Source organism: Indicator indicator, chromosome 17 (genome assembly GCF_027791375.1).
Source record: "Indicator indicator isolate 239-I01 chromosome 17, UM_Iind_1.1, whole genome shotgun sequence".
NCBI lineage: Eukaryota > Metazoa > Chordata > Aves > Piciformes > Indicatoridae > Indicator > Indicator indicator.
Window position 1 is genome coordinate 13,188,107 of NC_072026.1, and position 144,179 is coordinate 13,332,285.

The 144,179-nt window shown below is 40.9% G+C and overlaps 2 protein-coding genes across 2 annotated transcripts; one reads left to right on the forward strand and one right to left on the reverse strand.

Moving 5' to 3' along the window:
- The first annotated feature begins 2,061 nt into the window (after window positions 1-2,061).
- On the forward strand, window positions 2,062-82,058 carry COL4A5 (collagen type IV alpha 5 chain). Its single transcript, XM_054388600.1, has 52 exons — window positions 2,062-2,151; window positions 23,636-23,695; window positions 33,357-33,446; window positions 36,826-36,870; window positions 37,593-37,637; window positions 37,742-37,804; window positions 38,572-38,625; window positions 39,352-39,378; window positions 40,617-40,697; window positions 41,719-41,781; window positions 42,180-42,215; window positions 42,310-42,351; window positions 42,459-42,551; window positions 44,733-44,786; window positions 44,893-44,949; window positions 46,966-47,010; window positions 47,112-47,165; window positions 47,342-47,383; window positions 47,844-47,976; window positions 48,725-48,898; window positions 50,082-50,165; window positions 51,350-51,442; window positions 51,679-51,749; window positions 51,944-52,135; window positions 52,582-52,750; window positions 53,298-53,390; window positions 53,484-53,588; window positions 54,184-54,281; window positions 54,510-54,660; window positions 55,279-55,392; window positions 59,507-59,674; window positions 60,507-60,596; window positions 61,357-61,506; window positions 62,798-62,896; window positions 63,857-63,946; window positions 64,661-64,800; window positions 65,742-65,868; window positions 67,063-67,143; window positions 67,736-67,834; window positions 68,397-68,447; window positions 69,224-69,420; window positions 70,422-70,428; window positions 75,750-75,883; window positions 76,280-76,352; window positions 76,522-76,593; window positions 76,920-77,048; window positions 77,288-77,386; window positions 78,633-78,845; window positions 79,190-79,367; window positions 79,903-80,017; window positions 80,345-80,517; window positions 81,962-82,058. The coding sequence occupies exons 1-52, from the start codon at window positions 2,062-2,064 to the stop codon at window positions 82,041-82,043; spliced, it is 5,085 nt and encodes a 1,694-aa protein (XP_054244575.1). The 3' UTR covers window positions 82,044-82,058.
- Window positions 82,059-87,014: 4,956 nt separating this feature from the next.
- On the reverse strand, window positions 87,015-109,402 carry IRS4 (insulin receptor substrate 4). The gene is made up of 2 exons (XM_054388405.1): window positions 105,901-109,402; window positions 87,015-89,443 (listed from the first exon to the last, which is right to left on the reverse strand). Exons 1-2 carry the CDS (start codon window positions 109,400-109,402, stop codon window positions 89,439-89,441), a joined length of 3,507 nt encoding a protein of 1,168 aa, XP_054244380.1. The 3' UTR covers window positions 87,015-89,438.
- Between the last annotated feature and the right edge of the window lie 34,777 nt (window positions 109,403-144,179).

Here is a 144,179-nt window from a genome sequence, read left to right on the forward strand (position 1 = left end):
CCTTCCCACTTGCACAGGAAGGGTCTAAATCCTTAAGATTTTAATCAAAAGAGTAGAAAATTAGTAGAAAAACACTGTCTGACAAACCAAAAACCCATGTTGTAACTGACTTTGTTAGGAGTCTGTTCGAAGTTGAATTAAAATAAACATGCTTAAAACATGTAATACTAACTACTCCCATTAATTCATTGTTGCTTATGTGCTATATAAAATCCAGATCAGAAAGATTATTGTACTGTCTCAATTTACATCACAATGCAGCAAAGAGGGTTTTTTTGACTGCCGACTGTACACCAGTTTAGGCTACAGATTTTGCAAAGGGCTCTTTTACTCACTGTAGTCGAATGGGCTAACAAGTTTGGCACCCTAGTTGCAGAAAATCTATTACTACACTCAAAAAAAAAAAAGAAAATTTAGGAACATTTTTAAAGCCTGTGATCCCCTACTAATCTGTTTAAACATTAATTAGGAACAGCAAGAGGAAAAAAATGTGTCTATGTCATAAAATCGTCAGATTGACAGATCATAAAATCATGGCTCTGTATGCCAACTTGGAATAGAAAACACATTAATTCATAGTCATGAAGCTTGATATGGCACTTAACAGCTTAATCCTTTAATTTCTCACATCACTTTTACTTAGTTATGAGGTATTCTGGGTTGGATCTAGCTAGAATCTAATGGGTCAGCTTGTGACAGAAGCATTTGAGAGGAGGCTACAAAGAAGGGAAGGCTGCAAGGAGAGAGATGCTGCTCATCCCTTCAGACACAGAACGCTGTTCCACTGAATACTTTTACCCCAGCGAACTCTGCAAAAACTAACCAAATCCGAACAGACAAAAGGCACAGAACTCTGCAAGCAGAGGTGTAGGGCAACTAAAGAAAACCCCTCTATCTTCCCGAGGGGCATGGGAGGTCTTTGTTTCCTGGCCGAATGAAGCCCAAACTCCGACACGTTTGTCTGGGCACCTCCGGGGAGTCACAGGCGCGGCCGGGACCTGCACACTTACCCCACTCGCCAGCTCCGCGCTCAGGCAGAGGAGCAGCAGCAGTAGCACCCTGCGGGCAGAGAAAACGGAGAGTCACCGCCAGCGGGCCGGGGCTGGGGACTACCACGGGGAGGGGGCCGCCGCGCCCCAGCACTCACCCTGCGTATCCCGCGGCCAGCGGGGCAGGGGCTCGGGTACGGCCCATGCTTCAAGCAGCTGCAGGGACTCCGCGCCGCCAGAGGAAAAGGAGGGCCCGGCGCCGTCCCTCGGAGCGGGTGGGCAGGCCCCCTGCGCGGCCACCGCTCAGCTCCGTGGTTCCTTCCCCTGCTACGACGGAGGACCGAGGGTACCTCACCCAGGCTGGCCTCGGGGATGGTTACCGCTCGCTTCCTGAGGCTGCCCTACGGCGCGCCAGCCCCCTCCAGGCGCCCGTCGCTTTCCACTCCCCGCGCCGGTGCGCGCCGTGCCAGAGCGTGCCCGGGCAGAAAGTTTGCGCGGTTCTTCGCAGCGGCGTCGCACCTGATCAGAACGGGGCGGGGCGGCACTGAGCCGGGCGAGCCACGGCGGGCGCCCCTCGCAACCCCGCGCCCCGCCGCCCGCCCCTCCTGAGGTGCGACCCGACCTGATAGGGGGCTCCCCCGCTATGTTCTCACACACCAAAGTGCTTCCGCTGCAGAAAATAGTCCGGGGTCTAGCGGCTCCCACCCAGCGGGGATGCGGGGCGGGGAGAAGCAGGCGCCCGCCCTTCGAGCTGACAAAACCCCGGTGCCCAAGGGGAAGGGAGGCAGCGAAGAATCATAGCCCCCCTTAAAGCGGGGTGGCAACGCACTCTTGCCCCACACACGCTACTCGCGCACCCTCCGCCGTCTGCCACCCGCCCGCCCATGGTGCGGATGAATACTGTGGGCAAGTAGTCCCGGGAGGACTTGAGCCGGGTGAAGCGGGCAAGTGCGGCAGAGGGGTGGGTAGAGGCATCGGGGCGGCCGGCGGGAGCCGCCTGGAGGGAGCCGCGCTGCCCCGGTGGGCTATGCCCGCGTCGCAGGGTTAGCCCCGGAGCTCCTGAGCCGGCGGGATGGAGCCGCGGTGGCGGAGGCGCAGCCTAGCTGCCGGCTGCCTGATGCTGCTGTTGGGGTGCTGGGGGCCGGAGGAGGCAGTGGCGGCGGTGAGTGCTGAGCGCCCTCCTTGTTCTCTTCAGTCGCTGCCCACTGCTGCTGTCCCTGCCGGGCGCGGCGGCAGCGCAAAGCCTCGGGACCAGCTTTCGATCCGCTTCAAAACCGGGTTTCCTTGAGGGCGGGCTCCTGGGGGGCCGCGCTGGGGCTGAAGGGGCCGCAGCGGGCCGCGGCCCGTGACAGGAGCCGGGCGGGCGGGGGCCGGCCGTGCGAGGGAGCGGCTCTGGCCGCGCTGCCCTCAGGTGCCGGCGGCTCTCGAGTGGTCTCGCTCCGGGCAGAGCCCGCCCAGTACCCGGGCTCCTCGGGGCTAACGGCGTCGGGCCGGCTTTTCGCCGTACCCCTGTGCCGCTGGCACGTCTAGTTTCGCTGGCGGCTGCGGGGAGGCAGGAGGGAGCGTGAGTGCGAGCGGGGGAAACCCGGACGAGCTTTGTGTGTGCTCTGAATCCACTGTTCCACCAGGACAAAGGAGGGGAAATCTCCCCCTGCCTTCCCTCCCAAAGGACCTGCGTGAGGAGGTGTCTGAGCTCTTGCCAGGGAGCCCTCACCTGCATCTGTAAGTCGCACCTGGACGTGGCAGGGAGCCGAGGTTTGCGGGCATGGTTTGCCGGAGCACGGTGTCTCAGACTGTGGTTTGGGTTTCCTGAGGGTTGTCGCTCTGCTCGTTTAAACCCGAGCTGAGATGCTGACGGAGGTGGCAGGAGTGTGCAGTGCTGCAGAGGGTGCACAGTAGGTGGCCTGGGAAAGAGTTTTGTTTTCTCCCTTTGGGAAAGGGATGCGATCTCAGCTTCCATGGAGTGGCTGGGCGTGGGAACTGAGAGGAGAGAGGGGCTTCTTCTTTCAAGGTGCTCGCCTAAGACCTTCAGCTGTGAACAAGTGGTGAAATTGACTAAAAGGCTATACTTTAACATGGGTTAACTTCAGATTTTGACAATTCCTTTCTCTGTTAACTTTCTGAATTTGCTTGGAAATAAAAATGAATCTGAAGTTCTGTTGTTTAGGATTACTCTCTGGCTGAAAAATCATAAGATGCTACAGTAATAGGTGTAGAAAACCTTTCTGCTACCTCCCCTCCTGTAGTTAGAGCTGACAAAATCTGCTTGTCTTGAACTCTCCTTTGAAGTACATTCCTTCACAATGAAACTTTATAAGACCTTTCATCTGCCTTTCCAAAAAGCAAAGACCAGCTGTAGCATACTCTCTTCCTCTTCTACCCCTCCTTCTTACCATGCCCAGGTGTGTACTCAAGTGTAAGTGATGGTAGTGTGCCACCAGTGCTTACTGATGTGGAGAGCTATTTGTCTTCATCATATAATCCTAGTTTTACTGCACTGTGGAGTGCCACCTTGCCCCAAGCTACTGCCATAACCCCTCACCCCCAAAGAAGAATCTAGTCAGTTCCATCTACAGGACTTCACTGTTTCAGTAGATGGGGGTTGAAGATGGGTAGGTTTGTGTGCATAAATGTGGCCCCTTCAGGAAAGCACTGGAGCAGAGTTCCTTGTGTGCAGTTGGTGGGTGCCCAGGAAAAAAGGGACTGTGCTGGGCTGTCCATGTAGGCAGCCCTCTGCCTTAGGAGACTTGAAAAAAGGAGGAAAGACAATAGTGGCATTCCAGGTTCTTAACACACTTTGTGCTACAGCCTCTCTTAGAACGCGTGCCCCTGAGGATTTACTACCCACAGTGAGATAAGAGTAACTGAAGGCCCAAAGGCTGGTGGGGGTTGGGGAAAGAGAGAGACACTTCTGTTCCAGCCTATCCAAGTCCCACTGACACTGTTGTAAGGGTCTAACAGTTTCTCACTAGTTTGGTGTTTGGATGTCCTTGAATCTCATGAAATGGTAATACTAAATGGTGCTAATTTTTTTTTCCCCTCATTTTCAGAAGGGATTAAATTAACACTATAGCATTTTCTGTTCTGTGAATTTTGTTCTGGGACCTTTTGTTAGAATCCTTCCCCCTTTCCCCAGGAGGATTAATCTGGACGGATGAGTTCCAGTCATTCTGGTAAATGATAAATTTGTTTGTCAGCCTTGTAATACACATTTCAAATGCAAAAGTCATACCTTTGCTCCACATTTTTCAAGACGTATGTAGGCTATATGAGCAGTTACAAGGTGACAGAACATAAATGAGAGTCATCTGCCAACACGGGCATCATAAAGAAATCCCAGTAACTCATTAAAAAAAAGTAAATGTAAAAACTTTATGCTCAAGGGTGAATTTAATTGTTCAGGTTTTATTACTGGGTTTCCATAGCCTTTCATCTGAATTTGGTGAGTAGTATATGGCTCATGCTATGCACTCCTGTGCAGGCTTGATATAGAATGAAATGTGTGACTACTGCTGAACACTGCAAAGGTAGCTGGGAGTCTGAAAATGATCTTGTTTCAGAGTGGGAGAATAAATGAAATGAGAGATGGTGTAGTCATGGTGTGAAGCGATTTGAAGTTCTGTTGTAAAAAATGGTACTTATTTGTTGTATGCCTTCATCAGAGGGTATGAGGACTTTGTGTGTTAGGGGACAGTATTCTTGCTCGAGTGCCCTGGTGGTTTTTACATGAATCTGCATACATGTATTAGCCAATGAGCTCTTCTTAGAAGCAGAATTTTTTTTCCTCTCCTGGCAGGTTTGCACTTGCACCATGTTAGAGAAAAGCCATTGCAGATATTGAGTGTGAAACCTAATTAATGAACATAGATGGACTAGATTCTTGAATTGTGCTGGTCTATGAAACTCACTTCAAGTTAGTGACTGTCTGTTGGTTTATACTGAAAAAAGTTTCCCTTGTAGCTGAAGCCTAAGTTTTTAGAGTGAAAATAGACTGTCATACCAAACGTTATTAAAAATGGAGTACTCTGCCTTGTGTTTCTTTGCCTTCTATTAGAACTCCAGTTTGACTGAAAGTGTAGGGATGTGAACAGTTGTTCAAATATGGTGAGGCAGGCTGGCAAGATAGGTATTGTTTTGTGCTTAATGTGTCATTCATGGAAGTTCTCTAAGTTCCACTGAGATTCTTTTTTTTCTTCTTCTTCTTTCAGATGTTACGATGTATGTGAATACATGCTACCATATCATTAATTACAATTTGATTAATATGGTTAATTTGTAACTTAAGTCATCTGCTTCTCTTGTCCTAAACATTTTGTGACATTAGTGGTGGCTGTTACCATTATTTCCCATTTCATAACTGGCTGTGACTCTTTCTAGTTATGAAAGCCAGATCTGTAGAAGCAGAAAGAAATGGATGCTGTCTTTAAGGATTCAAAAAGTATTTCATCCTGAAATTCCGTGGATGTGTCTTGATTAGTCATGCACAAGACTCTTGCAGCTTCATAACATCAAGGATCAAGCCCTCTTGCTTGTAACTTGTCATTTGTCATGTGCTTTACTTCTGGCCTTTCATGGCTCTTAGCTGAAGTAGTGTAGTAAAAGTTGTATTTCAGGGTTAGATTTGGCACATACTAAAATGCAAATCAAGGGAATCCTGAGTGAAACCCAGTGTCAGGGCCGTTTGGACCATAACAGGTTTTTTTTTAACTATGCATACAAAATCATTATGTATCTTAGTTTTTCTACCTGGTGGAAATAGCCTGATAGTTAAATGAAAATGCTTAGGGTTTAATTTTTCTGGTCATGAATTAATTCATCTGTTCATCAAAAGGAATTAACTGAGTCATTTAGCCTTATTTAAAGTAGAAAGGGAAACACTAAGACCAAGTCTTAATTTATTTAACAGCAAATGTAAATTTACACAATTACCTTTTTCTGCTATAAATAAGCAATAAAACTTACTGTAATGTAGTCAGTTGCTCTTGGTTTTAATAAAACATGCAGAAACTCTTTCTATGTTACGAAACAACTGAAATCAGTAAGAACATCACAATGAATCTAATGTACATATTTTTTTCTCTGGGGCAAAGTGAACTGAGACAGCTCTTCCTCACATAGAGTGAAAATGCATTGTGCCTCTCTACCTTTCATTCCCTTAGATTTAAATACTTCTTCCTTCTCTAATTGCATTGGTTGTGTAAACTCTCTGCTGATATGACCACGTAAGATACCTAGATAACTCAAATGTTGTAGGAATAGTATTGTGTGAGTGGAGAGCAGCCTCTGCGTGATGGTGGTAGCCAACAAGTTGCTTTGAATGAAGACCATGTTTGCTTATCTGTTTTATAAGGCTGTATGGACTCAGTATAAAAAAACACTTTTAAGTTCTTGCTATGTGCAGTGTTTGACTATCTGATGCTGACTCTCTGCTCTTTGTCATCTCTTCTCAGGAGTACCTAAACTAAAACTTGATCAAAAGATCAAGTGCTAGTATAATTTTAAAGATCCTTAATGCATCATCTTTTACCCTTCTGTAAAAGGTGAGCAATGTAATTAAACCTGATGAAATGTCACTGGTACAGTGGAACTTAAGAAAAAAAGGAATGTGCTGAGCATCCTTGTTATGAAATTGTGAAGAGTGTGGTATGTGGAGGAAAAGCTTCAGTGTAACGTGAAATTATCAACAGAATAAACATAGCTGAGCTGGAGAGGAAAGAGCCCTAATATAAAAAAGAATTCTAATGGTATTTTTAAGAATTGCTTCACAGTTGTTTCAAGTCTTTCTTGCAGAGCTTAACTCCTACTTGGAGAATTTGTGAGGAGGAGCAAGAAGCAAAAACTAGAGGATGTGATCTAATTTTAGGAGAGGTGGATATTGTACAATTAGATAATTGTAAAGCTGTATCTCACAAATGATCATTTTATTTTTGACTTGTTAATGATTTAGTCTCTCTCCCTCTAAAAGAACCTAACCTGTAATTTATCAAAACCTGTAATATCAAAAGGCTTTGATATTGTGCAACTCTCACAAAACTCTGCATCTCTATTGCCATGATCTCAGTTAGAAGCTGAACTAAAACACCTCCCAAGGTCTCCTCCAGTCTGAATTATCCTGTAAGTTTAAAATTATGAGTACAGTTGTGCTCTCGGGTGTACCTTAAGTCAACTTAAATATCCTGTAGTCAAAAAATGATCATAATTGTGTAGTTCAGTTGTGAGTTAGGTTCATATTTACTTGAATGCTTTTTTTAGTTCTACTAGCCGAGAACTCATCTCTTAAGCTGTCAGCACAGCAGCATTCAGAAATTCAGGTTTGGAGGTTGTCTCATGCAGTGTGTTTGTATGTGTATTATTCTGCTATGATATAACAAAAGAACAGTAAATTGTAGTGGCAATATTGTCAATGAGGTAGTTCTCCTGAAGTATGTGTTAGGAGTTGAGGAAGGGGTGATTGATTCTAAAGCTATGGATTTCATCTGACTTGGAGGCGGTAGCCTTCAAGATGTAGTTATTGCATCTCTGTCTTTGTCTCCTCCAGTTTGGGGGGGGGAAGGAAAATAGTTTAGTCTCATCTGTATTCTGTTTATTTTATCTAATCTCTGTAGAGAATTAAAATGTCAGAGTTGAATTTCAGTCTCTGGCTCTAGAAGAGACTAGAACTAGAACCACAAGTAAAGTAATTGTTTCCTATAAAATTATGGTCTTTATTGAGGCATATAGCTAGGCCTGCAAAATTCTTCTGCAGTCTAATATGACCCCACTGTATGCTAGATAAGCTCTGCTACTGCAGCTCTGCTGAAACCGCTGCTTTCCCTCCTGAGATAAGCAGAGCTCCATTCACTTCCCTGGCTGAAAACAGACTAGTCAGTATTTTTACTAGTGTCTATCTGTTGGGACTTTCTGCTGCAACATATTAAGCATGTTGGAAAGTGTCTAATTTTAGGACTGACCTTCGTTGTTATCAAGGGGGGGTCTTAGTTGTAAACCACACCATTAATTTGGTGAAAGGTGTTTGTGCTGTATGGCTTCCTAGGGAATTGGGATGCTTTTAGAAACCAGACTTACAACCCTTAGTTGCAACTGAGGTATGTGGTAGACACCCCTTCTTTAGAAGGAAATGTGAGCATTGAGGAAATCCTTGGTTTCTGTCAAGGTGCCTCACTGGTATTAAACCTGAGATTTTTCACCTCTCTCCATCTCTTTCTCTACTGTAATAATTGTCTCTAACATTTTTGTTGTTTTTGGAGATGTGTTATGGTAGATCATCGTACTGGCTCTGGTAGAAGAACTTAAAGGCTCTCTGGTCTGTTTGGGCATCTTGCATGAGGTAAAGTGAGACTCTGCTGATAGCTCCGCTTGCTACTTGCCATGCCTCTCAAGTGAGTCTGAAGCGATGTTGGAATGGCTTCATTTAAAAGCCTGAGACTGTAAAGCAGTTTGTAAGAAGGGTAAAGCTTGATAGAGGCCTTTCATCTCGGTGTTTTAGAAACTACTACTGTAAGCAATGTTAGTTATAATAGGTTTTAGTACTTCTACATAGAAAATTAAGCAGTTTTCCTAGCTTAGTTTTCAGTTTGACTAACTGCCTTTACCTTTTAACTGGGCTAGTTCATGTGCTAAACATAAAAGTTGGCTTTGTTTGGCAACCAGAGTGCTAAAGTGAAGCAAGTTCTCAATGTTTGTACTGAGAAAGGCAAAGCTTACCACCTATTAACAGTGTTGTTGTGTGGGGTTTTTTGACAGAATCCTATTTCGTAGACTTTCAGGAACTTCAAGTACTGTTGCAGGTTGTCAGCATTGAGTGGAAGGGCAGAAGCTTGTAGATGGTGTCAGAGATGGTGCCTTTCATATTTTATAACCAGTTATTTGTATGACATCTATAACTGGTGGTTATGTGGCTGGAAAGTCAAAGCCTTCTGTTCATCTTGTAGCACCTTCTTGAATACAAATTAGGTGTCTTATAAACAGATGTGCACTAGTAACATGCATCAGTATGTTGTATTTAATATGTAAAATGTAATGTGTGTCTTTCTGTGAACAGGACAGGATAACATAACTGAGGTTTTTCTTGCAACACAAAACTTAGGAAAAAATTCCTAAATGTGTTAACAGTGATAGGTTTTGATGTTTCATGTCACTGATAAAGTATTTAGAACAATCAGTTGTCTGGATTTCATTACTACTTTCTGACCTGGGAACATGTCATCCCTTTCTACCCTGTTACTTGTTCTACTTGAGAGCCTCTGAAAATATGTGAGCCTGGGATGCTATAGGCTGGCAGCCTTTTTTCCCTTGTTTATGGACTCCTTCGTGCTGTTCTTATAGTAGGAGTTTTCTGCTTTGCTGTCTTAATCTAGAAAGATGTCACTTATGTTTCCTACTTTGTTATACTAGTTGAAACAGTGTAATGTAAACATGGTGACCTGGAATACAGATCTACTTAAGACCAATGCCCAGATGCACTTTTTTTTTTATTCAACTATGGACTTAAGTCCCATTGTTCTAATAACTACCTGTTGCTGAACAAGTTAACTTTAGACATTTTGCTGGCAGTGTTTCTCATCTCTGTGTTGAAAACTTCTGAGTCTATATATTCACCTTTACTCCAAGCACTGTTTTGTTTTGTTTTCTAGTAGTCATACTCTTGTTCTTTTCCAGTTGTTTTAGCCAAACTAGGAAAATGAAGAGTAATAACTTGATATATCCTGACCTTCTTGCTATTTCTTCAGTACTTTAAAATATTTCAACTGTTAATTCAAACCTTGCATTTGATCTTTATTTTTCTTTTTGTCTCTACCTTGTTAGCAATGAAGGCTAATGTTCTTTCATTAAGGAAGAAATATATTGATAACTGATAAAGAGACTCTTTATAGCATCACTCTTTGCCTACAACAACAGTGTTGATTCTTCAGAAACAAACCTTGCTTTTCTTGCAAGTTTCTGCTAAGAGAGCAAGAAAATGACCACCCTGGGCAATTAACTGCAATTTTTACACCTCGAGTTAAACTAGCAGTTATTAAAAACAACAGTTAAATGGCTTTACTTAAAGCAATGAAAGCTAATGTGACCTGCAGGCAAGGCTAGACAAGCCTTCAGGTCCCAGGAAATTTGATTTCCTGACAAGAAACGCTGTTGCAAAACAATGTTTGGGTGAAGGAGATTATGAACTCAGTTTAAAACCCATTTGAAAATAATCCTTTTTATGGGGCACTGATTTTTTTTTTTCTGGAGTCAACTTTCTCTGAACCAGTCTTTTTACAGAATGACAGCAGAAGCCACTGTTTCTGAAAGGCAAAGTAACTTCTAGCTGTGATTCAGATTATGAATTGACTTACACAGAGAAAATACTCTGAATTAGTTTGAGAACACTTCTTTCATATATTGAACTTTAAAAGGGCAAAGGTATTCAGAAAGGAAAGGAAGCTTCCTCACCGTGCTGAGAAGTGAAAACTTACATTGGACTTCTTGTGTCTCTTTTTTTCCTCCAGTCGCTGATATGAGGAATAACTTTGAGGTTTCTGCAAAACTTACTTTTTAAGTCATTAAATATATAAATCAATAAGGAGAAAATCTAGAGAAGAAAAGTTACTGTTTTGATAGCCAGCTTAACTTCCTGTATTAATTTCCCCTTTTCTTAAAGGGGAAAGTAATGTCCTAAAAAATCTCTAGAAGCCTGTGCCCAGAGTCTGCCCAGATGCACAGGGAAAACATCACTACAGAAGTTGGTATTTGGGTAGGTGGGTGTTTTATGCTTTTTGATTGAAGGGAAAATGTCTATGCAGTGTCCCTTAGTTTCTGATCCAAAATGTCTATGGAAACTTCTTGGCAATAGAATTGGTGGCACTCCTACATACATGCTGCACAGGCACAAAAGTCTTTCATGTTCTGCAAGCTTTTAGTCTCTTAAAGCAATAGCAGTAACAAAGTGTTAAAACATCTACAACTAAAGTATGAATTTTTGTATCCTAAGTGAACCTAAAAAATCCCTTAACTTCAGGCTCGAATGAGAATGCTTGTTGACAGGTCTAGTCATGCTCAGAAAATGTATTTTTAGAATATCAACATAATGTACCTGAGGGAGAACAATTCAACAGGTCTCTTTAAAGAACCTTAAACTGCTGATACGCTACAGTAGTAGTTGTGGAGTAACAGCACAGCCAGTGGTGGCAGCAATGGGGTTTTTTTTCTTCTTTTAAACGAACAGACTAAGCCAAAGTATTTAGCATCAGTAAGAGGATGGATCACTGTGAATGTATTGTCCTGGACTTCATTTTAAGCTTTTCAGTGATTTTTTTTTTTTTTTTTTTTTTTTTTGTCTTGACAGCAGAAGTGTGTTGATTTTGCTAAAAGCTCCATAGTAAGTGCTTGTAATTAGCTTACTGATTGCTGCAGGACGCAGAGCATATATCCCAAACTTGCAACAGGTTATTTTCTTGGCATATGTTCAACTCCAAATAACACTTGTGGGAGATGGTATACTCCCTAAAACAGGGTGCCTCAGGGAATACTTTCCCTTAGAGAAAGTGACTTTCTGGTTTGGAATGTGTACAAATGCCAGGGGCTGTTTCTTACTCCTGTCAAGCTTCAGACTGAACTGCACTTGGAGTTTTAGTAATATTTGAGGGCTATTTCCTTTGAGTGGATCTCCTCGCTCTGTTGTGCTGGGGCATTGGAACCATGTGTGTGCTCTCCTTGCCTACTCCTAAACCAAGTGTTCTAGTGCAATTCTGCAAGGAAGACATCTTGCTGACATCTTCAGACCAGGTCAGAGAATCACCTTAACAAGATACTTTAGGTTAGCTATTATTTACTTGCTACTCTAGAGAGCAAGTGAATAAATCAGTCATTGGAGAAAGCAATAATTCAATTTGCATGTGTCAAAGCAAGGAGAGGATCAGTGGTACTGCTGAAGACTTTCTCTCTTCCCAAAGCAAATAGTACTCATACAACATCCACTGAAAATCAGCAAAGTGTGACAAATTCTAAGTGGATGGTGTCTCTAACGTGAAAAATGAGTATTTGGGTTACACGTTTCAATTTCTTTACTAAAGCACATACTTTACATGGTACATATTTTATATGCGCATCATTCTGCTGAAATATTTTTATTACTGAATCTCTCAGGAGGAATACTCCATTATAACTGTTTCTTAGTAAAATATCTTTTGATGGTCTGGGGGTAATAGAGACAAAATACAGAGCAGATTAGTATAAATGCTTAGACATCAGCTTCTGTTTACATTTGTTTCAAAGTGCCTTTCCCTCTGCTCTTTTCTCTAGCACTTGTCAGACTTACTTTGCTTTTCCTGCTACTGATACAGTGTTAGCACTTAAAAAAAAAATCCTTTTTATTTAGTCCTTTGTCTTGGGTTCTGACGTCTCTAACAACTGACTGAATTCCCAGGTCATGCTTTCTATGTAGTGGTGATCAATGCAAACCCAATGTAATGATTATCAGGATAATGCAATGTATAGCCTCTAGATATTTCTCCAGTGTAAGGAAATTAAGTGTTTCTTCTAGTCAAGTTTAAGTCTCTAATTCCAAGATGAATGTCACTAGATACAGTTCTCTATTGGCACTATCTTTGGAGATCTTTCAGCATATTAAAGGCAATAAAGTACATTTGGGGCTCCTTTTGCTTTGCCCATGTGAAACAGTCTATGGGAATTTACTATTGTGACCCTTCATATTGCTATAGCATAAAGTTTTTGATAGCAAGGTGCGCCTTGAAATGAAGCACCTGAGCCATTGCTAGCACGTAGCCAGTGCGTTAGTAGATGAGCTCAAGGGGCTAACACTGAGGGCTGCTCTTGATCTGCTGAAGTTAAGTGTGTGAGTTCCTGAAAAAGCAGCTGGGAGCTCCCATTAAGTATCTGACTGTTACCAGCTTTAGGAATTTCTGATCCTGTGGATAACAGGGCCTCCCAACTCATCAGGTCCTCATGCTCTATTTTGGAAGTGTCTGATTTGCAGGGTTAGGGCAATGGCTTTGTCTTTGTTGTTTCCTTGTTTAACATGGCCCTCTTCAGTGTCACTTTTTCAGCTTAGATTACCTGAGGATGGGAGTAGTGCTTTATTAGTATTGAGCAATACAGAGCATGCTGCCTGTAGCAGTGTCTGCAGGTAGTGAAATGTGCACACACAGCGTGCTGATGCTACAGACAAATGCAAACATTAAACCAGCTTTAACTAAAAGAACCTTGAAGCTATGATATTTGGGCCAAGAACTGAAGGAGAACGGAGCTGATAATCACCTCCACCACAAAATCCCCCAGACACCCACTGAGCCCTAAGTGAGTTAGGTCTTGTTCTGACAGCTAGGAGGGTGTGTACTTCAGATAACATCAAGGCAATATCACTGTTCACAGCTTCTATTCTCTTTAGAATGTAGCCTTGCTTAATCTTTGGTATTAATTTGGTGCTTTCAGTAGCTTCAAAATGTACCACAGCAGGGTTGAATTAATCTGAAATGCTATTCTATTTTGCCTCTCCTTTTTCAAAGGAAGAGGTGGATTTCTCCTCCTGTGTGGTCTGCTTCATGCACTTGACACATGAAGGTGAAGTTGTCAGTGACAAATGACTGACATCCTTTAACAGGAGTCAGGAATCGAAGCTTCCTCTGTCGCATGTTCTATTGATGTTCTATGAGGAACAGGGCATTTTCTGGAGAATTAGTCTGCAGTCTGTATTTTTATTCCATTTCCTTAACCAGGAAAGGATTAAAAATAGACTGCCAGACTAAGTGGTGTTATGACTGTATAATACTTGGCTTGCAAGACTATCTAAGGCTTACAAGCCTAGCTGACAGTTAGGTCTAGGTTTGTGTTACATTTGGACACAGTTATAGAGTGTGGCAACATCCAGCACCTGTCACTTGGGAAAGGCCCTAAATGACTAGTAAATCTTAACCTGTAATGCATACCATATGGCTCTTCGTATTTGCAGCTGGAAGAAATCAGGAAGCCTCAAGAGGCTAGTGATTAGAGACTTGTGTGTAAAATTCAAGTAAAACAGACTTCCTGAGAAACAAAGTGGCTTACTCTATACTGCTGCTGATTGAACGTCAGGTATTAATGCTTATGTCTCAGTGCTGGTGGTAGCTGCAGAAATGTGTAAGTAGGTGGGCAAAAATGGAGATGTGCTTCAAAGCATTCCCCTAATTTACTATGTAGCTTTTAAAGGAGTTTGCCTGTAGCCTGTATAAAAATGAGAGAATGGCTTGCATTGAGTTCAGTATTTAAAACTGAAATGAGCAGTAGCAATGTGCAGACTGCCTACAGAGGTGATAGAAAACTTGTTCTTCCTCAAAGCCTTCCATTCCAAAATGGAAAATCCAACCAGAGTTGGGTTTCTCTACTAATGCTATTTGGAGCACTGCCTGCTTAAAAAAGAAATGTGCCATTTGGCATCTGCCAGTTCATGAGCCTGGAGATGAAGTAGGCTAGAAGACTGCCTGGTAACGTATATTCCGTCTTTAGTGCTTTTGCACTGTTTACCAGGAGGTGTACCACCCAAAGCTAAACGTGGGTCTTATAAGATGCTGCCTCTGGATGGCACTGTCAAAGTAGCACTTGACCTAAGCTGCTATTAAAGGAAATTTTTGCAAATTCATACAGCGTGATATGGAGCTGTTTGGAAGTTTGTCTTCATTAGGATAGAGTTAAAAGTGCTTGGCTTCTCATGTCTCTTCAATTTTAGCTTAGAAATGCTAGTGAAAATCATAAAGGAGCTTGATATTTTTTTTGCTTTCTGTGCCCAACTTAGTAAAATATACTACCCTGAAGCCCATTCTTTGTCTTGTAAGACTTGCAGACCAGAGAAATACAACAATTTTCAGAAGTGGTGAGAACTGTCCATGTCCTTTTCCTTGCCTACAGTTGGCTAAAAGTCTGGCAGCACTCTTTAAAGCAGTGTGGCAACAATCATTTTTGAAGATGAAGAGGAAAGGAGAGAAAATCTCTGTTTTGCTTTCAGATATGGAAGGCAACATCCTTATGGGCAAATAGTTGCAGTTTGCGGATGAATAAAAGTTAAACAGGCTTTTGGGCATTAATTCTATGAAGAGTCCAAAAGTCTATGTTTAGACTGTCAGCTGGTCTAAGGAAAGATCTATTGCTGCAGATGTTGCCTGTATTTTAACTAGATACTGCTGTGAAGGATAACGTTTAGAGAACTGTGTTTGAAAGCTGTAAGTTCAAAAGCAGTAAAATTCTGTATCATTTAGTACAAAGTACAGACAGAAAAATGCAGTCCTCTTTAGAAAAGAGCCCACCTCCATTTCTTCTAGCACCATATTTTAACAGACATACTTAGTTTTGCATATTCTGAAGGTGCTGTGCCAAGGTTCTCTTGGTTATATTTTTGATTTTTCAAAAGTAGCCCTTTATTTCAAACCAATTCCAAGTATCTCTCTTCTAAGGGAAAATGTATTGATTCATAACCTTTCTGTATAATTAGAACATTTATTTGGGGTGTGGTAACTGGATTTAGTGAGTCTCATACAGTTGCGTTTCAGGTAATTACAATCATACAAGCTATTCGGGTGTCTAAATAGCAAACATCCTAGTGCTGTCTCTTAAGAGAATCTTTTTTTTTAACCTACCTCTGTGTTCTCATTCACAGTGGCCAGAACCATGGCTATGACAGCTAAGAGCTTCCTCTGCAAGTCTCAACACAGCTTGTATTGTGCAGGCTTCAAGGAAAGATAGTGCCTCAGGGTGTAACAGGTTAAATTACCTGTCAGAAGTTCCCTTTAAAAAAAAGAGTTGGTCAAGAACTTCTGCAAAGATCCTTTGACTCTTGCATTTTAGACCATGAAATTTATTCCAAGTATCTGTAGGTAAATTGAAGGAAATGTTTACTTAAATGAATACGTAATAATCTTGTAACTTAGATTCTGCTTTAGAAATGTTACTGCCTGAATACAACACTTTAGTAGAGAAGAATGGCCACTTGGATTGTAGAGCTGTGATGGCTTTGCTGATGTAATCGACTTTGCAAAGATATTTCAGTAATAAACTTATCTGCAGACTTGTACTCTTGTTAAGCCTAAAGAGCATGTATGTGAAATGATAATTGGAAATCACAATAGCAGCTTTAACTCCCCTTGTCAAATCTCCACAAAACCTTTTGCTTCTTAGTTTTATTCATGTCCAGGCAAGTGAAAGGCAACTCAAATTACTGACGATAAATGGTGAAATCTTTGACCTGGGTGAGCAGTAAATCCTTATCTAGATAACTGTGCAGGTGTTGTGTTACACAGACCTTGGCAAGCTAATAAATGTATGTTCCTTCAAGACCACCACCAAAATAAAGCTGCTTCTTTGCTTGGACCTGAAAGGCTAGATTTCTTTTCTGTTACAAATAAAGATATGAATAATTGAATTTGAGAGTTTTTCATGGTTATGCCCAAGGCAAAGGCATTTGTAATGCATGCTTTTGAGTATGCTGGATTTGATTTTAATTGGAGTGAATGTCTAACGGCAGTTTCAGTATTTATATTGATGGAAATTATATGAAATTTATGCTCCCTATTTCTCTAATGTTCAAACATTTTTGTTTCTGACTGGTAAGCTGTCCCACCTGAATGCAGGGGGTGATGTTTGTAGCATTAGCCAACTCCTGCAGCAGCTTGAATAACAGCTAGGTTATCTTGAGGTGCAGGAATTGTCCTCTTTATTCTAGGCACAAGTCTTCCACAGCCACCCAACAAATAATTGCAGTATCTACTTATACCAATCTTAAATCATGAACTGGAGTGAATAAGACATTGTGATTCACTTTGGGAATCTACAGTTCACATAGTTTTGTAAGCTGGAAATCACCGTTAAACTGCTCCCCAGCAGTAAAGCTGCATGTATTTGAACTAGTCTAGATATTGTAGGAGTTCCAGGAAATAAGTTTATTTTACCCAATATGTGGTCTAGAGACAGACTTGAACTGTGAGGTCCTATTTCATTGTTTTCTGATCTAGAAGACTTTAAACCCACAGATTTTTAGCTTAATTAACTCTTCCATTATTTCTAACCACTCTCTTCCTTCTTCTTTGGCAATAGCCTGATGAGTGATGCACACTGTTCAGGAGCTTGAGAGGTTTGATGCACCTGTAGTTCTTCTGATGCTGAGCTTTGTGGTTTGAGATGCCTGTCTATCAGAATGAAGACTCGCTGTTTCATTCAGCTTTTTTTCTTTGCTTTACTCCCAAGAAAGTCAAGCTGTGTAATTTTGTTACTTGATTAGCTTGCTAACAAGAGTAGCTGCTTATGTGATCCTGGTAAATACTGAAGAAAGAGACCTGAGGTGCTTGGTAATGAATCTTAAACTTACCATTAGGAACAAGTATGCTCTGTATTAGTTTTTAATAACGCTCAGAAGGAAAAGAAATAATAAAGCCTGAAGTATTATTCTATTATGTGTCTGCCCTGGAATTGCCATTATACCTTGGGTAACAACAATTCCTTGCCTAAGTAGCTGTCCACTTAAACCTGCTGCAGGTGGTAGTGACTCATAAGTAGGTCAGTCTTGCAGAGGCACTTCTTTCTTTTATCTGCAAAACAGTGTAAGGGGTTGAATTGCAAGCTTCAGGTTCAAGAGCTGTTAAGGGAGACAAACCATGTGCTTTGTGCTTTGGAAGCTCTCAAAGAAGAATAGCTTTTGATTGGGTTTTATGAATGAGAGTCTTAGTATAACTGAATTATCAAAAGACTTGATTATGTGTGTTCAAATAAATCTTAGTGAAGGCATTAAAGAAGTATGGGAACATGCAAATGCGGGACACAACTGTGGAGTGTGACTTGAGTGCAAATGAACAATTTTTCTAGCTTTTGCTGCTTACGTTCTGCTCTTCCCTCACAAACCGGAGTGTTGTTCCACAGTTCAGTTGTGCTCGTGTGTTCAGAATGTTGCAGAATTCTAAAAGTGTCTTAAAATTTTGGCCAGTGCCAACAACTCAGAACTGATTTCAGTGATTTCTGTGCATCTTTTCCCTGCCAGAGCAAACTTTTCTCACCTAACAGTTTACATTGTTGTGGTGTCAAATAACTGTCTGGTTCTCTTCTCTCTTTTTGGAACTGCCATGTGCATGTTAATCCCAACAGATGTTGCTTGGTGGTCATTTAAATCTGTAAAAGAGTTTTAATACATTATAGGCCATGGCAGCATTTAAAATCAGTGGCATTACACAATCACTTTTTGAATTTTTTTTTTTTTTTGCATGACCTCTTGCTGAGCTGTCAAAAATAGCAGACAGTCTGTCAGTACGAGTAATGTTGCCATGATATTGTATAAGTGACAGGGGTTAGCAAGCAGGAAATTCTGGCTTTACAATAAAGTAGTACCTAAGGAGGATGTTGAAGTAAAACTGCTCGCTGTGAATGTTCGAACTGTTTCTTCCTCCTTTCTCTTGTCCAACTCTTTGTCTGGATTGAGGATTGTCCTCGCTGATTTCTGTCAACCAGCTGTTAGTAATCAGTAGAAGACTCTCTTCTCCCTTCACAATTTAAATAAAGTCCCAAGCTGCTGTTCTCTAGTGTTTTTTGGAAGTGTTTTGCCCAGTACTTCTGTGAATGGCAGCTGAGTGGTGGGGAGGGAGTGGAGGATGCTGAAATTGCCTGGTAACTGACATCACCAGGCCTGATGAGGAGAGGAATGAGTCCAATACAGAAGGCAGGCTTCTAGCCAAAACAAATTGCAAGGGTAGCAGGCTTATTCATTTCACTGAGCTGACTGTGACAAACCTGTGGCCAAGAGTAAGAAATGACTTCGGTTTCCAATGTGTACTTTTTTCTTCAAAACGAAAAACAAACAAAAATCCCCATTCTGTTGGTGGTGTAAAGTAGTTTTATGCAGTCTATGTAAGATACAAAAGACTGAGCTTGTTCTGGAAGAATTATCCTTTGAGCAGTAAACCAATACCATCCCTCCTTTTATATACAAATGAAAAGAACTTGCTCTCCACACACAGATTCAATGGAGTAGAAGCTGTCAGGAAAATCCAATGAAAGGATTAGCTAAACTCAAATAGATTAATTACAGCCCTTGATTGTGTTTTACTATGCAAAAGCCACAGTAAAGGAAATAGCAACGCTAGTGAGTTCATCTTCACACATACATGGTGGGGAGTGGCAGGAGGCAACAGGAGTGCAGTAGGTAAAAAGCAAAGCTGAGCAGTTTCAGTCTCATTTGTAAAAGCTACTTCTTTATCTTCATGTAGTAGAAAACTGAAATATCTTGGTGGGCGTGGAGATTGTGATCAGCTACTTATGATCAAGCCACACCTCACTATTACATCCAAGATATTTTTCTTTATCGTTTTCCGTATCACATAAGACAATGTGTCCTACTGACCAGAGCTGGGAATGGAGCTACTACTGAGGGCTGCCAGGTACCCACTGGAACTTGGAGTCCTGACAAGGTTTGGAGTCATTTGATTTTCCTTGTCTGAAAACCCAGTAAGTCACCTTATTTTCAGAACTAGTGAGGGTTAAGATGTTACTAATGCTAAACTGACTGTAACCATCTAAATCTTGCTCTTCATGTGGATTTGAAGCATTAATAATAATTCTTAAAATGTTGTAGTTGTATCTGCAACTCAAAGAAAGCAAGCAGATATCTCATCACTCACAGGAGAAATTTCAAGTGTTCCTATGCATTGTATGGAGCCTGGATTTTCTTTGCATTGATACATGATACAGGATTAAATCTGTGACATCAGAAATCTCTAGCCTGTGGTTGCTTGAGTGACTTTCTAACTTGTATTAACTTGTTATGCAGTATGCATTCTCCTGCAGCACAGTTTTTGCGTCTCTCTCTTCAAGTTAAAAAGGCCTTGAGATTATTGAAAAGTCTAAACAAGAAGAAAGTTTTTGGTTAGTATAGGTCATTGTTGTTAAGTACGTGTTTTTTTTGTTTTGTTTTTTTTTTGCTGTTCCAGTTTGGTTTAATTTGTTGTTTATAGGACTAATATTCAGGTTTTTTTTCTCTTCAAACTATTTAGTTAAACCTTAATTTGGTGGGGATATAAGATGATGCAAATAAGAAGCTGTCTGCCACACATGGCTTTTGTACAGGAAGATAAGTGACTCTGCTGGGGGAATACTTCTTGATAAGCTTGTGGGTGAATTTATCTTCCCAGGATTTAAGGCAAGAATTTCTACCATTTGATTACCCTGGGTATTTGAAAAGTTTCATGATTAGACTACTTTTAGCTTTTTTTCACTGCTGTCTGGGAAAGACTGTGTTCATTTCCTTCAAATACTGCATCTGAACTGGATATCCAAAACCATTTGTCAAAAAGTGTGCAGTGAGTCACCTGACTCTTCATGGCAGGCTAATTGTGTGTGTGTATATATATATATGTATATTGCATATGTGTATAAATGTATATATGTTAAGAGTCTACTCAAAGTGTAAGTAAGATTCTGAATCTCATCTATAAATTACTTTGGAAGACAATCACAGATTTAAAAAAAAACCCTTCTATTAATCAAAACAATTTTTTTTCCCTGTAAGCTACAAATAAAATAAGGGAGAAAAGCACTTCAAAAACTTTAGAGAGGAAGATTTAGGCTTGTCTTTATTTTAATGCCACAGAGCTGGGAAGGACAGACTTTATCATGCAACATCATGTACACCATTATTTATTGCCAGCATATGCATGAAAGGTGCTCCTTTGTCAGCTCTTTCACAGTCAGCAAAAATAAATCTCTGATTCCAAATACGCTGACTTAAAATAACTTCTCTTTGTTTAGAGATATGCATAGTGGAGAGGCTGGGTGTGTTGGATGCATGGGGGAATGCTGGGATTTGAGAGAAAAAGGCTTCAGGGGAGAGGGTGAATACTACAGCTGTCTTGCTGCTTAGGAGGGTGCAGCAAAAGTAGAGCCAGGCTCCTGTCATCCTGCATAGAGCAAGAGACAATGGATGTGAGATGCAACATAGGAAGTTGTGGTGAGGTGGGTTTTTAGGGGGGGGAAATACTTCGCAATGGAAGCAGTGAGAGATGATATCCAGGATCTAGACAGGCTGTGGATCTCTACCACTATCATTACTCAACATGTAACGTGCCCTAAGCTGCCCTGCTTTGAGTGATTATTTCCGTACCAAATTATTCCACAATTCCATTTTCTTTATTGATTTGATCTGGTTTTTGCCATCTTGAGGCTGACAGGACGGGATCACTGCTAAAGATGTGTGAGTACTAACAATTTAGTTTTCTGCAGTTGTGCTGGAGTGCCACAGTAGCCAAGGGCAGAGACTGAGCTTCGCTGTCTGAACTTGCCTTCACGAAATTATAGGATCACAGGATGTTAGGGGTTGCAAGGGACTTATGGAGATCTTTGGGTCCAACCTCTGTGCCAGAGCAGGACCATATAATCTAGTGCAGGTCACACAGGAATGCATGCAGATAGGGCTTGAGAGTCTCCAGAGAAGATGACCCCACAACCTCTCTGGGGAACCTGTTCCAGTGCTCTGTGACTGTTACAGTAAAGAAGTTCATCCTCATGTTGAGGTGGAACTTCTGTACTGTAGTTTACATCCATTGTTCCTCGTCCTATCTATCACAGGGTGCAAGTGGGAAGAGGCTATCCCTTCCTTCCTGACCCCCAGCCGTCATATATTTGTATACATTTATTAGATCCCGTCTCAGTCATCTTCTCTTCAGAATAAAAAGCCCCAGGTTTCTTTTCCTTTATGAAGGGACAATATAATTGCTTTCCCCTTCTAGCTCTAAATGAGTCTCTTGCGTTACGTGACCTAAATAAATCCTCCTTATGCCATGTAGGATCTTGATCATGCTTTCCATCTGTTTATTATTTTAACCTACCTGTGTTTTGCCATTGCACAGCTTTTTAGTGAGTACTGATTTACTTTGGTTTTCCTTCCCCTGCCTCTTGGAGGCAGCAAAGATTTTCAGGTAGCTGTCACTGCTGTCCTTGTAATAAAGCAGTACTGCTGCACAGGGAGCTAGGTAACTCACTCTTGGTGATAGGCCTGCACTGTGAGGCAAGGGAATATTGCATGTAACTAAGGTTAATCCCTTTTAAGTGAAGCTTTGTTAATGAGATTTACCCTAAAACTGGTTCACAAGGAGCTTGCTTTTTTAAAAGTGAAAGGGATCTGATGCCAAATTCACAGGATACCTTGATTTAAGTGGGACATCAGAAGGGCACCTAGCCAAGCAGTGTTCTAAACAAGGTCAGCCATGAGGTTGGGCCAGGTTACATAGGGCTTGGTCCAGTTTGAAAATCTGAACGAGCTAGTACTTGCACTTTAGAAAGTGGCTCAATAAACTCCTTTTAACTCAGAATTCTGAGTTTTCATATGCATCAAATCAAACTGATTATGAAAGCCAAGCAGAAGATTTAGAGATGCCCCAGTCATGTCATGTGGCATGACTGCTCTGCTTAACACTCAAAGCTCTACCTTTTGCTAGAAGATGCTTCAGCTGATTCTCAGTTTCTATAGCTCCAAGGTGAACTAAGCTACTTCTGTGTTTCTCAGTCTGATGCTCAGTGGTGTGTTTAGGCCAAGAGCCAGCACATTCTTAATGCCAGGTAGGTAATGGGTCACATCTCTAGATGCTTCTGGGATAATGGAGACTAGAATTCAAGTGTGGGTGTACTTTAGATCTGACACGGCAACTGTTATCCTGCTTGAATGAAATGTGTACATAATCTCTGTAGATCACTGGGGGGAGGACTCTGAAAGCTCAGCTTTTCAAACTGTGCTTTTTTTTTTTTTTTTTTAAACAATGCTGCACCTGTTTTCAGAACAAGCTAAACCCTCAAGTATTTCAGCTACACTGTCTTCTAATATGGATCATGGTTTTTAACTGGTTTGAAAATGGATGGCTGTATGTATTACGTAGAGACAGTCTGCAAAAATACAATTTTCTGTTTTTTTTTCTAAACATGTCTGCTTGTTTCTGAATTCAACATGGCCCTCTAATGAGTATCCTGTGTTGGGATGAGGGTGAGGGAATATAAACCAAACAAATGTGGTATGGTAAAGTTACCTGACTTGTGAATGGAGCTTTCATATGTCCTGCCTTTCACCCCTTAATATCTGAATGTCACTCCCCTTATGCTGGAGATCGTTGTAGCTGACTTGCCATGCTTTGGAATGGACCATGACTGCAGCTAGGTGAAATCTGGGGTGTTAAAAATTCACAGTAACTGATCTGTGGAGGGAAGAATTATCTGTGTATTAAGTATTTTCCCAGTAACTATCAGAAATACTACTCCTAAGTGCCAGACTCTCTTAAACTCTTGTGCAAAATGTGACATCTACTGGTGGGAACCAAAATTGGATTCTTTTCAGTGTGAGGCATACACTGAAAAGTCTCTTTCCTTGAAGTTCTGACTCCGTGGGCTGTAACTGTGGTATTGTACATTGCCCTAGAGTAAAGGATGATTAAGCACAAATTAAAGTCTAAAATTTCTGAGGAAACTAACATATTTGCATACAAGCATAATTGTTAATAAAGGTGATTTCAGTTAACTGTCAATTTGGAACACAGGTGCAACAGCTAGATGACAAACTTTGTAGGCTTACATTGTAGACTGACTTTCATAACACTGTTGAAGATTTCATATAGTCTTAGGCTGATTAAAAATATTAATTTTTTTTTCTTGTGTCTTTGAAGGCTTGCCATGGATGTACATCGTTGTCCAAATGTGACTGCAGTGGAGTGAAAGGTGAAAAGGTAAATATCTTTTTCCTCTTTTTTTTTTTTTTTTTTTTTTTTTTTTTTTTTTTTTTTTTTTTTACTGGCAGATCAACAAAATGACTGAGCTGTATGTCACCTTCAAATAACTGGAGCTTATGGCTGACAGCTTTTGTTTCTTGCTCATGTATTTGAACATGCACCAAAGAGCATAACTGGTATTGAGCCAAACTGACTGGTCCATCTGACGGTGAACAGGATTTCATATCATTTTCTCAGAAATGGTGAATGATGGCACAAATTTCTCCATCTATGTGGGAATGCAAAACACAAGATACAAATTTAGAAAAAATGCAATCTTCCTATTTATTGCCAAGGCCTACCTTCACTGGCTAGGCAGTGTGGACAAGCTAAGGTGTGTATTGCACAGTAATGCCTCTGCTGGTAATGTTTCAGTGGGAATTTAAAACCAGAGTGAGTGTGGGTTGCTTTCCCACTTCTCTTACATCGCCTGCTCATAAGCAGGTGACACTCATCAATGTGCTCTGAGGTTGCACTGTTTCTTACCTCGTAACTTGTATAGCTGTATACCAAGATGATAGCTGATATTCAAGTAAGCAACTAGTTAATAGCCAAGCAGGCTTTCTCAGATCAAGCAGAGTAAAAATCACCCCTAATCCAGAAAAGAACCTTGGGTGCTTCATTCAGTGCAGCAGGCTGTTTTGGGCTGTTCAGTGTTCTAAGGCCAAGAGGTGTATATCAACATCTTAGCTTTGCTGCTGCTATGTAGCTTTGACTTACAGCCTCACTGCCTGAACTCAGTGTATTTGTGCAGTACTTCATGTTTCTATCACCATTATTTCTTACTGTTTTACAATTATTTTTTTCCTTTGAGGAAACAGGAGGTACCCAACATTTGAGTTACAATGTGATATAGATAGATGGCTCAGTACCTGCCTCCACTGAGCCTTTTCTCAGGTGTGGGAGCCTACTTGTAAGTAAACCATGGCTAAATAGTTCCCATGTGACTGCTCTTGTCACAGGGAATAAATGTGATGTGATCTCTGCAAGGGGGAGAGGCTGCCTGAGATGTTTCCACTCTTAGTCTTGTAAACAGTTTGCCTGAGATGCAGTGAACTGATAACAAAGTTTGATAAGCTTGTCTTATCAAGCCACTTTATCTTTGCAAGGTTCTAGAAGGGCTTTCAGTGCTCTAGATTAATTTGTGGCACTTTTCAAAGGTGTTCTTTTTTGACATTGCATAAGCAAGCATAACCTTAAATGAACAAAAGTAATACAAAGTGGTCAGTCACTGCATTGGCACACTAATGTGCTGACAGAGAATTTTACAATTGGCTGAGGTTAAGTGAGGCGGAAGTCCAAAATTCAGAGTAGGTCTTGGTGCCACACCTGCTATCCAGATAGCTCCAGACAGATGAGGTCATTCGTTGGCATTTGTTTGCTTTTAGTTCAAGTATATTCCCAATGTACATATGTAGTGAAAAACCGTATCCCCTTGACAGCAAGCTTTGAGTTAAGTTTGGTTAGCCAAAACATGAACCTGGTTGATGTGCTCTTACAGGATTTTCAAATGCTGATGGTCAAACCATGTGTCACTAGTCACAGGTCTATTTAGGTTCAGTTTGAATACAATCATAGTAGGTGCAATTTTGGAGAACCTTTCTGTAATTCTAAGTTGTTGGTTGTTTTTTTTTTCCTGGAGTAGTCACAGCTATCATCAATTCAGTGACCAAATGAGTAGTATTTGGGTAGTGGGGGAAGAGGAAGACCTAAAAGTAGATCTTGTGGCTTTCTAAGTGAAATTGATTGTTTTCTCCCAGTGATTCAGCTTTCTCTTTACACTGCTGTTATGCAACTATTGCCCACTCAATACATTCCAGTCCTTAAGCGTTATTTAATGAAACTGAGATTCTGTACCAGAGAAAGGAGGCTGACTATCATTGAACTGTTTGGAGTCAGAGGGAGGGAGGTTTTTGTCCAAGTCAACAAGTGGAGTGTATGACCCTTGTTAAAGATCAAGCTCTCCAGTGTCATTATGTATTTTGTGGTTTGTTTCTACTCTTCCAGACTGTTCAAGCAAATTGTTAAGAACAACTGCACAGGAGAACCTCTTCCATGTGTTTCCTACCTCTGCTAGCCCTTTTCTGGAGGGAGTTGTAGCAAGTCCTGAGCAGAAGACCATGAACCTTTGTAACCTCTTATAAAAAGGAAATGAAGAAGGGAAAAAAGCCTCCAGTAAAACAATCAGAACATCAGACAAAATATTTATTTTGTTGTGCTTCTTCCTGGATAATTCTTAGGGGGCTGCAAATTGATCACAGTGTAATCTTTTAATAAAATTTAAAAAATAAACACCTGCACAGAAAGGCAAACAGAGCTTCATCTATGGTATGACTGCTTTGTCTGTCTTCTATTTGTAATGTGCCTCAGTCCTCCTAGGGAAGGGAGTGAGTCTGAGAATCCCACTCATTAAGCTGATGTAAGTTAAGTTTCTGTCCTTGGAATGGGTGATTCACTTTGAAATCTGGAAACTATGATTAATTTTTCCACCTAAATCAAGGTAAACACATTGTAGTCCTAAGCAGCCCTTCTGAAGCTTGCAGGCCATCATGTACGTTACGTAAAGGAATGATGAAAAGCAAAGCCCTTATTTCTTAAGCATGATGTGTTGCTAGTGGAACGGGTTTGATAATACATGTGCACACCCCAGTACATTAGTTGCCCTATAATTACTAAGCTCTCAGTATTTGATGCATTGTTGGATTTAGCAGTTCAGCTCTGGAGAACCACTGACGTTCATAATGCTTTCTTGTAAAATTTTTGGGGTTTTTACAGCCTTAAGCTTTTTCTAGAGTCTTGTACTCAAGATCTGTCTGAAGATGATTAGTTTGATCCATCACACTGTACCACTTGCACATTTGATGATTTGATTTCCAAACCTGATGCTATCTTCAGTTCAGCTTTCTTGCAAATATTTTTTTATTACAGTAGTGTTTAAATTGCTGATACAGGAAGCGTTGGGCTTTGTATTTGACACTTGGCATTTAGTGTTTCTGCTTACTTCTCCAGTGACCTCTGAACCAGGAGTCAAGTTCTATAGCCTAATTGGTGTAAGATAAGCATTAGGTAAGGAGTTGCTGTTTAAATAGTCTCCTCTCTTTGATTCTCCCATTGAGACTGACAATGTACTTTTAGAGCTGCTGGAAGTCAGGTGTACAGAACCTGGTTCTGTACTAGGAGGACAGGAAAAGCCTTGTCAAATGCACTGAACTGAGCCTTGTTCTTCTGTTAACTGTGTTTCACTTCTGGCCTGAAACCACTTCTGCACCCAAGTTGCTGTCCACTTGCATTAAGTCAACTAAGAAGTGCTGCTTTGTTCAGCTTAGAGCCTAATGCATTCCTTTTGAGATTCAAAGTAGCCTTCTTCCTGAGCATCCTAGCATTCCCCTCAGGATATCCAAACTTTAACAGATCAGGTAAAGCAATACAAATTTAACTGTGACAGATAAGGAAGCTGTTTTCTTGTCTTGTCTTGGGGAGCCACAGCTCTTAGTTAATTGCTTTGCTTCCAGTAATTTTTTATTAACTCTGACTCTGCCATGAGCTCTGAGAGCACCACTAGCATGTCAGTTGGAGATCAAAGCACAATGAGCTGCCTTTTTGGAAGTACAACAGTTGATAAAAATTAGTGCACTAAAGTTTTCTTCCTCTGCTTAGGCTCATGTTATTAAACTTAATGTAAAATGGATAGTGTTAAAATGCGAACACATGCAAAATGATATAATGAAGAAATGAGAGGAATTTACTGGAGAAGTCAGTAAAAATTGGTCACAGCTGGGAGCCAATGCTCTGTTGCTCACAGTAAGCTGCTCTAGAGAACTGGATCTGGTAAGAGTAGTAAACTAAGCTACTACATACAGGTGCTTTAGGAATGACTCTCACTTCTCAACTGGAATGGAAGTGTATAACTGCTTTTCACTTAAGGAACTGGATGGTGATTGTTTTTTAAATAAGTACTGCTCAGCAGTTTTCAGATTAACCTACTTTAATGCTTAAAAGCTAGTTGATGAGTTAAAGCTAGCTAAAGAAATCAACCCAGTAGACACTGTACATGGAGCGATTCTGAGACAAACCAGTAAGACTTGTACGTTATTGGCCTGGTTTTACCTCTGCTGAAAACAAGATCCAAAGATGCTGATAAGATCAGCTCTACACGGGAGGAGGAGTGAGGTGATACTGTATTCCAGCTGCTCTAGTTGATGAAGATGGAGCCAAGGGCTACAGCGAGCAGGCTGTGTGCATCTTAGTCACTAAGAGGGCACGTACCTCAAGACCTACTGTGGGTTTGCTTTGAAGTGGTAGTACATGCTGCTGCTGAAATCTGCTTTCATACTTTCCCTTAGCTATGTATTCCTGTTTCTCCTCTGAGGCTTGTGTGGCCACATTCAAAACTGTTGGTGAACAGATCTCACTGCAAAAAGTTTCCTTGTAAACTAGGTTAGTTTTCAGCCTGATCAGTTCTTTCGTGCAAGTTGTGTTGCAGCAGGATTATTTGTATAGCTCATAGAAACACGTGGCTTAAGGTGGGAGGGACCATGTTTTTCACAGTACCTAAAACACAGTTCCCCGAATAAGTGACCACTTACCTTCAAACCTCAGCTGCTTCATCTCACAAAAGAAGTCACAGATGATACTCTGAAGAAATTTGTATTTTAGAACAATAAAGATCCTGTCAGAGGGGATTTCCTTGTTCCATTAAGCTATCTTTAACAAAACTCCTGTTTGTGACTGGTTATTTTGTTTCGGATGAGGTTCTGATTAGATATTAGAGCAGCTGTTATTTTCACTATAATGTTTAAAAAAGGGGGGAATAATATGGCTGCCTGTTATACAGCACAGAAGTAGTGATGTATCGTAGTGTTACTACAGACCTTTGTACATGTGCCTAGTTTTAAGTAGTGTCACCCATAGTTTACTGTCTCTGATGCTCACTGTTTTCATAGCAAGGTCAGGAAGCAAGTATGTGCCTATTGCCTGGCATTACAGCCAGGCTCTTACATGTATTTAGGCATCAAATGGGCTTTCTGCTTTTTTTTTTTTTTGTTTGTTTCATTTTTTTTTCCCCACACATACACTAGATCTAAGTGAATAAATACCCATTTTCTCTTCTTGATGTCTCTAATTCTTTCCTAAAACCTAAGTATTTAGAGAGGAATGGAAATCACTTTTACATGCTTTAAAACTGCATCTATCCTACATTTCTTAAATTTTCCTGACTTATATTGGAGTACATTGAACTATGCCAGGTTTTTCTGTAGCTGTGTTTAATTAGATGTATTTTACTGCAGCTAGAAACGTAATTTTAGGGTGTTTCCCAACTTCTTTTTTTTTCCCCTATCCCGCAAGCAACAGTCGTGTTCAAGCTTATACGCTGGCAGTTTTGCCACTGCTTTGTAGCTGATTGAGAACAATTCCTCTGCCAGCTACTCTGGATTTATCACTAAATGAGATCAGAATCTGACTCCTCACCCATTCCCCAAGGAAATTATGGTTTGTAGCTGATACATCTTTATTCTGCTATGGAAACAATCCATTACTTTTAGGACTGGAAGATGAGACAGGGCTTGACCTAAACCTTTCTTATTTGTGTTTCAAAGTAGGAGCTACTGAAGAGAAATAAAAATTATCCAGACTTCTTCAGTTCTTTCTGTGCACATGAAACTTAATGGTCAGTTTTTCCATCTATAAGAAAATACATTGCATGCTACCCCTGGGCTTCAATTTCATTATATCCCCAATGACAGAATATCCTTTTTTGACATTGACACTTGAGGAAAGACTTTCAAAATTACTTCAGTTTCAGTTCTTTAATAAAACAGTAGGACATATGCAAGATCTGCAATGGGAAAAGTCTTGGTGCAGAAGCAATGACTGAAAACTGTTCTCACTTACAGAATCCTATACAAAAGTAGAAGACAAAAAAAAATCCCCTTACTATCATCTGTATTTTAGAGAGCAGATTGTTTTATTTTTCCTTCTACTAAACGTGCCCACATTTCTTTCCTCCATGAATTTTTGATCAAAAAGTGAGTCTAGTACATCTATGTCCTCTGTCATTAGTTTGAACCTGTTCCCTTGGGAAGTGTCTGGTGTAACCCCCCAGCTGTCCCCAAGCATAGTCCTTCAAATCATCTGTCCACTGTTGGGGGTTCACTCTTGGAGTTGTCCTGGCAACAGTTTCCTCATGCAAAGCTCTCATTGTTGCTGCTCGCTTTGAAAGTGGGCTTGGAAAATAATCATTTTGTAGTTTGAATAGTGCAGTTTGCTAGAATCATCTGTTGTTGCCTCTGTTTTTCTTGCTTAACTGTTTGGTTTCACTTTAAAGGCAGTAGCTTTCCCAGTTCTGTGCCAGCTTAGAGCAGTGACCTCAGAGCAGTTGTATTTTTAGATAACAGCTCTTCAGCCTTAGATGACACACAAGGCCAAACCTCTGCTACAGTCTTGTCCTAGTAACCTTTTGCAGATATTACTTTCTCTAACAAAACTCTGAAGAAGCATGACCAAGTTGAGATCAATAGGCATTGTGCTGCCTGACACAGCTGATGTGCCTTTTGTACAGAGGTGTGTTTCCCTGGTGTGCAAACACTGTTCTTGCCAGAGCTTGCTCCAGAGTCTGGTTCTGTCTAATGTTTTCCTTACCTGGCACTCCCAAATTCCTCATTCTTTCTCCTTTGGGGACAACCTAACCCTTTCATATCCTGTCCTGACATAGTAACACTCCTCCACAGTCTTGCTTTTCAGATGTGCTAGCACACCAGCTGCGTAGCTCCATGTGACAGTACAGCCTGTCACTTTGTGTGCAAAAAGACTGGACCGTGCCTGTCAAACTTCAGCTAGCCTCAGTTTATGATGCAATTTCAGCTTTTCCACAGTGGAAAAGAAAGGAAACACGTCAACTGGGGGCAGGTGACATGGAGAAGGCTGAGGTTCTCAATGATTCTTTGCCTCAGTCTTCACTGGCCGGGGCTCCAGCCACCCTCCCAGAATAATGGAAGATAGTGGCAGGGGCTGGGAGAAGGAAATGCCTGTTGTAAGTGAAGATGAGGTACGTGACTATATGAAGAACCTGAAAGTGTTGAAGTCCATGGGACCCAATGAGATACACCCACAGGTACTGAGGGTACTGGCAGATGAGGTTGCTAAACCGCTCTCTATTAGATTCCAAAAGTTGTGTCAGTCTGGGGACGTCCCCACTGACTGGAAAAGGGGAAGCATAACCCCCATTTTCAGAAGGGAAAGAAGGATGACTCAAGGGCCTGTAGGCCCAGTAAGATCATAGAGCATATCCTCCTGAAGGCACTGCTGAGACAGAATAGCAAAGAGGTTATTTGGTACCATCAACACAGCTTCACCAAGGGCAAATCTTGGCTGACAAACCTGGTGGCCTTCTATGACGAGGTCACAGTAGTAATAGATGAAGGCCGAGCAGCTGCTGTCATTTACCTGGACCTGAGCAAAACCTTTGACACTGACCCACGTGACATCCTGGTCCCCAAGCTGGTAAAGTCTGGGTTTGATTGGTGGACCAGTCAGTGGATAAAAAACTGTCTTGATGGCTGCACCTAGAGAGTGGTTGTCATTGGATCCATGTCCAAGGGGAGGCCAGTGACAAGTGGAGTCCCTCGGGGAGCAGTCCTGGGACCAGTCTTGTTCAACATCTTTGTCAGTGACATGGACAGTGGCATTGAGTGCACCCTCAGCAAGTTTGCTGATGACACCAAGCTGTGTGGTGCAGCAGACACGCTGCAGGGAAGGGATCCATCCAGAGAGACCTGGACAGGCTGGAGAGGTGGGCACAAGCCAAGCTCATGAGGTTCAACAAGACCAAGTGCAGGGTCCTGCATCTGGGTCAAGGTAATCCCAAGCACTGACACAGTAACTGGCTTGAGAGCAGCCCTGAAGAAAAGGACTTAGGCGTGCTGGAGGATGAGAAGCTCAACATGAGCCACCAGTGTGCACTTGCAACCCAGACAGTCAATCATATCCTGGGCTGCATCAAAAGAAACATAGCCAGCAGGTCGAGGAAGGTGATTCCCCCCCTCTACTCCATTCTGGTGAGACTGCATCTGGAGTACTGCATCCAGTTCTGGAGCCCCTATTATAGGAGGGATATGGACTTGCTGGAATGTGTCTGGAGAAGGGCCATGAGACTGATCAGAAAGCTGGAGCACCTCTCCTAGGAAGACAGACTTGAGACAGTTGGGGCTATTCAGTCTGGAGAAGAGAAGGCTCCAAGGTGACCTTGTTGTGGCCTTCCAGTGTCAGAAGGGGCCCTACAAGGAAGCTGGTGAGGGCCTTTTTAGGGTGTCAGGTAATGATAGGACTAGGGGGAAATGGAGCAGAAGTAGAAATGGGAAGATTCGGATTGGATATTAGGAGAAAATTCTTCCCCATGAGGGTGGTGAGACAGTGGAACAGGTTGCCCAGGGAGGTGGTGGAAGCCCCATCCTTGGAGGTTTTTAAAGCCAGGCTGGATATGGCTCTGGGCAACCTGATCTAGTGTGAGGTGTCCCTGCCCATGGCAGGGAGGTTGGAACTACATGGTCCTTGAGGTCCCTTCCAACCCTGACAATTCTATGAATACAGAGCACCTATCTAAGTAGTACAGTGAGAAAACTGGGATTTGAGAATGAGACTTAGCACTGCTGTCAAACTCAGCATACAGCTGCTTATAGAAAATAAAGGGAAGATGAGAAAAGCATATTGAGGTCAAGGCTGCAGTTAGATACTTCTGTTTGCTTGCAATCCCCAGTCTTCAGTTCTCTGCTGCTGTCTTCTTGAAGATGTGACATTGCTGGTTTGTTTTTTTCCACAGGACTGAGGAGAGCTAGGCAGGACCTCCCAAGCCCCTAGAGAGTGCTATAGCTGGTAGACTGGTAGATAACAGATTTGGGAGCTGCTACTGCCATTCTTGCTGAAGTGGTGCAAGAAAACAAAAATTCAGGATAAATTGGTTTAAAGAGAATGTACAAAAGCCTGCACAAATCTAGCCTAGTGATTTTAGCAGGAGTTGATAGATAAAAGGAATAAGAAACTTTATTTCTTTACTGTCTTGGATCTGTCTCACTTGATCTAGATTGTAAGCACTTTGGACTGGAACTCATTTATGTTCTGTACTTCTACAGTGCATGACCAAGATCTTAATTGCTTTTATATTAAAAATTACAGTCTTCCACCTATGAAACAATAAACAACAGTCAGGAATATAGCAGCAATCTACACCCTTCTAGGAGCTTTTTATAGGTGTTGCAGCAGAGGTAAGTTTCCAGGAGAGGCTTAGTAACTAATAAAGCTGTGTTTTTGTAGGAAGGGGGAGAGCTGTAGGTATTTAAGTAGCATGGAAGAAACAGATGGTTGAATTGTTTTGATAAGTAGGTGGCTTAAACACTGGATAAACATCCAAAGTGGTGCAATTAGAGGCAATGTATGTGTATGTTCCGGAATTTCTGTAGCTAAGCAGGCGAGATCTCTAATCACAACATTAGTTTGTTGGTGTGATGACTTCCTACAGAAAACCAGAAAGATCATGTTTTCTGAATTTTTCTGTCATAACTTTTCTTTTGTTGTTTTGCCCACCATCACCTTTTTTTTTTTTTCTTTTCTTTTTTTTCTTTTGTAGGGTGAAAGAGGGTTCCCAGGCTTGGAAGGACAGCCAGGTTTGCCTGGATTTCCAGGACCAGAAGGACCACCTGGTCCAAGAGGCTCAAAGGTAGGTCCCAATTTACTTGAATAGCATGGAGATACTAGGTAGTGTTAGTTTGTTTGTAGTGCTTCCTGTTTTTACGCCAGCTTCTCTATACCACCATAGACACTTACACCAAAAACTCTTCTTTTATTCAACTTATCGTCAAACCATTCTCTGCTTTCCTCTTCGTTGCTTTCATTCATTGAAGAAAACAACAAGAAGTTTAAAAAGACCCATCCCTACACGTTATTACTCATTTAGATATTTCACTTAGGCTGAATTTCCATCACTAAAGGAGAGGGGAAATAATTTTAAAATCTCTCAATTTATACTGCATTGAAAAGAGACAAAAAAAAATGACCCCCAGAAAACCCTCTTGTAGGAAAAAAAATAGGCAAAAGCCCATTTAGAACTTAGACTGTCCACTGCCATAAAGGAGAATAAAAAATATTTCTATAAATATATTAATGGCAAAAGAAGAGGCAAGGACAACCTCTACTCCTTATTGGATGCAGAGGGGAATATCATAACAAAAGATGAGGATAAGGCAGAGGTACTTAACACCTTCTTTGCCTCAGTCTTCAATAGTGGGACAGGCTGTCTTCAGGACAAGTGGCCTCCTGAACTGGCAGATGGAGTCAGGGACCAGTATAGTCCCCCTGTAATCCAGGAGGAAGCAGTTAGGGACCTGCTGAGCCACTTGGATCCTCACAAGTGCATGGAACCAGATGGGATCCATCCTAGGGTGCTGAAAGAGCTGACAGATGAGCTGGCCAAGCCGCTCTCCATCATTTATCAGCAGTCCTGGCTCACAGGTGAGGTCCCTGATGACTGGAAGCTGACCAATGTGATGCCCATCCACAAGAAGGGCCTGAAAGAGGAACCAGGGAATTGCAGACCTGTCAGCCTGACCTCAGTGCCATGCAAGGTTATGGAACAGGTCATCTTGAGTGCAATCGCAGAGAACCTACAGGATGGTCAAGGGATCAGGCCCAGCCAGCATGGATTCAGGAGGGGCAGGTCTTGCCTGACCAACCTGATCTGTTTTTACCATCAGGTTACCTGCCTGGTGAATGCGGGGCAGGCTGTGGATGTAGTCTGCCTGGACTTCAGCAAAGCCTTTGACACTGTCTGCCACAAGAAGCTCCTAGCAAAGCTGGCAGCTCGTGGTTTGGATAGATTCACTCTGAAATGGCTCAAGAACTGGCTGGAGGGCCAGGCCCAGAGAGTGGTGGTGAATGGTGCCACATTCAGTTGGCAGCCTGTCACTAGTGGTATCCCCCAGGGATGAGTGCTGGGCCCCATCCTGTTCAATATCTTTATTGATGATCTGGATGAGGGAATTGAGTCCATCACCAGTAAGTTTGCAGATGACACCACTTTAGGAGCAGGTGTTGATCTGTTGGAGGGTAGGAGAGCCCTGCAGAGGGACCTGGACAGGCTGGATGGGTGAGCAGAGGCCAATGGGATGAAGTTTAACAAAGCTAAGTGCAGGGTTCTACACTTTGGCCACAACAACCCCATGCAGCACTACAGGCTGGGGACAGGGTGGCTGGAGAGCAGCCAGACAGAGAGGGACCTGGGGGTACTGGTCGCTAGTAGGCTGAACATGAGCCAGCAATGTGCCCAGGTGGCCAGGAGAGCCAATGGCATCCTGGCCTGTATCAGGAATAGTGTGGCCAGCAGGAGCAGGGAGGTTATTCTTCCCCTGTACTCAGCACTGGTCAGGCCACACCTTGAGTACTGTGTCTAGTTCTGGGCTCCTCAGTTCAAGAGAGATGTTGAGGTACTGGAATGTGTCCAGAGAAAAGCAACGAAGCTGTTGAGGGGCCTGGAACACAAACCATATGAGGAGAGGCTGAGGGAGCTGGGGTTGTTTAGCCTGGTGAAGAGGAGGCTCAGGGGTGACCTCATTGCTGTCTACAACTACCTGAAGGGAGGTTGTAGCCAGTTGGGGGTCAGTCTCTTCTCCCAGGCAACCAGCAGCAGAATGAGGGGACACAGTCTCAAGTTGTGCCAGGGGAGGTCTAGGCTGGATATTAGGAGGAAGTTCTTCACAGAGAGAGTGATTGCCCATTGGAATGTGCTGCCCAGGGAGGTGGTGGAGTCACCATCCCTGGAGACGTTCAAGAGAAGAGTGAATGAGGCACTTAGTGCCATGGTCTAGTTGATTGGGTAGGGCTGGGTGATAGGTTGGACTGGATGATCTTGAAGGTCTCTTCCAACCTGGTTGATTCTATGATTCTATGCTGATCATGCATCATTCCAGAATTCCTCATTGTCATTGGTTTAATAGTAAAAATCTTCAGCTGTTAAGGTATGAGATAGCTTTTTCATTTGGATGGTTTGAATAGTCAACCAGAGGAAAAAGATTGGTCCAAGTTTCCTGTGCTTTGCCTACCCATGTGCTTGCAAAACCCATGTGGGCACTTGCATCCTTTCACTAGATACTGCAGATGAAAGCCAAAGAACAGGTTTAGCAAGGTGCTGTGATGTGGTTTTATTGCTTGAAATCAAGTACTCTCTGGCTTAGTTAACTGATAAGAGTGGTGCTTGGCTGTCAGTGGGCTCCCACCACATTGAGAAACTCTTGTTTGCACCTGGTGGCATTCCTGGGCTGGGTTTGGGTGGGGCAATGCAGATGAAGGCCTCACTGAACCCAGGCACACAACTGAGGAATGCTTCTTGTTTGCCCGGGAGGGTTTCAGTTTATTTTTATTTGCTGCTGAATTACATCATTACGCTTGGATGGTGTAATACAGCATCAAAATGTCGAAAAGCCTTCCTCTGAATGCCTGTGTTTAACAGATCACAAGATTATCCAGCACCTGCCATTCCTCTTGCAGATGCTCACAACATAGCTAGCAGAATCACACCAAGGAGCAGCAAAGAGAAAATAAGTAGGTGATTTAAAAAAAAAAAATCTACATTCAAAGTAAAGCTTGACAGAAGACGAGTGAAAGAACAAAAAGGTCTTGAATTAGCAATTTTGATTATATTTTTGTTCTGCAGATGCCTTTTCTTCTGTGTTACCATAATAAAAAATAATGGTACAGTAACATTCCCGTTTAATCTTGCTTATCTCCTTTTGCCCACAAGAGGTCACTGGAGAGTATTTGCTGGAGGCACGTGGCCCGTATCTGCCTATAAGTAACTTGTGATTTTTTTTTCTCGAAAACATTTCCTGTAACTCATGGTTTATCTGCTGTAACAAATACTTCTCAATTCAAGGTCCAGCGTCCAAAATAAAATAATTTTGAACCCTTTTACTCAGGAAATGATAACTAATACCACTTGTAGTCCACTTACTATAAACACATGGAAGAAATGTTATAATGCTTGCAATTTAATTTGACTGCAAACTTCAGTGTGCTTTGTCTGTTTGTTTGTTGGGGTCTCTTAGGGTGATGATGGACTTCCAGGGCCTATTGGACCCAAAGGAATCAGAGTAAGTACTGATGCTTTTTTAAGGTGATGGATTTATGGATCAAAATGGCCAGTGGGTCCGCACAGAAGTGGTGATTTATAGGGAGAAAACATTACTTTAAATCTGAAGAGTACTTTATTAACCAGCTAGAAGAGATTATATTACTTTTTATAACTAATACAAGATTTTATAAGTATTACAGTCTTATATATTGCTTGTATTACTTCATAAACTCATTAGGGAGAGTAACCCCAAGACTTATTTGATCTGTTTTGCTATACAGGACCTAAACAACTGCCAGTAACTTCCAATTTATTCTGAAATAGACACGATTTATTTAAGATCAGTATGGGACTGGTTGATTTAGCTGGAAATCCCTTAGGTTTTGTGCCTTTACTTTTCTTTTTTGTCAGACCTCTCAGCTGGTGCATCTCTCACTTCATTGGTACACGTCCATTTTCCACACCATGAGCATTCAGTTATATGCTCTGTATATCTGTGTACTCTTACTTTAGTTGTTCTGCGTTGTCTTCTCAGTTTTTGTGGATATTTCCCTGAAAGGATAAGAACCTTGATGGCTGACCAGCATGGCTTTTTTTTTAATTACAGGTGATTCAGGTGTTGATGCCTGTCTTTACTGATATCTGCACAAACAGATTACATTTAGTAAAATCTTGCTAAATCCTTTTGCACATCCGTACGTACCATACTGTTAAATACATATGTGACTCATTTCCTTCTAGGGACCACCGGGGCTTCCAGGATTTCCAGGAACACCAGGACTTCCAGTGAGTAGGAATGAGCTGTATAGATGTATGAGATCTGTTCCCTTTTATCTTTCAGGCCGAGAATAGCATTGTACAATCTAACTCTTCTTTTTTCCTCTTTAAAGGGATTACCAGGACAAGATGGGCCACCAGGACCTCAGGGTATCCCAGGATGCAATGGAACAAAGGTGGAACCACTTTAAAATTCTTAACAATGCAACAGTAATACGATAAAGAGCTCTCATTCTGCTGACTGTAGCCAATAGGTTTAGTTTAAGAGTGTGCAACAGTACTGCTGTTACTGAGTTGTGCAGGTAATTCCAAGATCATTCAGACTTAACACACACCTCTGAGAGAAGGGGTCATGATCTGGTATTCAAAACACAAGTTTTGCTAAAAATTTCCAGCACCATGACACAACATTTATACCCTGCAGCCAGTATAGTTAAATTCTTTGTTCTAATTCTTAATTTTATAGCTAACAACTGAAGGGAATCTGATCATATGCTAGATGTCATCTTTGTAGTAGATTCTTACTATCAAGAAAAGCTTGTTACCTAATAGTGAGGCTTTTTAATTATTGGGTTTTAGTAATGCATGGAAAATACTGATTTGGTATCCTTGTTGGAAGGGGTCACTTTCATTTTAATGTGTTACATAGTTTCATGTTATCTTTCCATAAAAGAAGTTGATCTTTCATAGCACTATGTGTGTTTTCCATCTCTAGTACAGTACTTTGCCTGGAAGTATATGGAAGTAGCTGAACATGGAAAGTTCTCCTTGAATCACTTGTCTGATTTGACAAACTGTTTATCCTTACAGCTTGTTGCACTACAATTTGGTACTCTGGAGTCACAAGCTAACACTGATACTGGATTTTGCAGTCAAAATTTGTTTAGCTGTTTTTGTTATGTTTTGGGTTGGTTTTGGCTAATTGTTTCCTTCGTTCCCTAAGGGAGAGCGTGGATTCCCAGGCAGCCCAGGTTTTCCTGGTTTACAAGGGCCTCCCGTAAGTAAATATTTCCAGATCAGCTACCTGTAACTCCCTGAAAGACTTCTACTAAGATCTGTGAAATATCAGATAAATATCAGCCTCTTTTTGCAGTTGTGTGGTGGTTTTTTTAATAATAAGAATATATTCATTTTTTTCATGATTAATCTGAATATTTTATGTGTCAAATAAAACTGAGGTCTTCTGCTGCATGCTGTGGTAAAGTCGATAAAAGCCCATTTGAATTATCACATGCTGAGATACTTTGCCACCTGCAGAAAAACACAAACACACGAACATCTGTCAGAGCAGTAAGATCTTGATAATGAGTCTTACGGGCGATTAATGGGGCAAAAAAAAAAAAAGAGACAGCATAAGGTGTTTTCACTGTAGAACACAAAGATGTACAGCAAAGTGGCCGTGAGAACCCAAGTACAGAACAAAAAAAATGTAGTAGGCAGGATGGATAATAGGAAACAATAAAGAAAGGAGTTGCTAGAAAATGGAGATGTACTTCCTTAATGCTCAACATTCACTGTGAAAGTACTCCTCTAATTTTTCCATTTGATTCTGGAGATCATAAAAAATAATTGTTTTCTCCTGTTTGATTTTTTTTTTTTTTTAAGATTTCTGGTTTTAGTATTAATGTTTGTCTCATGGTGTAGATCTGACTAGTGGTTTGCAAGTAACATACCAATGATTTATTTCTAATGATCTTTTTTGTTGTTGTTTCTTTTAAACAAGGGACCCCCTGGTCTGCCAGGTATGAAGGTGAGTGTTCTGTACTTGCACATCAAAGTACTAACCATCATTTGGCACAGGGAACCTTCTGGCTGTTATGTGAGACCATGTGCACCCACTGAAAGTGTGGTGTTTCTAGGCCACTCCAGTGCAGCTAACTGGAAATACTGCAGCTGATTTTCTCAGTTTGGGTCAGAAATTCGAGAAGCAGCAAACTGTTTTCTGAAACTGGTTTCCTTGGGAGTGTGAGGGACAGTGTCTGTTTCTGTTATGAGGCACCATGTTAGCAAAATGCTCACAAACACCCCAAATGCACCAGTGGTCTACCTGTGCATGCTTAAGAACACTGCTAGAGACTAAGGAATACTAACTTAAAATATCCAGCGAGGAGAATACATTCCTTTTGAAAAAGTACTTTCTACTCTATAGATTACTACATAGATGGCTTTTTCTCCTAGTGTTAGTAGTCCCATAATCTGATTTTGGACCTTAAGGATTATTTTTTACAAGTTTTTGTAGGGTTTTTTGTTTGTTTGTTTGTTTGGGGTTTTTTTTGTGGTATCCTTGACCTATTTGAACCAAATCACTAGCTATGGTTCAAATCTGTTTCACAGGAAATTGGCCCACAGAATTATTCCAATAAGCTGTGAGGTCAGCGTAACACTGGTGCTGGGAAACTGTGACTTTAAGGTGAATTGTTTTTCTCAGCTACTTTTCTTTTCAGTTATTTTCAAGATATTAAAAGGCAAGCTGATTAGAACACAACACTTTTAAACCAAAGATCTTCCCTAAAATCAGAAAGAAACTATACTTCAATACAGAAGATGACACATGACTATTACAACAGCATAGCCAGCATTAATCTCATGAGGTGTGGGACACTGGAAAAAGCTGAATGAGCCTTTTTTTCTGTTGTGCCCCATCCATTGCTTTCACATGGAGCTAGAATGTCTCTTTCTTTGGTGAAGCATTTGTGTTTCAATCTGTAAATCTTTTGGAATTTAAGTCAGTGCTGATACATTTGTACATATTAAAAGAGAGCTTTTAATAGTTGGTGGATTAGCTACTTAAAGAATCCTCCAAATATGCAAGGATCTCTTCTAAAAAAAGCTGTTCTTGGAGAATCTTACATTAAAGAGTACTGGTAGGGTGTGGCATAACTGAATCTCTCAGAATGTTAAGAGCCACTGTGTCCCTCCCTTCAGTTCAGAATGGTAATAAAGAATAGTGAAATGTGATAATAATTAAATAATCTCTTTTTCTTCTAGGGTGAAGCAGGTGAAATAATTACATCCTTGCTACCAGGACAGAAGGGTGACCAAGGATTTCCAGGTCTTCCAGGGATACCTGTAAGTTGTATAAAGTACTACTAGGTTGTGCCAAAAAGATAACATGACAGGTATTTGCATTACAGGAAGATTGGAACATTCAGTGCTAGGGACTCCATATGTTTGCGTGGAGATGCAGGGCTCACATTTAATGTACCTCCAGTTTATGGCTTGAGGGGAAGTAAGTTCTTCCTTATTGCTTTTAATAGGATGGCACACAGAAGCCAGACAGGTCCCTTGGTCAGAAAAGTATCCAGTACAGAGCAGTACCTGGTTGCTGACTTGCCTTTCTGTTTCCCCTGCCTATTCCCTCTTGCTATTCCCTGTATTGGTTCTGGAGTTCCCTTCCCTTTTTCACCCTGAGGTAAAGCAACTAATGTCTGCCTTTCTGGGCTGTAGCCACTATTTTGGATGATGGGAAAAGAGAATGTGTCAGCTGTTCTCCTCATGGTGCACCTCCTGTACAGTATTTCTGTTCTCCCAGCAGTCTTCTGTGAAAACAGTTAGTGACTCCAGGCCCTGCACTTCCCCACTGAGCCATTCATTGGTTTAGTGGAAGAACAAGGGGAGCAGAAAATGAGTCTATCAGCCTGGACTGGACAGAGGCCAGAGACTCCCATTTCCTGGTACAGAGAGGCGAGCTCCAGGCTCTTCAGACCAGACTGTGCGTGTTAGCGTTTCTGCTCCTTTGATCTGTGCTTCTCTATTGTTTGTTTCTGGCTGGGAAGAATCACAAAAACAAAGTGTTTTGTTGTTCTCTCTCAGTGCATGAAGAAAAAGAAAGTGCAAAAGTAGTTCAAAACAAACAGAAAAGCATTCCCTTATCCAACCAGAGAGGTATTGATTTTGAGATCAGAACACTTCTAACCTGATGTAATCTCCTTTAGGCTTTTGCATGAGGACAGATTGGTAGGTTGGTGGTCAGCTATTTTGATTTGATGTGTATGGGCTACCAGCTCTTGGGTTGTTTTACCTTGAAGGTATCACTTTTTTTTCCATAAAAAAGGAGCTTCTCCCATAGCCTCCTCCACTTTCTCAACAGGGTCCGCCTGGCTCCATGGGAATACCAGGTCCAATTGGTCCTCCAGGGCCCCCAGGTTTGACAGTAAGTTTCTTTAACCTGTTACTCATAGAGCACGAAATGGGGCAGTTACTTCTTTGTTTTATGTTCAGAGGCAAATCACTAAAATGCAGAGATCTTAGTAGTTAAAAGTTGATGTGAAGACAATGGCAGCCATGCATTCAGTTCACCCTGGAACTGCTAGTGTGCACATCTAAACGCGATACATTTGGGTCTCTTACAACCCAAACCTTTCTGTTATTCTGTGGCCAAGATGTAACTTACTTAGACCAGGATGATTCTTTCCATAATATTTAATACCTGGCTGTTTGATTTTATTTATAAAGCATAGAAGACAAAGTAGCAACATTGTTGGGCATTTTTTTCCACAAGAGACTATGTAAAGTGCTTGGAAGTGACGTTTTTGTTTCTTTCTTTAACAGGGACCTCCTGGCCCACCAGGGCTGCCAGGACCTAAGGTATTTTCTTTCCTTCATTGATGATGGTAGTGATCTATTTTGGTTTTCTGTTCGTTTGTGACTTCCAAGGGCTGATGAGTTATACTCTTTGCAGGGTAACATGGGTTTGAATTTCCAAGGACCCAAAGGTGAAAAAGTGAGTAGGTGATCATGATGATGTTTTTGCTTAATACTTTCAAAAGATTTAGACATGCTGTTTTGGATGTATTGCCAGTAACATACTGCAATCTTCTTGCATATTAGGGTGAACAAGGTCTTCAGGGACCTCCAGGGCCACCAGGACAAATTGGAGAACAGAAGAGACCAAATGACATTGAATTTCAGAAAGGAGATCAGGTGAGTGGAGAACTGTCCAGCTGCAGTGAACTCGTGATCAAGCTGTAGCATCTGTTGGTTTGGCTCATATATATTCACATCTTGCTTACTGCAGAATTCTGTCACTTTTCTCCAAGTGCTGACTATTTGAAGCCTCAGAACTTTTATCTTAATAGACAACATGCCAGTCACGCTAGCTTGGTTACTTTCCCTTAATAAAGTAACTATTCTTAAGAAACTCTTTTAAAGGAAGTTCAGAGTAATGGTAAAAGCTGTTAAAATATTCTCATTCTTTGGAACACCCAGCCTGTGATTTTCAAAGCTGTCTAGGGATTCAGATTCCTATTAGTTAGCCAACAATGCCATCCATTATGAAGAAGTCTTTCCAAAAAATTAACCCTTTTTTCCTTCTCTCTCTCTTTTTTTTTTTTTTTTTTTTTGTCTTCTTTCTGTCATTAGCATTGCCCCAATATCTTTCATCTTGTGATCTGAATAAAGTGCTTTTGCTATTTCTGGCCTCTCAAAAGTAAAGCTCAAAGCAAACTCAGAGTGTTGGGTTTGATTTGTGTGGATCCTTCCCCACCCATAAATTCCAAATAGTCAATGGCAGAGGTGTCATTTTAAAAGTTACTACATTTGTATACTTTCTTCTTTGCTGGGGAACAGTTTTCTGTACCATTTGATTCTGAGTGACAGTCATAGACAGTCTGAGAAGCAACAGTGGGATCATCAGTGCCTGGATTTCATGTTTGCTCTGGAGTTTCTGTGGTATTCTCAAATACCATCTTGAGTAATGGAGGAGCTGAGGTAGATATTTTGAGGCAGGAGTGGTGAGTGCTCACCTTTACGTTCTGGTTATTTTGCAAATGTCAGTGTGGTCACTGAGCTTTAAACTTACTAAGTTTCCTCCATCTGCATTTGGATCAATTTCTTCCTTTCATCTTTGGAGTTGTGTCAGATTAGAAAGTTTTAGTATACAGCAATAATTCGTTTTGGGAAAGTATAGGACAATTCTGCCCCTTCATCTTGATCAAAACTGTTACCCTTCCTTTCAGAAGGACCACCACTAGACACCACTAAGGTAATATTTACAGCTAGCCACTGATGCACATCTACAGTGCACATCTTCCTAGAAAGGTCTGTGTCTGGTTTTGTCTCTTTTACTGGATGGTAGGACATTCAGAAGGTAATGAGCAGCATTGTGTTTCTGTAGTCTAGTAAAACACAAGGTGACGTTTTGATAACACTGTAGTTGAAGCAGAGATTTGTCTGACTTTTAGGATCAAAGTAATTTGCCTCTGTCATCAGGGTTCTTTCAAGGACTAATTGTACTGGCACTAAATTATATAAATACACAAAATAAAAGCATTCTAACTACCTTTCATTTAAACCACTAAGATTTAGAAACACAAATTGAGTGCATTGCCTTTGACCAACAATAACAACGATTTCAAAGTTTACAAATTTGTTTTTATGTCAACAAAGGTTGTGTTTGGTAGCACAAAATCAATAAAAATTTCTACATTATACTTATTTTGTTGTGAAATACAAAGTTCTGGGTTCTGATGCGTACTTCCACATCTTGACTGAAAAATCAAGTGTATAGATGGGCTTGTAAAAGTCTGTGGGGCCTCCAAGAAAATAACAGAAACCTTTTGTGGATTCAGTAGCTGGTAACTTTCCTTTAGGTTAATGGTGAAGGAATTTAGGAATTTCTCCAAAGATGTAACGAGACAAAAATAGAAACCCTAACTTTTTAACACAGTGATCCTGTGACACTTTTCTGACCAACACACTATCAATCCTGATAGCCTCACAACTTCAGCAATAACCTAATGACTGTTACTCCTGTAATTTCAGCAGGATCTGTAATTTATTCTTTCTTTTTTTTTTTTTCCCCCTTTCTCCTTTTTATAATTGTATAGCAGCTGCAGGCCACCAAACTAGCTGCTGCAGTGCACACAGGAAGCAGTTGTGTCTTGGTGGAGTGAATCATCTAAATAAACAGGATAAGCAGTTAATAAAATTTATAGAGGCACTTGAAGTTGCATACAAAGAAAGAGTAAATATGATAATTTACTGTACATGGTTCCTGGAAATCTAAATGACAGCATAAGTATGTGTTTTCTTTTTTAAAAAAATCAACTGAGCTTCTAGGAAGTGATGGAGGCTTTAATCTTTTCCTTTGCCCATGCTTGACAGGGTATCCCAGGTGATCCAGGTCCACCAGGACTTCCTGGGCCACAAGGCCCTCCTGTGAGTAGTCCTCTTTTGGTTCTTTTTTGATGCATCTCTATCAGAACTGTAAATTTATTCTACCCTGGCTTGTGAGCTAAGTTTAAGATGGCATTTGTGTGTTCAGGGTCTTCCCGGTGGCGTAAAAGGTGAAAAAGGTGAGCAAGGAGAACCAGGAAAAAGAGTAAGTAATCTGTTTAACCAAACATTTATCTTTCCAATCAATGCTATCTTTGAGAATTAAGCAAATGTTGAATTCAGGTGGGGCCATCAGCCTTTGGGTAAGAGACTTTTTATATTTTTATCCATAACGTGGAAAACTAGTAGATAACACATGTGGCTCATGAAAGTGCTTCTGGCTATGGATCTCTCTCTCAGTGCTTTCTGATAGTCACCTACATGTAGATCTTAGATTTGACAGCTGGAGAAAGCAATTTGAATCATGCTATCTAGTCACATGTGGAAACCTTCTTCAAAGTTGTTGGACTACTTGACTGAAGCAGCAGTTTTGTGTTTCCTTTTAGAGAGGGTCTTCATTCAGTTTGTTATATATTGGGTTGCCAAACAGCATGAGATTGGTGTGTACCTACATAAGCTGGTCTATGTAATCTCACTCTCAGTGGGTTTACTTGTGAGGTGACTCACAAAACCAAGTCTCTGAACACTGCAATAAGACCAAGAGTACTTTTTGTCACTACCCAAGAAACTACTTTAGTTTGTGCTATGGGGGGAGAGGATAAGCCAGGATGGCTCCATCTAGGGATAGCATGAGTCCCTTTGTTCCTTCCTAGACTCAAATCCATCTCAGAATTTAAATTTACTAGGATATCACAGTTCAGAAAAGCTAAGGAAGATTATAGAGGTGGTAAGAAATGGGACAGAAATAACATGGGCTGGAACAGCAAAGAAAAAATAAGCTGCTGCCAGCTCTGAATGTTCTGTGTTTTTACTCTCGCAACTACTGAACCCATAGTTTCATCAACAACATGGACCTCTTTAAAAACTAAGACAAAAATCTTGCTCAGGTTAATTGGACAATGTATAAATACTGTTTAGAAACATGTTGGTAGTAGGTTTCCCAGTTTCCATAGGAAATAAATACAATGGAAGCGAATGTTTGGTATTCTAGATAAAATCCTTCTTAGATGCTGAGATTTGTAGGAGAGCTTTTATTTCTGTTCTTTAAGGAATATAAGAAATGAGACATAATCACAAAACCAGGATTCTCAATATATATATTTCTAGTAGGTTTTGAATTTTCCAAGTTGCTTCTCTGTGCAAAAGTAAATGAGAACCACATAAATTTACAGAGATTGGAAAGCATGAAAGTCCTGAGGGAATATGGGACGTGCCTTTTCCTAAAAACTTGTTTATCAACATTTCTGTTTGGTTTTTTACTCTGAATTTGGGCATGTTGCATACTTAAAGTGCAGGTTTGCTATTCAGTGCCTCTTAGGGTTCCACATGATTGTGCGTGGCACAAACCTATTTCAGACACACTCACAAAAATGTCATTATATGTAACCAAACAGGTAGTTCAGCAGATTAACAGGAAATCTTCAAACCCTGTTCTTGAGAATCAAAGTTCATCACTAATAATAAAGGTTTCACAAATCACATTATAATCTAAAACACTGTATCTGTCAGGTCTTATTGTCAACTTTTCAATGACTGAGAGTTGATTTTGGCACTCTGGAGAAGCTTAATCACCTATTCTAGTCGTGTTCCGTCAGGTGTCCCCCATACATACTGGTTCTGTAATGCTAACAATAGCCCAGTGAATGGTCCAGAATAAAGTGGAGCTTCTACTACTTTTATTGCAGCAATAACAAATCTGTTCAGCAGCAGTATGTATTCTCTGAGCAAAATTGCACTTTCTGGTTTTGTTGATACTATTATTCAGAAAATTGCATTTGGTTTAAAGAAGAGTTAAAATTCAAACACAAAAATGCTTGTATTTAATTTCACTGGTCACATTACACTGGTTTCCTAATTAAGTATAATTTTCTAGTGTTCAGGGTGTTAGGATCTGTTTTGCAAGAGAGGATTCTCTTGAAGTCTTTGACGTATTTATCACAAAGACTGCATTCAAAAGCAAGTTTGGTTTGTTGAAAAATGGGAAGTAAGTAACATAATTTCCATAAGAATTCTTCACCAGTGAAGTATTTTATTTCAATGAATGTTTATGTTGTCTTTGAAGGGAAAGCCTGGCAAAGATGGAGAACCTGGTCAGCCTGGTAGGGATGTGAGTAACTCATGCATTTATAATCTAAGCAGTCTCCCTATAAGCTTTTTCTTCTGATATGGAAAAGATCAGAGTGTGATTATTTTTTTCTGTTCTTGAAGGGTTTACCTGGTGGTCCTGGAATAAATGGTGCTCCAGGAAGAGACGGTGAAAAGGTATACTAGGTTTTTTGTCATTACTGCTACAGTATCTTGAAAATCTGCCATCACTGAGGTCAGTTCTGGCTGAGTAGTAACTGCATTGCCTGTGCTACGACAGTGTTGAATATTTGCAAAAACTTTCTTGTGTACTAACATGCAGTATAAAAAAATGCTCTCAATTTCATTGGTAGGGTGAAAAAGGTGACACTGGTCCCCCTGGTCCTCCTGGAATTGTAAGTTGCTGATGCTTTCTTTTCTTTATGCGTTTGATTGACACTGTTGTTTCATCATAGCTCTTGGGATACCATGAGTCCCATTTCTGTGTAGAAAATAACAGAACCAGTAAAGATTTCATATATTCACTAACAGAAACAATTGTCATCTTCTTTTGAGGTACATTCTATACTCAAGGATTTGCTAGTTTACAAACAAAGCTAGATTATAACCTGAGACCAGAAACCGAGTCAGCTTTACTTAAGCCTGTTCTAACCATGATGGCTTAGCAGTAAAAGTGCTTCCTAGTGGGCATGCTCTTTATTGGTGTTCGTACATGGTAATTCTTTGGAGCATGAAAAACACCCTGTGATTGGTATATGGTTTGAAGTACGCTGAACTTTTCCTCCCTCCCATCACTTTACTGTTCCTGTGACTCTTCTTGGCAAGTTGTTTCACGTAAATGTAAAACATTTACAGATCATTTCCAGACCAGGCATTGATGCATCAGTGGGACCAAAAGGTAGCAAAGGATTGCCAGGACTTCCAGGAGCCAAAGGGGAGCGTGGATTCTCTGGTAGGCCGGGCCCACCTGGCTTGCCAGGTTCACCAGGTAAGAGGACCAGAATTAAAGTAAGTTGTATGCACAAATGTCTGAACAGATATTTGGCTTCAGTCTTTTGACACTCCTTTTGACAGATGGACTGAGCAGAAACTGAAGGCAGAACTATGTAGAGCTACCTTTGAGCTTGAAGGGTGGTCCTTAGCATATGGGGATAATACAAGGAATTCTGAACATTCGTTGCCACTGCTGTGGTGAGCAGAGGATGCTAATCATGCAGGCTGTTAAACCAATAGTAGCTTAATGGAGTAACTTACTTTATATCACTATGCTATAGTATACCTCATTAACTGCATTACACAGTGAAAGTATTGTGTGCCATCAAGCCCAGTCTCTTCTGTACATTGACACCTGTATTTGCCTTACGTATGCACAGAGAAGAACTTTGATTCTGGTGTTACAGCTTGTAAACATTCTTTTTTCAGCTAGTACTTTCTTTCATTAGTTCTCCTGGGGTTTGGATTGGGTTGGTTTGTTCTTATTTTTGTCCTTCATAAACTTAATTGTTGAGTCTTGGTCAACTTTTGAACAAAATTTTCTGAAAATGCAAGATGAGCATGCGTGAAACACTGCACATCAACATGGAGCTTGATTCCATAAAAGAAATATGATAGAGTACTTAAGTGGAAAGACACAAGTTTTATCTGTAGCATGTTATTCATTGTGTATTGTTAACATCCTTGTAAGAAAGTTATTTAAACTTTTGAGGTATCAAAGAACTAAGTTATTCCCATCTTAGGGATCACTACTGTTGGACCTCCTGGCCCACCTGGCTTACCTGGTGAGAGAGGACAGAAAGGAGATCCAGGTTTACCTGGTGTTTCCATTCCTGGCGAACCAGGACTTGATGGACCACGAGGACCTCCAGGACCACCAGGACCACCGGGGCCACCAGCACCATCTCTTCCTCCTGGTAAGCCATGACCACAGTCAGCAAATACAGGAGACTGAGCAGCTTTGACATTCTTTTTTCTTTTTTTTTCTGTATTTTGTTGTGTGTGTTTGTTTGATTCTGATTTTTTTTTTTTTGTTTAATTCTACCTCCAAAGATGAAGTTTGTCAGCAGCTGGGATTCCAAGCTATGCTTATACATTCTCCAAATAGCTCCCATTGCAAATCAAGGCATTTGTAGAACTCTAGCCTTAAGGACAATTATAGAATTTGAGAATGCAGTGGTGTGAGTTGCAGTCTGACTTTACCATACCTCTTTCCACCTTAAGTGACCCCTGCTGTGACTTCTGTGAGAGTCAGCTAGACTGAAGGGGAAGAAATCTTGTCAAACGTGAGGGAACCTTGTGCTAACTCACACAATAATGATAGTCCTCCAGGGCCAAGCAGATTTAGCCCAAATGTACAAGCTTAAGTATTTTTCCAATATATACTACATTTTACTTAATCCAACTAACAAAGGTTGTATTAAAATTTGTGTGTAAAGCTGGAGGTAACCACTGTGATACCTCTTGGAGTAAATTTAGCTTTCATGATAAGATCAGATAAGTGCTTGGAGATACTATTCCCTACTAGGAGTACAGGAGTATAGGAGTAATTTTTCAGAATTCCAGTTTCATTCCATAAATATTCTAATGTGTAGACCACACAAAATTGACTCGAGATTGGATGAATACTTTTATCTCCTTTTTTGTGTAAGGGAATAGGGAATGAGAGATGGAATATGAGAACTGGAAAGCTGTAGTGGAGAGGGGCTAACATGGTTCAGAGAGGATTTTAGTGTCGAGAAGGCACTGGCATCTCAAATCTCTGATATTATTTCATACCCATACTTTGATATGAGGGTGAATAGCAGAACATAATGTAGAGATGGAAGTGTGTAGGCTGTGGAAAGTAGTGGGAGATAGTTGAGGTTGTGAAGGAGAGCTGATGATTGTTGTCTAATATCACTGATTGTTTCCCTTGAGTTTGGTAGGTTTTCATTAGCTGTCCTCTGAATTGCCAACATGTTTAATCTGTGATTGTGTAGGTAGATTAAAACATCCACACAAATACGGAGTAGAACACTTCTGTATTGAATGCATGTCTTTGGTGCAGCTGTCAGTCTAAGGCAAATTGATCATTAATCCTCTCCTGGTTCTCCTTAGGTGAAGGGTTATGTGAGCAAGGGCCACCAGGTCCCCCAGGAATTCCAGGACAACAAGGCTTTACTGGGGAGCGAGGCCAAAAAGGTGCAGTGTCACAGCTATTTTGTTTTCTCTCATTTTGTTAAAGCTTGTTAAACAGTGTAAAGCTTGCATTAAATAAGGACAAACAGTGTCTCTTCCCAGCAGAGCCGAGTGCAGATGTTTTCTGAGTAAGAAAGTAGCTTTGTTTGGGCATAGGATAGTCCCTTATCTAGTGCTGAAACGGGAATTTCAAAAGTGATTGAGGGTACAACCAGTGATAGGGCCTGGCATAGATTGTGATTGAAGTAAAATGGAACTTCAGGTTTATGGGTTACCTCCCAGGTACTGCTTTGTAACAGCAGTCGCCAAGTCAGTGAAGAAGTTTTATACTCACCTTATGAATACATTTGACATTTTTAATGAAAAACAACATTGAAATTGCAAATGCAAGGTTCCTAATTTGAGTTGGTCAATCTACAATGCGTTTGTTTGGTTGGTAAGCAAAAGAAAGACATCTTTAATGTGTATCCTTGTTTCCAAAAAGACAACCTTGCAATGAGGATGCTGATATAGGTAAGTGAGAATCTTTTTCTAGCATGGACATACTAGATGACTTTGGGCATCTCACTTAATTTTGTAACTCCTTTCAAACAGGAGTTGTTTTTTCTTACGGAGATTGTAAGGATTAATTAACCTAAACGAAGTGCTTAAATACTGCGTTAATGAATGTCAGAAAAGTCTTTATGTGAAGGAAGTTCCTAAGATTCTTTAAACCATTCCTTTTTTTTATATATATAAAATAAGTTTAACTTGCCAAATCAACAAAGCATTCTTTGCACTCTTGGAGTTTATAATTAAAGTTTGAAATTTTGCTCTGTGTGTTAGAGCTGTCATTCTGAAGTGTCCAGTACTGACTTTAGAAGACAACTCTTCTGCTGAGGAAAAAAAGTTGATTATTTTATTTTTTATTATTGAAAGCATTTGTTTTGTTTCTGTTGCACTATCCTAAATGAATTCTAATAATACCTGATATTGGTTGTCTGACTCCTAGCAATCAGAAGGCTTCAGTTGGGCTTTCATGGTGGAAGCCTTCTAACATTTAAGCCGTTGTATAATTACGTTAAGTAGGACTTTAGGATTTGGCACTGTACCTCAGAATCACTAAAACAATTGCTGTTACGCTGAATTCATTTAATGTTTTGTAAGACCTGATGCTCAAGTGTGCTTCTCAATGCAAATCTTTGTAGGTGATCAAGGAGACACATGCTTCAATTGCATAGGAACTGGAATAACTGGGCCTCCTGGGGAAAGAGGACCACCAGGACCTCCAGGTAGTCCAGGTAAGGCTGTAGTCTGCTATTGCGCTTAATATATTCCGTAAAGTCGCTTCCTAGCAGAGTATCTGCATATAATGCTAATGCTCTGTGTGTTGTGTACAAGTGCAGATACACAGTTGCCAGCTCCAGTATGTAGTTGGTTTATGGCCTGCTTTGCACAGCTGGGGAGTGTTAGGAAGAAACAGGCTGTAAACATGTAAAACAGACACATTTCTTCTGTGTTTTTCTGTACTACTCAGGTTCTCCTGGTTTTCCTGGACCAAAAGGTGAAAAGGGGCTTCCTGGATTAACTGGCCTTGTAGGGCCACCAGTAAGTGGTGGTGTTATGTTCTGGTGGGAAAACAGTGTCTCCTTTGCATGCTTGGTAGATACGAATTCTTGTCTATTACTTCTTCTTTGTCTTAAGTACCTTGAATTCATTATTCTTATATTGTGTCAAACTCAGAGAGGGAAAGAAAGGAAAACTAAAATACTTTTCCTTTCTTTTTTTTTTTACTTCTTCAGGGATTCCCAGGCCCCCCAGGTGCTCCTGGGAGACCTGGTCCTAAAGGAGACCCTGGGGATGTCCTGACTTCTCCAAGAATGAAAGGTGACAAAGGAGACCCTGGCTTCCCGGGACCTCCAGGTCTTCCTGGCATAGATGGCACTCCTGGACGAGATGGACTGCCAGGTCTACCTGGCCCTAAGGGAGAACCTGTGAGTAAATTTTATTCTCTCTTTGATTGGACAGGTGTTTTGGGAAGTCCTGGATGCATGTGACATAGTGCAAACAGGAGAACTGTCAAATGCATGTTTTCTGAATGTGACCAGCACAGTAATTCCCTTCCATATATACTGATCTAGTGATGATATCAAGAGGTAATCCATGAGCCTGTCAATGCTTCTAAAAAGAAGATGAGACTTCTCTTGCATAGTGTCACGTGGTCCCTTCTGCCACTGTCTACACTTCACCTATGTAGTGTTAACAATTAAGTAGCCAGGTTTAGTCCTTTACTGTGTTAGTAAGATGTGGATGGGTAATGGCCTTGAGAGCTGAAACAGTGGAAACTGCTGAAGAGTTTCAAAACAAAAGCAATGAAACACTTTATTCCTTTGCTAAGAATACATGTTCCTCTTTCCCATCTTGCTCTTCCTTTTTCCAGGGTAGTGTTGCATTCAAAGGAGAAATGGGTATTCCAGGTGATCCAGGAATACCAGGTCTTCCTGGAGAGAAAGGACTGCCTGGACCTCCTGGTTTTGGTCCACAAGGTTCGCCTGGTGAAAAGGGTATCCAAGGAGTATCAGGTCGTCCAGGGCCTCCTGGAGTTCCTGGTGAGTTGATCTGTGTATGCTGGTGAACAAAAGCTGTAAAATCAGGTTTTGTCCTTCCATCCAAGATAGTTCTCAGAACATCATGCTGCTTTGAATCTTTTCCCAAAGGCATTCTAAGACCTAGTCTTTGTAATCTCCCTTACTGAAGGCCATTGCAGGATTGCAAAGTGAGAAGAATTTGTGCTGTTACTATGGACACGTGACTCACCCTTCTGCTCTGGAGAAGCTTCTCCTTCTCAGCTGGCTGTAGTGGAAGTGCAGTGTAACTGCCACCTGGTTTGTTGCTGTGCAAAATACTATTCGCATGATGGTGCCCTGGGAGGAAGTTAGAAGAAATATTTCAAGAAAAAGATCTGAAAATTAAACAATGCATCTAAGCCTATAAGTGCTTTGTGGGCCTCAGAGGAGGATAACATATTGCATAAAGTGTGGCTGGTATTTGAAGTTCTTTGTAAGTCTGGGGTGTGCATCTTTTTCTGCTCAAAGTAAAACAGACGTGAAACTCCTACAGTGTGATATATATTTCTTCTTTTTTTTTTGGTTTTAGGTCCAAAAGGTGAACCTGGACAAACTATTACAGAACCAGGAGTTCCTGGTCCCCCTGGTCCTCCAGGAAGAAATGGTGACCCAGGTCTTCCAGGTGAAGCAACAACTAAATATGCAGAGAATTTAAGAGCTTTTTATTCTGACGTAGTTATTCTTGGTATCTATGTTGATTTTCTTCTTTTAACAGGAGATCCTGGTCAGCCAGGTCAGCGTGGCTTACCAGGCATCCCAGGTGCAAAGGGAGAGCCAGGTATCCCTGGCATTGGACTGCCAGGTCCACCAGGCCCAAAAGGTATGTTCACAGCCATAGTACTGTATTGTGTTGGAAGAGGGGACCTTGAGGCTTGTCTTTTTGCTTTTTCTTAGTGAGTTGATGTCTGCCTCTAGAATCCTTTAAAATGTTTCTCTTGAGTTTACACATCTTTATAACAGTTTTGAAACTATCAGGATCAAAAACCTGCTGAGCTCCTATTCCTCTGATCACTGTACTGATCCTTCATGATAGCTTACATTTTTCAGTCAACAAAGGACAAAAAATAAATGGGTAAAACTTTGGGAAATGATGAATGTTTGAGCTTGAGCCAATAAATGGTCTCCAAATACTGCCTCAAGATGTTAATGTTGATGTGAACTGTTTCTAATTTTTCTTAGAGCACACAGCATGGGGAGTGCCCTTCTCTGAGAGAAGTCCCAGAAATCTTTTGTGGCAAAAACTGTATAGTCAAAAGTTATCTCAGCCAAACAGATACTCCTCAAGTATGCTTGAGCTAGCACAGAACCTCTTTTAAGAAATAACTTTGCACTGGCCCTAAGCATTTCTGAAAGAGTTGTTCTAATGCCGTGTGGTTTCCTCTCATCTGCTGCCCTAACCTCCATGTTGTGTGTAGGTTTCCCAGGGACTCCAGGCCCTCGTGGAGCTCCAGGAACTCCAGGTCGCCCTGGTCTAGATGGACCTCCAGGACCACCTGGTTTCCCAGGACAGAAGGTTTGTGTTTGCTTGTTTAATATTTTAATATTAAAACTAATTTTCTTCAGAGGTTTTTCTGCATCAGTGGGAAGTTGGTGGGGAGGATTTCACCTGCTGTTAGATTTTTGATGGCAGGTAATTCACCTTCTCTACCTGAGGTTTGAGCAAGGATAAGCAAAAAGAAATTGAACTCAAAGATGGTGGCTGAAATTTAGCACTTTTTTTTTTTTTTTTTGGTCTCTACAGGGGGATCGTGGATTTGGAGTTCCAGGACCACCTGGACCCCCAGGACCACCAGGCATAAAAGGAGTTCAAGGACCTAAAGGTGATCCTGGCTTCCCAGGAAACCCTGGTCTCCCAGGACGGGCAGGATTTGATGGAACTCCAGGCCCCAAAGGTATTGAAAACTTTTCTGTTCCAAATTGAGCTTTAAAAGCTGTAGGTGTGCTGGGAGTCATACAGCAGCTAAATACAAGCAGTGCTGGCTTGAGAGCAATTACTTCAGGGTCCATTTTGTCCCAGTGAGATATACCTATGCAAATGGCAGCTTGTGTTCTCAAAAGACCAGCAGGCAAGGGAGAAAATACCCATCTGTGGGTTCAGTATCTGAAAAGCTGTATTCTAAAGACAAATCCTGTTAATGCAGGGGTAAAACCTTTTCAGTAGAATAATTGTCATTTAGCTGCATTGTGCTTCAACATGCAGAGGGATACAATTCCTACTGTTATTCATTGTCTGCACCAAACTGCAGAGCATGCCTGGTTTGTTGGAGAGCATCTGCTGAGTTTGATGTGGGTTATGATGCAATGACATCTCTCTTGGGTAGCCTAGAAATGTAAACTGCATGCATTCCAGACAGTGTGGACAAATCTCTGGCTTCTCTGAAGTGTTTTTTCCTGTGTGGGATCTGTATTTGCATGCAAGGATGAGATTTCAAGTACAATGTGCAGGCACTCTGCTTCTGAAAGCATCTCTGAATTGAGTTCACTATTTAACTAAAAGAGTGTTCTTTTAGGTGACCCTGGACCAAGTGGACCACCAGGACTCCCAGGCCCACCAGGCATCCCTGGCATTGGTGGTCAAGGTCCACCTGGATCTCCAGGACCTCCAGGTCCTGTTGGCCCTCCAGGTAAAACTCACGTTATTTCTGGCATGCACCATGCAGATACACAAGACACTGAAGGTCCCACTGAACAGCTAGGCAAAGAAAGACTTCATTTGTATTAGGTTGACTGTTCTGCCAGTCAACAGGATAAAACTTGGTGCATGATGATTTTTACTGAAAACAGAAGTGGAATTAGAGCTCTGCTGTTCACACAACTTAAAGAGGTCTCAAGGATGTAAAATCCTGCTGCGGAGAAGACTTGGAGCCTCTACAGAAGTTCTAGAAAGTGCTGTGACAAACTGTCAAGGGCTTAATTGTGACACTCTTCAGGACAAGATGGAAGCACAGTGTCATGTAGAGGTTTTGGGGATAAAGAGGAGGAAAGCTGCCTTCAGCTGCCTGCTTTCAAATAACAAGATGGTTCTTAAATTCCAAGGCGGTTTTCTAGTTTACCAAACTGTATTCCACATCCACTGGGTGCAGGTATTTTTAAATAACACTTTTACATTAATATCTAGAAAATGAAGTTCTAGTTCAGAAAAAAAAGGCAGGCAAACTCAATCCTTTACGCAATGTAATCTGTCCTCTTTGTTTACATGGTGAATGCAAAATCAAGGGAGTAATTCAGATTCTCCCTGACGTGACCAGGCACTATTTTTTTTTCCAAGGGAAGCTGAAGCACAGTGTAACACAGTTCATGTGGAAAGGAGCAAAGGACAAGTGAACCAAATGAGCTGGTTCATTGTTCTGTAGAGGAGAAAATGTTCTCTAAGTAGTGAAGTGATACTGTTTTAACAAAAGCCTGTCAGTAAAAGAGGGTTGTAAACATTGCTTGTCACAAGCACACCTGGCAAAGTTTCAGAATTCTTCTTACAGAAACCTCTGAGTTCTGAGGTTCCTGATTTTTTTCACACACTTCTGTTTTTTTTTTTTCTCCAAACCCAACAATTTTTAGGAGTCCTGTGAAATTTGAAGTAGATTGACAAAGTAGAATCTAAGAACAGTAATAATTAGGATTAGTATCTGAAGGGAGTTTGATTGTCTTTTGTCTAAAATGACTGTTGACTGGTGAAGGTATGAACCCGTTCCTTCTGTGTGCACAAAGAGTATATATGCATGCATGCATATCATTCCAGTCACAAAGTTTGTTTAAGGAAATTCCTTTTGCCCTTCATTGTTATTCAGGGAATGGGGTTGCTGTGCACCAACTCCTGATACTGCAAACGTGTGGCAGTCACCACAGGGAGAACATTCTCTGCGGGCTTGAGCATGCCTGCTGCTGAAACACTTCAAAACCCATCTGTTTTGTGCCTGGACTGTTCACATTGCATGTGTGTCAGCCACTCTTGGTGAATGTTTGTATGCCAGCATTCGGATTGGCAATGTACACAGTGCATGCTGAAAAAATCATGACCAGCTGTAAAACCACAAGTCACAGACTGGTTGATCATATTCAGATCTTTATGAGCAGTAAGGTGAGGTTCAGCAAAGTGCTCAACTTGATGGCAGGAAAGCACTTGAGTAAATAGACTCATGGAGTTTGAGTTCTACTCACATGCATAAAGCATGGGTCATGTTTAAGTGTATTTTTCTGCACATTTCCCAGTGGGGAAGGTAATGTGTGATAGCTGCACCATCAAGCCTTAAATGTATCAGTAGTAAGAGCAGGGGCCTGGGCGATGTGCATAGCCATTCCCTGAGCCAGCAAGTAGGTCCCCTTCCTTGGTCACTGTGTTTACTGTATCATCCTGAACCTGTGGTTGCTCTTGAGGCTGAACTGCAAGAAAAGGCAACACAGGATGTATTTGGAGTGAGGGGAATGTATTAATATTGGTTTGAATGTGTCATCCAATGCATGTTCTTTTGTCCTTCTCTAACATTTCTTCTCTTGTTAGCAGGATTTAATTTCATGTGATCACTGGCTTATTCTGCAAAATACCAATTTTGACAAATACAGTTGTTATTACTAGTAATGGATTTGAAATACTTATTTTTGCTCTTCATGTCTGTACTGACTAATCATTGTGGCTACTAAACAGCATGGTGGTTCTGAAATCTAGTGCATGGTTGAAGGTCCCGCTTGCAGTCCTTGTTATTTCCCTTGTCACTCCTATTTCTCATGTTTGTGTGGAATGCCTTACATTCCTATCTCCCATCCCTTGTTTGTTTTACTAAGCTGTTTTGATTCTGTTCCTTTATGCAACATTAGGGTAAAGCTTCTGGGGCTCTGTTTTTCAGGTAATTTGAAAAATTCTTCAAAGAATTTCTCTGTTCAGAATTTGTTTTCTCTGCACCACTGCAGTAACTCAACGTTCTTTTTCTCTTTTTGATTCTGTATTATTCTAATTATGATATGGTTACATTTCTGAGAACCAGAAATTCAGTTAGAATTAGTTCCTAGTTGGAAAAGTTTGGTTACCATTCTAGACAAAGAGTTTGTCCTATTACTAGGGTTTTGGGGTTTTATTATTCTTTTTTTCCTACTTGCTGACAGAAACCCCTTAAACAGAGTGCATTCAGTCCCTATCTGTCCTCTGGAACTTTTTTTTATTTTCTGCAAAGCAAGCAGTTCCAGGCATGAGACACCATAGTTTAACAGGGATAAGCTGCTGCCAAAGGGGAGCATGTTTGTCATTAAATAAACGGATCTGTAGCCTAAACTGACCAGGAAACTTCATCTTTTTAGTGTGCAAAGAACACATCATGACATCCCTCCTAACCTTGTCCTGCAGTGGAGTGTCACCGCTGCAGAGTTACAGAATAATATTTCTTAAAGTTAAAGTTGAGGGCTTGGCATCGTGTTCTCATAATCTCTCTGCTAGGGCATGTAATATTCAACGTGCTTTCTCTGTAGGTGTAAATTTGCATAATGGAACTAAAAGAATGGGGGTGGGGAGGGGAAGAGATTTTTTTTTTGTGTGTGTATTATAAAGAAGCAGCATCTTTGGAAAAATCCCTGTTTGATGGGATTTACTGGAGCGGGATGCAGATCAATAGGAAGTAGATTGGTAAAGTATGCTCAGGTGCTCAGAAGGTGTCTAAGCCAGTAGTGACATCTCTGTGTAAGAAACAGTTCAGAAAAGGCTTGTTCCCCTGTTGCAAAAAGAATACTAGGCAAGGGGAGAGGGAAAAACAATTTTGTTTTTAAAATGTGCCCTTGATATTTCAAAATTTTTCCCTGAGTTTTTTGTTTCTCCATACAGTGGTAGCTACGCTTTGAAACAAAGGCCTCCAGACTTCCTTGCAGTCTGGTTTTTCTTAACTGCATGACGTTGTAGTGATGTTGTATTTGTTGTACTTAGATCTGGTTTTGGTAACTTTAGGGTAGATTTTTTTCTTTGTTCTAATCTCTCTGTGCTTTTATTTTGTTTCCTAACTTAACGACTATTACAACTCCTTACTGCTACCTGTCTCAACTTCCTGATGAGCTCTAACTCGTTGGCTTTTGAACCTCAGGTTCCCCAGGTACTGTGGTTTCTTTACCAAAGCCTTTTCTTAACATCAGATTTAAGAATAATTTTTTTTCGTCAGCTACATTTCCAGAGTGAGTATTTTAGAGTGCACTGGAGGAAACAAGCTATGTTTGTTTCAGCAGTACCTTGAGCTCAGAATCCTTAGCATTAAACTGCCTTAAGCATATCTTGGCAATTCATATTTTTCATTCAGGGAAATTGTAATGCAATGCAGAATTTTGCTGTCCTTCAAAAATATTCAGCTGATGTTATCTTAGAACGTAGTAAAATGGAATCTTAATGGAAATATACTTGTAAGAATCTCAGTACTTAGTGATGAAATACAACCCAGTCTAATCTCTTTTGGCTTTATGTTTTATTAACCAGACTTAAAGGGTTGTTGAAGAATTGTTGTTTTCTTTTTGAGGTTTTTTTTTTTTCTATTCATTGTATTTGCTTCAACTTGGTAATGTTTTAGTAATGCTTCTCTTCGGGAGAATGTGGCCTTTTAACACCTTGAAGCCTTAGATAAATGGCTTTAGAAGAATTGCAGGGTGTTCACCAGTGCTAGAAGTGGACTGTAGATGAAACTGAGCTATTCCTACAGTACTACACCCAAAGACACATAGATCTCAGACTTGCCTGAATCATTGTTAAAAGATTGTGTCTTTAACAACATTGTTTAGGGTTGCAGGGTGTTCCAGGGGAGAAAGGAGATCCAGGTCCTCCAGGCTTCGACGTTCCTGGTCCTCCAGGTGATCGAGGAGCCCCAGGATATCCAGGACCCCCTGGTCTCCCAGGGCCTCAGGGTTCACCTGGCCCACCTGGCCGGGATGGAATACCTGGATTCCCAGGTAAGTTCACAAAGGCTGAACTAGTTACAGGTGGATGCTCTTTATGACTGGGCATGCCAGCTTAATGAGTTGGATACAAGTAACCCTTATATACTTAGAATAAAAACAATAACAACATTAGTTGAATTAAATCCTTGTCACCTCTCCACTCTCCTTGTAACTTAATTCAAATGTTTTCTGCCTTATTCTGTTTCATAACTGTCAAATGTCACTGATCATCATTGTTATGACACTTTTCTAATAATCTATTTTTTTATTATTTTTTCTAGCCATTACTACAATTTGGAAATAGAATTTGTTTAAAGCAAACAATTCCAAAAGCCAACACATGGTTTTAAACATTAGTTTCCTTATTCCATGTGTTAGACTGGTCTATTAGGTAATCTCTTTCAGCCTCTGGAATAGAAATCTCAGAAGTCAAGTTTGAGAACCTCTGTCTTCAAATAAAAGGGGTGATACAGAAGATTCTACAGATAATGTGTACCTAATTGTCTTTTTGGGTTTTAGTAAATTCAAGTTTGCTTTCAAGCAATTTGTTTCAAACCAGGGAACTAAACTTATTGGAGTTATAGATATACATTCTATCATGAAGAACAGTGCACAGCAAATTTTCTTCCCAGGACTTAACTGTGGAAATTTTGCCACAATTTTAAAATATCGTTTCACCTGATTTAGGTCTATGTGAGAGCTGAGTGCTTGTAATTCCCTTAAAACAGGCTTTATGTCTGTGCATTGGTTAATAAATACCATAGAGATTAAGTTAAATAAAAGTTAAATACTGATAGTTTTTGAGGTTTTGTTCAGAATGAAATTGATGATTCATTGCATTTAGGTGCCAAAGGTGAGATGGGCGTCATGGGAGCTCCTGGGCCTCCAGGGCCTCCAGGAACCCCTGGAAGAAATGGCCTACCTGGCTTGAAAGGTAATGTTTATTTTATCAGCCCCTGAAGAGAATGCAGTGCTGTTTTCATAGCCTGTGTGAAAAGAGGCTGTGTAATACTGACATCTGGATCTTCATTACTGGAATCTGCTTAGGTTATCTTCTTTTGACAGTGCTGCTGTTCAGATTGCTTTGCAGTTTTAAGCCATAGCATTTGGTCACTCTTTAATTTTAAAAACGTTACCTTTGGATTTATGGCATCAAAATAGGGCAACATTTCTGAAGGACCCTGTAGAGTCTGCTTTAATTAGCAGAAAGAAGAAAATCAGTAGCTATGTCTTACGGAGTCATCCAGAATCACCTCTGTACATAATAACAGAGAAACTGTTCTCTCTACATTTTCCCAACCCCTGTGTTGGAGATTAATTTTGAAAGAGTTTAGTAGAAGAAAAGCCCACTCATTTCCCCAGAGCAGGGAGGCTGTGAAACCAAAGTTGCTGTACCTCTTGCAACTCCTCTGCTGGTGGCACAGTGTGGTGAGGTTCTGGGAGCCTGCTCCTTGTGGCTCATGCAGACAGTTGGGCTAGGCTGGCCAGAGCTAACAAACAGCCTCGTGCTGTCCACTGGCTCAGCTTTGTTTCAGTGCTTAAGGTGCTGTGGAGAACCTTGTATAAATGGACTGATCATCTGGTGAATTGAATAAATTAATAAAATCTGGTTTTTTTTATGTAAGAAAAAGCATTACAAATATGTTAGCCTACCTTATGGATTTTTTAACTTTTGTTTTCTGTCCGTACTGTAGGTAATAATGGATTACCTGGTCCACCAGGACCTCCTGGACCAGTAGGGCAAAAAGGCATCAAAGGTGAAGCAGGCCTGCCAGGTCCACCTGGAAAAGTTGATCCAAAACAGCTAGGAGCAAAAGGAGAAAAAGGCGAGCCAGGTGTTCCAGGTACAGAACTTTGCATGTGGGTCGGGGGAGGTGATTTGTCTTCTTTGGATAATTAATGGCCTGTAAGTGAATCCACTACAGATCATTCTTTCTTACTAGGGAAAAAAAAATCAGATTACAGAGATGGCTTAAGGTACTCTTATTTTAGGCTTTTTTTGAAGTGGTTCTATGACCAAGTTACTCTCTATGTGCAATGTCCCTGCTCATTAACTGTTACTATGATTTGGCATATGGAGATACTGGAATAGCACTAAGGTGCTTTCAGCAGGATTATGATTCAGTCTCCTAGGTGTTATTCTTAAGCATGATGAGAGATGATTATCACTGCTGCTGTGCTGGCTGTGTTCCTGCTGTCTTGAAGGTCTTTGGGCCTTTGCCTTGGATAGAGTTGCACAGGTCATCTGCTCACACATCACCTCCAGATTCTCTCTTTGGGTATCTCTGTAAGCTCACCCTCCTGTGAACAAAAATTCATCTCTTTGTGTGTTTCTGCTTGGGAAGCTGGCAGCCTGGAAGGTTTTCTCAGTTCACTCAAGTCTGCTTTCTTTCTCATTTAGTGGCTTCCTCCTCCTTCCTTAACAAGGGTTCTAATGCCTCCTTTGAACTCTGATTTAGTCTCGAGAAGAGTAAAATTGTTCTACCCTAGAGAGAACCAGAATGCCTTTCACTAATATTGGCCCAACTGTTACTGTGCTAATTTATCTAAGGTATTAATTTCTGTGAAGCCTAGGTAGGCTCCTGAGACACTTACCTTTTTATATTTTTTGTAAATTTCTTTTTTTCCTCCTCTTTTAAGTAAGAGCTGTAGAGGGCAGATTTAACGACCTGCAGGGCAACACAAAGTTATTGTATGGGATAATAACCACAAAGAATTTATAAACATCTGCTAAAATACCTGCATTACTTTATATAACATATCAGTTCCAAAATGCTTCTGGTGTAACAATGTAATTTAGCATGTATTTAATTAATCTAGATGAATAGAGAGAGGTTAGCATGGAGTCTGGTCATCCAAAAAGACAGTCCCTTCTGAATGAACTATATTTGCATTAAGGTTACTTTTTCCTCTACTTACTTATACTGTTCCTGTTCTGTAGTGATTTTAAACTTTCCAGAAGCAATATTTTTGTGTTCTGTGATACTCCTCTTTGCTAAACTAGGGGGAATTATATTTACTGAAGAAAAATCTGTCTTTGGATTTTTATTCCCCTATAGGTGTATCTGCTCTCTTAAGGTAACAGAAAACATGCAATAGTAGTAATAATAATAAAATGTGTCTTCTTCCTTTGAGGTATCCCTGGTTTATCAGGACAGAAAGGTTACCAAGGTCTCCCAGGTGACCCAGGCCCACCAGGACTTAGTGGCCCACCAGGTGTGCCTGGACTGCCAGGTAAGTAAACAAGGTCTCAGATGGACAGTTTCTATCTATAGCAATTTGCATGTGTTTTTGTCACGCAGGATTGGGATGCTAATCCAGGAGTCTCTAAGCAAAGCCTAGGGTTTTACACTTGAAGCTGCAGCACAGTCTTGGGACATTTAAAAATCATCATCCAAACAACATGCTTTGAGCTCTTCTGTCAGACCCAAAAGCAGTTTTAAGCTGATCCCACTGAAGATTAGGATAGCTTTTAAGATGACTGGAAAAGTGGTTACTGCTTGAACAAGCAATGTGACTGTGGGGTCTGCCAACAGGACTTGATTGTTTCATGTGTTTATTTCTTACATTGTTAGTCACTGGACTCATACTTTGCAAATGGCCAAATTTCAAGTCTCTGCTTTAAAGAATTGCAAGGATCAAGAAAACTAATTCTGCTTTGCACTGCTTCTTCCTATAGCTATAACAATTTATGTAAAAATTTGAATCTTTGTTGACTATGTCTACTGTAGGTTTTGCTCTAAAAATCTCATTGTGCTTGGGAAATTTTTTTAAATCATCCAGGACTCTCACTAGTTTGAGATTTGTAAGTCTCATTTAATTCTTTAACAGAAGCTATCTGTTGCAGTTGAGAAAGAGGTAGTGTGTTAATTCTGCAGAACAGCTCATGAGGCACCGAGTCACCACCAGTACTAAATTGTTTCAGATAGTTACTAAGTCATGGACTGAGATTTGACCCTTTTCAAAGAAGAAGTTGCCCTTATGTCTTGGCTCAAAATAAAACAGAAGATATTTAATAGTCTAATATTTCACTATAAATGGGTGTGAAAAAACATGTAAGAGCAGGGTAAGGCCTAAAGCAACTCCAAGCCCATTGCCTTTGTGATTAGATGACAAGCATATTCATATGAGAATGCGTGAATATCAGAAACTTTTAATTATTGCCATGCTTAATTAAAACCACAACTTTTCTAGGCATCAAGGGAGACACGGGGCTCCCTGGACAGCCAGGACCAACAGGACCTCCAGGGTTAAAAGGTGCCATGGGAGAAATGGGCCTTCCAGGTTAGTTTTCTGGCCAGTGTTTTCTATTCATATAGTACAAAGGTGGATCTGCTCATGTGCAGTAATTAATAATGTATTTAAATGGCAGTGCAAATGAGAAATATATAGAGCCCTACATAAATATTTGTTGAAATACTACATAAGAAATTGGAAATACCCAGTAAAACAGAAAATGTAAACAGCAAATATATTGTAAATACTATTTTAGAAGTGCTTCTGGATGTAGAAATAGAATGATCTACATTTTGTAACTTTCATGTTTTTCTGGTTTCTCAAGATTACACTCTGTGAATGTTCAGAAAAGATGATTCTGTGAACTCATCTGTCAGAAGACAGACATCAGACACAAGCAAAAGGAGAACAAGAAAGTGAATTCCATTATTCAGAAAGATTCCTGAAACAAAAATTGCAGTTTCCGAGGATGTTAGTGTTAAATTGTGCCTAGATACTACAACAAGATACTGGGATTTATGTAATTTAAGAATAATAAAAAAGAAAGCTTAGGAATGTCATGCAAAAAAAAATCATGAGAGATTTTTTAGCTAATTGTTTAAGTTTGCTTTTAAGAATAAAAGCACCTTATGGATTCAGAGCCTACTAATCAATTTTTTAGCCATTTCTAGTTCAGTTGCTATAATTTGAATGATTTCTCTAAACCACTGCATAAGTTTTATTTATATTTATAAAACCTGTATTTTGTTTTTTATTGAACAGGTCCCCCAGGGATTAAAGGCAGCCAAGGAACAGCAGGACATCCAGGGCAGCCTGGGCCTGCAGGATTTCCTGGACTGAAAGGGCAGAAAGGTGATCCTGGTCCTTCAAGCATTGGTATTCGTGGTCTCCCTGGACCAAAGGTACATTTACAAAATTCTTCAATAGAAAATTCCAGGAGAAAATTAGGTTCTGTGTTGATTTTATTCTTTTAACTTTAACTTTTTTATTTTTTAACTTTATATTTTTAACTTTTAACTATGTTTAACTGTAAATATGTATATAAATGTATTAATAACAAGCAGGATTGTCTATGGTTTGTTCTTTTCAGATGGGAGCAAATATTCCTAATTTTAAAGGTGAAAATATTTAAATATAATTTAATCTAGCTAAAGTGAAGATTGTTTACTAGACCTTTCAAATGGGGTTTAGGTATTGCCTGGTACTGGTCTGTGCTGTGATATCTGCTGACATTTTAGTACTTGGGAGGGATTTATGCAATTATTGTAATTGTTCCCATGTCTAATTATGTTGTTAATTCTAAAAAAATGGGGACAACATGCATTTAAGAATAAATTACCAGGGAGCTTAAATATCGTGATTATTGCTAACATTTACCTGTCTCATCCCTTCTGTCACCTACAAAAATTGGCAAGGAAACTAACATAACATCTAGCAGCCTCCACTGGTGCTTTACAATTGAGGTAGAACAGCAATTAGTTTAACAGAAACATTGCATGATTAAAGCTCCACAGGTCTGTTTTTTTTTTTTAATTCTGCGCTCTCATAGAGTACAAAGTCTCCGTGTCTTCTGAAAGAGAACATTTTTTTTCTTTAATGTAGGCCAGCTCTGAGTAAAAGTTGTGATACTCTATACAGAATTGTAGGGGAAAACTGGTTAAAAACTTTTACAGTCACAATTTCCAATTAATTTGGTGTGTGAGATGGTTAACAAACTGGATATAAAGAAAAGTGTACACAATATAATGATGACCTTTTTGTAAGGGTAAAATAGGGATACATACAAGAAAGGGTTAGCCATCTTACAAAGACTGAGTTCCTATTTCTGCTTAATGTTTTCTAGGGTGATATTGGTTTGCCTGGATACCCAGGTAGTCCAGGCAGTAAAGGTGTAGCTGGAAGTCCTGGTTTGCCTGGACTTCCAGGCAGTCCAGGTGCAAAAGGAGAACCAGGTCTTCCTGGATTCCCAGGTAATTCTGGATAGGATTTTTTCGTTTTCCCTCTTGCTGATGTTTGCCTATACATCTAAACACAGTGGGGAATTGTTGGAGGGCTGCAGCTTCTCAATTTTTGGCAATCTTCTGCTTCTAAACTGTGTGCCATTGGAGTTGTCACTTCAAGAGTGTGTGAATGCATCACTTGAGAATGTCCTCTGAAATTACTCATCTGCTCTGGGGGGATGTAGCAGTTGTGTTAGGTAATGCTCTCCACTCCCCACAGCAGTCAGACTCTCACCTCCTCTGACCCACAAAATGCCCATGTTTGACTTCATATTTTTCCTTCATGAATCAATAAAAAATGTCACCAGGAAAACTGGGCTTTTTTAATACCACTTATTGTCTGCGTTCTAAGAAGAAGTCTTTCTGAAACAAAGAAATTAGGTTTTGCATTCTACTCTAGAGAATATGAGTAGAGTTATACATCAATTCTTTCATTCTCAGTTTAAATAAGCAAGGGGTTTAACTGTGCTGCATTTGCAGCAATAAAGGCTGTTGTACAAGCATGCTTGAGCTGCTTTAATGTAGGAAGTTAAGGAATTTTTAACAGTGTAGTCATGGCAGCAGGGAGCTTAGACGAGAACAAAACATGGCCATGAACCTCACAGGTTTTAACCTCTGCTTCATGTCATGCCTGAAAGATTGTGAAATGATTTATTGAGGCACTACCTTGATCAGGTTCAGGTGCTGTTCACAACACACACTGCAACAGACCAAGTGTTTTTCCTACCTGCCATTCAGTTCATGCTGTAGGGGTGAGAATCCACTGTAAATTCTAACTAAGACTATTTTTAGTAAGCTTCTTTTTTCAGGAAAGGAAAGGTATGTTGGAAAAGGACACCAACCACATCCCATAGTGCTTTTAATTTGCTGTCAGGCATCTGTCTCTAAAATGGTAATTTCCTAGCAGATTGCCAGATTTACTGTGTCCTTGGCCATGGGCACTCAACAGTTGAGAAGAGAGAGTCTTGAGAGTAGCAGTAAGGACAGCTGTGCTAGTTTGGTTTGTTTCTGTACATTCTTTGCTTCATAAGTCATCTCCTTGATCAGCTGCAAATCTGCAAAATTAACATAAATACAGTATCTTGATACAATTAATTAATTTGTTACTTAGGGCATCTCAGATTATATGTGAAGAGCCATTTTTGAAATGTCTGTACTTTACAGGAGCATCGGGGATTCCAGGACCAAAAGGTATCGAGGGGCCTCCAGGTAACCCTGGGCTGCCTGGGCCACCTGGACCAGTAGGTGAGCATGAACAGCAAAGGTCACCTGCTTCTGTGGAAAACATAACACATGAAGCCACTTCCTCTCCTCTTATATATTTAACATCATGAAAATGAATCTGTGTATATAGATGCTCAAACACTGTTGCACACTCAGTTCTCTGACTTTAAACAGAAAAGAAAGAAGTTTTGACTTTCTCTTGATGACTTGTGTCTGCTGTCGTAGTCATATCGTTAGTTATTGAAACAAGAAGTTACCTGTTTAAGTATTTACCAGCTTTATTTATGGCAAGTACTGCAAGTACTCCAGTGGCCTGACCTGTTTTTATAGGAGCAAAATTCTAATTTATCCTAAAGGGAAGCACTATATTATTTTTAGCAAGCACTAACAGCTTAAAAGATCACAGACGTAAAAGCCTTTTCTAAATTATCAGGGGAGGAGAGAGATAAAGGGAGAGAGAAAAAGGCTTTATATTAAGACTATACCCTTGTGAATGTATTGCATTGTCACTCTTTCAGATTCAGATGGTGAGGAGGTTGCTTTTGTTTCGTTTTGGTTTTTTTTTTATTGCAGGTTAGGCATTACTGTGCTAATGTATTGTCCCCCCTTCTAGGTGATACTGGTCGTCCTGGCCCCCCTGGCCCTTCAGGGGAGAAGGGACAGCCTGGTCGAGATGGTATCCCTGGACCAGCTGGTCAGAAGGGTGAACCAGGTTAGGTATCCTTCCTGGTTTTCTCCTTTTCATTGTGTTGTGAAGTCCTGTTCTCTCTATTCTGCATTCCCTATAACTGCCCATATACCTCTGAAGCTGCTCCTGTGTTTCCCAGCTGCTGAATGCTTCACAAAGGGTGCTGTCAGGCTGTCAGTACAGTAAAGTACAAGAATTCAATCGGCTCCTAGATTCTTACTAGCCAAGTTACACACCAGCCCCTCCCCTGTTCCTGTATTCCATGGTAGCTGTACTGCTTCAACTCAGCTCAGAATGGATCAACAGTGCAATTTCTGCCTTAAAGATAGAACCCCAACCAAAAATGCTGTGTATTAACTCCCAAAATCAGAAGGAGCATCTTGGGAATGGATGTAAATATGACAGTTACAGGTGCATTTGTAGCCTCTAGCTTTGGTGTAGGCTGGTGAGTGAATGAGAACCCTGGAAGTCTCAAGAAATCAGAGATTTAGGCAAACTGCACTTTTATCATTCTCAGCCTCATATTCCTGTTCCTAGAGACTTGACAGCTAAGTGTTCATTATTAACTGGATCTGTTTCTTCTCAGGTCTTCCAGGTGTTGGGCACCCAGGACCTCCAGGACTCCCAGGATTGTCAGGTAAAGTTTCTGTTTTCCTTTGTTTGAAAGGCTGAATGTAAAATACATTTTTACACACACACAAAAAAAAAGCACATTGTGTTTTCTGCCACAGTTGAATGCTGAAGCAAAAACTAAAGTAACACCTTTTTCTCAGCAGACCATTTTCAGTTAACAACAGTAATAAAAACACTCCTTACTGACTGCTGAAGGTTGTAACTTAGCAATCATGCAGACAGGATAAATCCACACAGGATCACAGTCTATTGTGTGGAACTTTGCTGTTTTCTGTCAGTAAATACAGCATTCATACAACAAATGACAAACAAAGCTGCCTGCTGTGTTTTCAAAAGGAACTTCACTACCTCAATTATATTACTTTCCAGTACTGTTGAAGCTCCTAAATCGCTCAAGCTTATTTGACAATTTTGCAAGTATACCTTAATTTTCAGCAGTGTCTTCAAAAACAATTATGAAGTCTTAATAATGACAGATTTCTTCACAGAAAACATAGCTTGTAGGCTTACAAATTCAGGGGATGTTTATGAATTACAGCATCACTGAGTAGTAAAGTGAGACTTAGTAAAACCTTTTAATGTCTCAGAAGTTACATCACTTCCTCCTGCAAGAATTATTAGCTCTAACTGTTTTCTGAATGTTAGACCAATATTACACTGTCTCGCTGCACAAATGAGGTGAGTTATGGCCAGACCTGCACCTTCTGCAAGTTGACATCTGGACTATTTTGCACATGACTTCATGACAGAATCAATAAACAGGGCTGTTTGCTTTTACAGGTCAAAAAGGAGAACTGGGGTTACCTGGCCCACCGGGGCCCCCTGGACTTCCAGGTCTGAAAGGAGAGCCAGGTTTCCAGGGATTCCCTGGTCTACAGGGTCCACCAGGTCCACCAGGATTACCAGGGCCACCTCTGGAAGGTCCTAAAGGTAGCCCTGGCCCACCAGGTGTTCCAGGAAGACCAGGTAAGAGCGTGGTCCATACCTATCAACATCTGCCAGTACTTTCGTATTTTGCTGGTAGGTTATCAGCCTTTAAACTTTCTTAGTTTATTTGGATGGATAAGCCAAGCCTCATGGCTTAGGTTTTAATGTTTACGGGCAACTAGAGGATTTTATTGCCAAAAGTAAGAGTATCTAAAATTAAACCAGTCTGAGTTTCTATGAATTTCTGATACCTGGCAGCAAAAGTCTAATGCGTTAATGACCGGGCGATTCTCCGCATGCTGTCCCAGTAATCACCTAGCGAGCACGGTGCCGGCCTCTCAACACCTGATACCTATGCAGTGCTGTCACCTGATCAGCAAATGTCATCACGCACAAAAAGCCAAAAGTAACAAACCCCATCATTTTAAGAGCCATGAAATCAAATTCACAGCATGATAAAATTGGATAGCTGCCTCTCCATCTTATCTCATGTAACATAAGTCATCGCTCCATTGTGCCACGTGGCTCCCATGGACTCAGTGCACCATCATGCCGTGTTCATCTTTCAATTCTCTGTTTGCATTTTGTTCCTGCACCAACTAATTTCTGGGAATGAAAAAAACACTATACTGAGGTAACATTGCTGAGCAACTCCCTGGCATGTATTAGAACTGGATTTGTATTTTGTCATAGAACTGCTCTTGAAAAACCTTTCTTAAATGAAACTGTCACAGCTCTGGCTCAAGCTTTTTGCTACATCTGGAGTCCAGAAGTATTCGGCCACCAGGAAGATTCATCTTACTTCACGTTTGATGTTCTCATTAAAGGACTATTCTGAAGCCAGGCTCTTCATTGATTACTGTTCTGCATGTCTGGGGAGGGACTTCTTACAAAGGCTTGGAATGATAGGATGAGGGGGAACAGATTTAAGCTGGAAAAGGGGAGATTTAGACTGGAAGAAATTCTTTGCGGTGAGGATGATGAAACACTGAAGCAGGTTGCCTGGGGAAATTGTGGATGTGTTCAAGGCCAGGTTGGACAGGGCCTTGAGAAGCCTGGTCTAGTGGAAGGTGTCATTGTCCCTGGCAGAGGGGTTGGAACTAGGTGATCATAAGGTCCCTCCCAACCCAGCCCATTCTATGATTGTATGAAATTAATGGAAATGTAATATTTGTATTTATTGCCCTTAAACTCTGACTTCAGGTTTTTCTGGTTTTGTGCTATTCAAAGATTTGTTTGGGGAAAGTTAGTTTTAAATTTGCACATTTGTAAAATAGCTGCCACACATGCATTGTTCATTTTGGGGTCTCAAGGGAGAGTTTAGTTTTACAGCACACACTTGGAAAGTCTTTAAGATTTGCTTTTTTCTCATATTTTATTATTCTTAATGGCAGTAGAAGCTTTTCTCTTGTGCAGAGCTGTAGGTTAATAATTCACAGACAGTCACAATTTCTTCCTGGTTTCCTATTTGGTTAGTAAAAGGAGGAGTGCATGCCTTCCCCTTTTCTCCTGGGGGAAATTACTCCTTGCTGTGCCCAGTGCTCTGACCAGTCAGTAGAGCATCCCTGCAGCAAGCTCTTAGTCCTAATGTGTTTCCCACTTTCCATGTGGCCTTGTCTCCTCTGCCTAGTTGCTTACTGGCCGGTAGGAACATGGGTCAAGTAATCTCAGCTCTGCTCACTGTGGTTAGAGTTGCAGCTGGGGCAAGTGGGAGGAGAAGTGAAGGAGTAAGAGATGATGAGATGCTGGACTCAGCTTTTGTATTTTAAGTGTGCCCAAATAAAGACCTAAGGTATCCTAGATCTCGGGATCTTACAAAGATTGTTTTTCTGTGTGTAGAGTGGTACAGCAGCTAGTTTTGGCATGGGGAGCTGACTGGTCTTTAAGAGTATGAGTGACTGGTCCAATTGGCTTTCATTTTTAAAAGATTCTTATACAGAGGACATCTCCAAACTCAAAAGATTAAAAAAAAAAAAAAAAAGTTAGGCAGCTCCTGATGTGTACTAAAACTACCAGCTAAGATTCTGTGGTGTTTTGTACTATTGGTGTTTTGATGAAACTTCTCATCCTGTTCCCACTTAGCTGTATAAATCAGGTGCTTACTGACTGCAGTCAGCTGGGAGGTAGAGCAGTGGTGGCACTCAATTTTTGCAATTTTTATGAACGTTGGTGAGGGGGAAGCAACCAGTGAGGTTTTGCTCAGCCATGTTCTCTCTCTTTCTCTCTCTTATTTCCATTTTTGTTGCATGCAATGTATAAAGTGAAGCATTTGGTTTGCTCAGTTATGTGTGAACTAATGTGGATAAACCAAACTATTATTGCAGTTCTGGTACAATCAGCACTCCAGCCTTTTGTTTCAAGTGATAACGGTCTATTGTTGGAATGCTGATTTTGTAACATTTCAACATAAGGCAGTTAGTCATAAAAGCAGCTGTGTGGTTGTCAAATTACCCCCCTTCTAGGGACAAATAAAACTAGAAGCTGTATGAGTATAGTGTTTGTCGTTGACTTCTAGATGTATTCTAAGATTAGTAAAAGTGATGAAGTCAAACATGATGTAGCTCTCTGACTAAAGTTGAGTTTCCCTCAAAACAAATGCTGATAGATGGTGTTGGAACAGATGTATTAACTCATTAGAAAATTAAGCTTTTGTTGCCCTGAAAATTGGCTTGCTCTTAGTCCACATGTCTGTTTTCATTGCTACGAATAATAATAGTTTGGTGGTTTGCATACTGTATATAAAGGAATATTGAGCTAAATCTAAAAAGAAAGGTTTAGTTGAATATGTTAGCTTGTTGATATTTCTAACAATTTTGATGTTTTTCCCCTTGTCTTAATGATGACCTTGGTGAACTCTGACCCCCTACTCCCAGGTCCCTCAGGTTAGCCCCTTAACTCCAACATAATAACTTTGCATGAAAATGAATGTGTATACTTTTGTACTGTCTAAATATAGATATGCCAAGTCATTTCTCAGACATACCTTTTAATTTGTGGCAGGAAAGAAAAGCTTAGAGTTGGCTTTCAGACTCTGTGTTGTCGTAGGACTGGCATAGAAAGGACATAGTGTTGTGCTCCCCATGGTGGAAGATCACTGGGTCCAGATTTGCAAGGCTGTTATAAAGTGTCCCCAGGTCTGAACCTTGTGTTAGCATCTTTATTCTCAGTGCAGCTGAACGCAATATATACACTGGGTTTCATCTTTTTGAGAGCACATTGCTTTGTCCTCCCATGCCTTTGCTGTGCAATTGTGTTGCAGCTTGGGTGAGTGACAGTATTCGTTTTTGTTAACACCTACTACTGTTGATTTTGAACACTCTCAAGTGACTTAAATAAATTAGATGCTTCTTTTATACCAACAGTGTCTGTAGGGAAATTTATAGAGTAACAGTGAGGCTTTACTTTCCCAATGTAGAGCATTATAACTCTGCAGCACAGAGAAATCCACATTCCCATTGCTTTGCTTCACCAGCACATGGAGAGGAAATGAGGAAAGCCCTTCCTTTCACGTGCATTTCATGAAAATGAAGCATACAGTCCTCCTCTCCCTAAGGGTAGGGCAGTGGAGCAGGACTGGTAAGAACATGGCTATTTTCACAGGCTTATCATAATTTTAGTTTATCAACTTTTAACATCTGTGTCTAGATTGAAAATGACTTGGTGTATCTGTTTAATAATCATGATGTCTTCAGGTTTTGCTATGACCTTCAGGAAACAAAGAAAATTCAGTGAAGGAATACATGTTAGTTTGTAGTGTCCTGTCCTAAGTACTGCAAGGTAGCAAATGTGGTAGCCCCTGATGTCTGGGTCCTAGCTTTATGCTGCATGTAAAACAGTGAATGTGGCCTTACCTTTTCATTAAATGGTGGTCACAAGCAGTAACCACACTTCGAGTGAGGACAAGCATCATGGGTATGCTGAGGGGAACTTAGCAATTGCTTCATGTTTTGTTCCACCCTTGTGACTCTGCTCTGCCAGAATCCCATAATCAAAGAGTATAGGACAGATTTATTAATCATAGCAAAACTTACCTAATGGTGAAATATAGTTTATAAGTACTTAACAGTAACAATGAAATATCCATGTCGTTATTTTTAACAACTGTGTTATTTGGTAAATTATTTTAAATACTAGCTATATGTCAGAAAGAGTGCATTGAGGTAAACCTGATGTGTATTTACTGTAGTTTTTAGCAGCAAACTGCATGGTGATACATTGATAGATTTAAATCATTTCACTGGCATGAAAGATGCTAGTGGCACAGGAGCTCAAATATGTATTAATTGAGGAGCATGGTAGGGACAACCAGCTTACCTTTGGAAAAGAGGACATTTAAGTGATTTTTCTAAGGATGTTACCACATGCCATTCTCCATGATGCCCTCAAACTGGTAAATTAGTAGATTGAGGTATTTTTATCAAGAAAAAATAAATCCCACAAGACAACAAATTTTTTATGTCTTTAAGTTCTGCTGTGTCTTTGCCTATAGCATTTGCAGCCCTGATGATACACGGCCAGTCCTACTTACCATTCTGAAGAGGGTATAAGCCTACTTTTCAGACCTAGACTTGTATTCAAGAGAGCTGAGGCTCATATAGGTGATAAGTCCTTCTGTTAATCGTGCTTCCCCCTACCCAAAGCAGAATTTTGCTCCAGAGTTAAGTTGTCCTGCATATTTGCCAAGCTCCAGGCCCTGTGATGTTGAATATTGTCAGTGAAATGGTTAAACGGTTCAACCCCCATTGTGAGTAGGACTAACCAGTCACAGGCCTCAGCTGTAATATTAAAGCAGTAACACATTCTTCAGTAAAGCTTTAAACGTGCTGCTAAGTGTCAAATTAGTCTCAGTAGAGCCTAGTCACCAGAATAACTTGTATCTGAAAATACATACCCTTGTGTATTCATGTATGGTTTTATGCATGCATGTGGATTATACTGTATATACAAAATATGCTGGTGAAATGGGTTGGTGTGTAGTGTATTTGCTGTCATCCGTGCTATTTCTAACTAGTAATCTTGTTTTGTACTGTGTGATGTCTGATCCTTCTAACATCGATCATTGGGCTTTGGTGAACTCTGATCCTTCCAGGTCTTCCAGGTTAGACTCTTAACTCGGTCACTTTATTTTACTGCGTTGCACTTGATGTAAGAGAAACGGATGTTTTCCTGTCACTCTGCCATTATCTTCTTAAGGACTGTGGTTATCCTGCAGATCGTACGTGTTTGATTGGCATGCCTCAGGTGGTAACCTGGTATTATTTTGCATGTGTACAGTACTAGACCAGTGCAGAAGAGCAAAATGAACCCAAAAAAATCCTTGCATGATGGGATGTTTTCTGTAGATGAAACTGCTGCAAGATATGTATGAAATCTGGTAAAACACTGGTGTTGGTTAAAAAAGAAACATTTTTGAAGGAATGCTATATTCAGATTTGCATGCAGAAATACAGCTCATCAAATGTATCCACTGCATATAGACTATTGAGGGTGTCAGAGGAGACATTTAATTATTCAAGGCTGCAGAAGAATTGAAAACTCAGCACGCTGATAAATGTTACTGAATTTGTTGTGCCACAGGAGAGAATGCCATAGCACTGTCCTGCAAAGAGATCCTTTTGTTAATCCAATTATGAGATCTAACTTGTAAAATGTTATTAGCTGTTGCTGCACTTGCTTACAGTTTGTTTTGCCACAACATAACATCAGTTACCTTCTGTTTAAATGGTCTAGCATGGAGAAAATAATTGAAGACCAGCCCACTTCCTCTATTGAATTTACACAATGTAATTCTACTACAGCCAAACAAATCAGTGGGAGGGAAAGTCCCTCAATGAAGGAGGTTTCTGCACCTTGGATTATCAAGGCAAGACAGAATGGTGGGCTTCTCACTGCTCAGCAGTCAGTATACACTGGGCTCCTCAACAGGAGTATCAAATCCCAAAAGCAAGAAAGCAGCAATGTTTTATGTTGTTGAGACTGGCTTCTAAAGGAATTCAGTCTAAGATAGCACTTGGGAGATGCTGAGTGTAATGCAGGTCAGCAGGGGTTATATTTGTACCATCCAATTTTGGGTTTCTTGGCTCCGACTAAAGGCACCAGTTTGGTCACTGGTAAGCTTCTAAGGCAGATTAGCTGCACTTTCTTCTGGACAGACCTGCTTCTCGTCACCTAGATAAGGAGCCTTTCTTCCTGATTTGGGTAGCGCAAATATTTCCTCCATTTATCTTCCTTTTAGTTTATCCTCAATTCAGCCTTGAAATAGAGCTGGGCAGTCAAGCCAAATTATCTTTAATTTTTTTTTTCTTTACACTGAAGGAACAAGCTTGAGGAGAATGGTTGATATATACTGATCTTTGTGTATTTGTTCTGCAATGTTAAGGTCCACCAGGCCCAGAAGGTCCACGAGGGCCACCAGGCAGTGGAGGACTTAAAGGGGAAAAAGGGAACCCAGGTCAACCTGGCCCACCTGGTCTAACAGGGCAAAAGGGAGATCAAGGACCACCTGGACGCCAGGTAGGACAAGAAATGGAGTTTTCCTCCTGGTTTATTTTTAGATGCATTAAAAATGGAATATATTTGGGTGGAATATGCAGTAAAAGCCTCAATGTGTTAGCTAACAGCCTGTCTTGCAGCAAATCAAAGGGTCTTTCCATTCATTATTCCCCAGGATCTGGGCAGGATGTCCCCATTCTATTCCCATGGGAGCTGGAGCTGTCGATGCATGCTCCATGTCACAGTGTTCTCTGACAGCTCCCTCTCCAACAGTGAGCAGAACGCCTAGCCTCAGCCCTTCAAAGCACTACTGTGCAGACCCAGAGTGAGATTATTTGTCCCCCAGACACCTTTCCTGTCTCTTTTTGTGAAACTCCTGAGGAGATGAGTGAATAACATGAAACCTTTCTTTTCCAGGGGGATCCTGGTCGTCCAGGTCTGAATGGAATGAAGGGTGACCCCGGTGTTCCAGGTGTTCCAGGATTCCCAGGTATTTAACTGGGTATTCCCAGGTATTTGACTAGCATTTCAAGTGAAAACCTCCAGATACAGTAACAGCAACCCTAGGAGAAAAGAAGCCTGACTTTGGCCATTCCTGCAGCAGAGTTGTAATGCAGCAGGTTGTTTCACTGTGTAACTGTGTGCATTTGATGTTTCAGGTATGAAGGGCCCCTCTGGACCTGCAGGACCTGCTGGCCTCACAGGCAGTCAAGGGCTGCCAGGCCCACCAGGTAGGAGAGTCCTGGGCTGTGTTACTGTTGCTCTTGCTCCCTGCCGGTGGAGTTTGTTACACAGAGGCAGAGCTGAGTTGACTTATTAACCCTACAAGAAATCTCAGCATATTTTAGACTCAGTCTACAAGGACTCACCACTGCAAGGGCTGCCCTTTGGCAGGGAGGGGTGTCACCAAGAACGCTTCTTTGCCTTGTATATACACGTAGATTTTTGCACTGATAAGGAGTTCTTGACTTCTGAGTTTGCGATAAAGGCTAAGAGAAACTGCTTCTCCTGCTCTCTTCACCCTTGGTTTATCTAATACTAAGCTGCTTTCTCTCAGGTCCACCAGGTTTGCCAGGTACCATTGGACGAAGCATTGTTGTCAAAGGTGATCCTGGTCCCCCTGGTCCTCCAGGACAGCCAGGGTCAAAAGGGCCACCTGGACTGCCAGGGCCACAGGGATTGCCAGGTATGATCCTAAGTGACTGCTGAGAAGATGCCCAAGAAGGGTAGTTGGCTGCAGGCTGCAACTTGAGTCATGTGGCAGAGGCTACAGGGACAAGTTACTGACAAGCAAGTGGTAATAGATAAATGTAGGGTTCTGCCAGACACAACTGCTTTAATGGCCTGTTCTTGCCTAGTGTATCATGAAGAAACAATTGATGTGTCCCAGACAATTTAAAGATTTCAGTTACGCATTCGTTGTAGGTCCAACTGGTCTTCCTGGTGACCCAGGGCGAGATGGACTACCAGGTTTTGATGGCCCAGCAGGACGTAAAGGAGAGAGAGGGCTTCCAGGCCAGCCAGGTATGTTTATCCTATGAGGAACCAGAGAAAAAAAGAGATGCTCCCTTTTTTGTGCTGATCTTTGGGGTCAGATCTTTGCCTCATGGGAATAATAATAAAAATCATAATTTTAGAATTTCCTTAATGCAAAAATATTTCAAGCAGATGAACATCTTTGGTTTGGAATATTCTTGGACCCAACACCTTGCTGGTGACTGCTGAATAATGTTGAATACTTGAGCTCAAGCTTCACGGCATCCCCTTTGCAGCACAGATGATGCACTGGAGATAACGACAAAACAGAAGAGAGATTAGTAAAATAATTTTCATTTTGCACAGAAATCATTAATTTAATAAAGGAAAGAATTTCAGCAAAGGCAGAGATCAGGCAACCATGGCAGCTATTGTTTAGAATTACCACCTTATGATTTGACAAATCAGTCTGGACACTGGAACTCTTTTCTAATGATGACGATACATATTAAGTAGCTATATATTGCAACTTGTGAGGAAGTGTTTGAATTTAAACAGTTAAACCAGTACAAAAATCTGGAATGCCTTTTTTCCTTTTTCTCTGCGTAGCTCTGTGAAATCTGTTAGCATTATTTCAATGAAAAAATGTAAATAACGACGACTGTGGAATAACACAGTCTAAATATTTGTAGATTTATTTCCTGATATTTTTGGTGTTCAAGAACAAATGCCTTTTCTGGTGCCTTTCTGAGGCATATGATTCATTTTTGCTCTCATTCAAGGTTGCTCCACGTTTTGCTGTTTTCTCTTCATCTTGGAGGGCTTTAGCTCCTGTTACCAGAGCAAGTGAGCGCTTGCTGCGGTAACAAGTGAGCTTCTGTTTCTGGCTCTGCCATTTATTTTGTCATCTTGAGTAAGATGTTTGAACATTATCTTATTAAGCTGCATACACAGATTAATGTTTTGGAAATGGAAAGCTGATTTGGACTAATTCCAGTGGTTGTCATGTCAGCTGCTGTCATTATCTTAGTGCCTCACAGTTCTGAACGTATTTAACTTCACAATACCTACCCCTCCAGCACAGGGATGTTGCAGTTATTTTATAACTGGCTATGACAGCCTCAGTGATTTAACCAAGGCTACATGAAAAAAATAATGTGTGGAAGACCATGTTAGCAGATGCCAGGTCCCCTTAACCACATGACCATGCTGCCTTTCAGAGCTACACGAGTCCTGAAAGAGCAAGAAATGTTATTAATCAATACCTTCTGTTGTGCTTCTCTTGTGCAAACAGGTTCACGAGGAATACAGGGACCTCCTGGTCCTGATGGCTTACAAGGCCCACCCGGTCCTCCTGGAACAGCTTCTGTTGCTCATGGATTCCTTATAACTCGGCACAGCCAGACCAGGGATACACCACTATGTCCACAAGGAACATCAAGGATATATGATGGATTCTCTCTTCTGTATGTGCAAGGAAATGAGAGAGCACATGGCCAGGATCTAGGTGAGATACGCTGTATGCCGTCTTTAAGGGGAAGGAGGGTCTAGCTGCTTCTGCACATGCTCTGGTTATGTAATGATATGGCAGCCTCAGTGATTTCTTACATGAGGATGGGGATTGCATGCTAAGATCTACTGCCTCCAGAGGCTGCCCATTAGAATTCAGGATGAAAGAATGTAAACCAAACCAGAGGAGCTATTTTTTCTCCCCATGTGCCAGTTTGATAGGACATGCTGTGCACTCACAGGAGGAGAGGAAGAATACACAATTACTGTTCTCAGGGATTTGCTATAAAAAGCAATGAAGTGAAAACTCAGCTGTCACATTTTGTGTGTCTTACTCTGTAGGTACTGCTGGGAGCTGTCTTAGACGCTTCAGCACGATGCCCTTCATGTTCTGCAATATCAACAACGTTTGTAATTTTGCATCAAGGAATGACTATTCCTACTGGCTGTCAACTCCAGAGCCAATGCCGATGAGCATGGAGCCACTGACTGGGCAAAGCATCCAACCCTTCATCAGCCGGTGAGACAAGCAGGCTGCCAGGGCTCTCTCTTAACACCTGGATCAATAGCACATCCTACCCTGGAGTTGCCAACATGCAGGCTGGGTGTTAGGAGATCAGTCTGTCATGTTTTGCTCTGCGAGACACTAGAGAATCAACTTGTTTTAAAGTATTCATTGTCTCTAAAGCTCTGTCTGTGTGCAGCAGTGATAGGATAGTTGCAGGCTGTAAGAGCTGTCCTGGACTGAGGGAGCTCTGTAGTCAACAGTGTGAGATCACCATGGACAGGAAAAAGAACATGGCAGCCACTAGCTCTAGGATCAAGCCACTCAACTCGGGGTTTTGAGCTTCCAGTCTTCTATTGAGGAACTGCTTCAATGTTTTAGCCAATGGTTGTTAGTGGAAATACAACTGGATGTTGCACTGCAAATATGTGACAAGTAGAAGTCTCACTTAATAGGACTACTGCTCCCAGGCTAGTTGTCCTCCCTTTTTGTGTAAGAATTTTAATGAAACATACTCATATTAAAATATCATCTCTTCCTCTGTGTCTAGATGTGTTGTGTGTGAAGCTCCTGCTATGGTGATAGCTGTCCACAGTCAAACCATTCAGATTCCTTCGTGTCCTCTAGGCTGGGACTCCCTCTGGATTGGTTACTCCTTCATGATGGTAAGAAATGCCTCTTACTCCACAAGTGGCTAGTACCCACTTCTGTCCTCAATTAGCTGCTTTAGGACTTTGTTAAAAAGTACAGTGGTTGTCATTGGAAAGCCTCTACCTGCAGTTACCAAGTATGGTAAGTCAAGACTGATTTTCACTACACGGAGCCCAGTGTAATGCAGTTATGGAGGTGGTGCCTGACATTGCTGTCAACCAAAATCTCAACCAAGAATGAACATCAGTTCTTTCAGTAGCTGAATGCTATGCTCCTTAATTTTTAGCACCTACTGTAAAATTCCTTGCTCATGTGTTTCTTTTCTCCACTCCCTACACCAGCACACCAGTGCTGGAGCAGAGGGCTCTGGACAGGCCTTGGCATCGCCTGGATCCTGTTTAGAAGAATTCCGCTCGGCTCCCTTTATTGAATGCCATGGTCGTGGCACTTGTAATTACTATGCCAATTCATACAGTTTCTGGCTGGCAACTGTAGAGGTGTCAGAAATGTTCAGGTAAGACAGCCTCTTCCCTGGATATTGCTTTATTCCAGAGTGAGCGCTTTGGAAACTGAATCTATTCCAAAGATCAAAAGAGATTTGTTTATGGGGTATATGGAAATCATTTAGCTTGTTTTCCCCCTCACAACCAGTTTTTCAAGTGTTTCCTTGGTAAGCCTTTAGTATTATGTAAAAACTTGCTAGGGCACATTCTGCTTTGCAAGGAGTCATACTCTTTATGTCAATTCTTACATTCACTAGTACCTTCTCTGAAAGTTGTCCTAGTGTAGTTGTAGTTATTGTATTGAGAGCCTGAAAGATCAGTTCTGATTATATTTTTCTTGCCAGGCCTTTCAAGAGATTCAGATGTTTGAAAAGGTAGTTCACAGACATACAAGTGGCAGGTATGAGGGCAAGATTAACTCTTCACAAGTCTTTGTAGTCTGTTTTTAAAAGATGTGTGAAGAAGGTTTCATACCCTCCATGGCAAGCATTTTTTCCAGCAGTTTGCAGCAGGATGACATTTTAGCTGCAAAGAAGCCAGTGGACATTCTGTCCTCAGCTTCTCCACAGGTAGCATTTCAGTCTGTCAGCTTTTTCCCTCTCAACTGGAGTAGCAAAACTGTTTTTTCTTTGAAAAATCATCTCCTCATAGAATAAATTGCTACTGCCCTGTTTGTGTACTGATAAAAACCTCAGACATACTCCCACTGCCAGCAAACTGAAAAAGGTAGTTGTGTGGTAGAGGGCTGGCAACGTGCAGTGTGCTATACAGCAGTAGTGGCCCCTAACTTGGTTTTGTGTAATGCTTACAAACATGATACTGACTCTGTATTAAATAGTCATCACTGTAAGTCTTCAGGGTAGTTGATCAGTGGTAATTTGCTGGTAACTGACTGGTAAAAGCTGCCTACTAGTAACTACCATGCACCTTTGAGTTTTGTCTCTCATAAACAGAACTTACTTTTTTTAAGAAACATTTAAAATTTGGGCTTGCTCTGTGTACATACATTACACAGATTTGTTCTGTTAGTCTCCTACCTCCCTACCCTTTAGGGATATAAATACATTGGTAAAGCCATCACTTAAATGCAGCTCTCATTGCAGCAGTATTTTTAATGGGTTGTTAAAGTCTGCCAAGACCCCAGAAATACTGTCTCAAATGTGCAAAATTCACCTTCCATTTGTTTTGGAGTTTGTGCTACACCATATCCTAGCCCAGAAGAGCTGATCTGCTCCCACTGTGTGTGCTGAGACACTGGGCAAAGCCGAGCCACTCACCTGGTGCTGAGGACACGCAGAAAGATCACTCCTAAGGAAGACTCTCAAATACAGGATTCACTCCCCACTTACATATTTAAGTGTTATTTTAAACTATGAATTAAGGAGAAGTTTGAAGGATCAGTTCTGTAAGCAAAGAAAAAGCTAACCTAACCTTACCTTTGTGTCTGTCGACCAGTAAACCTCAGTCAGAGACACTGAAAGCTGGAGATTTGAGGACGCGGATTAGTCGTTGTCAAGTTTGCATGAAGAAGACGTAACGGCTTGGAGAATGTTTTATGAAACAGTTGAAAATTCCTAAGATGCACTGTCTTCCAGCTGCAACAATGGTGCTACTGTGCAGAAAGAAAAGAAAAAAGAAATCCAAACTGTTTTAACCATGCAAATTCAAGTGTACCTCACTTGTGTGCCAAACCAAGGGTTGTTTGGTACATGTTTGACAACAGGACTAAGCTGAAAGGATCGACCTCTTGGAAACAGAAACGAACACTTGAGGTTTACAAAGGATCAGAAGATGACATTTTTCATTTCTCTCCCTGTACCAAAATGGCACCTTTTTGATCAACCAAGAGAAAAAAGAAAAACACGACACACTGAGTATGTTTAAAATAACAAGACTGCAGTTTTGAAAAACATTTTTCATGGTGCTACTAACCCTACTGTATCCCAGGTTTTTAATATGACATTTTAAGCTTATTTCTCTTTGTAAGTAATTAAATGTGTATATTATGTAAACACCTTCATAGCCAAGACTTTTCAGTCAGTTAGAAACAAACCAGACTGATATAAAAATGCTTATGTCTAAAATTAAAACATATGGCAGTATTTTATTATAAAACTTGTATTACAAAGAGAATTTTACCCTTCTTATGCCAACTTATTCATTTAATATTTCATTTCCTTCCTCAGTTGCCAACCTGATGTGTTTGGGAAATGCAGTTATTCTGAACTCATTTTGATCAGGGTTTTAAATGTCATACACCTTGCCATCAGTGGATTTTTTGTTCTTAGAAATCCCAATCCACTTGAAAAGTGGGGTTTCTATCTCGTGAAAATGTGTGAAATTATTAGCCATATTCTATAGCCTTCTTTCATGAATAAGTGTCATGTTCACATTTTAGTAATCAGTTTGGTTTAACAAAACCTGTTCCTTGGGCATATCCAGTTACCAAAGTGTTTAAGATGATGCTTACATGAACCTCTGCTCTGAAGTGGTGTCATGCATTGTATCCAAAACAGTGTACACGCTGAGAAACCTTCTGAATAGAATAAAGCTGGTGGAAACTTTCCTATTTACGTATTAACCTTTTAATCTTATGTGAATTTATACATACCCACAGTGTATTTACAGTATGCAGCAACTCATGTCTGTATAGTTCACATAAGGCCTTGAAAGATGGTGCATGCAGCCTTTCTGATGTCGTTTTGTAAGCCTCCTCCTGTGTGTGTCTTGGTGTCACTACTTGTGCAATAGCTGAAAAGTGATCACTTTGTGTGTTGTAACTGGCCAGCTGCTCTGGTCAGTGCTGTTTCATTTACTCCTGGGTACAAACAGAGCCCCCAAGAAAGCCAGTGACTCTAGTGTTTGTGTTGTACATTGCCACCTCAATTATCAATACAATTGAACTTGTGAATTAACATACTGCTTTATACCCATGAAGTAGATTTGTTTATTGACTATTGTTAAGTAATTTATCTGCTAATGGCTGCTTGTTCTCACCTTTCAGCTATCAGTGTAAACACACGGTGTCAAGAATCTCCTTGGTTTATGCATGTTGGACAAAAAACATAGCACTGGGGACTGACCCTGTGGCAGTGATTTATACAATGAGATTGGTGCTGATTGCAAAAGCTTTCTACTCAGTATGGAACTCAAGTTCTTCAGTTTAAAGTGCAAACTATAAATAGCTTTGTCTCTTGTCAATTAGCTGCCATTATGTATGTTGGTGGAGAGTGGGGCAATTCAGCAATGTGCATCCTTCAGCTCATTCTTGTTTGGTTTGCTGGTGCATATAGCAATAAACTGAACCTGCTGCTACCTCCAAATCAAGAACCTGTTACCAAAGCTGAAACAAAATAGTAAGTTTCTTTTGGTAAATACAAGCCCTCCTCTTACTGCTGGCTCCTCAGAAGCCTAAAATGAACATAGCAGCTTATTCCTAGCCTCCTCAAAAAAACAAACAACAGAGGAATGGATGCTATGGTGAAGGGGCTCCCAGCCCTTCCCTACCCACAGCCCCTGTCTGGTGCTCACCAACAATGAGTGTTCTTATGTGGGGAGCTGGGAAGGGGCCGAACACATTTGTTCAGTACTGCATAACCAGTGCTTCTTTCTAAGACCTGGGCTTGTCTTGCAGCATGTGAAACAAAGCACACTGAATTGGAAAGAGAGAAGATACATTCCAGTCTAAGCTAGCACCCAGAAGAGCTGGTCCTGTGGCAGCTTCACATCCCAAACCTGTGAGCTGGTCCCAGAAAACCAAAATATACGAAGTAGCTACACCTCTGATGGACAGATACATTTTGTGTTCTGTTCCTGCAGCTCTCACCCTCACCTGGAGAATAGCCCTGAACCTTAATCAGTTTCAGGCTGGGATTTCCAAATGGCCTTATTTTTTGCTAAAAGAAAAACTGTCTAGAGAGGAAAGAGCATCTTTTATCTGAGACCTGCAGCAGAGATTCAAGAGATGCTGGTTTAATTGCCACCACACATTCTGTGCCTTAGGGCAGCTAAATCACTTGACCTGTGTTGGATCAGTTACTGATCCATAAAAGCAAGTGTGGTTATTGTTTTCTCCTACTTCTTGACTGCTTAGACTGTAAGCTCTTTGGGGCAGAGACATTGAGGGGGCTCAAATGTTGGTTGAGGCCACTAGGTGCTATCCATCAGTATATAAATATTAAACTACAGGTAAAAGCTTGTGTTTGCTGATTTATTATTCAAGTTGAAAAACCAGTCAAACATTAGAGCTTTAAAATAGTCCTCAACAAAACCTAAACCTGAGAACATCACTTCTCCATCTACAGCATTTCCCCCAAGTATGGTTTGTTTTTAATTAAAGCTTTTATTCTCATAATTGTGGAAAAGTTAATCTTGATCCTGGAAAGCAGTACCTCACTGTATTTTAAGCTGCACACTTGAGCCACTCGAGGGCACCACAGAGCTTTGAAAGCAGAACAGAAGCCACTCCTGGCAGTGCCTGCATGCAGCCGTGACTTCAAAATGGGGAGTGCATTGCCTGTGCTCAGGTTTAATTAGTCTTTCTAGGGTATCTCACTGACAAAAAGGACACTACTGCTAATGGAAGTCAGGAGCAGTGAATAGCTCAGGGACTAGCAACAGTGTTCTACATTTACAATGTAGGGTAAGTACCTACTTTTGGAAGGAAGATGTAATTCAACCACTTCTACCAGACAGGTGACCAGTGCCTAAGCACAGTCTCAGCTGGCAGCAAGGTGAAGAGTAACTGCTTAGCAAAGCAAACTGCTCTCATTAGTAAAGGGACTTGCTACAGCCCCTGGGTGCAGCTCTCAGTGGTGGTTGAGGCTACTCTGCCCACAAGCAGCTTCAGTGCCTGGTGAGCTGGATTTACTTGGCAGCCAGTCTCCTAAAACCCTAACACTTCTTTTAAAAGTTTTAAATTAATAACTAAGCAATAACAAAAGGGAGGAGAGGGGAAGAAGTTCTTACCTTCCGCATCTATACAGCTAGCTCAGTGCTCCTGCTCTCTCCTGAGACAAGTTGCTTAACAGACAAATGAGACACTTTAATACTATAAGCAAAGGAGGACTTAGGGATGAAGGAAACGCAATACAAAGTTGTACAAATACCTGGTAACTCTGAAGAGGTCCTTCTCTGCTGTGAACCTCTCCTCCCCCGTTCTTTGCTCATTTCCAGTACCGAATCAGGCAGTGCAATGCCAGGTCCATCAGAAGCCATCAACGTATTTCAAAGCAAAGACTTAATATGGATTCCAGTGACTTCAGCCAGGAAGTCTAACTTGCATTCCGGTTTTAATTGAGAGCTTTCACCGAGCTTCAGAAGCAAGAGAGTTCTGTGAATGATTCACCCAAAGGGGGTTGAAAAGTGAGTGCAAAACTCTCCCCCACTCCCTCCTAAGCCCTCAAGCAGTTTCGGATCCAATGAGACATTGAGTCAAAGGTCTCTTACAGCAGTTATTGTGAGGCTGTTGCAACAGTCTTGACAGTGTTTGTATAATTTACCTTATTTGTTTCCTGCTGGTAGGCTGTTCCTGCCATGTGTGAGCAGCACTGTTCTTTCTCTTCCCAGTACAGGCTGCATGCTATAAAATGAGGCCCTGTGTAAGGGCACTGGTTTATTTGAGGAAAACCCCATTCTTACAGTGACCTTGGCTTCTACAGGGAGTTGATCTAATGCACTGTTCTGGGTAACAGGGTAAGAATCAAAGCAGGTGTTTCTAAAACACATCTAAGCCAGGACAATTCACAGTGGTCACCCACAGTTATGGAGATCCCATAGACTTAGTTCTGTAGAGAAAGGGTTGTTATCCAGACAGTTGCTGACATAGCCCTCATGCGAGGAAGGGATTTCAAAAGGCACTACGTTTGTTGCTATTTTCCAAGTGGATGCATTACCTGAAATATCTTTGTGGGTTTGGGCTTTACAGACTCGAGATCTTATTTAACAAATACCAAACCAAAGTATTACTACAAAACTTACAACAGGAAGCCGTATTTGTTCCTTTCTACCCTCAAGTCTAGATAAACAGGAACCTATTTGATACCACGCTGTTAAAAGTTCCCTCCAGCACTACTACTTTTTGATCATGAAACTTCCATAACCCAGTCATAGACAAAGGTATAAACAGAAAAATTAAATAAAATCATCACAGTCCTCTGCCTTTAAAGCAGAAAAAGAAGCATCGGGCACTGATTTTTTTTTTAGTTTTGGGTTATTTTTTTCATTCATTCGGAAGCTCAGTTGTTTACCAGCACTATGAATCTCTGACAAGGAAAGCTCCTGAGTGTTTTGCTATACGTTACCTTTTACACTAAGTGGCAAAGAAAATCAGGCAGGCTGGGAATCACCACCCAGAAATACACTAAAAGCTTCTCCAGCTCCTCAGGGACACAGGGTGACAAAACCACTTTAAGAAGAAAGCAGCCACAGCAAGAAGAAATTCACTTTTGACAGAAACAAAAAAGAAGTTTAAAATAAAAAGTCAGACACAGAGCTACATGAACATGTATTTACTGCAAGTAGCTCTATGGAAAGCCAAGTCAGATAAATATAAACACTATACAGAGCTTCAAGCCAGTCTCCCAAAACCGCAAACGCGATGTGTTTTACAAAGAAAACAACAGAACAATATTTACAATGGAAGACAAAGCCAGATCAATCAGCTCGACTTTAAAACAGATCTGTGAAGCAGAAATAGCAAATATAATGAACAGTTTCAACCATATATGTTTTAGTTTGTACAGACAATAACTGTCCAATATCAAATTAAATTTACAGGACAAACATTGTTCTATCATTGGTATTTTTGTACTATACAGCAGCATAAACGGGTAGCTGGAAGGTAGTATATATAGTGATATGTTTTACATCATCTGAAAATGTTCTTCCAGCACAATACTGAATAAATTAGTTGCTGTAAACTAAGAGATTCAAAAAGATTGCATATTTATTATGCCGTACCTATTAGTATTTGTACCACTACACTTGAGGTTACCCATTTACTTATTTATTCAGCATTTATTAAATCAGTGCTGTATATTGTACAATGGCAGCCTCAGGGACCTAATATGAAAGTATGTAACAAATTTCTTCAAAACAACCTTTTTCCTTTCACATTAAATGTTTAGAACTATCTTCATCCAAATTTTTATTTCTTAGAAAAGATGTAAAGCTTTATAAAAAGCTGTCTGTATATTGCATCATTCATTTACGAGACCAAACAAAAGCTATATGGCGAGACAGTATTGTGGTCTGTTAGAGTGGTCTTGTTTGTAATTCCTGTATGTTTAGCAGCAACAAGTAACTGTACCAGCTTCAACTTCTCTTCCAGAATCAAAACCAGGTCTGTGCTTTTAAACCCTGCAGCAACAGGCTTTCCTGTCGCTAGATACTGTGTAAACTGATCGGTAGCATGTTTTTTAATACAGAAACAAACCAAAAATCTTCATGTTTTGGTGACGTGGTTTAGTGATGTGTACGTTTTAATACTACTCAAAAATAGATCTGGCTACGCACCACCGAGCCACCTGGGTTGACAGTACCCAGTTTGTTACACCACTTGTACTAGCAATTGAAAGGTTGTGTGTTGGAGGTGAGGCGACCAGACAGATCAGTTGTACAATATACAATGAGGAGGATTACCAGCTGTGTGTGCAGTACAGCATGAGGATTTGTGTACCACTTCTAAACTCTTTCTCAATTGTCAGTGCCTGTTATTACACATGGCATGTACCAATGACTAGTGTCATACTCTTTAAATTCATAGCAGTGTTAAAAACCTAAACTCATTTCAACCCAAAAAAAAAAAAACCAAAAAAACCTCCAGTACAAGAGTGAAGCACTTAAACTGCAGAAAACTCAGGGCTTACTTTAAAAATGTCAAATAATCATTGTTCACATTTCTGAAAGTGGGATAAAGACAACTTATGAGCCAACATTTTACTTTTTTCCCCATTATGTATGCCAGGAAGAAACAACAGCAATAGTCCCAAAAAATTACAAATGGGACTTTGGTTGAAAGTAAGATCAATTAGGGTGGTTTCCCTTTAAAAAGCTACAGCTGACAAGTATAATGCAGAAGTCACAAACGCTGGATACAACTCTGCAGTTCTCCATTTGGATACAGGAACAAAAACCTCATTTTACACAATTCATATTTATAAACAAGTATCTTGAGGGTAAGAACAAAAGCAAACAAGACAACCATCCCATTAATCCTACTTTGTACATACCAAAACTCTGAGCAAAAAAAAGAAATTGCTGCTTAAGCTCTGACAGACATTTGATTTAAAACACCCTAACCTATGATCAAGAAATACCTCTTGTACCATGAAAGCAAAACCTTTTAAAAAAAGGAAAAAAAAAAAAAGGGCAGAAGAGGTCTCTCCTCCTCAGACCCATTTGGGTTCATCCCTCAAACTAATGTGCACCTCTCCATCCCTCCTTCCACCCCACCACCTGAAAAAAAAAAATCCTGAACTGCCAAAATATTTCTAAACAATACATGTTTTAAGCTAACCACTTGTTTATGTACCAAAGAAGCAAAATCCATGTTAAACAGACAATCAGAAACCAGCTTTGACTTCTTAGAATATAAATTAAAGAAAGAATTAATGGGAGAGGCAGGAGGAAGAAAGGGGCACACAGGGATCTCTTATTAGCATTCACACTGCCTCCCAGATAGATAGGACATGAAAGACCAAATTCCATCACCAAAGCACAGCTATGAAAAAATCTCAATTCAACTTAATTCATCTGTAGAGAGCTGATGTCTATGGAAAAAAAAATAATTAAAAAGATATGTGTCCATGTCCGTGCTGGTGGAAATGAAAGTAGCCGGCTGGAGCTGAGCTTTGCTTCCAAAAGCACCACACAGTTTCTGGAGTTACCAGCAGAAAAGTCTTCTGTCCAACAATGGTTTCCATGGCAATGTTCAGTCTAGAAAGCAGGGGAGAGGAAAAAAATAAATTAAAAATAAAAGTCAGTGACATTTTAAGTCCAACTAATATTGGAAAAAAAATATTTTCTAGTGAGGAGAGTGCATAGAGCTCATCCATGGCAGGAGTAGCAGCTGCTGAATGCAGAACACAGGACACTACCAGACACCAGAAATCCTGAGCCATGGGGAAGAACTGCAGAGCCTGAAGGAAGCAGAGGAAAGCCACTGCTACCACAGAGCTGACACGTGTAGGTTGGGTAGCAGCCAGCACAGCATGGCCAGCCCAGGCAGTGTAGGAAGCACCCAAGCTTACAGCAGCCCCTAACTATCTTCACCCCTGCAACTGTAAGCATTTCGTTTCAGGAGATCTTCATCCTCACACAGCACACCTCTGAGCAGGAGGTCAAGCAGCTCTGCTCACCCAGATGTAATTAAGGTTGTGGCCAACACTCCCATTCACAGCAGGTACAGAACTGCAATATAAACACTCTGCAACTCCAGCTCCAAATGAGGAGGGGCAAGTTATGACAGCTGCATGCCCTGTCATCAACTTTTCAGGAAAAAGCTTAATTTAGCTTTTAGTAAGAGACACCTCAGAGTATAGTTTTCCCTTTTTCAGGAATGCCTCACTAGAAGGCAGCACATGGTACGGAAGCAGGTAGCCATCCTTACTGCTGTCAGCAAAACCCGTGGGCTTCAAACTGACTGGGAAAGACAAAACAAAGTGCTTGGTAAAAGGAGGGGAAGGAAATATGAACTTGTATTACAGCGAGATACAGTCAGGTGCAGAAATGGCAAGAGGAGAGAGGATGACCCCAAAGCAGAAGGGCAGCTCTGCAATTAACCAGGCACATGGCAAGGTGAAAGTGACTCAGAAGGTTCCTGACAGAGAAACTCAAGGGCATGTGAATGCTTTCTGCAGCAGTGCCAACACCAACTGAGGAACATACCCAAAGCTACTTTTCAGCTCACTACAAAATCCCCTCCACTCTCAACAGGGCCAATGTGGACACTAATTCTCAGTCTGGAAGGGCACTATCAGCCAAATCATTGGCTTACACTATCTCCCAGTCCTGACCAGCTGTACTCTTCCACCACTTTCGTCCTCTCAACCAAGACTGAGGGCAGTGCCCTCTGGCAATCATGTGGCTTTGGTGACCTTCTCTTCAAGTTTTAAGGTACATGTCTGCAGGATGTGTTTCCTGGCATTACAGGGAAGAAGGAATCAACAGGTCGTTCTGATTGAGAACCAACAGCTAGCAGAAGGAGGTTTGTATTTGACGTTTTCCAAAGACCAAGCGTAGTCTACTTTTTCCCCTCAAAGTCACTCAGTACTAGCTCTCTCACTGCTCCAGGACATCTCACTGCCATTTAGAAGAGCTGCAGGATGAGGAATACTTCATTATAAAGCCTGGTGCCGGCCAACATGGTCCTCTGGAACAAAACAAGAGGCTCTGGAGCTTAACACTGCCTGTGCTGCTCTCAGGGGCTTCAAGGAAGTCAGCTAAGTCTTACTGCCAAAGAAAGCTGAACATGCTGCAGAAAATGTGACAGTCTAAAGAACAAGCCAGCATTATGCATAATGATGCAAACCTGTATGTTTACTTACATAACCAATCATGAAATATGCACACACAAACTCCACCCTAACTTAAAGAAGTTCTGGTTTCTATCCAGCTAAAAATACCACCCCTTCAAAAGAAAAGAAAGGAAAGGAAGTAAGAACAAAGCTCAGATGATTTGCAGATGAGCAGTCCTGCCCGTATCACTGCAGCAGGGACAGCCTCAGAACTCAGCACAGGCTGCTCAAGACAGAGGGGCAAGGACTGCAGCCGGGCTGGAAACTATGCAGCAGTACGGATGGGTCCTTCAACTTCAGAAGAAACCCCTTTTAGCCTACACAAGCACCCCAAGCTCTGGGTTGCTGAGTTTCATTTTTCAGAAGTACAGTAGCTTGGTTTTCCATAATTCAAGGAAGAGGCAGCCAAAATACACCCGCAGCTCAGGATTCTCCATTTGTATTATTTCACAGACATTTTAAGATCACTACAAAAAGCTATTGCTTGTTACACACAGAGCATGGTGTGGTTAGTGCTGGCTTTGCTTTCACAAAAGCCAAGTGAAGCTTTTATTAGTAACTTATCCTCTTTAGAAAAATCCTGTTTTATTGTAGGACCAAAGAATGAAAACACGCACCGCACACTGAATCACACCTCAACAACGCATGCCAAGCAAACGTTACAGCACTTAGAGCTTCTCTATTAAACATACATTCAGTAAAAATTAACATTTGCCAGCATTCCCCCACCCTTTCCTTGCTGTGAACCTGCAAGCTTACATAAAAGGAACTTCAAAAACTGTCTCTGCTTTTGTCAGGACATTTTTCCTCCACGCCTAACACACACGGCACACCTGAAAGCTGTTGGACAAGTTATTCTAATCTCTCCAAGCACATCCCCAAAACATTTTGAAGAGCAAAGGCCCAGCTGTTTGAACCAGACAATCCCATGAGGCAGAACTCAAGTCTTTATACCTAAAACCTTTCGAAAATTTTCATAAACATGCCCAACTACATTAAAGATACTTGGAGGGGAAGGGGAAGAACTTATGAGAAAGAACAATAAAACAAAACCCAACCACCACAAAAGCACACCTTTAACTCGTAACTTTGATTCTTTGAACAATTCTTTAACTCAGAAGGCAGTACAACAACCAATTCCAAAGCAAGCTCACCAGGTAACTAATCAGAGCCCAGACTAACAGAGATTCATTTATAAGACACCAGAAGAAAATATCCTCAGCTAAGTTTCTCTACAGCTTATGAATTCCCTGGCTCAAATACAGCATTACACCAAGACAAGCTCAGGATCTCCCTGCAGCATCCTGCCTTCCCAAAACCCTCTGCTTCTTAAACAAGGTCTCATAATTGGGGGGCAAATTAATAAACTGTACTTTAATATATTTCCTCTTCATTTTTAAGCTAAAATAGAATTATGAATAAACATAAGCTTCAGCTGAACATTACCCACAGAGGTGGTAACAGTCTCCTAAAGCCTTGAGTCTCTCAGATGGAGTTACTGCTTGTCACCACTTCACTAATCCCCTTATTAAAGCTGGAAATTTCAATATTGCAGTTGGAGCAGTACAGCTGGCCTGAGTCATCAGCTCTTTTCTGGGATAAAAGCATCAAGCATTTTCTACATATACAGATACTTTTACATATTTGAACACTTATCAGTATCAGGAAAGGCAGAAACAAACTCATGAAACTTGACTACGTAAAAAAAAAAATCCCTCTGAAATCTAAGACAGGACTGAGGTCTTGCTGCATCCCTCCTGCAGTGCCTACAGTCACCACCACCATGAGGGGGGCACTCAGGAGTCCAGCAGGACCACAGGTCACCCACCAACAACCTCTAGGCATCCCAGAAATCCCGTATCACAGCCAGTGGAGCCTGTGTCTAGGGGTGAATGGTGTCAGGGGAGAGAGCCAGGGACACTTTATGCAACTGCAGCCACGACACTGATTTCTGAACCATGAAGTTGTAGGAGCTCCAGCTGAGGTAGTTTCTCCCACCATGTCCTGCTCAAGAGGAAGACCACCTGTGCTGATTCACCACCAAAGTGTGTCCACATTTAGTGCTCCAGCTGCCTGCGGGCAAGCAAGTAGGAGCCTCAGTGTCCACAGAGCACTGGTTTTGTCACACAGAGGCACCTGTACCCAGCTGCGTGAAAGCACCACACCTGCATATACACCACAAGAAATGTTAGTAAAGATGGGCAAAATGGGTTTCACCTAAGTGAGAACAAGGCCATTAAGCTCCTTGGTAGTTCTTCACTCCCACACCTTCATCTTCCACCTTTCAGGTAGCCTGTAGTGGAAGCTAAACTAATGGAGGTCATGAAGTGCCCAAAGAAAACAAGCTGATCTTACTTCAGTCTTCATAACATCAGATTCCCCAGCCAACCGTTTTCTGCGTTAATGGTACAAATAGAAAAATTGCTGAGCAACAATTAAAAAAAAAAATAATCAGCATTTCATTACAGATCCCATATGAATCTGTTTGACTCAACACTGATTGAACAGTAAAGGAAGCTATTCAAGCTGTTTTCTTCTAAAAGAAAAATAAGTTATGAGATGTGAACTGAGAAGAGAGGGACAATGCACACGAAGTGGCCCATCAGAGTTCTCAAAACATGAGTGCCACTAACTAAAACTCAGTGACCAGATCAGACATGACAAGTGTGAAGATAACTTCCACTTGCAGTGTAAACACACAGCTGTTCCTGGATTGTCACATGCTCTTCCAAGAAAAACTGCTCAGTCCACGAGGAAAAAAAAAAAAGGGGGGGGGGGGGAAATCTGATAATTGATTATGACAAAACAAGCAGCAAAAACCTGAACTCAGAAAAGCCTCTGTACTTTTGAAGCAGCCTAGAAATACACTATTCTCTGATGTTTTCATTGTACCCTACACTGGACTTTTCTGTTTATTCAGACTTCAGCTCAGATTGTACACAAAAACTTCAGTCTTGATTCAAAAAAAATCAAACTCTACTGCTTCAAAATATTGATAACAATACAAATTCAACTTCCTATGGACATTTTAGTACGGTAAACAAGGCCAGAAGGCACCTCGGCATTTTCACGTCACCTCTCCAAATACATAAGCAAAGTTTAGATGATTCAGACAATGTCCACCACATTAGACAATTCTATTTAGATTCATCAGTCTCAGATGGAATCAAGCTACAAAACCACACACAGGCAACCAGAGGAAAAGATTTGCAGAAGAGAAACTGAGGGGGCAAATATTTTAAACAGAATGGGCAGGATGCCATTGCTAAAATACCTTTTGTCTAAAATTAAGGAATGCGTTGAGAAAGTGGTCTGCAAGCTTTTTTGCAAAAACAAAAAAAAACCACCATGTATTACATACTGCATAGTGTCATAGTGAACTTTGTGAAGAAAAATTAAAGACATTCTTAAAACCATCACACACAGTTTTATAAAAATTAGGGGCAGAAGATTTGGTCATTCTAAATTTATCAGACTGTAAACCCAGTGTGTCCCATTTGAAAATGTGTTGGAGGAGAATAGATCAAATCTATAGTTTGCTTCCTAGGTCTGAGTTACTAAGGTCATCCAAGTCAGGCAACTTTGAAACAAACCAAGAGGTTTCAAGAACCCAGCAGAAAGAAATCCATCCTAAATAATAATTATTTTTACAGGAAAGGCTTTTACTGACACTTCTGCAACTGATTCCTAAAACGATAAAAGTTTGCTTGCATAGGATATTAATTTAATTAAATTATTAAAATCTCTATGTCAAAGACTAAGACAGCTTAATGCTTTCTGGGTAACACTACTGAAATTCTCCATTTCCTGAACTTCAGGTTAGGGGGAAATCAGAATTAATCTGCCTTACACAGATCAAAAGCAGCAAAGCAAGCCTGGACTTTCAGTGCACACGGCCACACAATATTCCTGTTGTTCAGGAAAGCACCAAATCCCAGCACGACCTCAGGACACAATGTGCGTGCCCAAGAGCATGTTGTTGACGCTAGGACACGGAGCAGGAGGACTGACAGGTATTACGTTTCAAGCCTTCCACGCCACACGGAGGTCAGGAGGAGGGAGGTAATTTCCCCAAATACATTCTTCACAAATTAGTGAGATTCCACACCACCTCCCCCCAAAATCTTACCGAAACCACAGACACTGGCCTATTTCTGCAAGTTCTTATTTTAATGGTGTAGCTCCAGACCTTGCTGGAGGCAAGTGGTGTCACTTAAGAAAAGTAGAGTTCCCTCTTAATTTGCACACACTGACACCAAGACTGCAAGCAGAAATCAGAAGCACTAACACAACTGCTGTGGCCACTGCCCAGGCAGTAACTGTACCTGGATCACCCACACAAGGCCCCGACACAGGAAAATGTGTTAAATGACAAGCTTACCATTAATCACCTATTCCAAGTACTTTCCTCATTTAACAACAAACTAATGATGCTCAAGTCGAGATAACTAATATATTTTGTATCCACAGTTTTCCCCAATTCCCACAAGCAAAAAGTAAACTTTTCCTTTTAAAAACTGCTACATGACCCACTTTTCACAGGATAAACTACTTAAACACAGTGACTGGTTAACAACACATCTCAGTAAATTAACATTCCTCCTCAAGCTGTACTTCTAAAATTCAGCAGATAAAGTTACTCTTTCAAAAATCTTCATCCGCAATTGTTCATTCAAAACACGGCTCTGCTATTCTTAGTGCTCAGCAGTTTCATCAGCTAAAAAACCTTTCCCATGCTTTAAGATGTTTTTTATTCACTTTCCACAAATGCCTTATCTTTTGCAACAGCAAAAGCAGACACTGTTTATTATTAATAAACAGCAGTGTTTTTTTCTAGGAAGACCTTATGCATGCTCCCTAATTTCTGATACTATTCCTAGAATTAGACATTTGCATGCTGTTTTGGCATGGGACTAACACCAACTCAAATTGCACTGGACAGCTTGACAAGAACTTGGCGAAGAAGGGAAAGGCTGGCTTTTGGCTTGGGGAGGTGTGGGGTTGGTTTTGTTCATTTTTGAAGCTAAAGTTCTACTACAATACAGCAAGAGAGCATTAATAATTAATTTCACTTCAAACCCACAAAAATGTTCAGATTTTTATGTCACAGAAGAATCAAGAGAAGTTTTGCTTTTTCAAAAGCGCTCTCATGACAAGTGTGTGAGTTACTATGACTGACCTCTTGAGCTGCAGAGACCACAGGTAAATTTTAGCCAAAAAAGCCCAACTTGTTTGTGTGGCTTCTGACAACACCACCTGCTAAAGTTCACTCTGCTCTGTGACAAACGTTAGTAGCCCTGAAGCACCAGCAGGGACAAACATATTTCCCGCCTGCGCTCTTGCTGCACACTAGAGGTTAAGAACTGTTAGAAAACAAATAGGAAAGAAAAGAGCCACATCAAATACCAGCATGCCCAGCTCTGCTCCCCTCACTCAAAAAGGAGCCAGAACAACTGCAAGAGTTTCAGAGTAGTGCAGAAAAACTCAAAGGTGTGAAAAGAGCTTCCTGGTGAGGAACAGCCAGGTAAAAAAGATCCTTTGGCCTGCAGAGAAGCACAAGGAGGTATGAGGAAATTAAACAAACATCATAGGGCAGGTCCCCACTGTGTGGTACAAGAAGCTCCTGACAGGACACTGGCTAAGTGTATGGCAGAGGAGGATACGTCATCTACACAATCCTAAGTGGCATGGAGTGAAAAGATAGGGTTTGTTATCTTTTCCAAACACAAATGAGGGGCTGACAAATAAAGCTGGTATGGAGTAGGGTCCAAAACAGCCAGTGAGGTCAGCGTGCAGTGTGCACTGACTAACTACAGGCTGCTGTGGAGACAAGGAGTTTACACAGGATCAAAGAGAGACTGGAAAAGGACGTGGATTAAAGATCCATAAAGGATTATAAAAGAGACAAACTACATCAGGCCCAGGAAATCCCCCAAGCTGGGGTATTGAAAAAAAAAGTAAATGAATCAGAGTCTGGATGTATGCTTGTGGGGAAATATCACATACACCTGCCCTCTCCTCCTCTGCTGGATGGGGTCAGCTTGCAGGCACAGGTCTCTGAGTGAGCAAAACTATTATTATGAACACAATTCAGAGAAAGGACAGTGTCACCAATGACTAACAAAACAGCTCCCCACCTTCCACATTAACTTTCCTGGTATTTCCTTTCTACAGGAAGTTTCAATCTGCTCCAGTTCATCCCTTTGCTCTTCCCAACCACCTTGACCAGCATTCAGCACTACGTTTTTCTTTCATCTCTGCTGCCACAAATAACTGTCAAAGGCAGAAAGTTACTACATGGCCACATAACAAGCAGTTACACCCTCCTCAACCCTACCTTTTGCCCATGGGTGCCTGCACATAAAAAAAATCTTTGCTATCAGACATCACCTACTAGCACCCACAGCAGCAGACATTAATTTTTTGCATATTCTAATTATCATATTGAGTCTGCGTTAACATCAGAAGACCCAAAGCCCTGGCTGATACATGGGAGAAAGAAGAAAGGTCTAGAGTGTACTGCATGTGTGAAATGAGATCTTCTCAACCACAGAACATGCACAAGATGCAAGGATAGGGCCTTCAACTTCCAGGAGCTGCTCAGGAGATCACAAGGACAGAGTTAAATTGTATCTACACACAGACAAGTTTTAACCAACAGTAACTCTTGTTTAGTGTTCACCTTGTGGAACGTGTCAGTATTAATATTTCAATCACTTCTCCCCTCAACGGCAAACCAAGCCTCACTGCTGCCACCACTTCCAGGCTCACCCACAACCACTACAGTGTCTGTTCAACCTGATCTACCAACTGAGAAACGAAGTAATTTTGTCTTGTTAAAGCTATCACTCTGCACTCCAGTTTCCACAGGCTGCTCTCAAGCAGCTGAAAGCACTGCAGCAGTGATGGGCAGGTGCCATCCAGACCACCCTGCTTACAGCTGGACTCCAAACCCTATGACACACCAGTTACATATCCTGAAGTACTGTTGCCTCCTCCCCAATACTAAAAGAGTGCCTGAAACCTTGAGACACCACCTAAAACTCCCCAGCAAAAGCAAAAAGGAACCAGCAAGAAGAAATGCCAGGGCAATTCCCTAGCTGCTTCTGGAGCAAAGTCTCACAAGGAATAGAGGATGCAGGTCCATGTGCAGGAACACTACACAGGGTGATCCTGTGCTCTGGTACACATTCCTGCAACCCTGCTTGCACCAAATCTACCAGTCACATGGCTGCAGGGAAAAATGAACTTACAGAAAGGGAAAAAAAAAATCATCTACATTCTACATCTAAAAGGGAGAAGTAAACATTGGGACATGCTCCTAACTCAGAGATACATGTTGGCCCACATTCCTCTTACCAAGATTAATATCCTGGCCAGGGTTCTGACATTTACTTCATCCTTTTCAAGTCACTGAAACCATTACAACCACTGTATTTATAGCTCACCATCTTCCTTTGCTCCCTACCATGTGCATACCCTTCCAAGTGCCTCTACCACCTTCTTCTCTTGCAGCCTTTTATCTCTCTGCAAGGTGGCTCTTATCTTCACTCTGCCAATGGTAGTAGCCTTGATCTTTATCTCACTCTCCACCCCAGCACATTAAGTTTCATCTCTCTTTAGTTTCATCTTTTAAATTGTAAGTTCCTTAGGACAGGGACCAAGACATTTACATTTGTAGCATGGTAGAGGGGACCTCCATCCTACCTACCTCTTCAGGTTCTACAAGAAGTGGAGATCACATCTGCAGCAACAAACTGTCATTACAGACTCACTGGCGTAATACTGTCTCAACAACTTCAGGATCAAACCTGTTCATTTTTTAAACTCATTTCTAGCTGATTTCCTGCTCACCACATTCTGCAATTTAAACACATCCTTGATCTAAAACCAAACAAAAACCCCACCCACCCCACCCCCAAGAAAACCAGAGTTAAATATATGTAGCACAAACATCCCCAAAGCATCTCACATAACAAAGAGCAAATATTCTGGAAGTTTAAGCTCAACAGTGGATGTTACTACTGAAAACTCAAACAGCTTGTAAGTTTTTCTAACTTAGAATAACAAAAAAATAAAAATCCATACAGTAAAAAGCATCTTTCAGGCCCCTCAACCCACACTTGTGTTGAAGAATGTCCTCAGGAGCCCACCTGCAAACAGGCTCTGGTAAACTTATACCAGAAAAGCAAAGGTGCCCAGACTAGAACAGAAGCCTTTAGGGACCATTTGCTGGTTTCTCTTGGCCATTTTGGGTCAATGGAAGAAAACTGCTACAAAGTTGCAGAAACACCAATGCCTGTCAATAGCTTAAAGCAGGTTTTCACACAAGTAAGCTACCACATGGCTCACATTAACAGCTCTTCTGGGTCTACTATGCAATAGGTTCTCATTTATCTAAGGATGCATCTGCTTCACTGTCACTAAGAACTCTCAAAACTCCCTGCAGCCCAAGAGATTTGCGTAAAGCACTAGTTTCCAAAAAGGTAACTCAGACTCAGGCTACCCAGCATCAAAAAAGGTAATACGGCAAATTCAGCTGTTCAGCAAGAGCCATCCAAAACAAAGGAAGTTAGCTCGGCAGGGGTATAACAGGATCACACTGTTCCCTGTGGAATAACAATATTCATTAATGCCTCAATAAATTTAGAAGCAAACTTCACCCGATTTCATGCACACTTTTTGGCATTATTTCCCATGATTTTCAGAAATAAAGTCCTCAAGTCACTCCATAAAATCCTGTTCTTCTAAAAGGGAAACCGTTCTTCAGGTAGGGAACATAGCTATGAGCTTTTCACACCCTAGCAAAAGGGGAACGCTATTCTTACCTATTTTATCCCTAAATAATAATTCCATCTGTATTTATTTAAAGTGATAACATACATAATGCTATGCAGTGAACACAAGCACTATTCACATTCAGTAGTAATTTTAAAGTTTTCAATTTTCTTGACTCACATTAAATTGTATCATCACCTTGGAATTATAGCTAAATCTTAACTGTATTAATTCCAGCATAAGCCATCTCTTTCAAAAACCCTTTCTTCTCAGAAGATTAAGAAAGATTAGACCTTACACTTAATTCACAAATCACTGGCACACATCACACAGGTACACACACACACACAAGCAGTCTCAATTGTTAGCATCCAACCATATTATTTTTTGTTAATTTAGCCATGTTTTGCAATAAACAACCCTTGCCCTTAAGCTCATGACTTAACCAGGGCAGAAAATTCTTGCTAACAGTCTACTGAACTCCTGCTCCTGGGGTAACACTACACCTGAAGCAAATGTCCACAAATCCAAACACTTACACGTTCGAGATTACTTAGATAAGATACTCTGAAATGCCTTTGATGAGTCAGGCTAATTTACCTTTGTCTTCCCACTGCCCTCAAGTATGTCACAAATCCCTACTGATCAAGGTTCTCAACTAAATCATAACCAGCCCTAAGCTTAGTGACCTTTACAGAGATGTAGGACTTGATTAAAACTAGAACATTCTTCTCCCTTTTCCCCTAGTCATCACTTTAACCTGCAAGACAACACTGCAACTTGATCATGGGATTGTTGTTAATATAAAAAAGCTAAACAGGAAAAATAAGCCAAGCAGCAATCTTGCAGGATGGACCACAGGACAGCTCTCCAGCCAAGTCATAACACACCATTTAAGGATGAGTCCTAAGATAATGCTACATTTTTAGGACAAAACAGCAGTAATAGCACATTCCCAGGCTCCACAGAACTTGACTGTCACCTGCTTTTCAGTTTTATCATTCCATTTTCCTTTGAGTTGTAGAATGTCACATTTGATCACAACAGTACTTACAGCTGCAGAGTTTGTTTTCTGATTCAGGTTAGAAAAACAAACTTGTTAGTGCAATCAGTATAGTGGACCCAGTTCAGCGTGTTTTGGGGAGCACCACAGATCCACAAACAGAGCATGCAAACATACAGCACAGTACAACACAGTACTATAAGCTCTTTCTAGTACTAAGCAAAACCTCAAGGTATAAACCCTCCCCTCAGCAATCAATATGAAGAAAAGTTATTAAAGATCCTTTCATAAAAATCAAGCGTGTGCAGAGAAAACACAAACCCAAACTCTACCTACTGCTAACACGCTGGACATAAAAAAAAAAAACCAAGGAAACACCCAGTGACAAACCACTCCAGTAATCCCAGGCTGGAAAACAGCCACTGGAGGGACTGAGTAAGAGCTGCACACCTACCCCAAAAGCAACAAGGGGACCTCAGACAGCAAGGGAGGAGAGGAACATGTCAAATTTTAGAGGGAAAACCAGAAGGGTGATAATGCATTAAAGATTTCACCAAAAAACTTTCAAAATAAGCAGTTTGAACCAGTACAGGATTACCCCCAGCACTCCCTATGTCCTGCAGCAGAGCTTCAACCTGCAAGACAGAGGCCAGCAGAAAGTTTTAGACTTCCAAAAAGACACGTCATCATCAGCTGCAACTACAGGTATGAAGTCTGGAAAGCTGATTTCCAAAAGTATTTCAACATTGACTACAAGTAAGCATTCTCTCTCAGTATCTCAGATTTTCTCACCCAAGCACAAGTAAAACCCAACTGATTTTGGTCAAATATGTCAGAATTAGCTCACTCCCATGATGTTCTGCTTTCAGCAGTTCATACACTACTTGAAAAAGTTACTCTGGGTATTTTCAAGCAGAGCTGTAAGTCACTCAAGACTGTTAAAGTGGCATCTGTTGCAGCAAGATTAAAATGGTCTGGGATTTCATCTGTTTTTTTTAGGAATTACTAATCCAGCATTACTTCAAAGATGCAGGATCCACAGCAGCATTGGGATGTGCTGCAGTAGGGTTCTTCAAGTTATTTTTAAACAGGCCGGTGCCTTAAGTATTCTGCCAATACAAAAGAGACTCAGTTTGAAGCAAACTTAAAAACCACTAGTCTGAAACCCAAAAACAGGCAGTTATTTGCCTGGTATCCCATAAACAGTAATTTACTATATTAGTAATAGCTAAAACGTCCAGCTTCTGAATTTCTCAAAGTGTATATTGTTCTGCAAGATTTTGCATTTGAAATATGCAAGTTACCATAAAGGATCTGAACCATTTGGAACACAAGCTTTGCTTTACAGCTGTACTTGTTTTCACTCCTCTCAGCTCCCCACAGGGTACACAATACTCTCACCCAGTCTAGCGCAGGAGGAAATTAAAAAGGTGAGGAACATTTAAATTATAATCCTGCACTTTTGAGAACTTCTGAAACAATTTCTCACCATAGTGTTAGAATATCAGGTAGAGATAAGATTAAAGAGTGGGTGTAAAATAGGTGGGTTGATATTAAGCTGATTATTACCAGTACTCTGAACAGCCTGTTTTGGTTTTGGAGTCCAGGGTATCTTTGCCGGTTTAGTATTTCTAATTAAGGCTGAAGAAACTTGTATTATACAGTTTATTACCACCCCATTCTCATTATCCTCCTCAGTTTCTACCAGGTCCAATAACAAGGTATACATTAGCTAAGCCCTGTTTGAAGTAGCTTTAGCGTTCTGTACTCCTAGCACAAAATTTCATGACTCAGATTCATGTAATCAAAGCAGCAAACCACTTGCTTCAATATTGTGTAACAATTTTGTGATGAAACTGTTTTGCTAATGACCTTCTTAAACTTCAAGTATTACAATTGAGAATCTTACGTTCTTTTTATTATCACCATCATTACCAACAGAAAACCTGAGCTGAGTTTTGCATAAATCTTTAAGTTAAATAAGTCAGGCCTATTTAGCATTTCAAGTTAGTGCCCTCCTACCTCCTCCCATCCATGTCATGAATGGAAAACGAAAACAACTTTTTTAATTTGCATCAGTGAACCTGAACCAGAAGTAGTAGGAATTACAAGAGGGCAGTGATGCACTGGAAATCACTCTATCCCTCTCAGCAGGAGAATGCAGCTTAGACACATAATAATATTCCATTTCAGCAAATAAAACAAAAACAATCTGAAGTGTTTTCCTTCCAGCAAAACTGCAGTTTAGGGAGAAGAGAAAGTTCTCTACCTGATAGGATTTAATACCTATGGGACAGCTCCTTTCCAGGAAATAACAGGGTAAATGCATCCGCTTAGTATTTTCCTTAGGATTTAATTTTACCACATAACTTTTTTCAGGCAAAGAGATTGGGATGGGGAAGGAAAAAAAAAAATAAAACAACACAGCACTCAGTTCTGCTAGAAGTCTCCAAAAGTATTTAAAATATCAATTACAGACCAGCATACTACACCTTTTTAGGATACAAGAGGTTAAGGAGTGAAGCTCCATGTTCAGTACTCAAAATGGAATGTGAAAAGCATTTTTCTGGACTACAGAAAACTTTTTAAATTAAAATATAAGATTTATTGAGGCAAAGACTGGTAAGTTGTTTAAAGAATACAGACTTCTAAACTCATGCTTGTTCAGACACAATTTGGTATGTGAATGAAAAGTGGTATCTTTATAATCAAGAACCTTAAGTCATTACTAAGGAATAAATATATCCTCCACCAATTTACAGCACTGGATTCAAGCTGGGCAAGCTGCTTTTAGGCTGGACTGGTCCAAAATCTGCCCACCTCTTCACGAGCTACCTACAAATGAACAATGTCCATGCTGTCTTCATAGAAAACTGTTACGCCTTGTTCTGGAGCACTGTTTTATAACTTTTTTTTTTTTTTTTAGGACTAGAAAGAAAACACCAACCTAAGCTCTTACTATTCTCATGCTTAACTTCCTGCCAAAGCCCACGTTTTTAATGCACTGAGTTTCTTCCACTTTGCTTTAGTGCATGTTTCATTTCCAGAAAACTGGAAATGAAAGTGTAATTCACAATGTAAACCAGCAGCTGTAAGTCTTTTGCCCCTCCAGAACCTGAAACAGACAAGGGAAAATCCCCAAGTACAGGTCCGAAGACGTTCTGTTGTAACAGTAGTGAGCAAAACATTTAACATAAATGCAATTTCTAAACGTTACCTCTTGAAAAATGTTTTTAAATGTACTATTTGCACTACAGCTGAAAGGAAACCATCTGATATTTTTTCCCCTCTCCATTTTGTACGAAGTTTTACTTTGTAACACAGATTTCAGTCATATGAGCAGAGTTAAGATCGAGTAGGAATTCTGCTGTCTTTGGGGCTTTTATTTGAAAACACCAAACAAATCACACAAACCAGCCCCTGCAATCAGCATGCCTTGCACTTAAACAAATCTTTGAAGTGCTAAAAGACTAACTTTGGAAGAAAGCATTTCTCGGACTGGCAACTTTCAATGTCTTCTAAATTTGATTCCAACCAACAAAACAAAGTAGAAGGAAAAAAACCACTGAGGCAAACCACACATTTCTGAGCAGCCCCAAGCAGTGCTGCCAGACTGCGAATGGCATGCAAGCTGAGTCAGGCTTGTACCTTCCACTATTAAAGGCTACACAATTTTAAGCTCCTGCAATACCTTCTCCCTTTAGTTTTAAAGTAAAGCTACACAAAAAATCTCTCGTCATTTCAGTCTTTAAGATTGTAACTAAAAATATAAAAGCCAGCAGCAGCCCATCCCCTTCCTGCCTCCTCTGTTGACAGAGAAATAGACAAGTATCAATGTCCAACAGTGATTAAATATTTCCTCTTAGTCCTCATCAATTATTGACTACACACACATTTGCCAAGAGAGGAAAACATCATTTCCAACACACAGAGTTTTCTCTCTGGGTGGGTGTGTTACTCTAAGGAGTTCAGTGGGTCACTAACACCAATATATGGATTATACTTCCCAAGTCACAGTGCAATGCAGCACTTACACAAACGCTGCTGTTCATGCAGAGGATATGCATAACACCACTAATTACTAGTTTTCACTCCCACGATGAGAGCTTAACATGGCAATAGGAGCACCCCTCCTCTTCCCCATATTCTTCCTTCCCACCACCAACACTTGCACACCTCAAACTGCATTACCTTAAGCTGGGTCATACCACTGATCACGTGAAAGTTAGCAGCCTTCTCTCCAAATTTTTAGTCCTGAAAGACGCCCCAAGAGCCTACTTTTCCTCTACTACAAGCATTCCTCATCTGCTATGCCAAAGGCTGACCCCACCATACAGCAGAAGAAAGGGCACGGCTCAGCTAAGCCCTTGGGCACTACTAAATAGTGCAGGTGCAGGGCCTGAGCTGCAGGAGCTCCCCACCACCCTGGTTAGGTACCAGGAGATGGCTTCTCCAAAGGATGAGTATGCTTCGGAAGCCAGAGCCTTCAAGGGAAAAGTCCAAGTTCCATTTACGTAAAATTTAACTACATAAATGTGGGCTGATTTGCATTTAAAAAAACACCTAAACCATGCATTTCACCTACATTCATTGAAATAAATGGATCTAGGCCCAAAATTTTGATGTACAAACCCAATTTAGCAATTTACAGCTTTCCCTACCCATGACACAAATTACAAAATATCAAACTGAGGAGGAAAAAAAAGGGACGAGTCACCTCTTTATAAGGGAAGATAAGGAAAATAGAAGTGAAGGAAAGAAAGGCCTACCATAACCTCAGGACAAGAATTCACAGCATTAAATGGGATTGATGTTTACACTAGCAGAATGCTTCTATAAAAACCAAGAGAGATCCCAGTCTGATAACACCTCTAACTATCTGGGCGAGTCACAGAAGTCCTTCAGGCCATGGACCACATCCCCTTCCACTGCTGCTCAGCAGTCAGGATGTTGTGCTTCAACTGGTCATACAAGAATAACGCCGGATACTAAAAAAACATTTGCCCAGCTCTGAAGGCCACATTTTAGTATCAAGCAGAGAACCTAATTCCTACAGTTAAGCAAGCATGAAGGAAAAGTGCTTTTAAATTACAAACCTTTTCTCGTAGAGTTACACTTCAGCCCATCAGATCTGCTGAAATCTATGCTTACGTAAGCTCCACTGTCCAAACCTGAAGTACCATTCTGGAGATGGCAAGCTGGCGCTGCAGTACTCGCCTCACAGCTTATAGGATCATCACGTAAATTCAGAGCGATGTAGTTTAAGCCATTCTGAAATCCAGTTGAGGTATCCCTGGACATTTTGCTTTCCTGACCATCAGAAATGTTTTCATCTGGTTTTAACCAAACATTGTCAAATGAGGCAGAGCTGTGTCTTTTGCTACTATCAGTGAAGAAAGACGAAGAGGTGGTCACAGTCCCAGCTGAAGAGAATGTTTCAGAACTGTGTCTCCTCCTGCCTTGAGGATCAGCCCGAATCACTTTCGGTCCCATAGGAGGTTCAGAGCTAGGAACAGAGAAGCTACTGCTACCAGCGTATCGATCCACAATGCACAGCCTGTTAACAATGGAAGGACTATCCATCTTCACACCATTGTTGGATTCAGCGGCAAATGGCCGAGGTGGAGTTGCTGCCATGTTGAACGTCATCTCTGTATAGTCATCAGTCCTGTTACTGGCAGTGCTAACACAAGCAGTACCAAAGGAAAGCCGAGCGTAGTCAGGGTTTGGTTGGTTTCTAGAAATACTAGAGCCTCCATAAATTGAAATATCTGTTAGAGAGTTAGACAGTTCCTTCACTGCTTTTGGTGACTGGACATCCAAGTCAACACTCATGTAGTCAGAGAGTGGAGACTGTCTGTGGTCGCTACTTGAGCCCAGAGACGACGGGGAACCTTCTGCAGACAAGGAATATGGTGTGTTACTTGCCTTCTCATTAAAATCAATATTTATGTATTCCCCAGGACTGGTGGGCTCAGGTGGAATTGTGCGATCATACATTCTTGGGATAGTATTGCTCCCTCTTGTACCCAGGGGCAGTCTTGTGGGCCTGGTAACCCTGTTCTGCACAAGTCCTTCATCTGAACCTTTCACCGATGGCAATTTAGAGATGCCATTAGCCAGAGCCTCAGTGCTGACTCCTTTTACGTTTTCTGGTCCACCATATAAGAGTTTTCCAGGTGAAGACATTGGAACGTATTCACTGTGGTCACCATTTTGTCCTGATAATGCCTTAAAGCTTCGGGGCAAAGAAAAATACGAACTAAAACCTTTGGAAACAGAACTGGTGTGAATGTAATTTGAATCACCAGGGTGCTTTGGAGCTGAGTTACCAGGTGACATATCCATATACTCATTGTTTATGATCCTCTCGTTACTTCCTTTAGAATTAAATCCAGTTAAAGGACTTCGTACAGGTGAAGAGCCAGACTTTGGAAACATCATCATATATCCTCTGGAGTCAACCTGAGATGGTGACCATGAATTGTTAATCTGTTTTGGAACAGACATACTTCTAGGAGTCATTGGCAAATAATCACTGTTGTTGGATAGAGAAGATGCAACTCCTGGCATCATTGGCATGTACCCATCATCCCTGGCTTTACTCTTACTTTGGTTACACACAGAATCAAGGTTAGTATCATTGTACTCCGGTTCATGGTTCTCTCTGAGTTTTTGTGTTTCTGAGTAAAGTAATCGTCCATGACTTCCTGCAGAATCTTCATCCAACAAAGCTGTAGTTTGTGTAGTCTTCTGCTGCACCACTGCAGAAGTTGGTTTTGTTAGAGAGTAAGTTCTTTTCCTGAAACACTTTTCAGCCTCCATATAATCATCTCTTGAGACATCATCTGCTTGCTGCTTACTCATGGACATGTACTCACTCAGACAGTTCTCCTCTCTGATGGGTGGTGTGTTGCCCAGGGAATCCGGTGTATTGCTCCTGACCCGGAAGTACCTGAAATCTCCAGGGCTGGACCCATATTCATCAGAGGAGATAAACCCCCCATCACTTGGAGAACCACAAACAGATGAGCTAGAAGGCCTGGTCAACATGTCTGAAGCTGACCCATGGCCGCTACTAGAAGAAACACTGATGGGACTTGTAGTGGAGGGAAAATGAGAAACGGGCAGTGAAGCAGACCTGGTGTGGTAAGTTGAGCTGAAAGCGGCTTTCACATACCTTCCGCTCCCTTCTTGCCGGCCCAAATTCATCCGTGCAGTATTCAGGTGGATGAGACTCCCAGTCACTGACCTAAAAGGCCTAGTCATGGTTCCTTCTCCTTCACTAGATGTTCTGAAGCGATAGGGATTGCTGCTTTTGGTGGTAGGAGGAGTCCCTCCAGCAGCATTCTCAGTTCTGGATCTTCGCTGCAAGCCTGTCTGGCTAGGTGGGAGATTGCCCAAGTGCCTCCTAGTGGTGATGAAGGAGATAGGATTGGTACCACTACCACCACCAGAAGACTGGCTCTTGCTTCGGGGCCTGAACTCTGCAAAGGCCTTTAGAGCTTTCATGGTCTCCAGAAAAGTCTCGTGCATATTCTGGGCAACCACTGAATCGTCCACTTGCATCCAGAGCTCTCCAGGTCCAATAGAGGCAGATCTGCCCACTTCGATGAAGAAGAAGTTCTCTGAGTGTCCACAGCGACGAATATTCATTAGCTGCAGGTGGACAGAGGGCACCTCAGAGTTCAGCTTGACAAGGTGGATGGCCTTGCTGGAGAGGCACAACCGATACACTCCAGTAAGGTTTTTTGTTTGCCCCAACCCTTTGGGTTTAACGTTGACCTGCCACACCTCTTTGAAGACGGTGCCAGGCCTCAGGGCAGCCCCATAGTGCTCATCATCCTCATCCACCTGCTGCTCAGCATGGTCCTCCTGCTCCAGGAAGCCCCTCTTGCTCTGGCTCATCAGTTCACTGATCGCCTGGTACCAGGCCTCCTGCTCGGCCTCATTCTCAGCCAGCATGGCGAAGTACTCGTCCTTGGTGTACAGGGCGATAATGTGCTTGTGCTTGGCGTCGGCCCGCCTGCTCACGGTGAAACACTGGTAGAGGGGAATGACCCTCTTAGGCGGGGGACAGCAGAGGGAGGCGGATCCGCCGGCCCCCGCCGCCCGCAGGCTGCTCTTGAACTTCTTCTCGCTGTCGTAGTACTCCAACCGGGCGGGGGCCAGCTGGCTCTCGGCCCGCAGGACGAAGTAGCGCTTGTGCCCATGCTTCTGCTTCCTCAGATACCCGCACTTCCTCACATCCTCACCGGCGACGGGCGGCGGGGCGCCGCGGCTCGCCGGGGGGGGCTGCCCGCCGCGGCCCGCCGCAGGGACGGTGCGGATGGTAGCGAGGGCGGCCTCCGGCGTCGGGTAGAGGGAGGCGCTGGGCGAACGCCGCAGAAGCAGCAGCAGGTGGTGAGGCTGAGGGGACGGGCAACGGCCGCCCTCACCCGCCGCCGGCTCCCCATCGCCTGTCGCCGCCACCGCGCCGGGCACGCCGGGCTCCTGCTGAAGCACGGCTCCGCCTCCCGTGTGGCGGGTGCCCAGCTCCTCCTCGCCGCCCCCGGCCGCCGCGCCGCCGCCGCCCGGGCCATTCATCCCACTCGCCATCTTAGGGGCCAGGCAGGGTCCGGAACGTCGGGGAAGGGGGACGGGAACGGGCTGCTGGAATCCACCCTCACCGGGAAAGCGTCGCTCGCGGAGGGACGCGCATGGGGAGCGCGCAGTACCTGGCGGTGCCTATCTGCGTGCCCTCCCGCCGGCCGCGCCGCGTCCGGTTACTCGCACTCACGCAGGCGGCCTCGGCGGCACCACGGCGAAAACATCACGTGACCCCGCGGAGGGCGGGGGCGCGCGCCGGGAGGGAGGCGGGGGCGGGGCCGCGGCCGGCGGCGGGCGGAGCCCCTCCGGCGCAGAGGCGTGCGGGGCGAGGGGGGCAGCGGGGAGCCGGCCAGGCGGGGGCCGGCCGGGAGGGGAGCCAGAGTGGCAGAGTAGAGCAGCGAATAGAGAACACCGGCTCTTCCGCAGCCAGCCAATCACTGGATGCAGCCGGTGGGGAGGTGGACTTCGACCGTGCGCTCTCCGGAGGAGGCGGGGCTCGAGTGGATGGGCAGCGCAACGGGCCAATGGAAGATAGCACAGCCTCGGGCTGGCCGCGATCTAGAGGGGTGTTTCCTGCGCTGGGGACAGATGAGTGGGGAAGGAGGTGGGGCCGGCACTGACTGACGGAGGGGTGTGAGCGGCCCGAGCGTTAGCCAATCCGCACCTCACACACACAGATAGGGGGAGCGTGGGCGGGCAGCGATGTGTGTTCGGCGGCGCGAGTCAAACGGAAGGCGGGGCCTTGGGCAGATGGGCAGGCTCTGCGGCCAATCGGCGGTCAAGCCCAGTCCGCGCAGCGCTCCCGGCTGACGTTGCCTTCGCCCAGCTCTTCTCCGGTGTATCCCGCCTCTCCGCGCGCGACTGGGGGTGGATCCGATTAGCAGGACAGGGACGCCTTGGCGCGCGGGGCGGGCGGGGTGAGCTGGCGCGCGCCGCGGAGGAAGTAAACAACCCGCCAGGGCGGGAGCGACCGTTGGAGCCGAATGCAAAGGCGCGCGGGCCGGGGCGGCCGGCTGGGACTGTCAGCGATTGAAGGGAGCTGGCAGCGGTGGCCGCGCCCGTGCCGGTAAAGCGCGGCCTGTATGCACCCGGCTTTTGCCTCGGCTCCTTCGGCCTCGTATACCCTGTAAGTCCCCAACAACACCGCAGCTTGTATTGTCTGTTCTGACACGATGGGTTGTTGTTAAAAGCCACGCCATGTGACACAGTGTTTCGTAGTGTTTTTAATACGTTGTTGTGTCACTGGACAATTGTCCCGGTTTGGGTATTGACAGATGCCAGCTAGGTTCTGGCATGCGTTACTTGGGTGGCTGCTTGATACAGCATGTGATCTCCAGGCTGTGGATCCAAGCAGGGTATTGACATCATTCCTCAATTTCAGATCAAAATATGATGAATGAGGAGCAAAATCCTTTGGTGTTGCAATTGTGAACGGGCACTTGTGTTCTGTAAAACTCTTCTCCCCAATCTAACTTAAATGTATTAAAATACAGGGCTAGATGTTTCTGGATGTGCAGATACTCTAGCCTTTAAGAGTTTTGGATGGTGTGGAACCATTACTAGCCCTTCACCTAGCTCCATAATGCTTTTGGTCTCTCTTTATTCTTTCCGCTGTCAGCTCACCAACTGTCCTAATAGATCATTTAATTGGCCAAAAGCAGAGCGATTCTGTGACTCCATCTGCGAACTGTCACGGCCAGAAGCAGCTTTCTTACCTTGTGCTGCAGCATGGCAGTAGTTATTCAGCAGTGGAAGTCAGGGTTTTTCTCACCGATACAGTCCCTGGTGCCTTCACATTTTTAATAAAAGTGTCCCTGCCAAAGGTATATTTAATCTGAGTTAGGAGTTTGTGTGTATTAGTCATATGAGTGTAGAAATAATATTTTTTCCCCATAACACTGCAAAGATTATTTCCACAGCCAATGATTTTGACCCTGTGTCTCTTTACTCATGCTCCCTTCTCTGTCATTCAAACAGAATGTACTTTATTTGCTTTCAAGGTCATTCTTTGTCTACCTCACCTATGATTCATTATTTAGATGACAACTCTCACCAATTCCTGACACCAGCTTCCACCACCCACTTGTTAAACTTTTGGATAAACAGCTCTATGTTTTCTTTCCTTTTGCCTCTCAGATGTGGGAAAAGATATTTTTTGGAGTCTCCAGGAACTCAATTTGGAAGCTGGCATGCCAGATCTTGTACTTGCCATATTGATTGTTAATGCCTCATTATTCCCTTGTACTTCTCCAGTCTCTGTCTGTTCACTGCCTGCTCATCAAGTGTTTAAGCTGCAATCTTTCTTGGTGTGTGTGTTTTTACAGCATCTAGCACAATATGTTCTTGTCCATGATTATAGCTCCTAAATGTTGTGGCAATACAGTGAATAAGTTGTAACTACAGAAATTTAATTATTCCTAAAGCAAGTATAAACATCAGGAAACTGTGATTAAATTTATTGTTTAAAGAAATTCAAGGATGTCAAGGATGTTAGAATGAAAATACACGACTGAACACCCCAGTAACATTGATTCTGCCATGCAGTCCTATCAGGCAGTAGCTACATAGTTATATTGCATTATACTGTTGATAGCACTGGGCAGAATTAATGAGGATTTTGGAGATTTATTCCTTTTATTTTTCATTCTTTTCTATCTGGTCTATCTGTTCAATAGAGCTGAGATTGCTTGTGCATTTCCATATGTTGTTTGGATTTCTTTCCATACTTTTACATGAACATTTAAAGTGATTTTAAAGTTTTTACTATATTAAAGGTTTAAAACTACAGATCAAGGTGAACTGTGTTCATTACATGCTTATTCCAGCTGCTTGCTGAAGGATACATGTGGGAGAAAGAAAGAAAACAATTTGGAAAAAAAAGGGCTTGGGTTTTCAAGTTTGTTTATGGGTTTTTTTAGTCATCAACCTCTGGGCTTGCTTGACAGTAACTATGAATAAACTGTCTAAGTAAGAAGAAATGTATCAGTGTTTTCTGGTCTCTTAAAGTCTTGTGCTATTATGTTGCCCTTGAAGTGGTTTTGCTAGGCAGTTGAGAATGCAACATGTGTCTAATTAAGTCATGTGGAATTTTGGGGTAGTGGTCACACATGAACAGACCCACTAGTAGCTGTGGATTTTTCTGATAGGTCCTACTCTGGAGTGCTTAGTGTTCATGTTTTTCTACACGACTGTTACAAAATACTTCTTCAAGCTGCACGCTCATCATTAATTTGCATGTGCTTTCTCAGTTTTCATTAGTAGGAAGAGTAATCTGTTTTATCTGTCTTCAAATAAACGTTCAGAGCTTTTGATACAATTGAATCAAAAGTACTGATCTTCTCTAGTAATTTTTTGCATTAGTGTTTTTGGGAAGGGGTTGGTTTGGTGTATTTTGGGGGGTTTGTTTCTTTGGTTTTGTGGGGGTTTGGGGTTTTTTGGTAGTTTGCCGGGGGGGAGGGTTGTTTTGTTTTGGGTTTTGTTTGTTTGTTTTTTGTAGCTTATAAAGTATCTAGGAATACCTGTTAGTATATGACATCGTTCCAGTACTGAAATAATTGTCTGCCTGTGGAATAGGACCTAATTTTACTATCTTTTACGTCACAAATTATTAGAACTTTCACAAACTTTTGTAGCTTTCTGTCTCACTGTTTTTTAATGGCTGTTGGTATAGCACACACCCAGAGTTTAGTCTGTAACGTAGAATTAGATAGAGTCAGTTTTATATTCTTGAGTTTTAGTTTTAGAAACCAACAGAGCCTGAGTCTAAAATGTTTCCTTAACTGTGGTTACATTGTCTTCCAGCAACTGTAAAGGGAAATCAAGATCCCCTTCTTATCTCTTGATCTTCACCAGACCCAATGAACCTGTGGTTCTTAGAGCTGGAGGTGTTTGCTCTGTGTTTCATTTAGTTGCTTTTTCTACCCTACCAAGTGTTTGCATGAGGCAGGGACTGCTAATGAGCAGAAATCTGAAAACATTTCTTAAATTACAGTTTCCACGAGTGGCTATAGTGTCTATAGTATGAAGTAATTAAGCACTTGGTAGTCATACTTTTGAGCCAAATGGAGGACCATAGGTCATCTGCTGCATGAGTATTGAGGGACAAGTGATGGGTTCCTGCAGGTGTCCATGAAATTCCAAAAGAGCATTATTATTAATTAATTTAATTAATTCATTAATTATTAATTCAGAGGTAGATGGGTTTGGACACAATGTCACATAATTTACTGTTCATTCCTTCTAGTTGCACCAGTCTATCCTATACCCATCCTCAGATGCATCTGCAGGAGTAATAACCTGATAAAAGACCAAAAAAAGGAACCAGTTTTGTTGAGCAGTAAACCACAGTCCTAGCTCAGCCTTACACATGACCCATTCACAAAAAGGAAAGGCACTCCAGATTACCTCTCTTTAGAAATTTAGAATAAATTAGAAAAAAGTATCCCAGAAGTATATAGCAACCAAAGGATGTTGAGTGCATAGATTTCTAACGTTTTATTAACTATTATAGCTTAGCTTGCAAGATAAATTAATGTAATTCTTCACAATGAATATTTATGGCTCATACTCTTCCCCTAGAATAGTTTTGTCTTTACATCTCCACAGCAGCCTGCTCTCTTTAACTTCTCAGCAGTTTCATTCTCAGTATGGACATAGTGATTTTCACAAGAGGTGGAGTTAGTTCATGAAATAAAATAGAATGGTGGGTTTAAATTAATCAGGTATAACTGGGTTATTCTGCAGACAGGGAAACTTCCCCATTCGTTGTATGTCAGTGGAATGAGAAAATGATTGTGACAATACTTAACCAAGATCTAGAGAACAAAAGTGCCTCTGTTTAAGGCACAGGTCACAAATTTGAAGCTGTCACCTCAGTTTGTGGCAGGTTTTCTCTACATCCTTGGGCAAATCTCTCCATCTATCTTGTTCTTCAATTCCTTAGTCATTAAATCGAAATAATAATTCCTCCCTTTCTCAAAAGAGTGGGTTTGAAGATAAATTCTGCTAATGAGAACTTCAAGTGTGATGGTATCAAAGGTTATATAAAAATAATTGTAAAAGTCAACTTGAGGGCTTCCTTTATCCCTACAAACATGCAAAATTCACTCTGTGTCTAGAGTCCCCTAAATGTGTGTTTTCCAGGCATGGGCTCTCGTTTGTCATCCAGGCCTTCCTTGCTTGCTGAAATCAGATACCAGAACCTTCACAGCATTTATGATGATGTTCATTCATGACAATGCATCTGTTTGAATTTAAGATGTTTAGGCACAAAGATTAAAGGCAGACGTATTAAAGAATTGTCCAATTTAATTTAGAGGAAGCTGCGGGTGCTCAGCACCTCTCCGATAATGCAGATCTGGTTGTTTACTTGTTCCATTATACTCCTTTCACCATCTATCTAATTCTATCACATAATTGTCTACGGAAAATACTCAGTTGCTTGGTTTCTTTACTGTCTTGTATAACTGGAGATAGTGTCACCATGCAGTGAAAAGCCCCACAGAATGCTGGTTTTCAAAGGCATATACTCAAATGTGCAAAACATTTTCTCATTGATGACGAATGAACAATAAGATTCTTCTGCCTGTTTGTTTTCCTATTTAAGAACAGTTGCTATTTGGGTTATATAGTGCTGATAGCTTTGGGATTATGTGAAATATTATGCGACTGCTTTAGTCAAAGAAATATAAATGTGCCCCTTTTTTCCAATACATGTGTTTTGACTGTATGTCCAGCTCAGTGAGACACAGAAATTGCTAAAGAAACCAGACCTTTATTCATTAATTTCACAGACTGTCTTTGGAGAATAGCAGGGTGGAACAGAATAAAGATATGCACTTACATAACTGGAAATAAAAAGTGGTATAATTAGTGCCAGTTTTCAAATATTAATGGTAATGAGCAGACAGGGTTCTTAGCATAAAGGAAAAGCATTTTTCCCCAAACTGAGTGCAAATGAACCTTTCCTATTACTTTCTTTGCTAGTACAACATATATACCAAAATGATGTCATGTTTTGATTAGCCAGCACGCCTTGAATCCTTTGATTTTTAAAAAATATTAGTGGAAGTTAAAGTAAATGCCCTTTAGACAGTTTATAAACAACTTTAAGCTGAATGCTATAGCTTCTGCAATTATTGTCTCCAGCCTCACTTGTAGAAGTGCCTTCAGTTAGAAAAAAAGTATTATTTGCCTTGCAGTTTTACTTTTAGACATGGGAGATTGCACATAATTTGTGTCTTCCGTTCCTGATGCAGGTTTCTTAAGCAGAAGTTTGCAAACCACAGTTGTGTTTAATGTACTTGCTTTTTTTTCTGATGACAGCTTCAGTTGTAGAGCGTCAGTACTTGAACTCCAGTGGAGGTCAGACTGATTTTAACCTGAGTTTCTCCAGCAATATCTGTCTTAATGAATGAGTTTTTATGTGCTTGTCTTAACCACAGCTACACCGAATGAACTAACTATTCTTTATGCACTCTTATATGGTGTCTTTTCTCATTTAACTTCTTTGTTTTCTTTTATTGTCTCATTGACAGAAATTGTCCTCTCTTGCTGGTATGAAAGAACTCTTATCTGCACAGCAAGATATATTGAATTGTTAAACCAGTTATGGCCAAAATAATTTTCTGAAAATAATTCCTGTGGAATCTCCTAACTGTGTCTGAATTATCATTCTTTGTTGTATAAGGGCATATATTGAAATGTTTCTGAACAACTGAAGTAGAAAAAAACCTTTGTAACGCACAGTGGTTAACTGACCAGATCTTTATTTAGAGTTCTTGTACTTTCTGATACAAGATCATGGAGCAGAGTGAGGTTTTGTAAGAACTGAGGTGTTGCATAATGGGAGAAACGGATGGTCACCCCAGCTTAAGCATGTATCAGAAAAGACCATATAACCTATGGGAAAACATTTTTGAGGAGGAATACCAGCATATAGAATCCTTTTTCACCCAGAAGCTGGTACTCCCAGATGTTGTTTTCTTTATCAGCCAAGTCTGAGCTTTCTGTTTGAAAAGTCGTGTGGTATTTTTGCTGTATGGTATCTTTGACTGACAACTCAGAAATGCCTCCATTTGTCATGTAGAGGCAGTGAAATCTATTTCTGAGGATACTAGACCTTCTGTCAGTAAGAAATACTATTGGAACTGCACTATTGCTCTTCAAAAAAAGTCCAGTTCCCACTGCAGACTAAATGCCGTCTTAGGCTAACGTTTCAGTCTTCTCCAAAAAATAAATGTCTGTGGTGCAAGTGCCTTTGCTCCTCACTGTATGGAGCCATTTTTTACACTTTTGTGAGGATGATAGTGGCTTTGCACATTTCTTTTACTTGCACACTATTATCTAAATATGGGTAGCCCGTGCAAGACAGTAAAGGGGTAGTTCTTCACTCTGTTGAACAGGGAATGATACAGGTTATAGTAAATTACACTACTCCTAAAGAGCTTAGTATTCTAAAGCACAAATGCCTATCGAGAATTAAACCAATTATGTAGAGCTCTGCATTGGGTGAAGCAAAGAAAAGAGTTTCTCTCTGCATGGATTGCCAAGGGGTTGTCTGCACCAGCATTTTGAGTTCGCTTTTGAAGAGTCTTGGAGCATACAAACTGAATTCTTTTTTGATGAATCTAAACCAAAAGATGCATTCTAGGAGTACAATCTACAGTAGCTATCTTCTACAGGATTAGAAGATAACTTTTTTAATTAATTTTTCATTTATCCCTCTCACCTGCTACGATTTGCAATGTGTAGCAGTCTTTGAATGCACAAACTGAATTCCTTTCAGATTAAATTGGACCAAAAGCCCAGCAGCATGATGATGGAATATCCATTCATTGAACCATCCTAGAACTACTGTCATGTTAAACTGCAAATGCATGTGGAATGGACATCAAGTATTCAACATTGACTCTGTGCTCCAGATCTGCTCTGCAGCCCTGTATTGCTTGCTTGTGCAGACACACCCATAGTGCACTCCAGCTGCTAATAAACAGTAAATCTACAGAACCAAATTAAAGTTTGTATAAAGTAAAACTTTGAAAATCCATGTAATATGGACTTTGTGTCCTCAGCACTGCATCTTTTCATGTTGTACTAAACTGTTTGATGAGGAAGATAGCTAGCAGTAGGATATTGCAGGCTAGCAGGTGGCCTCAAAGAGAAAAATAAGGAGTAACCAAGATAAATCTGATTTTTTGTTGTGCCTTTCCTGTGATTCATTGCAAAAAAGCTTTGCCCTGGACAAGCTGAAACCTTTGCTCTGTGATGTCTCTTGTCAGAGTAATGTAAACATTCAGTTTTTCAAATGGATTATCTTTAGTGATCCATGAATTATCACATGGATTTGGTATCTCAGAAAACAGTTTTGTCAAAATTGGGTTTACGAGGTCATCTAAGTATGTAGAAGCTTTTGTTAATATTTCAGGATACTGCTGAATTTCAAGGATTATGCATGGGAAAACTAAGCAGACACCAAGGTCAGTACTGAAGGGAGAGGGGAAAAGTGGAAGAATTTGAGCAAGAAGCCACTCGGCAAAGAAAGGTCAGGAAAAAGTGATAAAAATCAGACAGCAAATAGAAACTACTTGGTTTCTGACCTTGTCAGAACTTTGAGATATGCAGAAAGATGACAGCTGCCAGCCAGGTGAGGAAATTGCTGCCTAGCTGCTCTGATGCTGGGATAATGGGGCCAACAGTCAGCAACTGGAAGGTAAGGAAACCCAACAGCTGGGATCTCTTAACGGAAACCAGGGGGAAAAGAGATAAATTGGAAAAGAGGCAATAATTTGCAGTCTCTGGAGAGGACTCCTCTTAATTATGAGGGCAAGATACCAATTCAAGGAAATCTTGTGAACTACCCAGAAAAGTGGATAACTACAGATAAAAGTATCCAATACCTGAGAGAATTAGCGGTACTGGAAGGCATCTACAGTGGTCTAGGCAATGATGTCTCCAGAGATCCAGAAGATATGTGCAAGAAACAACTCTGCAGACACCAGGGTCAGTGAAAAAGGGGAAGGAGGTGCTGCAGGTTCTATAGCAGAGATTTTCCTGCAGCCTGTGGTGAAGATCATAGTGAGACAGGTTGTCCTGCTGCAGCTCATGGAGGTTCACAGTACAGGACATATACACCTGCCTGAAGGAAGCTGTGACCTCGCAGGAAACCTGTGCAGGAGCAGGCTCCAGGGAGGACTTGTTGGAGAGAAGAGCCCACACTAGTGCAGGTTTGCTGACAGGACTTGTGATCCTGTGGGATCCCACACTGGAGATGTCTGTTCCTGAAGGACTGCTCCCCATGAGCCTGAGACCTGGATGGCTGCAGGTTTTTGTGGGAGCTCTGTTTGGGTGGCTACATCCCTTTTGTTGAGTTCAAGAGGACGTCGCTTTCAGACGGGTGAAGACCATGGCTAAGCGCCTTCTGAGCGGGTGGTGATTACCGCCTAAAGGGACCTCCTGTGCTGGCCGGCTGACGAGCTCTTCCCGCGCAAAAGGCCGCGCCAGGCATCGCTGGACACAGGCTCAGCACGGGGCAGCGCTTCCGTAGCAACGCCAGGGCTCGGCAGCGGCTCTCGTGAGATCTGCGCCTCCCGCCAGCCCGCCTTCAGGAGCCCGCCGGTGCGCCGGGACCTGCCGCCCTCAGCCGCCGGGGGCCGTGCTACCATCCCGGGCTGTAGCAGTTTGTGAACTACCGGTAATTAACGGCTCGACGTTCCTATAGATCGTGGATAGCTTTCTATATCTATGAGATGTGCAATAATCTTAAATGTGTAGAGGACAATACAGACAACACAGATACTAAACAGGCTGCTGTACTGTTCGAAGTCATTAGTAGTGTAATATTAATTTCATTAGTCTTGTTTAATGACTACGAAGAGAAATAATGTTTGGAAGAAAATAATGGCTATTGGTGCCCCTTGCAAAGACAGTGCTTTAGAACTCAGTGACACTTCAAGGGTAAGGACACAGGGTAAGATGGAATCTGCTTGTGGTTCCAAGTATGGGACAAAATTAAGCCTTCCCAGTTCAGAAGGAGCTCACCGAAAAATTATGACTCAGAGACAGTCCTGAATCATATTTCCCCAGAGCTGTATGGAGCATTGCACAAGTGGGGAGTGTGCTATCAGCCCTCTGCCAGATGAAGCATATTCGCTCTCCCATATCCAGTCAGCTCTTTGCTGACACAGAAGGGAGCAAAATGACGATTAGGTTTACTTCTGACCCAGTTTCCCCAAACCTCTCCCCTTGACCTGGAAGGAAGTAATGGGTTTTTTGATGTTTGTTTGTTAATGTGCCTTTAGTATAGCTTTCTGGAAGGGTGGCATGATGGCACAGTTTTAAGGCATTCTTGCATTCAACTGCCATACAGAACTTTTGAGACTATGAGATGCCAGATGTATTAAGTATGTTCTAGTGCTCATTTGTAAGTAGGTGGGATAATGTATTCATTCTGTCTGAAACCAATGCTTATTCCTTGGGCACTCACTTTTCATCCCATAGGAGGCAGTCCTCTTGGAGTGAGAGAATGTGGCGTGCACAGTGCTGTTTGAGTCTGATTCCAGGCAGATTTTGGTAAGAAATCTGAGTTCTTGATAGTATTTTTTCCAAAAAACCCCAAAAGAGTTGTACTGACATGCAAACCAACAAAAATGCTAAGAATTACGAATAGGATAAGCAATCAGTCAGCCCTGCAGTAACTGTTTACAGATTCAGTCACCAGACTTTACAGATGAATAGTGAATTACCTGTAAATAATTAAGGTTAAAGTATTAATTTGTTATTATTAGATTTGTTGTTCTTAGTGGTTAAAGAGGTTTATGACTCTGATAATCTACTAGGAATCGAGAATTTGTTTGCAAATTGGGTAGCAACAGTAATTCTCTGTGAAACCAAATAGCAAATAGTATTTATTTTCTTTCCTGGTTTATGAAGGAGAAAAATCTAAAGTTGATAGAATAGATAGTCTATGTTGAAATTGGTCATTTCAGTGTTAGACATCTATACTATTATAGCAAAATTTCAAGAACATTTACCTGAACCATGCACTTAAGGGATACATTATGCACCTATCGACATAGGAAGAAATATCAATTTGTTCAGTTCAGCCTGCACGACTGCTTGGGTAAGTAGCTGTTCACCAACACAAATACAGATTGTGCAATCTCATTTTAAGTATGTAACTTGAAATTCCATTCTGTATGATCCTCACACCTACGTTTGTTCTTTAGAAAGAGCTTTCACAGATAGGGAAACAACAACTGAAAATATTTACGAAAGAAAATAGCCTATAATTATGCCAGGGGAAAAAAATACATTAATGTTGCAATAAATTGAAACAACAGGAGATTGTCACTAAGTATTTGGTCTGTCTCCTGATACTCAGTTGTCAGGGCTATTCTATTATTCTCGTTAATCTTTCATGCTTACCAAGTTTTACTTTCCATCACTTTACAAAAAGTAATAAATTATCATGATTATAAAAATTACTATGTGCCTATGTTTTTTAGGAACCTAGCAGTCATTCTGAATGGTATGCCTTTTAGAAGAATTGTATGGGGTAGAAGGTAGAACTGATAAGCCTGATCTAGATTCATTAGCATGCTATGATTAGAAGGCATGCAAAAGCCTTCTGGATGCCTAGAAAAACAGCAGGATGTGTCAAAGAAGAAAAGGTCTGAAGAAAATATGGAAAAGTAGCATACTGTTAAGAGAGGGAAAGCAAGTACAGGCCTCATATAGGTGGAAATCACTCAAAATGGCTTTAGAGCAACAGTAATTTGTCTTAACTTAAAAGTGGACTGGGTTCTTTAAATTTTACTACTCTTAGCCTTCAGGTTATTTTTACACTCTTCACTGCAGACCCACATAAAAGCATTCATACAGCTGTGTGATACAGAGAAATCTAACAGTTTCTTCCAAGATGTCTCTTGTGGTTTCTTTCTCCAAAAAGAATCAGAATGGTATTGTTGGCTAGAGGGACTACTTGGGTTAGTGTATTTTTACTTCATTGTGTTTGCATCTCTAAATATTAAAAAAAATTGTATTTATATGATATACATTATACAGATTAAAGAATATACCACAACAATCCTGGTTATTATAAAATTTATAGTATGGATTCATGCACACATACATTCACAAATATATATAGAGATACACATATACATAGACTACAAATGTATGTGCTTCCAGTAAAAGAAAACATCTAGTCCAGACAATTGATAAAGAACTATATCAGTCAGTCACTTGTTTAGAATTATGTTAAACTTAGAGTCACTGTCAAGTACAGCAGTTGGCCTAATTGTGTAGACCTCATTTTCAGTTTTACTGAAGGTAAAATGCAGAAAAATGCAGAAGTCACTGGAAACAGTGACTGAAAGGATGAAAAATAAAGCAGACCTTTTGGTGTTTACATTTTTAACCCCTGAAGTAGCTGGTGAATTAAGAGCACAGCTCAATCGATTGTTTCGTATACACAGAGTTTATTAATCTCAGGCTGATAACCCTGAACTTTCTCCTTGGCCAAGGGAAAAAGTGTGTATCCACATTTACACTGTTACTTCTTTCATTCAAAAGTGCACTTCTTTTGGAGAATATCAGAAAAGATAGGCTTAGTCAGTTATTTGCTCAGATCTACAGAGACTGGTTTTATTTCAGAAATTTGCACTGAAGTTACCTGCACCATTTAAAGATGTGCCCAGGTACTCTGCTACAATTTGAAGCTGACTCAGAGCAGCTCAGTGCAAAAAAACAAAGTGACTAATCTCTGTGTAGAAGTGAGGCTTGGCAATTTTGCTCTGAGTCATCATGACAGCTCAAAGTGCCTAGACTTAGTACAGAAATAAACAGATTTGAACAGCACACTCGGTTTCAAAACAAACATCACTTCTGGTCTTTCTGTCAGAATGACCTTGGTAACACTGTTTCAAGTCAAAGTGTGGCTGATCGGCAGGGTAGTTTAAAATCTCTAGAAGACTAGCAAAGTGGATTCTGAGAAGTCAAAGGCAAATGAGGAAAGAAAAGAAGACAAAACCATTTTCTTGCCTATTAAGAATGCCACAGATAGAGAGTGAAAGCAATCATTTGCTAGCGAGATTGGAACAGGAAGTATAAAACTGGAATTGGTAACATTAGGATGTGTAGGGGGAGGTAAGGGAGATATTTAATAATTTGGCTGTTCTTGACATATTCTAGCTACCCTTTTTTAGTCCTTCACATTCTAAGATGAAATAAACTAAAGAGTAACATTAAACCTACTTTAATCAGCAAATCTCTCTCTTTGTGTTAAAAATGTATGATACTCTGTCTGAAGGGTAAATATTAGTCCAAGTTGAGCTGGGATCTGAAATGGATGAGTGATTACTTCTGCTGCTCCAAAAAGGAGCAGATCTTTCTTTCAGTGGCATTAGACCTGAAGTTAGTGATCTGTAAATTAGATAGGAAAATAGTGAGTTAGTCCTGATTTGCTCTTATGTAAGTAAGAGTAGTATTTAGCCCTGTATATTTATTTTGAGACATAAAATATGTTATAAACATTTTGAAATCTTTACTAGAATGGATCTGGGCATGTTTGTGCAGACAGACACAAGACTTTATGCCTATAGTTGAAAGTAGCCAGCCACAATCTAATTCAGAAGCATTAATTTAGTTCTGTCACAGAGCAGAGAAACCCTGTGTGGCCCCCAAAATCCATATGGGTCTGTCAGCATGGTGGTGTGCCCAGACTAAGGAGTCCAACCATTTGACAAGGCTGGTTAGCCTGTGCCCTTTTTTTGTCCCAGGTTTGTTTACCTCAGCAGGGTGAATTCAGGTCTGCCAGCATGTCTGTTCAGTAATGTCCAGGACTGACACGCAGGGCATCTTCACTAGGGAACAAGTATTCCAGAGCAGAAATGAACCTTAATACAGAATTTATAAACAGAAATTATGGGTATCTAGGTTAACAAATTTAGTCATTAGATAATCAGCAGTAATATTGAGTGTGTTATAGGACTTGAGGTAATTTGGTTTGTTACACACATGCTACTCCATCCCTGTAATTAACATATATATGTTTAGGTATTGGAAAAGATTTTTGTAGAAATGGTGTCTCTGTTAGTATCTGATTTCATATAGGCGGCAATTGCTGCAGTAGTGAAAAGATCTAATAAATCTAAAGATTTATTAGAAAGAAAAGAAGTAAATCTACTAAAACTCCAAAAGTGATAAATGCTGAATGTCTTTTCTTTGAGTCACACAATTAGCAAGAGGTAACATGTTAATCACTTTAATGTTAAGAAAGCTAATAGGTATGTGAGTTTAAATGCCTTTGTGTTTAAGGAAGGATCATGTAATATCTCAGAAACTAAGCAGAGTTGGTCCTCGTCTGTACTTGAATGGGAGATGTGTAAGAAAAATGCATTGTATTATGAGAAAGGATGTCAGTGGTTTCATAGGTTTCATCATTTCAGCTGAGTCAGGGCTGAAGTCATGCCCACTATGGTGGTACGGAAACAGTCCGCTGCTAGAATTGGATCCCAGATCCATTTGGTGGCTAGACTTAAGTCGGGATCCACGGTCTGTGGCATTACATTTAGGATAGCTTTTTGGCTTGATTTCATATTAGTATCCTTATAGCAACAGTAGAAAATGTGCAAAGTTTGACAAAAGAATATAGTGTTAAAGTAACAGAAACATACTTTAGTTATTTATTGCTCAACACCTTCCCTTTTGTCTTCAGTGTAAGTCAGCAGGAGGATATGGTCATCATTACAGTTTCTCTGCCTTATTTCTTTATTGCTCCAAATTTTTTACTTGTGAAAAAAAATGAAGAGTAAAATTGATGAAGGGAGAATGAAAAAAAAAATGAAGTAAATATTCATTGTATCATATACAATACAAGTATAAACCCCAGAAATAAGTCTTCAAATTAACTGAGAAATAGGAAAGTCTGTTAATGGCTGGGCTAGAGAATATTTGATGGCATTTGAACAGAATCAATCAAGAAATTGTTTGAAGTCTGTTAGTACATTAGTTAATAATAACAAAAGCAAGACCTTTTCATTCAGAGTATTATCAGCGCACTTTAGAATTTGCCTTCTTTTGGAGATAAAAGTTGCTGTTATGATGTCAATTTCACCTTTGTGGATACACAACACAAATCATTGTAGCGCAGAAATTGTTCTTGTTTCTCTTAGTCTGAATTTGTCTTTTCTTGTTTTTCCAAAGCTTCTTTGAAGTCAAGAGGATATAATTTCTGTTGATGGTTAGCTCTGTCATTGATGTGTAGTTATCAACCTAGTCTTTCAAACAAAAAAAAAGACACGGACAAATTTTGACCATAAATATCTTCAAGTAACATTGAGATTGTTGAAGATAAAAGAGAAAGTAAATTTCTGAAACTTTGGAAAATAAAAATTGCAGGAAATTATCACTACAAAATCTTTTCCTCTCTTCCTGTTTGTTTTGTTCCTGTGGATTAAGTCAAAAGCCCTTTATGTTCATCCAGAAAACTCCTGTTCCTACCCAGTTAAGAAATATATCCCCCTGATTTTCATCACTTTTCTCTATCTTGAACTGTCATTCCCTTCAGAGGAAATCAAGGCAGACTTCTCAAAGAAGAAGTCATTCATATTTCTTTAAAGATAATACTGTTTACATCGTGTACACAGTATTTACTGTATTATTTGCTGTATTTCTTGTGGATGTGAGTAATGTGGTGCATGTAATATAGAGTATGATTCTGGAGTAGTTGCATTTTTTAATCCTTTGTAGTTGTCTGTGATCTGGCAAAGCCACAACTTTTGGGAATAAACCACAGATTTAGGAACCAGTGGTACGCTTTGTAATAGAAGTGCCAAAGTTCTATAGTTAGAAGATCTTCAAACTAGTTTGCTTGTATATGGCAATAAGATTTAAATGTCATTAATGAAAGTAATTAACATTATTGATCATAAATCTGAAGGTTTAAAAACAAGAACAGTGTTTCATAATATCTTTTGGGAGTGGTATGACAAATACATGTGCAATCGGGTATCATTTCCTGACTCCATAGGTCCTTTCTGGGAAGGTAGTGTAACATAATGTTTATAATGGATTGTTGGATTGTTTTCACACTTAAATCACTTAAACTGTCTTTGCCTCTGCTTACATATGTGGAGAAAAAATATCAGTACTTTTAGAGAGACTTTGGGGTGGGGTTTTTTCTTCAAATTATTGGAGCGAAAGAAGTTGTTGTATAGTAGAAGTGGTACTTTTACTGGGTGGAGTTTATTCATAGAAAATCTTATTTCTTTCATGAGAGAGCTGACAGAGATTAGTTTTCAGATGAATACCAGATAATACTCTGCAACAACAACATGTCATCGGGATATTTTTTTAAATAATTATGTGTTGGAGTAATGAATAAGTGCAGATAACAAAGAAGATTGCTGAAGGCTGCTCACATTTGCCTGGGCAAAGCTGAAATACGTGTTTTAACTGTATTAATTCTCAAACTTCTTGTAAGCAAATATTTCTTAGGTAAAGATGCTTAGAATCAAGAAGGTTGGAAGAGACCTCAAGGATCATCAAGTCCAACCTGTCACCCTACACCTCATGACTACCTAAACCATGGCACCAAGTGCCACGTCCAATCCCCTCTTGAACACCTCCAGGGATGGCGACTCCACCACCTCCCTGGGCAGCCCATTCCAATGGCCAACCACTCTCTCTGTGAAGAACTGTCTCCTCACCTCCAGCCTAAACCTCCCCTGGCGCAGCTTGAGACTGTGTCCTCTTGTTCTGCTGCTGGTTGCCTGGGAGAAGAGACCAACCCCCACCTGGCTGCAACCTCCCTTCAGATAGCTGTAGACAGCAATGAGGTCTCCCCTGAGCCTCCTCTTCTCCAGGCTAAACAGTCCCAGCTCCCTCAGCCTCTCCTCATAGGGCTTGTGCTCAAGGCCTCTCCCCAGCCTCGTTGCCCTTCTCTGGACATGCTCCAGCAATTCAACATCTTTCCTAAACTGAGGGGCCCAGAACTGGACACAGTACTCAACGTGTGGCCTAACCAATGCTGTGTACAGGGGTTCAATGACCTCCCTGCTCCTGCTGGCCACACTATGCCTGATGCAGGCCAGGATGCCATTGGCTCTCTTGGCCACCTGGACACACTGCTGGCTCATGTTCAGACCAGTACCCCCAGGTCCCTTTCCACCTGGCTGCTCTCCAGCCACTCTGACCCCAGCCTGTAGCTCTGCATGGGGTTGTTGTGGCCAAAGTGCAGCACCCGACACTTGGATTTGTTGAATGCCATCCTGTTGGACTCTGCCCATCTGTCTAGACGGTCAAGGTCCCTCTGCAGAGCTCTTCTACCTTCTAACAGATCAACACCTGCTCCCAGCTTGGTGTCATCTGCAAATTTACTGATGATGGACTCAATCCCCTCATGCAGATCATCACTAAAGATATTGAACAGGATGGGGCCCAGCACTGATCCCTGGGGGACACCACTAGTGACAGGCTGCCAGCTGGATGTGGCACCATTCACCACCACTCTCTGGGCTCGGCCCTCCAGCCAGTTCCTAACCCAGCACAGTGCTGCTGTCCAAGCCACAGGCTGCCAGCTTGGCCAGGAGTTTGCTGTGGGGGACAGTGTCAAAGGCCTTGCTGAAGTCCAGGTAGACTACATCCACAGCCTGCCCCACATCCACCAGGCTGTCACCTGATCATAGAAGATCAGGTTGGTGAGGCAGGACCTGCCCTTCCTAAATCCATGTTGGCTGGGCCTGATTCCTTGGCCATCCTTCAGGTGCACAGGGATTGCCCCCAAGACAATCTGCTCCATGATTTTTCCTGGCACTGAGGTCAGGCTGACAGGCCTGTAGTTCCCAGGTTTTTCTGTCCGTCCCTTCTTGTGGATGGGTGTCACATTGGCCAGTTTCCAGTCTTCTGGGACCTCTCCAGTGAGCCAGGACCGGTGGAAAATGATGGAGAGAGGCTTGGCCAGCTCATCTGCCAGCTCTTTCAGCACCCTGGGATGGATCCCATCAGGTCCCATGGACTTGTGAATATCCAAGTGACTCAACAAGTCTCGAACTTATTTCACATGGATTTCAGGAGCACAAAACTGCTCCTTAACCCCATCAACCAGCTCAGGAGGCCAGTTACCCTGAAGTCCTCCTGCCTTACTGTTGAAAATGGAGGCAAAGAAGGTATTTAGAATCTCAGCCTTCTCATCCTTAGTTACAACGTTACCCTCCAACGTCCAATAAAGAGTGGAGGCTCCTCTTGCCCCTCTTTTTAGCATTAATATATTTATAAAAATGCTTTTTGTTGTCCTTCACGGAAGCGGCCAGTTTAATTTCTAACTGTGCTTTTGCCTCTCTAATTTTTCTCCTACATGATCTAACAACATCCTTAAACATATCACTAGTTGCCTGCCCCCCTTTCCAAAGGCGATAAATCCTCTTTTTTTCCCTTAAATCCTTCAGGAGCTGCTTGCTCATCCAGGCCGGTCGTCTTCCCCGCCGGCTCGTCTTACGGCATGTGGGAACTGCCAGTTCCTGTGCCTTTAGGAGCTCCTGTTTGAAGTAGGTCCAACCATCCTGGACCCCTTTGTTCTTAAGGGCTGTTACCCAGGGAACTTTCCCAATAAGTTGCCTGAATAAGCTGAAGTTTGCCCTCCTGAAGTCCAAAGTGAGGGTTCTGTTACTGCTCCTCCCTATCTCCCTGCATATTGAAAACTCCACTATCTCATGGTCGCTGCACCCTAGACAGCCTCCAACCATCACATCTCCCACCTGCCCTTCTCTATTTGAGAACAGCAGATCAAGCAGAGCCTTACCCCTGGTAGGGTCACCTAAGAGCTGCATCAGGAAGTTGTCATCCATACACCCTAGGAACCTTCTGGACTGTCTCCTCTCTGCTGAATTAAGTGTCCAACAGATGTCTGGTAGGTTAAAGTCCCCCACAAGGACAAGGTCTGATGATCTTGAGACAGCTTCCAGCTGCTTATAGAATATCTCGTCGGCCTCCTCGTCCTGGTTGGGTGGTCTATAACAGACTCCAACCAGGATGTCAGTTTTGTTGCGGCCTCCCTCTGATTTTAACCCACAAGCATTCAACCCTTTCTTCTGCAACCTCAAGTTCTGAGGCATCAAAGGATTCCCTAATATACAGGGCCACCCCTCCTCCTCTTCTCCCTTGCCTGTCTCTCCTAAAGAGCTTATAACCCCCCAGTGCAGTACTCCAATTGTGAGAATCGTCCCACCATGTTTCTGTAATGGCTTGATTTTTTTATTCGCTTGTAAATTAAACTTCATCTTTTTACTGTTCACACAGCTAGTAAAATACTCTCCTTCTTGTGTCTACAGCTTAGAATAAATTTATATTCACTGGAGCTGCTGCTGAGTGGACTGACACTGAGTGGCACAAGCACTGCTGTTTTGGGAGTGGGTGCAGCCTAAAATGGGAGCCTAGAGTGGAATCATGTGCTTGTGTGTGTTAGTTAATTTTCCTTCTGAAGACTACAGAAAGAGAATTCTTACAATTTTAAGAGCAAAAAGGAAGGCAAAGTTGGACTTTCATTGCAAAAAAAAATTACATCTGTCATAGAACATGAGTGTACTTCAGTCCCATTCTTCTGTTCCTAACTGCATAGTAAATCTAGTTTCAAAGAAAGTAAGACCCCTTAATAAAGATAGGAAAGGTTTTACAATTTAAAGTAAATTGCAATTTTTCTGTCTTGAAATTTGGTGTTTGTCAGTTTGTCACCTGCCTCACCTTTGTACCTGAGCTTCGGTGTCTTCACAAAAATACAGTGCCATATGCTTCTTCTAGGATCATATTTGGGAAGCGATTTCTTGATTAATGTTACAGGAAATATTTCTGAATATTGCTTGACAAGCTGGTTAGGAGAGTAGAGAGTTGAGAGCTGGTGATGCCTAAAATTGCATTGCTAAAACTCAGAAATAAATTTACTCAAAACCAAAGAACAAGAGAAAAAGACTGCAAGTTTTTATTCTAAATACAGTAGGAAAACCTACCCTGTTGAAATTCTGATAAGAACCATATTTTTCACAAGCATCTGCCAGAAGATTTTGCACTCATAGATGTTTATACGCAGTCTGAATTTGCTTGTCTAAATTCTTATGCCAAAAATTGGGGCCCTTTGTTTCCACAGTTGTTGATATATCTTTGGGATTGCTGTTAAATCTCTACAGTTCTAAAATAATTAGCTATGACCTGTCTGCACAAATTTAAATGTTTGTGTACATATAACAATCAATGCATGAAAAATATTAAGACTAAATCAGTGAAAGTGTTTTATGAGGATTCAGATATTTAGAATTTTAAAAATGAAAGGCAGTAGAGGTTTGGGTAGATGGCCTTCATTTTTCTGTGTTCCCATCTGTTTAGGATTTCATATGAAGGAGATAAAGCGTGCTAGAGCCTGCCTACACAAGAAGAAGCAAGTAAGGGCAGCAGAGAATGAACATGTATCTCTATATTTTGACGCATCTAATAGAGCTATTCTTCTGGATTGCCAGGAAGGGTCAGAATTTGGCCCTTTACAGTGCCTTTAGTGAGAGACTCCTCTGTGCACAATACCTAACCAAAAGGTTCTGTAGTGCACTGCTGAGTCAACACCACTCTTGTGGCTTGTTTTTTAAATATTTTCAGGGAGTTCACAGGTGATTAGCTGACAGCAGAGATCGAGGTTATAGAAAATTATTGTATAAGAGAATCCTAAGCTCTTGACTCACACACAAGAGCAAAGTTTTACAAGCATAACAGAGGGCACTGAGTTCATCGAGTCAATATTGGCTGGAATGCAGCCAGCTGTGGTCACAGAAGAACAGCAGTCTGCTCCAGAAGTTGACAGTTTTCTGTGACTTTGTGAAATATTTCCAAATTTGCAAGAGCAATTCAATCTCTCATTGAATTTCTCTTTTTTTTTTTTTTGTTTGCTTTTTTTTTTTTTTAATTAACTAAAACCTGAGCATTTACACCAAGGCAGCTCTTTGTAATTATGTATCTACATGTAGGCTGTATAATATGTATCTACATGTAGGCTGTATAATTATGTATCTGCATGAGCTGTATAATAAAAGGGAAGTGGATTGTTTTGTTGTTGATCTTGGTTTTGTTAGGGGAAAAGCCTGCCCAGTTAATTGCTAGTCAGATGTCCATAGTACATAGTCTAGTATTAGTGATGCATTTAACTCCTGGACATAAATAATTTTATAAAGGATTGGAGAAAAGTTCTGAATTGTGAAAAGACGTTAACAGTATGTAAGAATGCCATTGTAAGCTTTCTGGGCTGCAACTGAATGGTTTTCTAGACTTTGGTAGACAATAAATATAATATTCAACTAAAATCAATTAAGGTGTAAACTAAGCTTGTAACTAAACTGTTAATACTGTATATTTTCAGTTTTGAAAACTAAAATAATTTATGGATTTTTTTCATCATGAAATCACAAAGGAAGAAAGCAGGGATCCTGATAATTTTTATTTTCCTTGCCCGTCTTTTCTAGAAATGGAATTGCTAGAATTTATCTGTAAAATTACTATATTTCAAGAACATAGGAATTCGTCGTTCTTGTTTTCTTTCACTTCCAGGTCAATTTAACAGCAGCAGTAGGCCTAAATAAAGTTAATATTTCCATATGTGAGGCTTAGCATTTATTGAATAGTCAATCCCTATTCTTTGTTCTACATCAGCTGTGATTCTGTATTTTTGGTCTCCCATCTAAATGTCAGCTGGGGTTAGTAATGTTTAGTTTCCAAGATCGAATGTGACTGAGCACTTTCAGCCTGTGTGGGCAGACTACCAGGATCAAAACAGACACACAGACCTGATAATACTAGAGAGACTGCTTTACTTACAGTGACTTTGTTTCTATCAGTATGTAGAGAATGGACTATCTGTTCTCCAAGTGAGGTAGTTGTAAATTCCAGAAGGAGAATTTGTCTAAGGCTAAAGTAATTAAGAAGAGTGGTTTAGTGAAGTTACTGCACATACTTGTACCTACAGTGTGCTGGAGAATTGCATAGAGCAAACAATGATTCATTCACTTCTAATACACCTTTTCTTAAATAAGATGATTCACATCAATAATTTCCCAGAGGAATGCTCTGTATTTTTATTTGTTACCGAAACCAGACTGCAAGACCAGATCAGTGTCTCTTAAGAAAGAGCTCTGTAGGAGTTTGTGTTGTTGAGTACACAAAAACTGAAGTGTGGCTCTGATTTGGAGTCTTAGCTGACAGAAATTCCTTTTTTTTTTTCCTTCAGTCATACTACTGAATCAAAGATAATTGATTCTGTGAGTTAGGCTTGAGAGAATGAAAAAATTAATACCGTTTTATGAGTTCAGGCTGGGGTTTGATGAACAGGAGCACTAAGAACCTTTTGTTTGCTAACGTCCAACCATAGCTAAAGTAACAATCACATTGCTGAATGCCTCATCACCAGTTGCTACAAGACAAAAATGCACTCCAAGGACTAGATGAGGCAGTAGATCTGGGATTCCTTTCACTTTTAATCTAGAAGTATGGTTTATGGGAAAAACATACCTCTACACTTGAACATACCAGGTGAAGAATGTCAGCTCATAGTGTGCTTTCTGTGTTCTTTAGTGTTCATCTTGTGAGCTTTTGGTAAGCTGTAATGCTCCTTTCAGTTGTCTTTCCCAACTTGAGAGTAATTTTTGCTCTGAGCAAAATTACTGATGATTCTGCCCAGTCAGCAAATCCTTCTTCTACAAATAATAAACTGTTGTGAGCAACAACAACAACAAAAAAATAAAAAAAAGCAACCAAATAAAACCGCACAAGAACACTAAAAGCAAAGAAACAAAGCTTATTTTAAAGTACTTTTTGCTGAATGTGCACTTTGTCTTCTGTTTGTACTCTCAATTATGTGACTCTCTACATATAGTGTGGTATTAACCTTGGAAAGGTGTGTTATGACAGAGGAATCAGGAATAGAAAACTGAGACTGCATAATTAAAGCAGCAGTTTTGCTCAGAAGATAGTGTGATATCTGGTCAGAAAGATAAATATGTATTTGTCAAGCAAGGCTAGCCTTTGGTTTCACAGACTTGATGGCCAGAAGATTCTCTGTTGGATACACCAGCAGAGATTGAGCAAGACCTTCTACTTTGTAATTATTGGAGTTGTAAGACACAATCAAAAAGTTTAATTTCTGTAGCAGAAATTTAGAGAAAGGATGTAAAAATTTTTAGGCTATTCCATCACACGTAAGAGATAGGGCATGTGGGGCAGGAGCTGATGGTAACATTTTTTCAGCACAAGTTAATAGTAAGTAATTTTAGCTATAACACTGGGCTGCCCCACAGCTAGTACACCTCCTAGCTTGACTTTTCTCAAGAAAGCAGTTGGTAGTCTCAGTGGAGTAGGTGAACCTGCTGTAGCAGGGAGGTTGGACAAGACAATCTCCTGAGGTTCCTTCCAATCCCTTCCATTCTGTGATTCTGTAATACTACATGGCCTCATAGCCTTGGTCTGCTTTCTTGCCTACAGAAATAGTTCCTTTGAATGGCCTTCAGGAGAAGTGTGATCATATGGTTATACTTGCCATGCCTGACCTGTGAATAAACAGAGGGTCTCAAAGACCTTTGCATGGTGCTCTGCAGTGTGGAGATATTTCAGGTCCTGAAGCTGTGTAGCTACACTCACAGATCATTCTGCTCAGACTTACTAAGTTAACAGCCTGTGCAAAATAGGTATACAGCTGGGCAAACATTCCCTATAACCTTCACTTCAAGTACAGGATAGGTAATGGCAGGTAGTTCTGCAATGCCCTACTTTGTACTGTGAACACATCTTTGGTTTCAGATGACCTTAATTAAGTATTAATATGTTGTTATTAGATAAAAAACCATGATAATGCCATTGTAAACTGCCCAGCATTCCTGAGTTACTGTTATAATGGGTGATTTGAGTCATCTTAAACAAAGGTAGGGTTCTGTTTGGTAAACTGCCTGAGTTCTGACACCCTGGCTTGACTGCTTTTGGCACCTCAGCTAACCCTATAAGACAGGTTTGAGTATTTCCATGATACATTTCAGCCTGCAGGTTGGAGATACACTACCCTTTGGATTTTATTAAACTACACACCTCATAACTGAGCAAAATGGAATAAAACATATAGAAAATACTTTGAATAACTTGTTAAGCTTTTTCAAAGATTTTTCTGTTGGATTCTCTTACTCTGAATGACTTCTTGCATTCTTAAGTAGCAAGAACTGGTTTTCCGTAAACTAATAGGGCATTTTGGAAGTGCTCTAATCAGCTATCTAACATCCAAGTGAGTTATGCAAGATCCCAGCTGCTAACCAATGTGCAGTAGTTATGGCTAAATGAAAGTCTGTCTTGGAAATCTGTCTTGGTGATATGCAAGAGAAAGTATGCGTAGTTTTCCCCTCTCTTAGGATAATAGTCCTACTGTGTTGAAAGCTGAAACTAAAGAGTGGAGTAAGTTCACACACTTACCAAAGGTTCCCATAGAAGTTAAGAGGGAAGATCCTCATCTGGGTGAATAAGTGGTTAAAAGACAGAGCAGGAATCAGTGACCAGTTTTCACAGTGGGTTCTGTAGCTGTCAGTGTGTGTAGCTCTGTGCAGTCTTGCCAGTTGATTGTTTATTCCATTTTTTCAGTAGGTTTTACATATTTATGAAAAACAAGGTCTTGGTGAGATTGCACTTTCTCAGAGTGGGGGGGAATTAGACTAGCATTTGGAAAAGACGTGCTACTTAAACTTTCCATCCACAGAGGAAAACTGGAATAAGCTGTTGCAATAATAGTAATAAATAATAATAATAAATAAATAAATAGTAACAAAAGTATAATAAATGACAGAATTTCAGTTAATCCTGGTTTGTTTGGTTTTTTTCCTTCGCTTCTAATGTTTCATGTTTATGAAATACACTAGGTCAGTCCAATGGAACTTCTGTTTCTGATTCAACTTCTGTTTCTGATTCAAAACTTCAGCAACACAAAAGCAACTGAGAGTCAAATTTTATCCTTACAAAAACTGTGGTTTGAGAACATACGTACATAAACATGAATTTTTTTGTTGAATTTGAATCAGTGTAGCAGACCGTTTTTTCACAGAAATGTAATGAAGAAGTGCCAGCACAGGAGGAGAAGGTACACTCTTCTTTATCTATGCTACTATGGCAAGGGTCCCAATGAATAGTCTATAGTATAATATTCAAAGAATGCAAATTAATAATATATTTATTGAAAAATATTTGAGAGCAAAACAAAGACGTGAGATTTTTAAGACCAACATTTCATTAAAAAGAGCTGATAGTGGTTTCTCATACTGTTTTCAAAATAGAAATTATTGTGATTACATATTGGTCCCACTTCCACAGTAGGAAACATTTTTACTAACTAAATCCCTAAATTTACTGCAAGGATTCAAAAAATTACTGTTTTTTTCTTTTAATATTCAGCTGCATCACAGCTTCAGAAAATGCATCAAAATAGAGGACATAATCCATGGAGCTAGGGAAATGGATTAGCTTGTGCTAACACAAGTGGGTACAAAGAAACAAATGATAGAAGCAGCCAGAGCAAAGCCAGTTTATGCTGGTGCTGTACAACTGGTCTGCAGAAGTGTGACACAAATGAAATGTTTAAAATCTCCAGAAAGCTGTCTGGCTAACCAATGTGTATTCTCTCACTTGTATTCTTCAACATCTTTTCACAGTACATTTAACATTAATTCAAAAATAATAATAACTAGAAGATGGGGAGAGATTAAAATATTATTGCCATTTATATAGTGATACTCCTTACTGACTGGCCTACAGAGGCTTTAGCTGTTTTAAAAGTCTGTTTAGGAAGCAAAACCATTCAGATTTAAATGTTTAGTCTTTCCTGGATACTCAGCGTTGTACCTGCAGCTGTGTGTTGATCTAGTTCTCCTGATTTTTGTAAGGAATTTACTCTCCTTAAGGATGTCTTTAGGAGAGAAACATAGATAGCTGTAAGCCTGCTAGAGCTACATCAGTAGCCCTCTGTGTGTTTTGGCATAGCCTCTTCGGAAGCATAGTGTGGGTCATACCAATAGTATGCATTGATTTCCAAATAATTTTAACACTTTTCATCTTCCATTTGATAGCTTTGCGATCATATTTTCTAACATTAAAAGCTAGACAATTTTTGAGGGTCATCAGTTTATTTGTATACTCATTCAGACTTCAAATATTGGTGTTACTTGTGTGATCTGAAAGAGACATTGAAATTAATCTGATCTGAAAAGACAAAAAGCATTTCTTCAACATTTCCTTAAGTATATTTAAGTGCATACTAAGCCAACTGGTTAAGACTAAGGCATTTCCTGCTGTTCAAAAACTTGCAAGACAGTCCATGCAGTACTAATTTACAACCAAGATACTGCTTCACATGTACTCAATATTTTACAGACTAAAACCAAATAATTCAAATAAACAAAATGGTACAAAAGGTGTTTTCACTGATGAACAGGTGGAGAGAAACACCCACCCACAATGTGTTGCTTCATACTTGTGTGTTCCTTCCAGTAGCACAGGCAGAATAAGGTTATTCATGGCAGACAGGCAGTACAGCATGTGGTATTCAGCCATTACTGTCCTAAAGCTAGACATGTGCTCATTAAAAATTATTCAGATTCATCACTTTGTGGCCATTCTTTTCAGCCTCCAGCCAGCTGTTCAGTGTGATAGTGTATCTGTGTGTGGGAGAGGTGAATTGGGTGGGGGAAGAGGGGAGTTCTGTGATTTCCCTTTAACTTGGGCATTGTAAACAGAGCTTGGTTCTGCATACTGATTTCAGTGGGTGGCCAATGTCAACACTGACATTTTCAATCTCTTTTATGTTACATTGGTGGAAAGTGACCTGTTGTGTTTGTGGAAGCTCTGGAATCCCTCAGGAGAAGGATCACTCAGCACCATGGCACTCTGCCAAGTACAACTTGTTCTGAAACACAGTGGTGCTGAGAAGTTGCATTATCAACTGAAACGCAATGTCATCTTAGCAGGAGATAGGTTAGACTGTTGATTAGCCCAGTTGTTATGACCAGCTTACCCTCCAGCATACATTGCACCTCTGCTGCCTGGCTCTTCCCCATCTCCTTCCTCCTTACATGTTCTCTCCTGCTCTTGGAAGTGGCCTCTGCAGAGTTCAAATTTACACCCTGTTCCAACACTGTATTCAGCATCTGTTCTGTGCACTGGGAATAGAGGAACTTAAACTGCTAAATTATTCAGAAGTCATATGTTTTGTTCCAGTGATAACAAATGCTAAAAGTGTAAAATATACTAATTTAAGTTTTCTTTTAATTTTTGACATCCTGTTTTGTTGGCCTGTTTTATGATAATAGACCCATCTAACCAATCAATCATAATAAAATAGTTTAGCCAGTAGAAAAGAGAAGTAGCTTAAATAAGTGTCACACAGATGGAAAAGACATACTGTGTGCTAAAAATACAAATGTGTTTGTATTGTTTGAAGAATTCCAAGAACACACTGATACACAAGATTCACAAGATTCACAAAAACAAACTGAGAGCAGACTAGGATTTACATCAGGAGGTCTGAACTTAAATGCTAGTAGGAAAGGAGGTACTCCAGCCCACCAAAAAAAAAAAAAAAAGGTACTTACTACAGAAACATGATAGAAAGCAAATTGTCAGTCTGATTGGAGTAATCTGATCTTTGTCCAAAGTTCCCAACACCTAAAAATTCTCTTGGGCTGACTTCTATCTTCAGTCCTCAAATCTGTGACTATCCTTTGTAGAAAATACCTGGTCTGTAAATGCAGAACTTAGACTTTAATCATTAAGTAAGGTGGGCAGCAAGATGTTTGCACCCAGTACTCCCCCTGGAAATTGGGAACCACAGAAAGTGGTGGCAGTGTGGAAAGGTGTGAACCCTCTCTATATGATCAAACTGGCTCTCTGAGCTATACAGAGCTTGACACTGGCAGGAGAGTGGATCTTCTTCCTGTCCTGGCTGGGAAGTGACTTAGAAAAACCACTGAGGGGCACTTGGCATCCTCTGCAGTCTCTGGAGCTGCCCAGGGCTCCAGTGAGCTGAACATATAGAAGGGGAAGATGGCTGCTGTTGTGGAGGGCAGGACAAAGGGTTGAGAGTGTGTTGTTATGGTGTCTGCCTGTAAAATAAATGAGTAAATACACCAGAATAAATTGAGTAAGGTAAGCAAATGGCTAAAAATCCTAGAGTTGAATAAATCTATGTTCAAAGTCAATATAAAAGTACTGAACATGTGGAGCAGACTTCCAGAGGAAATAGAATGAGTATTTGTGTAATATGCAAATAAATGTGTTTTGTACACATTTATGCATTAGACATCCCTGGGGCTATAGATCCCTGGAGCTATTTAGTCTGGAGAACAGAAGACTGAGAGGGGATCTGATGAATGTCTATCAATATCTGAGGGGTGGGTGTCAAGTGGAGGGGGCCAGGCTCTTTTTGGTGGTTCACAGTGATAAGAAAAGGAACAATGGGTTCAAACTAGAACATAGAAGACTTCACCTCAACATGAGGATAAACTTCTTTACAGTGAGGGTGACAGAGCACTGGAACAGGCTGCCCAGGGGGGTTGTGGAGTCTCCTTCTCCGGAGACTTTCCAAACCCACCTGGATGTGTTCCTGTGTGGACTATCCTCAGTGATCCTGCTGTGGCAGGGGGGTTGGACCTGATGATCTCTTGAGGTCCCTTCCAACCTCTGATATGTGATTCTGTGAACCTTCAGGGCCTAGACAGAAGAGAGGAAGGACCTAATCTGAAAAGAGTTAGGCAGTTGCTGTGCCATTTTAAGTAAGAAATGGCCTCAGAATTGTTTGAAACAATTCTTAGAGTTTTTGATTGAATATCTGACTTAAAGCTTAGGAAAATTCACAGGAGTTTTTTCACTAAGATAAACATCATGTAGTACTGGTTGTTCACAGCAGTGCAAATACTAGATCATGAGCTTTGGGTTTCAGTTTAGAAAATACCTTTTTTCAGTTCTTTCATACTCTCTTAAATGAGGTGGTGAAAATGATGAAAAGAGGCTGGTAAGCATTAAGCATTTTTTGTACTATGCATTGTCTCTGCATGTTATTGTGTTATGCTATGGATATCGTACATTTTCTACTGGAGTTATCCCACGAGGATGAACATCTCTTGTTAATATGAGGAATATTGTCAAAGATAGAAAGAATATCAACATAGTAATTTTTGAGATTACCATAATTGTTGCATCCTGATCTGACTCATAGATATTTATTCATATCTGCACATCACTTCATAAAGGCAGGTAATTTGCAGTGTTGGAAATTTCAAAAAACATTAAAGAAGAAAGGTGGTAACAGACATTTTCAAAAAGAAGCTGAGCAGCTGCAGCAATCAAAGGCTGCAGGATTACAAAATTTGTTGTTTACGTTAAAGGAAATCAAGTGCAATAAGGAAACAAACATACAAAACTGCAATAGTACAAATGCTGTGCTTTATCATTGTGCAGTTTTTGAAAGGCTACATGATGTTTGCAGAACCTGCAGCACTAAAGGCCATTTCTTAAGGCACATTGTAAAAGGGCTGAACTTTGATTTTTCAGGAGACCTATGGCAAGATATTGCTTGTTAAAATCTCAAGCTAAACATGGTGTCCATCTGAGATTTAAGGTTATATTTAGTTTGTATGTTTAAAATGTTGGTCTAATGTGCCCTGTTAAAAATTGAAAGCGTTGAACACATCTTTTGCAAGTGCTTTCTCCCACATTTACCAGAAATCTTGCAATGGCAGTGCTGCAATTTTGTGCATATAAACAGAACAGGAAATGCAATATTCATAGAGAACCATTTCCATCTACAATTCTAAGTCTACATTATGAAATGAAGCATGGACTAAAGGAGAATATAATTTAAAATATATATCAAAATTAATTTTTATTTTCAAAATAGTGATTAAAATCAGACAACAAAATACAAAATAAATCTACCAATCACAAGCACGTCGTATTTGCAAAAAGTGTGAACTGGCTCTGGCAAAGTTTTAGTGAAGAATTAAATATACAGAAGATCTTGAATCCTTTAGTTTATCTGTTTTCGTTTGACTCTGTCATGGATTTAGTTTGTTAATTGTAGTTTTCTTAAATCACTGAAATGAGAATTGCTCTCCATCTTCCATGAAGTGTAGACTCTGCTTTGAGGTGTTGAGGGAATGTCTGTATAGCTCAGGCACATCTACTCAGGATCATGTGCATAGAACCAGACCAGCCAAAGGGGTTTCTGAAAATTGAGGTTTGAGCAAAGAGAGTACTTCATCAGGCCTGATTTTGCTGCCACACATTTTTAAAGAATTCTTACCCTTCTTTTGCAGACTCCAGAGACTTAGAGAGGCATTTACACTTGCAAGCGTTTGCGTGAAGTAACCTGTTCCATTCCTTAAGGATTCAAACTAGAGGAACAGGTTATTTCTGAATTATAGGAAGCTTAGGTCTAAAACCAAATGCTTATACAACATTGAGTTATATTGTGTGTGGACAAAAAATGCTTGTGACAGTGTCCTTAAAGCCAAATTCCCTCATGATCTTAGTCTTACATTTTGATTGTCTTTGGGGAATCATAAAGACGAACTGTTGGTAAACTAAGCTAAGTCTCCATACATCCCCAGGCTTGCACAGTCCTCCAGTATGTCTTTGCAGGCTTTCTGCAGATGATCAGCAATGTCTCTGCTGCTTGTAGCCCATGTTCCACCGAGCAGCCTGCACTACTGAACTACCTTGCCAAAACCCATTGCAATGTGCTGTGTACAGTCTGGCAGTTGCTGAAGTGACATTTGGAAACAGTCTAGATATAATCCAAGAGTCTTGCTAAAGCCTGTAGAGATCAGTATATTTTGAGTTAAACTTGAAACCATTTTGTGTTTTAGTTTCCAACCTGTAAAATGGAAAAAATCACCACCTTCCTTCCAGATTTCCTTCTGTCCCTTTTGGATTGTGTTTTCTTGGGCTGCTATATTTGTCAAATATTGTCTAGTGTATTAACTACACAGTACCTATGGAGATTTGAATTCTGATCTCAGTTAGGTCTAGACTCTATGGTAATAAAAAATGATTTTACTAGAAGTAGGCTGTAATGTATTTACAAGCTTTGTGTCTCTGTTCAGTCAAATGCCAAGTTTCAACTCAGACTTTGAGAGTGGTCATAACTGGACTGTCTGATGACTGTACCCACTGTGATGTGCTTATCAGCAGTCTTCACTGCAGTTATGTGTACTGACTTTCTTTTTTTAACAGTCTCTTTGATCTTTCTCCATGCTTGCAGTTCTGTGACCATCTCTGGTTTTGCACCCAAAAGCTGAACAGGAGGAATATGAATAAGGATATAGCACAAACCATTTAGATACTGTATCATCAAAAGCAAAAAGCACTTCCCATGAATCAGAACATTTATTAAAAGGGATGGAAGTACAGCAGAATTCACAAATCTATTTAACAGTTTTAAAAGAAAAAAAATCCATTTGTCTGTAGAGATAATGCCATGGGAACTAAAAATTTTGTCTTGTTAGTCACAGATGTTCCTATACAAATTCTTATATCTAATCTACTTGGTGCAAAACTGTATAGTAATGATTAAATGCTAAGTGCTTTGTAAGACAAAGCAATGGGTCTTGCAAGCTTAAATAACAATAACCTTGCAGGCTGATACCCTCCCACTTCACAGATGAAGAAGACACTGAAGTGTTGAAGCACAGGTCTTACTCACAAACAGATACATTTTTCAAATGGATTAATACATGAGACCCCATTAGCAGCATGTTTCTCCAGCTTTCTGCCATTGATACTGTGATCTATCATGTCATTGCTTCAGTTTCACTGGGAGTCACTGTTCAGATCTTGACTGTGCTATGCTGACTTCATGCTGATACTCAATTGCTGAATCCAAATCTTTCCAACTTACCAATATAATGATGTTTGATTCATTATGGCCACACTAATACAGTAGGGGTAGCAGTCTTCTTATTTATGTACAACTTCAGAGCTAGGCATTTTTATGTTGTAAATTAGTAAATAAACTTAGCTGAATTTCTGAGTGATCAACACGTTGAAATTCAACCTCTGTCTACCTATAGCTGCTTTTCATTCCAAATGTAGGCACCTAAATTTAAACATCTCCAACACCATTTTTTTCTAACAATACACTGCCATAAATCACTTTACCAGTCTGCCAAATGAAGGATTCTTAATACTTACCTTTTTTCAGCCTAAGCATAATTTGGGAAGCTTAACTAGCACTCCACAGTGTTCTCTGTATGACAAGATTATATTAGAGGTAAAAGGCCAAACAAGAAGTTAAGAATCAAACTCATGAGTGATTAAAAAAGCACCTTCATGTGGAAAGGACTGTAAATAAAGTGAGGATATAAATGAACTTACTTTCATTCCAGTCTTTTAGCTGCAAGGGGCCTTGAGCATACCACATGCTTTTTCTTTTGTAGAGGCCCTCTATGTAATACAAATTAAAACCAGGGCATGCCTTTTCTTAGAACCTCTGCCAGGCATTTTATTTTCATAGCTGTCAGCTTTAAAATCATGCTTTCAATAAACTGCTGTTTTGATGGAGGTGGAAGAAAAGAATGTGCAAGTGAACTGTGATTATTTGAATGAAAAGTGTTAGTCACTTGGACCATTTCCTTTCTGTCCTGCAGGTTCCTGGCTGACCTTTTTACATGGAGGTGGGGATGGGGAACAACATCAGTCTAGACAGAAGAGGCCAGCAACTAGTTGTCCACTCAGGTTTCAGATTATAAATGAACAGTGTTCAATTTCTCACAGATGTTTGGCAGCCAGTGTGCTTTCACTCTAATCACAAGCAGGATTTCTTCTGTCTGAAGAAGAGTGCAGTGACCAGTAGACATACATGGCCTCAGAATAATGATTCCATCTGCTTTATTGACTAGTGGTTTAGCTTTATTGACTAGAAAACAAAGTTTTTTAAAATGACGTCACTAGATGTGATGGTTTAAAACTGTCTTTTTAATTTTTCTTCTCAAAGTTCTCACACTGTTACACTAGGAAAATAGTCTTACTCCATATATTACATTATTTGGACCTGACCCATTTTCTTTTGAAGTTTGGAGAGCTGAATGCTCTCGTCAGCAGATTTGGTCCAGGGATTAATTTAGTCCTTTAAATCTAAAGTCAGACTGTATCTGTGAAGGCTCTTCAAGGATTAGGAAAAACATGGAGTTAAAAAATACATGTATGCCTAGCCCACAAATAAAGGAAAGTTTTAGTTTCCTCTGTGCCACCTAATTTTTAAAATGGTGATCTAAAAACTGAGACATTAAATACAATACTTTTAGGTTATTTTTGGGCACTCAGAGCTTCACAGTTGCCCATTACCATGTCAAATTACCAAAAATGTTGTAAGTCTAGCTTAAAAGTTCATCTCTTTCTCCTTGCTGAATATAACTTAACAGCTAGGTGTTTAAAGGCTTTGATCTACTCTGAACATGGTCAACAGTTCAAGTTGTCTCCATTTTCTCCCAAATTATAACCCCCCAAAAAATTGCTTAACTTAAGTGGAAATACTGGTTGAACGTTTTTTTACTAAGTGTCAGAATATCATAGAATTTGCACAGCAGGGTGGTCAACAAAAAATGGTGCAAGATTGACGACAGCAAAAGCAGCCCAGTGGCAAACAGGACAATATAGAAAGAAAATATTACAGATTAAACCCAGGATGAAGAGATTTTACTCTCTGTAACTACAGGGTGATACTCTTCTGTTGCTGAGCATCCTCATGGCTCCTTACAATTGTTTATTTAGTTTATACTTCAAAATATACAATGAGAAAATTACGAGAAGCATATGACTTCCTGTAAAGCTCTCCCAAATGTGAAATAACCCAACCTTCAAAACTCCATTGTGGCTCTTATCAGGGATTTCATTCTAAGAGATGGATTGGGCAATACAAACAACAACATGGCTCTTTAAAAAGGAAACAGAAAACGTAGGATGAATAGCAGGAAGAACTTTGTGTCACAGAGACAGATTGAGAAATATTCTCACACAGTAAGTGCTGGAAACAGAATCACTTGGAACATTCAGTGACTGATGAACAAAGTTTGCTGGAAATACCAGGGAGGAGAGGGACCATCATGCCTTAGCAGTGCAAACAACTACTGCTTTCTTAAATTATATGGGGCTATTGTTTATTACTTTGTACAAGAGATATCACAGTATGTATAGGCAAAGTTTCTAGCTGTTATCACAGTTCAAGTCACATTAAAATAATACTGACTTACTAATGCATAGAAATGAAAAATAGTGATGTAAGACTTAAAAGAAATGCAAAAATCCTGTTTGGAGTCAGGATTCATACAGGCTAAGAGCAGGTAAATAAGGCACAGAAAAAAAGTAATGTTTTGGCCCAACTTCTCTCTGTTATTGTTGAAAAATGCTTGCATTTTAAGAGAAGAGGAGAGACTGATTTAAAGGAGTGATTGTGTTCCTTTAAATTACTGTTTTAAGTTTTAGAGGATATTCTGAAAGGACAGAAATGCCTGAGGAGGATGTGGGCGAGTGGATGCAAAGGACTGATGGGAACTGGAAGAATATTTAAAAAAAAAAATCCCAGCACTTATACAGTCAATTTTCCATAGTTATGCACTATAATAACCTCTCTGGGATTTGTCAACAAAGGAACAAAAACCTGCCTGGTGAAGATTCTGGAAAAAACATTCAAAATATACCTTTGGCATGGTAAATGCTTGAAGAATTATTCAGACCTCAGACTAAG

What these genes read in the sequence shown, in the direction of transcription:
- COL4A5 (XM_054388600.1), top strand. Translation starts at nt 2,062, where the DNA reads ATGGAGCCGCGGTGGCGGAGGCGCAGCCTAGCTGCCGGCTGCCTGATG. An exon ending in CAGGGCCCCCAGGTTTGACA is followed by an intron (nt 41,782 to 42,179) that starts GTAAGTTTCTTT and finishes TTTCTTTAACAG; the next exon opens with GGACCTCCTGGCCCACCAGG. An exon ending in AAGGACCCAAAGGTGAAAAA is followed by an intron (nt 42,352 to 42,458) that starts GTGAGTAGGTGA and finishes CTTGCATATTAG; the next exon opens with GGTGAACAAGGTCTTCAGGG.
- IRS4 (XM_054388405.1), bottom strand. Translation starts at nt 109,402, where the DNA reads ATGGCGAGTGGGATGAATGGCCCGGGCGGCGGCGGCGCGGCGGCCGGG.